Consider the following 117482-nt stretch of genomic DNA (forward strand, 5'->3'; position numbering starts at 1 on the left):
TTAACGGCATGCCGAAATATTCAGAGCTTGCATGGATAAATTGCCTCTTAAGTTCCCATATGGCCGGCTGCTGATAAACGGCGTAGCATTAAAACGTCGTGTTTTTTGAATGGAGTTCGGCGCAGTCAGTCTTTAAACGCACCGGGGCTACATTACATCACTTCCAGCAAACTTCACGGAGAACAATGAGGACAAACAGCATCATCGACCCGTTTTAACCGAATATTCTCTGTTCCAGCTCCGTTAAACACACACACACACACTCACCGGATCCGTGTGTACATTAACAGCGTGTCGGTCACACGGAGTCTGTCCGTGTGTGTAACCGGTACCGACATCAGCGTAGTGTGAGCTAACACACCGGTGAATGAGAGCAGAGTAACGGCTGCTGCGTTCAAATCCACCGACATCATCAGAGCGACAACACGCAGACAGAAAAAACGGCGACACGGAGGTCTGAGAGCGGCTCACCTGAGAGCTGCAGCCCGGAGGAGGAACAGGAGTCCCGGTTAGTCTGCAGATGATCACCGCTGTAGAAGAAACACTAGAAGAAGAAGAAGAAGAAGAAACGCTGCTGCTTATTGTGTTTAAAGCGGCAGAATGGAGGGGGAGGAGCTACTACCTGCAGCACTGAGCAGCGCGAGCACGAGCGCGTGCGTCGGTGTGTGTGTGTGTGTGTTCAGTGTGGGAAAATCACATCTTAAATCATGAATACCCTCAAACTCCATCAAAAACAATATTAAAATTTAGATTAAATGTGTAGCGGATTGCATATAACGGGAATGTAATCAGGATACAAATAGAAAGGTAATTGAATTTCATTACTGTTACAGGGAAAGAAGTAATCACATTACAGATCAGAGTCATAAAAATGGGGATTACCGTTTTATAATACATTTTAAACTACTAATGTTAACTACACAAACCAACCGCTAACATTAGCTACACAGATGTGCAGTATGAAGAGGTCAATGATAAAGTCACATTATTATGAAATAAAACCCGTCAGAAAATGAGTGGAGTTTGGTTTGGAACATGAAGACACTCAGGAGTTAAACCTGTGAGCTGACTGTACAATGAGCTGAAGACAGGCTCTGTGTGTGTATTGATCAGGGTATTGATCGCATTAGGAACACAGGAGGACATGGTAGGATCAATATCCACCACACACACACACACACACACACACACACACACACACACACACACACACACCACAGGAGCCTCAAAATGTTCACAATCAACATGTTCATTATCATAAACACACACCGTATGACAGCTCATTATAATGTGTTTAATTATTCATGATCCGGTTTCACTAAATCACTCAAATTAATATTTTATTATGACTTATTCATACTTAATCAGCTACTGCAAACATTTAAATGCCACAGTACAAATAGTGTGACCATCAGTTAAACTGGAGCTACTGAAGAAAATACAGAACACTTGAATAATGAAACGAGCACATCATAAAACTGATTTATTGTTCTTGTGTCACCAAGACAATTAAAACTAAGAGAAAAAACACTGCAGACAAACAACAACAACAACAACAACAACAGACCTACTCCAAACACTGAAGACTTATGGGAAATATTAACTTTCTTTATGAGACTGGGATGAGGACATGGATACCACAAAGAGTTTTTCAAATTAAAAGATAGGTTTTATTAGGGACATGTAAGTTAAAAAATAAATAAATAAAAGAAGCCACGGGGGAAATATTCTGAAAGAAAAAATCGAATTTCCAAGATAAATGTGGTAAATTTACAAGAAAAAACTTTGGTTCCATGACACACACACACACACACACACACACACACACACACACACACACACACACACACACACACACAAAATTCTCATAAAGTTAAAAGTCTGATCCTGTTTTTCTCAAATAGAAGCCCCAGGCCTTTATTTGTCCCAGAATTTCCCTTAAATAGACAGAATTTCCTCAGTGGCTGAGGCCTTGAAGCTTGAGACAGTTTTTACAGTTTTTTCCTTTAAATTTGTGGAAAATTTAAATGTTGGAGAATTTAATCTTAGAGAGTATGTGTTTTTTTATTGTAAAGTTTTTTAACTTATAAATGTACTACTTTAATGTCAGAGAATAGAGTTTTTCTTTGTAAAGTTACAACTTGAATCTATGGTATTTTGTTGTTTTTGTTGGAATCTTAATAGTGGCCTGGGGCCTTTATTTATCTCAGCTGCAGAGGGAACCAGGCCTTTACTGAAGCAGATTTATGTTAGAAAAACCTCATAATATTACATTATATTACAAAATTAATTGTTAAAATAATTGAAAGGAGCAGAATTTTCACATCTGTGATGCTGAAACTATGAGATGTTTTAGATGAAAAATAAAGAATCATCAAAATTGATATTTTCATGTGTTTTGTTGCAGAAACTTTCATTTGTAAAGTAACTGAAGCCGTCAGATTAATGTAGTGAAGTAAAAATAATACTTCCCTCTGAGATGTAGTGGAGTAGAAGTAGAAAGTGACTGAAGTAAAGTACCAGTACCTCAGATCTGTACTGGGGTGCAGTACTGGACTCACACCTCATCTCATACTGCATCTAAAAACACAATATCTGTGAGAGCAAACAGAACTTCATAAGAGGATGAACTGGATAAACAAGAGTGTGAAACACGTGAGAGAGACGTCAAATAAATTCACAATGTTTTAATGAAAAACCATAAAACAGTTTGAGTTGTGTGGAGCTGAGCAGAGTTTGGGTGGAGAACAGAGAGGAACCACAGCTCAGCCCTCTGACATTCCTCTGCAGAGACTGGTTTCCATTAAACTGGGCTGAACTGGACCAAACTGGGCTGAACATGGCTGCTTTATCACTGTCATTTATATCAACTATTCTGCACAAAGCAACATTTAGCATTTAGCTTTTCTCACAAAAACACTGTTAGAAATAAAGGTTTAAAAAGAGATGCTGCAGAGCTGAACTCAGGAAGTGATGTTGATGTGAAGCTGCATCACAACAGTTTGCAGAGAGAAAACTCAGAAGGACATGAGGACATGAGGACAGAGTCTCGTGACTGTCAGGTGGATGTTTGTTTTATCGCTCACATGAGAGGAGCTGCATGTACAGAAAACATACAGGATTCTACCTGAGACACTGACTGTCATCAGGAGACAGAAAACTGCACTTAAACCTGCACAAAATCAGACAAACAGGCTCAAAAACAGCTTTTTTCAACGGATCAACAAGCATCCATCAGTCCTGAAGCCACAGTCTGCAGCAGCACCAACATGCATCTTCATCAAACAGTCAATCTCTCCTCCAAAACTCACTAAAATACTTCATACACGTCTCTAAATCAGCTGATAATAACACAATCTGATCTACAAAAATACCAACAACAGGGAGAATTTCATACATGATGAACTTTAACCTTTTAAGTTTGAATGATTTATCAAAGAAATCAGTGTTTCATTATCAAAGAATAACCTTTATAACCAAAGCATATCTAACAAAAAATCTGCAGTAATTTACTTTGGGGTTTTTTTTTCTAGATCTTTGAATCGTCAATAAGAACCTGCTCTGAATGAGCTTCCTGGTTAGATAAAGGTGAAATGACATCAGTAACATGGAAGTGATGAGCAGCAGCAGAGTTTGAGCAGGTTGTTCTGTCAGAGTTTCCAGCAGCGCAGAGGTGCGGCCTGTTTTAACCCCCCGGTGAGAAGTTCCACTGCGGAGTGACAGAACCATCACATCGTGACGTTCATCACTGTGGGAGCAGCTCTGAGAAAACACACCCAGCTTATCTGGTCAGAATCAACAGATCGCAGAGGTTCCACCCTGAAAACTCCTGGAAACATCTGTCTAAAGTTTGTCCTGAGGGTCAGGAGGTCAACAGTCACCAAAGACACACAACATGTGAAATAAATCTGACCTGTAACTGTAGATAAATCAGTCCAAGCTGCAGACTGGCTTGTTTTGTTTTTAGATTTCCCCTTGCTATATTTTTAGATTTTAGTTTTATTTCATTGATCCTTCTTTATACGTTTGCTCTCCGCTCTGCTGCTGTAAGACTGAAAACGTCCCTGCTGTGGGACTAATAAAGGAATATGTGATCTTATTTATCTTAGAACACACAGCAGCTGGTCGTCTGTGGATCAGTTTGGCGTCTTCATGTTTCATCCTCTCTGATGAGACTCAGATCTCAGCAGAAGACGACACGGCTGCACAATTTGGTAAAAAAAAAAAGTCATATTGCGATTACTTTGATTTATACTGCGTTATGCAATACAATTAGTGGACATGATCAGTTACAAAAACATCTATGAAAGTCATGATGATGTGATATTTATTAAGGTCTGAACCAAACAACCTGGAGAAGAAGATTTTCAGTTCAGCTCATCTCTGCAGCTCTGAAACAAACTTTTGATTCTGGTTGTGTGATTTGGATTTTGCACTTGTCCGTACTGTGATGGTTATAAAATGACCTCTGTGTGTGTTCAGCTTCCAGTCAGCTGCTCATCCTGCACTTTAATTCACTGTTCACTGGTCTGAAGCTGTGATCATCAAACCTGTTGTCTCTCTGAAACACCAACAAGCTGCCCGATTTAAAGGTTCCCTCTGATACATGTTTCAACAGAACTTTGATTAAAAAGTAAACTGTTGTTTTAATGTGTCAGATTGAATCAGCGTCTCAGATCATCTTCTGCTGCTGCAGCTCAGCTTCAAGTCGACAACAGGAGCAGAAATCTGAATCAAACCAGAGAGAAAACACACAACAGACGACTCTTCGTCCTCCTCTTCACACATACTTTCAGTCTGAGCTCATCGTGGTTTCTCTTCTCTTTGTTTGGTTTGACTCATAATTAATGTTCCTTCAGTTTTCTGTGTCGGGACATTCAAAGGTTGTGTTTTTGTCCAGAGACGATCAAACCGAGCGACAGGAAGGAGGTCAGAGGTCAGAGGTCGCAGCACACGGACAACAGTGATTAGAGAGACGCCACAGCAAGAAAACAGCCACCGCAGAGAGGAGAAAACATTAAAGCTGATAGAAGTGACGTTACTGTAGATAAAAAGATAAAAAGTAATGTGGTGAGACATCATGCTTTTATTTTGAAGGAGCATGATGAAGTAAATTACATGGAATTAAATGTATAGTTTAACTTCATTCTACAGTAGTTTGCTGGTAGTTTAACTATATTTATATTTGCAAAGTGATTCAAGTTATTAAATAATTATTTTTTTTAATCTTTTTTTTATGAAGTTAACAACTGAAACTACAAACAATACTGGGCCATAAAAGGTAAAGATTATTGATTTTTACATCATTTCTCTATTGACTGAATACAAAATCAAAGTTGTCACTTTCCCTTTTTTTTAATAATAAACTCAGAGTGGCATGTTTTTTGCTGATATGACTTTTGTATTAAGTTTTATTTATTATTATTTTTTACAGAACAATTTGAGCTACTTTTTCTCAGCAGCTTTAATTAATCAGACTAGATTTGTCTCTGGTGGAGTTTTGCTGTAGTTCAGGATGATCTGGATATTAAATCTCCATGGTGACGCAGGAGAGAAGAGGAGAGACATTTTCATATGACATGTATTCATAAAAACAACACTTTATTTTCAGCGTATTATGACTTTATTTCTGATAATTGTTCTCGAAAATCTTGAAAAAATCTTGAAAAATTACTGTGACAAAGGATATTATTACCTTTACTCTTTATTTTATAACGACTTTTTTTCTCAAAATATTTTGATGTTATTCTTGAATTTTCAGGGTTTTTCAGGCTGTTTTATGATCAAACAAACATTTGTTCCTTGTTAACCTGCACAGAAAGTAAAAATTCAACTTTTTACCTTTAATATTAATGTTATTTTGAGTTTATGTCAGTGTCTGTGTCAGTTTCAGTGTGATAACAGGATGATAACCACCTGATGACAGTGTGATTTTGTTTCTCAGAGGTTGTATAACGGGCGTAGACGAGCTGTCAGGACGTGTTTTGTACCAAAACACTGAGTCATTTCCATCTCCTCTGTCTGAGTGTTTGATGCTTACTGTCCCCATGTGTGTGTGTGTGAGAGAGAGAGAGTATGTGAGAGAGTGTGTGAGTGTGTATTTTGGTGTTTGTGCTGACGAACAAAGAGCTCAGTGAAGTGAGAGTGAAGACTCGTCTCTCATTCATTCAGCCTGCAGACAAAAAGCTGCTGTGATTTGAATACAAAGAGTCTGAAACTGTGAGAGCCGACCTGCTGCTCATTACTGACAGAGTGTGTGTGTGTGTGTGTGTGTGTGTGTGTCCTGTTTAAACCAGTTTACTCCTGCTGAATTTGACTGTTTCAAACATTCTTATGAGCACCAGTAACTTCTGATGTGCTGATTATTTCATATTTAACGACTTCAGTCTCGACAATTTTAAACAGACCTGCAGCTCCACTTAGACTGACTCGTGACTTGACTTGGACTTGAGCTGTTTGACTTGAAAATACCTGATTAAAATGTCTGTTATTTAAAAAAAAACAACATCAATGTTTTTAGAAAAGCTGCTGTGAAATCAGGCATGTTAGGCTGCAACAATCCCCAAAAACATCCTGGAGGGACTGGAAGATGATTAAGATCAAAGTACAGGACAGACTGACCATCATCATCATCATCATCATCATCATCATCATCATCATCACCATCATCATCATCTTCATCATCTTCATCATCATCATCATCATCTTCATCCCTGCAGATGAATCTGGTACCAGAACTTAACAAGCCGCCGTTGCTGCGGTGACGTCTCTGTACAGTCTGAGCCTGAATGAATGCAGTTTTCTACTTTGACACTTTTTTTTAAATGTGACATTACTTTTGACAACAATGTCTTCAAAGTGAAGAAGAACCTGAACAGTTCAGCTGCTCCAACAGTCAAACTTCAACTTTGGACAAAAAACAGAATTTAAAATCTACAAAGCTTCACTTGATGAAGAGAGCTGCTGAAAATCTTCAATACCGGATGAAAAATGTGAATTCATATTTATTTTTAATATATAATAAACAGAACTTCATCATTTAAACATGGTGGAGGAGGTCTGTGTTTTCTCCATATCCATCTCTGGCTGTTCTCAACGTCTAACTACTGAATAACATTTAAAGAACATTAATATCACCATCATAAAGGAACCTATTATCTAGACACAGAGTCTAGAGGGGAACCCCAGACCTGTGAGGTGAACACAACATGCCACCACAGTAATGGCAGCGCCACAAGATGGCGGAACACACAAAACCGTCGCCAGATTCGCCTACAGACAGACTGTAAGCGTGGTGAACATTACAGAAGGTCAAACTGACAAATAATCTTCAAACATATTTAAATATTGATCATATTTCTGAGCACACAGTGTTGATTCTGACGGTGAAGACAGAACCGACGTCTTCAAACACCTGTCCATCACGTGTCCCTGCATCCTGTCGTCTCCTCAGACATGACACGTCCCACAGTCACACGTTCCTCTCACGGACAGAACTGTGTGACGCGACGATCAGAGGAGCAGAAATCAATCAGAAACATTTTTCCACTCGTCTGGTCGAACCTGCTGAACTCCAAACATCATGTGACACACATCCTACACTTATCACTGTGTGTGTGTGTGTGTGCTTTCATTTCCACTTCCTGTATGACATCATCCCCACTGTTCCCTCGTGTTACACCTGCTCTGTTTACTCTCCCAGTCATATGATGGTACCACACACACACACACACACACACACACACACACACACACACTCAGCCTGCGGCTGTTCTGAGTCATTTAATACAGTGTGTGTGTGTGTGTGTGTGTGTGTGTGTGTGTGTGTGTGTGTGTGTGTGTGTACAGACAGTTAGTCACCTGTTTGCTCTTCAAACTTACAGACACACACTTCACTGACTCACAGCTGTCATTATGTTTTTATCTTTAATCAATATTTTCATGTTATCAGTGGATCAAATCAACATGTGGAGGAACAGGAAGAACATGTTAGAACGTAACACTGATATTATAATATATTTGTTTTATTTCCTGTCCTGCAGTTCTGGAGACACATGTGACTCTCACGCTGCAGACGCTCCCTGTGGCTTTGACCAAAAAATTAGATGTGAATAAATAACAGTTATTTTATTTTAACATTTTGATTTTGTAATTTATCACTGTTGGAGGTCTGCACTGTAAAATAAAATAAAAATGTTTTTTGAACCCGACACAAACTCTTAACTTTTGAAAAAAGTTTTGTTGAGATATTTTACTTTTCTTCTTTATATAAACTTCAATCTTTTCGTTTTAGAAACCACCAGAATTTGTATTTAAAAATATCCGAGTTAATGCATTGAAGTGAAAGTGAATTAAATGAAATTTTAAGTTTAAACTATTTTTTTACAGTGTAAAGTCATTCTCCAGCTGTAACTCATATTTTATTTTATTGTCTTATTGTATTGTTTCATATCGTGTAATATCTTACTTTATCTACTGATACTTTATCTACTGATACTTTATCTACTGATACTTTTACTCCATGAGGCTGAGAATACTTTGGTGATGGAGGACATTTATGAGTCGTGAATGTGGACAGGTTACAGAGAAAAGCGGACAGAGACAGACACTGGTGTCGGTGATGGAGGGAAGAATAACTTCAGTTTCCCACCAAACAGAGTTCATCCACAGAGAGAAGGATCCAGAAACCAGGAGCAGAAACAGGGAGTGACGAGCAACTGAAGCCAAAACTCACCACGAAAACCAAAGTGCAGCTGCAGAAATTACAGGCTGAGCTCTGAATCAGTCAGTTTAACTGTCTCCTGCTCCTCCTCCTCCTCCTCCTCCTCACCACCGCACCTGCCAACACGCCTGATTCTCAGTTTCCACTGATAAACATCACAAGTTACACAAAATATCCTCCATCAGTCGTTTTCCAGGAAAATGAAAATGAGAAGAAGCCACTCCTTCATCCACTGAAGCAGCTTCATCTGATATCAAAGTAAAAACTCAGATATCTGATGTTTGACTCACTGTAATCATCTTCTGCCAAAATCAACACTGAATACAATCTGCTGCTTCTCTCAGTTCATTATTTATCTGTCTGGACACGACTTCACTGTTCTGCTTCTCTCTGACAGAGAACCCAGAGAACCCAGAGAACCCAGAGAACACAGAGAACACAGAGAACACAGTTCAGCATGTAGCAGCTATAGAGACAGAGATTTCCATCAGGAGGTGGTGGAGACCAAAAACAGAGCTAAGATTAACTGTCATACATGTAAGTGCAAATACTGATTTAATGTTTGGCCACATCCTGATCACCCACAAATATGAAGCATGAATTTTAAACAAGTTCTGCAGAAATAATGCAAAGTAATGTGCATTTGTTTTATTATCTATTTTTACTAATCCCCATGAATTCTGTGCAACCTTTCAATCTTGTCCAAACTTTTCTGCAAATTTGACCGATCATCACTGATTCCTGTGAGTTCCACCAATCACAGCAGACCCCACAGACATCATGCATCGATGAACCGACTCAATGTTTGTTTTATTGTTCACTATTTTAAATTTTGTCACAGGTACTGAAAAGAATGTGTCATTGTCATTGATTGTTACTGACATGTATCAGCGCTCTGTTCACTTTTATTTTATCATTTTGTGCTGTTTTTGAGTTGAGCTCCAAAGGTTAGTTAGAACAGAGTTCCATTTTGTTCTCCCTGGAACAAACTACCTTTGATTTTTAATGAATTATACAAAAAAGTATAACTTTCTTTTGGAGTTTTCACTTGTTCCTGAATTTCATAGAAAAATGCCTAAAAACTTTGCAACATCCATTGCAGTTTTTTAGAAAAGCTTTTAGAAAAGCTGCAGTAAAATCAAGCAACAATCCCAAAAGAGGCCCATGAAATCCTGGAGGGACTCATTAGTCAGTTGTTTTTCCCAAAACTGTCAGAAAATTGTGAAGCGTCCATTACAATCTGCTGCAGCAACATTAAAATAACTGATAATAAATGAAATAAATGTTTCTTTTACAATAATATAAAACAGAAAAACACAGCAAATCCTCACAATTCAGAGGCAAGAAACAGCTTGAAAAAATGACCATCATAATCTGACTCATAAATATGAGCCTTAAATCTTGTGGCATGAAGAAAGAGCCGAGACCAAACCAGGAAAACAGATCAAAAGTACACAGAAGTGTGAGGCCAGGAGTGTCCACATACTTATGGCCATGTAGTGTAAACACAGATGGGATCATTTGGACAAAGAAGAACAGGAAGGCTGGTCTGAAGCATGTAAAAACACCAGCCTGGCCCTTTAAAGAGTTGAGGTTCCATATTAAGTTGTGCAGTGAGAAGCTGAGCTAAAATCAGCAGTTTTTTGAATGGAGTTTGGTTTGAGATGATTCAGACTCAGAAAACAACAAATGTGACTTAGTGCTCGTTATCTCTGCCTCACCTTCATCAGCAGCAGCATTCAAATCATCTCCTCCTCCTCTTCCTCCTCCTGCTGGGCCTCCTTCTTCACAGCAACGCCTCCTCAGTCAGGGAGGACAAACAGGAGTGATGATGGCAGCCTCCTCCTCCTCCTCCTCCTCCTCCTCTTCCTCTTTATGTCCCTCAGTGTGTCCACGCTCCACGCTCTGCAGCGTCTCCCAGGTGACTCACACACAGAATGACATCATCCTGTCAACAGGCACACCTGTTTCCTTCAATAAAAGCGCCTCCCCTGAACCAAGAAGCCCCGCCTCCCTCCACCCCTCCCCCTGCTGCAGAGCACTTCCTGGTTCTCTTAAAGGGGAAGTGTCACTTAGTGCTGCAGGGCACAAACAGCAGGTGGAATCATGGGAGATAAAGAGCTCAGTGTTACAGCCCACATGTTGGTTTTATTAACATGATTATCAATAATATGATCTGTAATATTTGAATATTTTCATTCATTATTGTTTGAGGCCTGAAGTGATTCTTCATTTGTTCTCAAACTGCCTTCACTTGATTTTTGAGTTTTTCATCAAACACAAACTTCTTTTTTAACTACACTCTAAAAAATGATGACAACTGAAAATTTCAAGGAAAAGGCACTGCAAAAGATTTTTGATGTTTCAGCCCAATAAAATAAACTTTAAAAAGTTTTGATAACCTTTAATCTTTACTTGAGATAATTCACTTTTCTTCTTTAGATAAACTTCAATCTTGAAAAAATTGTATTTTAAATTTGGTGACAGTGAGCTGTGAACCTGATTTGTTTTTATTCTGGTGCCTGAAAATTAAATAGTTTTAACTGATATATGAAATATTAAAATGTGAACATTTACTTACTCTTTTTTTAATACAGTGTTTTGAGTTTCTAAAAACTAAACTCAGCTAAAGATCAGTAGTTGGTAAAACTTGAGAGTTGAGTTTGAGTTGGGCTCAAAATCTAAAAAATCTTTGTTGCCTTGAAATTTTAAGTTGTATCAACTTTTTGTTTTTACAGTGTAGTGAAGCGTTTTGACGCCTGTTTCACTCCTGATGCTGGTTGTCTGGTCTGATATCAGGCTCGTATTTTATGGTCTGACCCCTGCAGCACAGGAAGTTAATTAAAACCTCAACTTTAAAATAAAATTAAATTAAGAATGAAGTTTGTTGACTTGAAATTCAAGTTTTTTCAACTGTTTTGTTTTTCCAGTGTATAAGTAAACTGAACTTGATGTAAAATCAGCGAAGTGCTCCTTTAATAAGTTTGTAAAAAATTGATCATCTTGAATTCATTTTTAAACTAATGAAGTATATTTCCCCGTTTGTTTTAACGTGATCATTTCATATATTCCTGTTTTAAAAGCATGCATTAAAGTCACTTTAATTTAAACGAATTAGTGATGAATTTGACTTTTATTTGTATTTTTATTTAACTAATATTTCTCCTGTGATGATCTGTGTAACACTTTGTGAAGTCCTGAATGTTCTAAATGAATCATTGATGATGTTTCTGATGTTTCACAATGATGATTAAGATGTGATGATGCTTTATTATTGATGAGGAATCTATAAATATCCACAGATGTGTTCAATGCTCTGCTGCTGATCTGCAGACAAAGTTTTCATACATGTGAGCCTGCTGAGTCACAGCGTGAGGGCGAGAGAATAACAAGGAGAGGAACATTTTTATTTTTCATTTTGAGAATGAAGCCAAATGTTTCAGTATTAGTGCCAGGCATAAGAAAAAATAAATCAGAGGAGGAAGATATTTTTTCTCTTTTGCATTTTGAGAAGTCAAAGTAACATTTTAACACTTTATTCTCAACATTATGACTAAATTATCAACATGATTCACAACAGCTCAACTTAATTCTCATAATTTTACTTTATTCTCAACATTCCAACTTTATAGTCAACATGATGACTAAATTATCATTTGAACATTATATTATTTAGATTATCTGACCTCTGACCTCTGACCTCTGACCTGTACTTCCTCCCTGCAGAGATGAAATTTAATTTTCTTGTGCATTTTGCAGAATTTCTGTTTCTAATGAGGCTGAGAGTTTCCTCCTGCAGCTGAATATGAAACATGGTGTTATTATTACAGAAACCCTGCTGGGCTGTCAACACACACACACACACACACACACACACACACACACACACACACACACACACACACACACACACAGTGACTGGATGAACCATCCAATTACTGTAATATGCAAATGCAGACAGCAGATATGGATCATATTCTTGTTAATTGTTTGTTGGAGATGAAACGCCGGCAGGAGAAACAGCTGCAGTCAGACTGAATGTCTGCCGGCGCCTCCTGCAGGCTGAAGCCTTCATTACAGCCACAGTCTGAACAAACAGCATCCTGAAGGTTTAAATGTTCTCTCAGTCTCACCCAGCCTGAAATCAGAAGACTTAATTAGTGAATTTTTTTTTAGTCAGAACTAATAAAGACATGAAATCTGCAGATGTAAAGGGTTCATCCTCGGAGGAGCAGGAGTCAGATCACATTTCATCACAATCTGACTGTTACTGTGTTTGATGCAGGAGAGTCAGGACGTCACTGACATCACACTCAGCAAAATGTGGTGGAAAAGACGTAGAAAAAACAGGTTTGCCGGTCGTCTAAGAAATGTTTGATTTTGGTTGAAAGTGAAAAGGTGAAAAGACGTCTGTCTCTTGTCAATGAAAATCCAACTTTTAAAGAACATCTGTGTGCATCTGGATTTAGGCGGAAGTGAAAAATGAAAAGTCGTTGTTGAAAATGCAGACGGACTGAACACAACCCAATTATTAACATCTATTTTTGGGGCTACATGTGGACCAGATGGGACAGAGCACACAAGACACAAACGTCTAATTTTAAGCTAGGTTTCAAAAACAGGACGGACGAAACATGGTCCAAATTTTTAATGCCTATTTTTTGGCAAAATTTGTACAAAATCAGATGCTGGGCGCTCGGTCTGATTAGATTGAACTAATTCATAAAAACAATCAGATTTTTTTCTGAGTTTTTTTTACCACTTGTTGATTGATGAGTATGGAAACCTGTTCCTGCCGGTGAAAGAAAGAAATATCCCCATAATTAATAGTTCATAATTATAAGATTAAAAGTCATAATCTCATAACTCCAACTTTTTCATATCATAATTATTACTTACATTAAGATTTTTTTTTCTGACAGAAATGGGTAAGTGAGGTGCTGGATCGACTCGCCTGATGTTTTACTTGCCCCAGTGATCGGTCAGTTCTTCTAGTTGAGCACTGAGTCAACTCATTTAACCTGTGGTTCTCAACCTGGGGGTCAGGCCCCTCCAAAGGGTGACCAGATAAATCTGAGGGGTCATCAGATGATTAATGTTATAGGAAAGAAGAAAATACAAGTTTCTGATCAACAAATAAAGTCTGATGAACTTTTTAAACGTTTCTTTTGTTTTTCTTTTTTGTGAAATATTTGATCATTTCACCTCTTTGGGCCTCAAACAGTTAATTATTGAAGTGCAGTAAAAGCATAATATTTCTCTCTGAATTGTAATGAAGTAGTATCAAATGGCATACAGTGGAAATACTCAAGTAAAGTATGAGTACCTCAAAACTGTATTGATTGATAGTACTTGAGTAAATGTACTCAGTTACATTGTATCAGCGTCTGTGATGCTGCAGAAGACATTCCTGAATCAGCTGCTTTTCTCACCTGTGTAACATCCTATTACTAAAACCACAGTAAAACTAATACGGCAGTAATACTGCAGTAATACTGCAGTATTACTGTCCTCTGCAGTACTGTGATTCTGCTCCTCCTCTCAGCAGAATCCAGGGGTCTGTGAAGAAAACTAAAAACAATCACATCATGATGATGGTCTAGACAGCGTCACACACACACACACACACACACACACACACACACACACACACGTGTCTAATGACAGCTTATTTCTGGCCCGTCTCCCATAGCGACCGGACTGTGCTCTGTCGCCACGGCGATAGAGCTGCTGCAGCTCAGGACCAAAACTGATGGAAACCAGACAGACAGAGAGAGAGACACAGAGACACAGAGAGAGAGAGGCAGACAGAGAGATTTTTGTGTGATATTTCTTTGTGTACCACTACGACCCGATTGGAATGTGTCCCTCTGAGAAAATAAGTCCCACTATAATTAAATGAATTCTTATCCCTTTATTTTATTTATTCTTATTAACATGTTTTTGTTCCTATTTATTTGTATACTTACATGTTTTCTTGTCTTATTTTTTTTTTTTACTATATTTTAGTGTAAACTTCAGTTTTAGATTCTGTTTGTCCTCAAAGTATTTTGTAAACTCTGTTTTTAAAAGGTTGTTACATAAATAAAGTTATTATTATTATAAAAGGGGTCTAGAACTGCCAGTGTGCTCATTTCCTGTTACAGGTCAAGAATAAATGCATGAATATATATATATATGTACACACACATAAGAGCAAAATAAAAAAAAATCAAACTGCAGTTTGTAGAAATCTGAATGAAGAGGACTACACAGGCGGCTCACTCTGTTTTTCCCACACAGGATTTTTCCCAACAAAATGTCTCTGTACACCAACAACAAGGGAGCAACACACACACACACACACACACACATAAACACACACACACACACACACACACACACACACACACACACACACACGACCGTGTGAAAGAATTCCTGGGAACTGAGTGTCAGTATGTGACGTTTATTCATTTGCTAATTTTACACAACAATGCAACAATACACACTCTCATTAAGAATGCAGAGAGAGAGCACACACACACACACACACACACACACACACACACACACACACAGAGAGAGAGAGAGAGAGAGAGAGAGAGTTTGTGTTTTGTTCTGAAGCTGCTGATATTTTCATCTCAACATTTAACTTCCTCAAATTCATTCAAACTTTATAATTAAAAAAAAAAAAACACTACTATAATAATACTATGACTATTACATACAGCTATGAGTGTGTGTGTGTGTGTGTGTGTGTGTGTGTGTGTGTGTGTGTGTGTGTGTGAATTGGACACAACAATGTATCATTTATTGCATTTATTAATATCACATGATTAATTATCTAATGTTATAATTTTTATGTGACTTTATAAAAGGATTGTTGTATTATTTTTGTTTTGTAGTTGTACATAATTCGAACTTTTATTGTCAAACACAGTTCATGACATGACTCAGCACATTCTCATGGCTTCCCTCCAGGAAGCTGTGACTTCAATAACTCACACAAATTTAACTGATCTCTGCACAACCTTACAATTTCATCCAATCACTGCAACTTTTCTGACCATTTGACGAATCATAGCAGGCGACTGCACCGATGACAAACAAGTCCGTCTCAATGAACCAACTCACCGTTTTATTATTCACTTTTTTCTTCTTTTTTTTTTGATGTTGTGTTTGATTTTGTCACAGGTGAAGTTTTGTTCTCCCTGAAACAAGGAGCCTTTGATTTTTGATGCCTCTTACAAAAAAGAAAATTACAAAACTTTTTGCAAATATCCCAGCATGCATCACAAGTTTGAAGAAAAGCTGCTGTGAAATCAGACATTTCAGAGCACAACAATCCCAACAAAAGCCTTCAAAATGTTGGTTCCCAGCTGGAACCAAAGAAAAAACATGTTTTCCTCAGGAACCAAAGCAGACTTGTCATATTCTACAGGTTGTTGTGCAGCGTCCTCTGCTGGTGACGTTCTTCATTACAAAGGTTCTGCTCAGAACTGGTGGAGGAGCGCCGTCTGAGAACTGGAGGAGGATTAGAAAATGAGGAGAAAAAACAGGTGATGTTCTTCTGTTGTTTTTTTATTGAGTTAAAACATGTAAAAACCAACAGACTGGTCCTTTAATAAACACACGGAGCCGTACACTGAGAGAAATAAACACCAAATCAGATCATGTCAGGCTGATCTGCGTCAAATAAAGTCCCTGAACAAATGTCAAACATTTCACCTGTTGACACATTTATTTTAAAAAAAATCTATCGATCATAAATGTTCATTCAAATTCAATCTTCTCTTCATGATCTCACTACAGACGTTTGTGTTTTTATCAGTTTAACCCTTTAAATCGGCGTCAGTCCATCTGTGCAGCAGCTCTGCAGCTTCTTCCTGTCCTGCTCTGACAGGACTCTGGTTCAGGTCCTGGTTAAGTCCCTGCAGGCGGCTCTGATCTGGGCTTTTAATCCTGGTTCAGGTTCAGGTCCAGGTTCCCGTCCCGTCCTACTCGAAGCTCTCCAGGACGGGCTCATGTCCCGTCTCCTTCAGGAATCGCAGCAGGTCGTCCGGGCGGAGCCCCATGGTGGCGGCATTGGTCATGGGGTGGAAGTAGACCCTCTCGTGTCCCCCCTCCACCAGGTCCCGGTCCAGGACGAACTTCACACTGTGGTCCCGATCGAAGAGCAGAGCGAGAGCCGTCGCACAGCCCTGACCCACCTGAGACAGGACGGAGGGACAGACAGAGGACAAATCAGAGACTGTTGGCTCAGACTAAACCTGAGAACCATCTCAAACATTTTCACTGTCATTATTTTAAAGTTCATTTTTCATTCATTGATTCTCTGACAGACTTTATGTTTGACCGCGAGGACACTCAGCAGCTTCCTCCTGTCTCTTCTCACCTTCAGTTTCTCCAACATGGCCGCCTCGTCTGCAAAGCGCAGGTTGCCGCTGCCGACCCCGAGCTTCTTGGCGAGGTCGTTGAGGTTCACCTGCAGAGGAGCAGAGAGGATTATGGGTCATGATGAGAGGGACATGATGAGGTCAGATGAACGGAGGACGTTGTGAGCTGACCTGGCGGTCGTGGCGAGCTGACACCAGCCACAGGCCTTTCTTCTTCTTGTCCTTCAGGAAGAGGTTCTTAGTGACGGCGCCGCTCACCTCCTGCAGGTGAGGCATCATCTCCTCCACCGTGAACACCTGCAGGGGGCGGAGACAGAGAGAGGACCAGTTCTAAACAGTCTGATCCATCAGAATCAGTTCCTTTTATTGATGCAATGTGTTTTTCTGACACTCACAAAATAAGACTCATGTTTTCATTATATTTGAAAACTACATCAGCAGAAAGAAAAAGGTAGAAACATGAAAAAAAAAAACAAGGTGAGCTTCATAACTCCGTCCTCTGCTGCAGTTCAGTCAGTTCACACACGTTCATGTTTCTGTGTGAAAGGTTTCAGTATGAAGCTGAATATGAAGGTGCAGAACACACTATAATTATCTTTTGGCGCCTCCTGCAGGTCACAGCAGGTCAGTGCAGCAGAAACTGGTTATAAAACAAGTTTCATGTCTGTAGACATGAACTTTAAAATTATTTACTGCTCAAAACCTGAAAAAAAAGAACACTATGTTCCATCAGAGAGGTTTCTCAATAATTTACTGTTCAATCAGAGGTAATAAATCACTATCAATCAATTAAGATAAATCAATAAATTAAAAACCGTGCATTTTAAAAAGGTGTGGACATTGTGCATAAATACAGTTTGCATTTCAGTACAAAGTCTTCAGTTTACTGTTGGTGTTTGTTGATGTTTTAAGTTTGGAGAGACTTTCATCCCAGACTCCGTTTAAAAACTTATCACTTTTTCGGTTTCCTTAATCATATGCTCAGAAACATGAATGGAGGAAAACATCTTCACACTATTTCAGCTTCGACTGACCTGATGGTGAATTCGGCATACAGTGATAAACAATGCACCTCTCCTCTACTTCAAATAACAGCTATATAATGTGTCCACGTGTCCATTAAAACTGTACTGTGGAGAAAACACACCGAATCTATTCAATGCCAAAACTCTACGACAGTAAGTGACACTCAGAGTGATGAATAACGCCGAATAAAACGGTGAATTTTAAAGATTTATTCTTTGTCCTCAAATCTGATTAAAGGTGTTTATAAGACTTACAACAAGAAAATAAACCTAAAAATGACTGATATTCTAATGGGATTCAATCGCGCTTTCCTGTCGTTAGAAAATACGTTTTATTCCTTTCACAGCTGCAATAATAACTCGTGATAAATGCTGTTTTTCTTTAAAACCACCACAGTAAAATGATGTCTCTGATTCTAAAGTTTGGACACTGTGTCCTGGTAGACTCTCAGGTAACCGGAGGTGTTTTTTACCGGCGGGTGATCCACGCAGGTGGTCTGGATGTTTAACGTCTCCAGATATTTCTCCAACTCTGCCCGCAGATCCTCTGACATCTTCAATAAATATGATTTTCAATAATCAATGAAGTGAAACAGAAACAGAGGCGGACTGACTGCACGTCAACAGACAGAAACAGCTGCTGCACGCAGAAGAAGAAGAAGAAGAAGAAGAAACGCGCTTCTTCTTCTTCTTTGCTGAAGTTTACAGCAGCTGATGATGCTTTACTGCCACCTGCTGGACTGAGTTTATTCTCACAGTTCAGTTCAGAAATACTTTATTTACTTTTTATTGATTTTATTTACTTTTATTTTATTACTTTCTTCCCCAGATTATTTTCATCAGCCTTAGAAACAAACTGAAATAAACTGCTTGTTATGGATGGATATGATTATGATATCATTATGATTATGTTGAGAAAATTACAACAAAACACAAAGCCACGCTGAAAAACACAATGAATGGCCACACACACACACACACACACACACACACACACACACACACACACACACACACACACACACACACAGACGGTCTCTTTATATTCATTACACTGAGAACCCTGATGTGTTTCATTAAGTCAAATGTTCTTTATGTATTCAGAGTTAATAACGTCTGTCACTCAGCTGAGACGAGACGAGTGAAGACACACTGAAGGACATGTTGTCAGCGTCCTACTTCCACCTGAATGATGTGTGTTACAAAACAAAACACAGCCGCCATCGTCCATAATAGATGAAGCATTAATTCAGCAGAATGACCCAGTTTAATGCAGAACACAGGGTCGCTGTCTCTGCTCAGCCCACAGCTCTTTAACAAAATGAACATTACAAAACACACGCACACACACACACACACACACACACACACACACACACACACACACACACACACACACACACACACACACACACACACACAGATTTGGGTCGAAGCTGCAGCACAGCAGGGCTAAAAGTGCAGAAAGACTGATCATCATAATAAAACTATAAATCTCATAAAAAAAACTTGACTTGTATATTTAGGTTAAGTTAACGAGAAAAGACGAGTCAGTTCCACATTTTTTGCATGATTTTTTTTACAGTGTACAGAAAAGATGGTGTGTTGATGGAAACTTTGAAGAACTGCAGACCTGCAGGTTTAAAGCTCCTCTAGAGGAGGACAGACTTTCTTTTGTTTGAAATCTGTGGAAATTAAATAATTTTTTTGTTTATCTGTCGTGACTTAGAGAACAAAAGGAAGGAACTTTTTAGAGAAACATCCTCAGTTTCCATCGATCTCTTTTGACTGGATGTTTGTGAAGATTATGAGTCTTTTGTGTCACAGACTTGCAGCCTGAGCTGTGGAACAAGCTGTCATTTACAAATGAAAAGAGATTTAATGAAACTGTAGTTTTGTTGTCTGGTAAACTCATGAAGGTCGAACACTTTGTGTTGATGAAATGAAAATCAAAGAAATCATCACAGCCTCACAGAACTGCACAGAAACGTCTGAAGGGAAACTCACACTGATGATGATCCTCAGGTTCATTAAACTGACACACAGATCTGTCTCAGCCAATCACTGCACAAGGTTTTCTTCAGCAGAGAGACGCTGCAGAGACGAGAACAATACAAGACAATAAGAAAAGATCCTTCAGAGGAAAACGCCGACAGAGAGACGGACAGACGGACAGAAACTGCAGAGGTGAGAAAACAGCATCATGATGAGGTGAAGCTGAAAATTTTCTTCTTCAGGTGTAGAAATATCACACATTTTAATATTTTTTGGTGAAACTTTTAATGCAAAACTGATCATCTCCACTAATCATGTCACAAACACAACTTCAGTCAAAATAATCACAATATTTTTTATATATTTTGTTTGTTTCCTTTGATCTGAAGATGGAGTCATTTTGCAGCAGCACACAAAGTTCACATGGACTGTTTCTGTTACACACAGCTGAACTTTTCTACTTTTCTACTGACTGGGTTTGATTTTCTTCAGAGATATCATGAGATTAAATGAACAAACACAACACAAAATGATCCAAATAATTATTTCTCTCCTCAATATAAAACCAGCCAATAAATCCAGGTTGCATTTTACTTTGAAAAGAAGAATATATTCTGAATTGAATCAAACTTTATGGAGACAAAAAGTAAACATGAATTACAAAAGCATCATCTCTTTACCTATAGCTTTTTTTTTGACCAATCAAAATACATGTAAAGTGTCACAGGACAGCGTGCAGGACGTTGCAGAAAGTCAAAAATGAGAATGTTGGTGCGTAAAGCTGTGTTCAACTGGTTATTATATACTTGGTATTCTGACAGTTAGATTTCTGTGTCTAATGTAAAAGTGAGTTTAGTGTTTTGCAGAAAGTGTGCGGCTGAGAACCGGTTCATAGTCGTGCAGATCTGGATTGAGGTTTTGCTCCTTCAGTGTCACGTTTCGTTGTCTGCAAGATAATGTAAAAACAGAAAACTGTCTGAGAGGGTCTCCTCGTCCTGCGTCGGCTGCTGATCAGGCAGAAATCCTGAGAGACGACAGATCATCAAATCTGTGGAAATGATTCTTTATTAAGAGCTCAGTGAGCAGCACTGACGTGTTTACTCTCATTTTAACAACCTCACATGTTGTTTAATGTAACTGAATCATATAAATAAATGATACGTTACACTGAAAAATATGAAACGTTTTCAAACATCAGTTTCCCAGGATTCCTCTCTGACATGTAGCAGAGTAGAAGTGAAAAATAATTAAGGTAAAAAAAAGTATTAAAATTACAGTAAACTGAAATCTTCAAATCTCTCAGACAGACTGGTGTTTATCCTCAGGTTTGTCCTGATGGTGGCGCTACAGGAGATTTCACAGGTCAGTCAATTCTAAAGGGTTCATCCTCTGGAGAGCAGAACTGTGATCAGAACATTTCAATAAATATGGACCTTTAAAATCAGCAGCTGTAACAATTAATCTATGATGGATTAATCAGCTGTTAAGACTTTGATCGAGTGAGAGTTTGGAGCTTCAAACTGAAGGTCAGGTTGTTTGTCCTGAAACAGACGGATGTCAGCAGAGTTTGGTTTTTATATTTGGGTTAAGAGCTGATAAAAGTCAAAGAAAGAGGCTGAACAAAGATTATCTGCTCTGTGGATTAAATATACTTTATATTACTTCACTAAATACCATCAGACACTCTGACCTCAAACCACCACGCTGATGTTTTTTAACACGTACACCAACGTTTCTGCCTCACAAGGACAAACTTTACATCTTCACTGCTGCTGACTTCTTTTGTTTCCTCACACACTGAATTTTTCATTGTTTTCTCATTTCTAATTTTTGTTACACTCACAGTCTTCAGCCTGCATTTGGTTTTGGAGATGATTCTACTTCAGTGTTGTTGTTGTTGTTTTTTTAAAGCAAATATCCATCTTGGTGTTGGTTTGGGTTTTAGTTTGGTACGACTACAAACATGCAAACTACATACCTAATATACATACTACATCAATAGATGCATACCACGTACATACTACACGCATACTACATAAAACTATACATATTATGTGCATACTAAATGTGCATAGTACATGCAAACTTCATGAATATTATACAAACTAAATGCATACTACATGTATACTATGCATATTACATGCATATTACATCCATACTGCATACTTAGTATGCACACTCCCTGCTTACTACATGCATACTACACTCTTACTATATAGATACTACATACATACTGCAGTCATTCTACATAAGTAGTAAGCATACTGCATGCATACTACTTACATAGTATGCAAAGTACATTTTAGATTCACAGAAGTCTCACTAGAACACAAACAAACTATCAGTAGTCGACCAACAACTCCTGTGTTCTGTGAGGTAAAATTACTGATAATTACTGTTAATGGAGTTTGGTTGATTTGTAGAGAGTAATATTTGTCTAATATGATGTTGGTTACCTGTCAGAAAAGTCTGACAGAAAGGCAAAGGTGTGAAAATATTCTAAATATAGTGTATACTTAACCTGATATTGATTTTTTTAGGTGTTGCTGCTGAACACAAACGTTCTCTCTGCACAATCTAATCTGCAACATTTCATTAACTCTCTTCTTTCTGCACCTCTTTGTCTTTCAGTCATTTTCTCCTCTGATTAAGAAAATCTTAAACCTCCTAAAACTTCTTCCTCCACACTTCCGGCAGTTTTCAGAGTTCAGATGCTTTGTGAATAACTTTTTCTGTAACCAGGATCTCATGTTAACCTTCTTAACCTTTCTGAGAAAACCTCATAATTCTGAGAAAGTCTGATTATCTCCACGAGCAACGACCTTCAAGTGTGTGTCCTCATCTCTCTGAACTCTGTGTGTGTGTGTGTGTGTGTGTGTGTGTGTGTGTGTGTGTGTGTGTGTGTGTGTGTGTGTGTGTGTGTTTATCTGTCAGTCAGTCCATGTCCTACATTCCTCTCAGCTTCCATCAGTTTAACTGCTGATTAAATGGATGCAGGGTTTCTGTCATTATGCATGTGGTTGTCAACGGCAACCTCACACACACACACACACACACACACACACACACACACACACACACACACACACACACACACACACACTATAAACAGCAGCTGAGAACGTCTCTTCACTGATTTTTAAATTTTAAAGCTTTTTTGTTGCTTTTTCCCCCAAAATTGTTCTTCAAGACTCAGAAAAAGAAGAAACCTCCACCTGTGTGACGTGTTTGTTTGTGTTTGTGTTTTGTGATTTGTGTATAAAATCCTGAATTCAAATGTTGGAAATAAAAAAAAGACAAGCTGGAAACCACTAACAGAGAGGTACATGTGTGTCTGTGTCGACATGTTTGTCTCTGCAGAGCTGTGAACCTCCTGCAGCTCTCAGCTGACACCTCGTTTCTCCTCATTAACGGGTTAAAAACAGCTCCACCTGCTGGGAGGTTTAATTAAACAGAAGACATTTAACAATGTGTGAAACTCCATGATCTCCCCTCGTCACCAAAGAAGAAGAGGAGCACTTTGTACAAACTACATGAATAAGAAACAATACTAAATCTATACTACAAAGATGTTACATGTATGCTACTGTATGTGAACTTGCACAATCCTCGTTATTCGTTAGTTTAGTGCAGCCAACATGATTTGATTTGCTTTGTCCTCTACAAGCTGAATTAAAGCTGCAGTAGGTAGAAAGCCTAAAAACAGTGGATTGTTGAGTCTCATCTGAGTTAGGTTTCATTTTCTCCGCCCTGAGACCCTCCTACCAAAGACAAATGTGCACATGCAACACTCTACTGACATCAGCTGTGTGTAATAAAGTGAATACCTGAGAGTACAAACAGCAACAGAGGAGAGAAACTACATTTAAAAACATAAAGATTCAGTGTGAAGCTACAGAAGTACTGAGGCTGCAGCTGGAGGAAGAGACAGAGTCTGGTCTCACACTTGATTGTTTTTAAAGATGATTTTAAATGTATTTTAAATGAATGATCTGTGTCTCGGTCTCAGATGAGTGTTGGCAGACTGTTCCACGTCAGAGCTGCTCCCTCGTCCTTCTGTCCCCTGTGTTTGTCCACTACAGCAGCCATGAAGGACCAAAACACACAAATGGACACAAGACGACTGTGTTGGTGTCAGATTTAGTTTGTGTAACAGCAGCATGTTAGCAGTTAGTTCAGCAGACACACCCACATGTCTCAGTCATGTTTGTGTCAAACTGTTCAGCCTGTTTCTCTACATTCCAACAGCTGCTTTAGTTTAAAGTGAAACTGATTCCAGTGAAGTTTTGTCAGAGCGTCCGTCCGATCAGGAGGCTGTGAACTGACGTCCTCAGAGCGTCCGTCCGATCAGGAGGCTGTGAACTGACGTCCTCAGAGCGTCTGTCCGATCGGGAGGCCGTGAACTGACGTCCTCAGAGCGTCCGTCCGATCAGGAGGCCGTGAACTGACGTCCTCAGAGCGTCCGTCCGATCAGGAGGCCGTGAACTGACGTCCTCAGAGCGTCTGTCAGTGTTTGTTCAGAGACTCTGTGGTTGTTGTAGTTTTTACAGGAAGATGAAGATGTTGCTGGTGTCTGTGATCCTCCTGCACGGTAAGATGACCTTCCTCCCTCTGATCTGATCATCACCTCAGTCCATCATCATGTCTTTAATCTGTATTTCTGTCTTCTTAACTCCACCAGTCTGTTGAAGCTCCATCACCATGTTTTCTTCACATACAAACATGAAGAACATATTTTCAATCTTTCTGTAAATCATGATGAATGTAGACGACTGTCCAGTCAGACTGTCCTCAGTTCTGCTCTTCAGGGGACGTATTACACACATTTATCATCTCAAGTCTTACAGATACAATATGGAACATTTACACTTTCAAATGCTTCAAAATGTCTCACCTGTTATTTACACTCTACAAAAATATCAACTCTTTTATTTTTTCTTCCATTTTTCATGAGTTAAAGTCAAAGATCTCAGACTTCTTCTGTTTATTTCTGTCAAATGTCTTCAAATCTGTGTTAGTGAGCACTTCTCCTTTGCCAAGATGCTCCGCCCACCTGACAGGTGTGGCCTATAGAGACGCTGATTGAACAGCAGGATTATTGATCAGGTGTGTTTGGACTGATCACAATAAAAGGACCTTTGATGTGGAAAAAAGACATTTATGTCTTTATGTGTCACATTTCTGACTGTATGCTGGACGAGCTCTCATGGTTGATTCACAGTTTAAAAAGAAAAATCCTTGAGAACCTGTTTTATCTCCTGCTGTGTTTTAGAGCGACTCCTCGCTCCTCTTAACCGGCCGCTCGGAGCCACAAGTCCTCAACAACTGCTAGGCTAAAAACAAGGAGCAGCTCAGCTGTTGAAGGACACATTTTGGTCTTTGTTGTGGCTCAAAAACTGACATCCATAGAAAAGTTTGTCCTCATCTTAAAGCGGAGCATCTGCAGATTAATTCCACAGCTGATATGTTGTGATCCACTAAAGTTGGACACCAGAGCAGATCAATAAATCCCTGTTTTGTTCTCTTCACCACGATCTCTATGTGTCTGTGCAGTCGCCATATTCGAGCCTTCAGGGTAGTAAACTAATGAGAGACGCAGACGTCTCTACAAAATCAATTTGAACTTTGGTCAGTTTATCTAAAAATGTACATTTATATATTAATTATATTGTTTTGAAACTGTGTGACTGAATGTAAACATCTAAATAAATAAAAATAAAATAATAAAATTTCTAAAATAAATATGAAATGTTGTACATAAATAGAATATTTAAATTAAAATGTTCTAAATAACAAAAATGTTTTAAATAACAAAATGTTCCAATTTAATAACAAAACATTCCAGAAAAAAAGACAAAATGTTTTTTTTTTGTTTGTTTGTTTTTTTTTTTTTTTTATAATTTTCTGATCTAAAGTCATGAAATAAAGCTGCTGTGACTGAACCCCTCTGTCTGTGTGACCTCACAGTTTCCCATCATGCCTCAGCTGTGGAGCTGTATGAGGGGGAGGAGTTTGTCCTGCTGCCCTGTGAGTTTCACACCTTTGAACTGTACGACCCCACAGTGGTGTGGAGACGAGACGATCTCCGTCCTTCAACCGTCCACCAGCGTCAGCAGGAAGGTGATGAACTTAAAGACCAAAACCAGCTTTACAGCGGCCGAACATCCATGATGACTGACGCTCTGGAAACTGGAGACCTCAGCCTCAATCTGACGAAACTCCGCCTCTCTGACAGCGGCACCTACACCTGCACCATCAGAACGTTTAGAGAACAACGGAGAGTGAGAGACGTCCAGCTGCAGGTCAAAGGTCAGAAACAAACACTCAAACCTACTGTAGATACAGGTCAGAGGTCAGAGGTCAGAGGTCATGTTCTTTATGTTTCTGTTCCCACAGAACGATTTCCATCCTGGGCCAAAGTTCTCCTGGTTATCCTGGTTCTCCTGGTTGTTGTTCTTGTTGTTTCTGGGGCTCTTTTGTTTCATTTCCGTCAGTATTTCATGTCAGGTATGTCACTACTACTACACTACCCATCATGCCAATGGTTATCATCTTTAATCAGGACAGTGAGGTCTGGGATTATAAGAGAAGGACAGTGAGGTCTGTGATTATAAGTGAAGGACAGTGAGGTCTGGGATTATAAGAGGACAGTGAGGTCTGGGATTATAAGAGAAGGACAGTGAGGTCTGGGATTATAAGAGAAGGACAGTGAGGTCTGGGATTATAAGAGAAGGACAGTGAGGTCTGGGATTATAAAAGGACAGTGAGGTCTGGGATTATAAGAGAAGGACAGTGAGGTCTGGGATTATAAGTGAAGGACAGTGAGGTCTGGGATTATAAGTGAAGGACAGTGAGGTCTGGGATTATAAGTGAAGGACAGTGAGGTCTGGGATTATAAGTGAAGGACAGTGAGGTCTGGGACTATAAAAGGACAGACAGTGAGGTCTGGGATTATAAGAGAAGGACAGTGAGGTCTGGGATTATAAGAGAAGGACAGTGAGGTCTGGGATTATAAGAGAAGGACATTGAGGTCTGGGATTATAAAAGGACAGTGAGGTCTGTGATTATAAGAGAAGGACAGTGAGGTCTGGGATTATAAAAGGACAGTGAGGTCTGGGATTATAAGAGAAGGACAGTGAGGTCTGTGATTATAAGAGAAGGACAGTGAGGTCTGGGATTATAAGAGAAGGACATTGAGGTCTGGGATTATAAAAGGACAGTGAGGTCTGGGATTATAAAAGAAGGACAGTGAGGTCTGGGATTATAAGAGAAGGACAGTGAGGTCTGGGATTATAAGAGAAGGACATTGAGGTCTGGGATTATAAAAGAAGGACAGTGAGGTCTGGGATTATAAAAGAAGGACAGTGAGGTCTGGGATTATAAGTGAAGGACAGTGAGGTCTGGGATTATAAAAGAAGGACAGTGAGGTCTGTGATTATAAGAGAAGGACATTGAGGTCTGGGACTATAAGAGAAGGACAGTGAGGTCTGGGACTATAAGAGAAGGACAGTGAGGTCTTGTTTCCATCAGAGTTGCTGCTGTCTGTCCATCTGATGTTGTGGTTTGTTGTCCTCTCAGTCTACAAGGTGGAGGTGGATTCAGGGGTGGAGTCTGTCCAGCTGCCCTGCAAAACCAGAGTTCACCTGCCTGAGGACGTCTCAGTGAAGTGGGCGGACAGAAACAACAGGACGGTCCACGTGTATCAGAACAGTTCTGACCAGCCTGCAGAAGACAACAAATATTACAAAGGTCGAACAGAGATGAAGATAAACCTGAGAACTGGAGACGTCAGTCTGACCCTGAAATACCCCACACACTTTGACAGAGGGACCTTCACCTGCACCGTCTGCAGCAGGGAGGGACGGACACTGATGGAGAAACACGTGATCCTCTGGGTCAAAGGTCAGTGCTGTAGATGAACAGATGAACTTTATTTGTCCAACAGATCAACGTTGACAGAAATGTAGAAGTGAGCGAAGTGAATCCTGTGGATTCAGTGACGTTGATACAGAAACAATGAGACATTTGTTTGATGAATGTTTGTGTGTCCAAGTGTTGAGGACTGATGTTGGACATGTGTTTGAAATGCTGTGTGGAGCTGAGATTCATTTACAGAACAGACATGAAAACAAACATGTTTTCACTCTGATCATGTCCAACACCTGGACAACCTGCTTTACTTCCTGTAGTTCTGTCCCCTGTTACCTGCTGCTCTCATCTGCTTCTGTCCTTCAACTTTCTCTACAACTTTGGAACAATTCAATAAAGTTATTCAAAACTGCTGCTGCTGTCTGTCCAGCTGATGGTTTGTTGTCCTCTCAGCCTGTCAGGTGGAGGTGGACGAGGGGGAGGAGTCTGTCCTGCTGCCCTTCAAGACTGTAGGTGACCTGCCTGAGGACGCTAGAGTGGAGTGGAAATGTTTGGACACTGAACACATGAACGTCCACATGTATAAGAACGGCTCTGACAGACCTGAAGAACAGGACAAGTTTTTCAGAGACCGAACAGAGATGAAGGACGACCTGCTGAAGACTGGAGACGTCAGTCTGACCCTGAAATCCCCCAAACACACAGACGCAGGACGATACAGCTGCTCCGTTTACAACAGTGAGAGAAACTTCTGGAGAGGGAAAAGACTGACGCTCAAAGTAAAAGGTCAGTTTGAGGATACAGGTCTCTGTGTTTGTCTCTGATTGGTGTCTCGTCTCTGATTGGTCTCTTGTCTCTGATTGGCTGGTCTCTTGTCTCTGATTAATTGGTCTCGTCTCTGATTGGTTGTCTCTGTCTGTCCTCTGTCTCCTCTGCAGAGAGAACTCAGATCAAAGATGAAACAGTGGACATCAGGAACAGAAGCAGCTCCACTGATCCAACTCCTCTGATGGCTGATCAATCAGTCTGATCGGTCTGTTGCTCAGTCTTTGATTATTGATCTGAGAGAAAATGGAGGTGATGTCCATGCAACCCAACCTGTCATCAACATTACATACTGAAACCACAGGACACTCTGTTGGTAAATGTACATTGTGGGGTTTAACCCTGAAAACTTCATGGGACATTATTTTGTTATTTTGACCTTTTCTCTGAATTAGACTTGAATTATTTTTGAGGGATCCAGGATTTGGGACCTCACAAAAAATTTTGGACCCTACTCTGTGACTGCTGTCAGACTGTGGACCCCATGATGTGATAAAGACAAACACACACACACACACACACAGTGTGTAATTCATCAGTGGCAGCGTTTGTTTGTGTCATAATTTTCTCTGATGTGACTGAAGTGAAGCAGCAGCAGGTCAGCAGATAATCAACGTAATGACTTTTCATCAGAGAGCTGACCTAAAGACCCACATACAGTCTGTGTGTGTGTGTGTGTGTGTGAGAGAGAGAGAAAGAGAGAGAGAGAGAGAGTGTGTGTGGTTCTCTGTCCCTTATAAACATGTCTACCTGTGTTAATCTGTCCTTTCTCACCTGCTCCGTCTGCAGTCACTCAGTGGATGTTGTCTCTGTCCTTCAGGACGGTCCAGAGCTGCAGGTCTTGTTGCTTTGATTTTTCTCAGCGTGTCTCTGACACACCCAGGTGAAGGTACCTGAACAGGACACGGTTTCTCTCAGTGGATCTGAACTTTTTAACACAGACGTCAGGAGCTGAATTACCCATCAGCCCCCGGTGAGTCACCAGAGTTTGACGACAGGTTGTTTCTCGTCCTTCTTGTCCGTTGTCGGACCTGACTGCGTCTCTGCTGCTGGATTCGTCTTCTCAACAGTCGTTCAGGTACGAATGAAATCCAGACCTATTTTTCAACCAGTGATCAATCTGGCAATAATTTTACCACTAATCAATCAGTTGTTGGTCCATTAAATGTCAGAAAATGTTGTTATAAAACTTGACGATGTAAGTTCTTTTTCTCCAGAAACTTTCTACATTAAAAAACTAATGTAAACAAAACTGAACTTAACTTCATGAATTAAAATGAAAAGTTGTGTTTTATTATCAGTCAGCTCTTTTATGTTTGTCACCCTCATTATTGTGAGGTGAGAGTCTCTGTGAAGCCCCTCAGGCTTTATTTCATCCACCTACACAGTCTGCTGATGCTTTTTAATATTCTCTCATCATGCAATAAAAAATATTAGATAAAAGCTTTTCTCCCTGCAGTCGGCTCTGTTAGAGTGTAAACTGACGCTGGACTCTTTCTTCTTTAATTGCTTCCAAATCTTTTTTTTTTTTTTCCTGTTTGACTGACATCATGTTATATCATGTTTACATTGTTTGAAGTGACTCAGAGAATGAATCTGTGCTGCAGGTTTGGATTCAGAGATGTGAGAAGAAAAACATGAGCAGTTTGCAATAAGAGCAGGTGTCTCAACCTTTATGACCAAAAGAGACATTTTTGGACCAAAAAATTAAAAGACGAACCAGACTGGAGCTGCAACTATTAAATACTCTCATTTCCCTGAAGACTTTTGTTGTGATTTGTCATCCACAGATTAAACATCAGGTGTCTTTAGCTTCTCTCCAGTGGCTCTCTGTGACTTTGATGAAACAAAATTAGATGGAAATGAATAACTGTTATTTTTGTTAAGACATTTTAGTCTTCATTTATCATTCTTGGAGGTCTGTGCTGTAAAAAAGTTGAGAAAACTCTAAAACTTCAAGACAATACACTGCAGTGTTTTCTGAGTTTTGAGCCCAACTTAAATTCTTAGGTTTTGAGAAAGTTTTGTTGAGATAATTTACTTTTCTTCTTTATAGAAACTTAAAGGTTTGACTTTAAAAATAATTTAGTAAATGCATTGAAGTGAAAGTGAATAATGTTTTAAATGTTTATATTTTTAATTAAAACCCATTGAATCAAATCAGGTTCACAGCTCACTTTTTCTAGTTTCTAAAACTCAAATATTCAAGTTTATCTAAAGAGGAAAAGTAAACCACCTCAACTTAAGATTAAAGGTCGGCAAAATCTTTTTAAGTTCATTTAAAAAGTCAAAAATTTTGAGTTGTCTCAACTTTTTTTTACTGTGTAAAGTCATTCTCCAACTGTGAAAATACGTCGCCTATACAGTGTCAATTAATGTCGATTTAAAAGTGTATCGTAGTTTACATCTGTGGCTCGGAGCCTTTTGCTCTGAATTTTGACGGTGGCTCATAAAGAATTTAATCGTTGTGGCTCCAGACTAATTAAAAAAAAAAAATTTGGCTAAAAATGTCCCTTTGATCATAAATGTTGCAAACTAAAGAAAATGATCCATCATCAAAATTTAGAGGAAAAGGCACTGAACCACAGATGTTAGACATTTTAGTATAGAATATTACAGTTCATAAAGAATTTAGTTTATAGGCTACACATTTTTACAGTTGGCAAATGTAAGACTCTAGAGGGATGAGATGGTTTGACAGCTGACACCCTTAAAAGTGACAGTATGAAAAGTTGTGGCTGGATGAAAAACCTGCAAGACTGAAAGTCCAAACTTGAAGTGCACGTGAATGCAGCAAGAAATGACACTCGATATGAGACACATGGTTCAGTGATCTGTTCTGGACACGTTTTATAGGCAATGAAATGATTTGAAAATAAAACTACTACAAAACTATGGATACTTTTCTTAGCAAATATTGATATACATGATTAACACACACACACACACACACACACACACACACAGTCTCAGCTGAAACTGGCTGAGCTGGTCGAGTGTGTGAAGGTGCAGGAAGTAACAACGACAGAAGTAAAAGACGATGAACAAAGAGTGATTGGTCCATGTAGGGAAGAGGCGGGACTGTGGGTTAAAGACAGGATGTTCACGCCACAGTTCAGCTTCAGAGTTTTGTGGTCACTGTAGGTCACATGTGTCAACGTGAGACGCGAGCTTCTGTCAAACGACAATGTAAACTCTGTCTCTCCTCTTCGTCTCCTCAGTGTGTGTCAGTGTGCAGTTTAACCTTTTCCTAAAACACTGCTGGTTCTGTGGTGTTACATTTTAAATCTGAAGCCTGCAGTGAACCACAGAAGCTACAGTTGACTTTTCTGTTGAAGTTCTCAGTGCGTTTTGGCCTTAATGTTAAATTGAGCAGGTCAATATGTTCATCTGTACCTGACAGGCTGATGGGTTTGTAATATTATTATATGAACATATTTTTATGCCAAATGCAGAGTCTTTGAGGGTTTGCATGATTAAAGTGTGCGATATCTTGTGTCCAGACAAAAAGCAAGCATTTTCAAATGTAACCCCCACCTGGATATGTGAGCTGAAATATTCTTTTGTTATTGTTGAAGAAAAAAAAAAAAATTTAATCTTATTTATTTTATTGAGGAAAAAGTTGTTGCAGTCTGGCTGTTCAAATTCATATTTCTGAATAAAACATAGTCAGTTTTAGACAGTTTAATAAATGTTAATCCTGTTTGGCCCGTGACTTAGACTGTGTTTTAAATTTTGGCCCTTTCTGTGTTTGAGTTTGATTGACACCCCTGCTGTAGGTGCTCAAGGGGAGAGTGAGACAAGGTGTCTGCAGTCTGCAAGCTCACCACCAGATGCCACTAAATTCTACACACTGGTTCTTTAAATGGCAACCAATCTGCATTGTTTTACATATTTTTCAAATAGTAACTCAGGTGTAAAATAGGTGTAAAAAAAGGTGTTTATATGTAACAACGTCATCATGCAGAAATACATGGAGGCCCAGAAAAACAGAAAAATACTTTGACCAACACTGGAAGGTTTGAATAATAAAGTACAGAATGACATGGACCTGCTCTTTAAAGAACCAAGTGTAAAAATACTCTTTATGCAGAAAGAGTCATTTCAGAACACTATATATTATATTACTGCATTATAAAAATGAATATTAATGTGTTCATTACTTTAATGTTGCAGCAGGTTAAAGGTGGAGCTCATTTTATAGGAAATAAATGCAATAATAGACTTAATAGAATTGTTTATTTGTTGATTATATTATTAAATAATAATTATTATTATAGATTATATTATTATTATTTCCCTCTGAAAACTGGTGGAGTGTAAAATGGTGCAGTACTTAAGTAAATGTACTTAGTTACTGTCCAAATGTGTCAGAAGTCAGTTTAGGGTCACCTTTTATAATTCAGATGTGTTTAATTCAACACGCTTCCTCCACCTGCTACACCTCCTCCTCTCACCTGTGCGCCTCTCTCTCTCTCTCTCTCTCGTGCAGACAGAGTGCCTGAGGAGGAGGAGGAGTGAGGAAGAGGAGGAAGATGAACGGCGGGAAAAGCGCGCTGCAGCCGCCCGCGCGGCACAGCATCATCTCGTGCAGAGAGCACGAGGCGAACTGCACGGCGGAGAGCCTCGCGCTGTCAGCAGCAGCAGCAGCAGCATCCGCGTGGAGCAGCAGCAGTAACGGCTCTTCGGTGGATGCGATCCGGCTGGTGGAGCTCCAGAGTCCTGGCTCGGCCGCCCCCACGGTCAGTAACCTCCGTAACCTCCGGCTTTATATTCTGCTCCTGGACAAAGGTCTGGAAACTCTGCGCTTTAACCGAACTCCATAGGAAAAAATATCGATTTAATATTTAAATTCATATTGACAAGAAAATATCAAAGTAGACCGTGAAGTGACGCCTAAAATCCACCGAGAGAAGTCTGTTCTTATATTCGGCTTTAGTTAATTCATCAAACAGAGGAATTTAATGAACGTGTCTCCTTTTAGATCCCGTTTCCACTGTTGGCAGCAACAGTTGTAGTGACATAATTCCAGTTAGTAAAACAAGCCTTTATGGTCATTTAAATAACGCCGAATTGGTCAGTCGTTCATATTGATTGGAAACAAGATGATTTCACATTTTATAAGATACATAATACAGCCAGTAAGAAAATAACTATTTAATTCATTTTTTTTCTATAGAGTTCGGTGCGTCTCCGACATCCAGATTATTTTTTCATCTTCTTATCAGTTTTGGCACCAAGCCAAGCTGTACATGACATGACATGTATTATTGACACATATTAGTATTGACATTATGATTAGGTCACATGGTGCTGGCTGCTTATCGATCACTATTGATCAGATGAAGTGACCTAATTCACTTTGGCTGCAGAGGAGAATTAAAACAAGGGATCACATCACAACAAAAAAATATATTTTACATACATAATCTCTACAACTAATGATAATTTTCATCTACTGAAAACAAATGTGAAAACATCTGTTTTTAGTCGATTTCAGTAGATACACCTGACAAGATTAATTACTCAGTTACTCCTATGTCAGCCTCTTAAATGGGAATATTTTCTGGTTTCTTTCCTCCCCTCTGACAGTAAAGTGAATATCAGTTTGTTTGCAAAAAAACAAAAAACAAAAAACAACTAAAACATTTCAGTTAGCATCACAGAGTTTTTAGAAAAGCTGTCATGAAATCAGACATTCTGGTCCTGGTGTTTTTGCACACAGTTTGCCCTTTTTTTAAAAAAAGAAAACCCAACTGTGATTAGGTTGTGAATCTGTGATTTGGATGTTGCACTTCTGTCTTGTGAGGCAGCTGGATTTGTGAGACCTGAAGGTAACGTGAGAATCCAAGTTACCAGACTACTGGCAGCTCCAGGTGTAGTTTTAGGTGAGAAGTGTCCATGGAAATGACTTATCTGGAACAAACATGGTGGCTCCTGAAGAGATTAGCGTAGCTACTGTGATAGCATCAGTTCTATCAGAACTGGAGAGTATTTCTTCATTGAAAGAGAAAAGAGAGAGAAGAGTAAAGAAGGACACTGAAGGATTTTATTGATGGAAAAGATGTGTTTTCTCTTCTTCTGGCTTTGGTTCGGTGAGTTGATCTGATTGGTTGAAGTTAGATGTGACGGTTCATCCAATCACCTGTCATCACAGTTTTTCTGTGTAACAATCTATCTGGTGTGTCAGGTGAATTGCATTTGGCCATAATGTGATTTTGATCATTTTGTGATTAACTGTGCAGCCATAATTAGTCGTGTAAATAATCAGCAGATTAATCAGGAATGAAAATAATCATTAGTTGCAGCCCTGAAGATTTCAGCTGTGTGATTTGATAAAAAAAAAGTCATATTGTGATTATTTCAAGGAAATGATCAGTTTTTCATGACAATTTTCATGTTCACTGTTTAAAAAAACTATTGAAATCATGATGCTGTGATATTTATTGGTGTCTGGAGAAGAAGAAGACCTTTTCTCTGCAGCTCTACAGCACCTCATTACAATGTTTGCTCACATTTTCCTTTGTCAAAGAATTGCAGTTTGGATATTGCAGAATTGCAGTTTTATTGTGATTAATTGTGCAGCCCTGAACTGAACCTTCGTTTGCAGTTTTGTGTGATTATCTGAGATGAGAGCGGAGACGTGAGATGGAGACATGAGGACAGACAGAGAGGGACAGGAACAGAGGGATGTGCTGACAGCACAATGTGTCTCTTGGATTCATCAGCATGAAATGCATGAACGCAACTTTTCTGCTCTGAGGGCTTTGCTTGGTTCATCACACACACTGTTCTGTGTGTGTGTGTGTGTGTGTGTGTGTGTGTGTGTGTGTGTGTGTGTGTGTGTGTTAGAGTGTTGTTTGTGTGTCTGAGCTGTGCATGACTTTGACTGTACACTCGGCTGCATTATTTAAAAAAAAGGATGATAAATTGTGTCTGAAGCTGGTTTGATGCTGCTCTGTGAGAAAACACACACACACACACACACACACACACACACACACACATGCACACACACACACGTGTTATCTGAGAGCTGCTCACACGTCACACTTCACAGCTGAAAGGTGGACTGTAATTCTCCTGCAGAGCGGCTGCAGGATGTTCAGGTGGTCGGCTGATAACAGCTCAGGATCACGGTGACGTGTGTGTGTCCATCATCGATTGTGTATTCTCTGCACGGCTGCTGTATGCTGTTGAACAAACACATATTGACGTCTGTGTCCAGAACGCTCGTCCGTGCGTCTGCGGATGTTGCATTGATCGGACACCGGTGCATGTGTTGTTGTGTTATAAAGCTGTCGAGCTGCCAGCTCTGCTGCGCTCTGAGGCCAACTTTCCACTCACCGTTTGGTCCGCTCAGGTCTGAACTCACTCAGAAACCATCAGCATGATTTTATGCAGCTATTAGAGGCTTGATGTCGGTCCAGGCTTGTGAGAATTAGAGGGAAAATGTCTTTTTTTTAAATGCACACTGAATATTTCTCTTTTAACTCTCATTTTTAACTCTTAAATGTGAATATTTTCTCATTTCTTTACTCGTCGCTGACAAAAAATATCTTTGAGTTGTGGACAAAACAAGACATTTGAGGATGTCATCTTGGACTTTGAGCAACATTTTATGGGCCAAACAACTGATGGATTAGTGGAAAAATTATTGCCAGATTGATCACTAGTTGTCAAGCTTTAATTCTAATAACATTCTTCATAAAAGTCACCTTCACTGACAGAGAGAGCAGGTTTCAGTGAACGTTGCAGCGGTGTGGATCTGCACTGATCTGTATCCTGATGCGTTTGTTGACAGGTTGGTATTTACCCAGCAGCAGGCTGAGGTTCAAACCTGTTTTCATCCTGACAGAAAAGTCACAGCTCAGCTGCTTCCATCTGTCACACAGACAGACAACACACAGTTAAGATGGAGGCAGTCACCGTCCTCTCCATCTCTGTCTGTCTCCTCCATCTCTCCATCTCTGTCTGTCTCCTCCATCTCTCCATCTCTGTCTGTCTCCTCCATCTCTCCATCTCTGTCTGTCTCCTCCAGCTCTCCATCTCTGTCTGTCTCCTCCATCTCTCCATCTCTGTCTGTCTCCTCCATCTCTCCATCTCTGTCTGTCTCCTCCATCTCTCCATCTCTGTCTGTCTCCGTTCAGAGTTGAAGGGTCAGTTGTTTGCTCAGTTCAGTCTGTTCTCTTGATGGGATCATCCTGATATGTGGCCTGTTTGTGTCTGTTCAGGGGAATGTTCTATCACTGTGGGAAATCTCAATTAAGAGATGCAGTAAAGGGCTGTGTGTGTGTGTGTGTGTGTGTGTGTGTGTGTGTGTGTGTGCACATCTGTGTGTGGTACATGAAGTACATCCATCCCATATGGATGTGAAATTGCTTATGTGTACAATTTAACAATCTTTCAGGTACTTTCTTATAGAAATGATGAGATGATAATAAACAAACAGGCATCCTTATCATATTATTTCAAGGTGTGGTGATTTGTTTTGGAGTTTTAGAGTTGATATTTGAACAGACAAACAAACACATCACTTCCTGCTTCTCAACTTGTCTGCAGCAGCAACCTGTTTATGAGCTGAGTCTGTTTTTTAAACTTTTGGGATTAAAAAGCGTATTTATCTTCGCCCCTGCTTCTCTTCCTGTCTGCAGCACCAACCCACGTACGAGTTGACCACGCTCAGCTGTTTACTGTAGGCTAATCTGTTGGAGCCACTTTGTTTATATCCTATTTACAGAGGCAGGGCTGAGGAGGGTGCGACTTGTTTCAGGACCGTGTGTGTACATGCAATAAATCATTTTATTCCAAATATGGAAGTGTATTTATAGATATAAGAATGTAATTTTCATGATAAATACTGTAGGAACTGTAGGAGTTTGAGGTTCCTGCAGGAGGTTGATGGATGTGAACACACATCAGTTCTGCCAGAGGACAAACGCTGAAAAGTTTTTCCTTGAACCACCAGTCAGTCAGTCAGTCAGTCAGTCAGTCAGTCAGTCAGTCAGTCAGTCACATGTAGGTTAATGTGACTTGTTAATGTCACCCTCAGACTGTGTGTTCATGGCATTTAGATGACATTTCACTGCTGCCTCCTTCTTCTCAACACACTGAAAGAGCACAACTCAAATCATCCTAATGACATCATTAACTGTCGTCATGGTGATTAACACGCTGATGGAGATTTTAGCCGATATAAAAGTGTGACATTAACGACGTACATCAGGCTTTTTTCAGATTTTTGTGAAATAGTCGATAATTTCACCTTTTAAAAATCTTCAAATGAAACAATCAGAGCGAGAAATATCTCATAACATGTCATGATGATTGTTTCGTTCTCATTATTACTTCTTCTTTGTTTGTTTCTTTGATGAAAGTGTTTGTGCAGGCGTACGAAAAAGCCTCAGGGAGTCATAACCTAAACCCAACAGGAAGTCAGCCATTTTGAATTTACTGTGCACTTTTAGTCTGTTCTTACAATTTCCAGGTTTTCTTTAACAAACTCCTCCTAGAAAATTAATCAGATTGATATTTGCGATGAAAAGTTATTAAAAGCTTTTTGTTGAACAGCATGTCAGTGGCATGTTTTTGAATTCTGACGTTTTTCCAAGAACCAGGAAGTAGCTGGAAGTTGAGTGTGCACGGTCAGATCCAACTCAAATGTGGTCAGAAAGGATTTAAGACCTTGATGATGTTTTATCATGAAGATTGTGAGGTTTCATCCAACGGCGTTGCCCTCGTCGCCTGGTGAATTTTGATGTTTTACCATCAAACAGAAAGTTTGACATCATTATAATGAGGTTCTATAGACCGAAAAAACGGTTCAGACCTCAATAAATATCACATCATCATGATTTTAAAACATTTTTTTAATATGAAAATTGTGCTGCAAAATTGATCATTTCCACAAATTCTATTGAATATTGTAATTTCAGTCAAAATAATTGCAATATGACTTTATTACTAAATCGTGCAGCCCTGGTCTGAACACATCTTCATGAGGAGTCACAGTCATGGCGCCACCTACTGGCAACAGGAAATAAACCATGTAACATGTAACAATCATCACTGGATTATCAGGAGATTCTCATGGTGTGGTATATACTGGATATACTGAAAAAAAAAAACAACGTATAATTAGTTGTTGTTGTTCTGTGGCGCCCCTGGTGGAGACAGGAAGTGACAGTGATCTTTGTGATCTGTGATCTGTGGAAGATCTGTGTCCAGTAACGATGAACGGGGTCTCACACCTCAGCGCTCTGATGTCGCTGCTTGCAGCTGTAATTAGAATAATTTTGGATTCCAGAGAGATGACGTGTTACGAACAGATGCTGAACAGTTGTGGCAGCTCCAGAGAAAACAAGCTAATCTGCACACAGCAGCTTCACTTCTCTCTGTTCATTTACCACAACTTATATCATCACTGAAATACTGAACAGAATGTAAACGCACATCGCAGACTGTCTTCATATTGTGCAGGTCTACAGTCACACTCAGACGCTGCCTCGTCTCAGAGTCAGCAGGTTCAGCTCCTCTGACACTTTCTGTCCACACAGTTTGAGTTTTCAGATTTCTGTCTCTGTAGATTTCATCCTGGTGACTCTGGTGCTGCTGGCAGTCAGATGCTTTTTCACTTAAATCTGCAGATGGTCGACTTTTTGTTGGAAAATAAAGTGTATCTCAGTGTAACTGTAGTGTATCTGCTCCTCATTGTGTCAGGGACCCCAGACGTCCCCTGAGGGGCCCCTGGAGTCTGTCTGCAGCTCATATTAGTGACGGACTGATCCTGCAGCAGGTTCTGGATCCTCCTGTCAGTGTGTGTGACACAGTAACTGATTCTCCTCTTGTGTTTTGGTTCTTGTTGTTATTTTACATGGCAACCAGCTGGAAAGACCTCGGCAGCTTTTACACCGCTGATAACAGCTGATGGGAATTTCACAAATGTAATGAGACAAAGTATTTAAATAGTTTCTACAGTTCACATGTAACAACAGAGAGTCAGCAGAGGATTAAAGGTGGAAGAAAACTGACCTGAAAACAGTGAGACACACACAGTTAGAGAGGAAACACAGACGGACTGAAGTCTGGGTTCGACTACACGACCTCTCCGTCTGTCCAGAGGGTCATATAGACTCAGAAAGTCTTACTGATGCTGTTAAAGTCACAGACGTTCCTGTATGGATCCGTGAAAGAAGGACGTCAAACTACAAACTTCATTAATGAACACTTCCTGATGTATGGGACAGGAAGTGCTGCCTTATTTGTATTATTTGGGTGTTAATTATGCTAATTCACAAGTCTCACGTACACACACACGGATCATTTACACAGTTATCTGATGTTACGAGTGTTTGCTGACTCTGACATATGAACAGAAGTCAGAGAAATTTAAGATGAGAATATGAAAATATTCTTCTGCGAGGCCCAGAGTTGAGATGTGAGAATGGAGCTGAAGGATAATCTTTGATGCAGACATGTTTTTAAAAAGCTAATAAGTTAAATCATCATGAGATGACAGCTGATGGATGCATTTTGGCAAATGCTTTCCACCTCTTTTGCTCCACATGTTTACTGTTTACCTGCATGCAACCGAAGCTGGCTTGAATGTAACTGGCCAAAACTACTCAGATTACAAAATTTATTTTGTTCTTTACCTGCAGATCCTCAGATTCTGCAGCTGTCTGCAGATATCTGTTTGTTTCTGCGTCTTCTTGCTCTTCATAAGGTCGACATCTTGTTTGCACATGTTGAAGCTGTTTGTACTGAAGCTTGATCAATCTTTTATTCTTTGAGGTTCAACAGAGGTCAACAAAACAATCTCAGTTATTCTGGTGCTTTCTGTCATCTGCAGCTTTTTTCACATCCATCCATGTCACTTTGCATAATTCTGATCACGTCTTCCTCTTTCATCCGGGGACCATGACGACGATGTTTGACGTCACAGTTACTAAATACACCTGGAGGAGAGAGATTTTATTCATATTTTCACTTCCACTCTTCAATTATCAACCAGTCACAGATTTATTACAAATCTGTCATTAATTCCTGCCTCTAAAGTGGATAAAGGAGTGACTGGTCACGACCGTCACAGCTGATAACACCCCATCCTTAATGTATGATAATGTATTCTTTCAAATGCCACATCCGAGATGCATATCTGGCTGCAAAAATATCAAAAGTGCAGCGGCGTGCCCTCAGTGCACCTGACTGTGGTTGTCATCCTGCAGCGTGATGCATAAAAATACAGACAGAAAGAGAAGATTTGACAGATTTCACTCGATTTAAACATCAACAGCCGGTCGTCATACATCTGCTGCAGAACGACGGGATCCTCCTACGTTTCCTTCATGTCAGAAGTAATTTCATGTCTGTGAAGGAATTTCATCCTCAGAAATCAGAATCAGGAGCAGGTTTCTGTTGAACTGAGGCTGAACCTGGAGACACTGACAGAGTCCCAGCCGGGAACACGAAATAACTTCCTGGTATCAAAACTGAGAAATGAAGACATCATTAACATGTCCATCTGCAGGGAGTGTGTGTGTGTGTGTGTGTGTGTGTGTGTGTGTGTGTGTGTGTGTGTGTGTGTGTGTGTGTGTGTGTGTGTGTGTGTGTGTGTGTGCATGCTTTGCATACCTGCACGAATGCAGATTGGAGGAGTGCATCTGTATCTTCCTATCTGATATTTTTCCAGAAAACAAGACTTTTTTTTTTTATCCAGCAACAGAAGCACATTTTTCTGGGAATCCTGGGAAAAACACGTTTTTAAACTGAGCCGTGTTAATAAGTATGTACTTCTTCTTCTTGTGTCTTCTTGCGTAAAAAAGTCTTTTATACATACAGTGGTGTGTTCTTTACTATGAAATCTTTCCTAAAGATTGCAGTACGTCACCTACAGTATCACAGTCTATCATGTTACATTAAATCTTAACCAGTGTTCCATGATACTTATTATATCACCAGATTCTTGCCAACACGCAGCTTTAGTTTCTCTTATAATTGCAGATTTCCTGCACATTCGTCAGCAGACTCAGATTTGTCTGTCAGTGCACATTTTATGAATCCCACGTAGGATTTTCTTTTTTTCTTCTGTCTGCTTTGTTTAAGAAGAAATATAAGAAGGAAAATAAAAACCGGTTCATGCATGAGGTCCATTGTTGTCCAATAATAAATCAAGTTTGTCAGAGTTTCTTTTAAACCTGTCTGGTCCTTTTAAACCTCGTCAAGCTGCAGAAGAGAAGAGAAAGATTTGGTCCATGAAGAGTTAAAGCTCAGATCCTCTGACTATAAATCCAAAGACCTCAGCTTCACCTGCAGGGATTCATCTCATACATATAGGACACAGCGTTCACCTCAGCTTCCTCTGTGATATATATTAGCTGCACATATTTCCTGCTATCAGTTGATCTTTTGATCCCTGCGTTCTGTTTTCATTCATTTCATGTTCTTTGCCTTATATAGGTCTGTTTGTGTTCAGACATGATTTCCTGAGCTCAGCGTTGTTTCCACGTCTATCAGCAGCAACACTGTGTTTCATTAACACTGACTCTTCATGTGAGTTGACGTTTGTGATCGCTGTTAATATAAATCAATATTTGTGTTTATTTTGCGTGATTTTTATCCTTTATTTATCCAGGAAGGTCCCACTGAGATACCGTTTCACCACAGGTCAGGGATTATGTAAAGCAGCAGCAGGTTTCCTTCAGGCAGCTTGTAAAAAGGTTCTCAAAGATACGAGAGCATCTAAAGAAATGATGTTCTGCAGTTTGTTTCAGGTCCAGAGAACATTCAAAGAAAATCAGATGTTGTCGTGTGAATTCTGCAGGTTATTAAATATCTTAAAAAGTTTAAAATAAATACATTTTAATCCTTAAATGTCCAAAAATGCCTTAGATAGTCCAATGATTTTGACATGTCTGAGCTGCAACTAACTAATTATTTTCTCAATCAATCGATTAATTGATCCTGTCAGAATCTTGTCTGTTGAAAAATAGGTCCAAACATGTGAGGATAGTCACATGTTTAGACCTATTTTTCAACTAGTGATCAATCTGGCAGTAATTATTCCAATAATTGATTATTTGTTTGTTCCATGAAATGACCAACCCTCTCAGAATCCAGATACTGATGATCTGACTGAAATGAGCTTTAATACTGAGGTTTCATAACACTTTTTATCAGTTTGCGAACATCAAGAACTGGAGGTTTTGAATGTTTTTGTTGAACAAAGTATATAAACTTTGTGTCCCAGTTGATCATTTTCCAAATAAAATCTTAGTTGGATGTTTTTCTTTCCAGGCAGACATTATTTTACTTTCTCTAAAATCAACTTTCTGAGGTTTGAAACTTTCTGCAGATACCTAAGATAATCCATTTACTGCCTTAATTTAGTGGGTGTCATGTGCTAATTCAGTTATAGACTGAGGCTGTTTTTTTAAGCGTCCCTGCTGATGCGTTCAAGAGCATGTTGACGTCCAGAATTTGAGAGTTGGCTGCCAGAAAACATTTCACTGCCGAGTCCTGTCATCAGAAAGTCAAACCGAGGCGACAAACAAAAAGCAAACACAGATGCAGCGAACAGGCTGATGTGGATTTTTATGAAAAAAGGTTGATTTTGGAGGTTAAAGTGTGAACATTGGTATAAACATGTTAAATAATCAGGCTGGTGTTGTCTTTGTTTGGAGCCGCTGGTCCACAGAGGACGTGGGAACGAGTCAGAACTGCATGTTGAACCTGACTTCAGTCTGTAATCTGTAAATAATCCTCCTCAGGTCTAAACTTGTGTCTCTCACACACCAAAGGATCCTGGTGTCATAAAGCTGGTAATTATAATAAAGTTCACAGATGGGTCAGCTTCAAAAGAGCAGCTCATAATCCAGATAACTGAAGGATAAACCAGATACACGTTTACAGGTTTGATCCCAGGAAAAAAGAATTTTAATGCACAGCTGTGAAGTCCAGAGGTTTCTGCTGAAAACTCTTCTGAAAATGTCCAGTTGGGAAAACTTATACAGAATATCTGCAGAGGCAACAGTTCATTTATGTCACAGGCCAAATTTCACAGATAGTTTGTGTGATCAACAAATACTGAATGTAAAAAGCACCCACTCTGGATGAAGGGAAGGTAGAGAGGACGAGGGTGTCCAGACGTCCTGAACAATTCAGGACAGTCACAAACTTTTTTATCAATATTTTATTCATGTACAGTGTCAGTCAACTGTTGCCTCTAACTTGTTATGCAGACTGGTGGTGGACAGACAGCAGCTCCTCTTGTCCCGATGGTTTACACGCTGAGCAAAATGAGTCCTCAGGAACATCCCTAAATTTCAATGAGTACCATCGATTTATTGTTCAAGAGCTGAAGTTGTGACATTTTGCAGCTCTTGGTATTGAGAAGAAAAACAAAATGTGCAGCGCTCCGTGCAGAATAGATGCACACGGAGAGAAAAATCACACTGATTTGTGGATCCAACTGTTTTTGCTCTTTGCAACTTCTGCACACTCAGTGTATGAAGACGGGCAGCAGCTCTGTCTGTGGAGACACAACAAGTCTGCACACTTCACTTGTCTGTCCCTCTGCTCTGAATCTGCCCCGCCCCTCAGCGAAGAACGCGAGAGAAACTGAACCACCTGGGCCGCCTCCACGAGAGGAGGAAAGACTGCGGTGATTTCTGAATGAACTGATATTTGTGCATTAAACAAGAAACTTTTTTGGCCTTGCTTATTGAATTTTAAGAGAAACACTAAGATTTTTTGTGTCTTTGGCACATGGACATGATGTCTCCGTTTCTGATTGGCTCAGTTGCTTCTCCAACCAGTGAAGAATCAGAACAAATGAGCGACGTGTTGTGGAACCAGAGAGGGTCTAAGAATAGAAAAATGATCAGTACATTTTTCTGTTTCCTGTTGTGTAATGAGCGATGCAGCACAAACACGACCTGTAATCTTGTTTGACAAGTAAATTAAAAGTATTTATGTGACTGCAGAGCTCCGCGTCCGTCCATATGAAACATGTAAATACAGTGTTTCCTCTGGAGTCTGAGTCTGTGTGAGATCAGTCAAGCTGCTGCAAACACAACTGATAACTCTAATCTCACGGGAAATTCACCCGTTTTCATTTCAATTCTAAAATAAAATACGTTTTCTGTCAGTTCTGTGTGAGAGGAGACAGACTGAGGCTGGACCTTACAGCTCACTGAAAGATTTTTTATCACATAAATCCACATTTCCATCATATTTTTTCAGCAGTGTTAACATTCTGTGTGTGTCTGTGTTGTGTGTCTGTGTGCGTCTCCTCACAGAAGGAGACGTACTGAACGTGACGTGAAGACAAAAGCTGCTGCATGAACACTTTACACATCAAACTCAATCTGGTGTTTTTCTCACTGCTGCAGCTCAAATCCTGTTTTCTTCTGGAGCACCATTATTATCCTGTGCAACCCCCCCCCCAAACACACACACACACACACACACACACACACACACCATCATATCAGCCCCCGACTGTGACTGTTTGTCTCCAGATTTTTTTTCTAACATGCAGAACATGCTGCTCAGATTAATGAACAAATGATGCGATCGATCAATCAGCTCCTGAGCTGAATCACACACATCCTCCTGCATCTCATTTTATTATCAGTGTAGCTGATGACAAAAATAGTGTAATAATTAATAAACCTGGAGTCATTTCTTCAACAGTATTTGAGGTGAAGCTATAAAACACCGTGGTTAACCCTGTAACTGATCCACAGCAGCCAGCAACAGTTAATGTCATTTTTATGCAGGTACCCAGAGGACGAGTCTTTTTTTTTAAATTTATTAATACATATAAATACATGCAAACACATAAAACACACTGCAATATGATGACATGACGACTAGTTTGTCTGTTTCATGTTAATCAGAGTTCAAATTAATACTGAATGTTCTCTGAATGAGTTAGTGTCTGTTTATGAGTCATAAGAAATTACTCTAATATTTCAGAAGGAGTCGATGTTTATGACTGTTAAATTGATTAAAATGTGAATGGAGTTTGGCAGCAGTGAGTCAGATAGTCAGAGTGTATTTTCAGAGCAGTGGGTTTTTGTTTTCAGGATAACAGGCTGAACTTTACATCAACAGTCAACTGACAGAGATAAACAGCTGATCAACTGACAGCAGAGGACTTGTCCTCACTTGTTTTTGTCGAGTTACAACATTTAGCATGTCCTGCGTTCCTGCAGTGTTCCTGCAGTGTTCCTGCAGTGTTCCTGCAGCCTGCAGAGGTCAGTCTGATGAGGAAACAACTCACTTGAACTGCTGATCGGATATTAAAAAGGATTTCAGCCTATTTTATTTACAGTCTGCAGCTCCAACTCTCTATTTGGACTGCAGGACTAATTTCTGTACAAATGTTACGTATCACTCCTTTAAGATCTGCTCAGACAGGTGGTTGAAGATTAAATCTTCTTCTGTGGTTTTTATTAAACCATCAGTAGGAGGCTGGAGGTGTCAGCTGCTTTATTCCACTCAGTGTTGGTGAAGTTATTGATCTGTGTGAGGATCAAACACTGACCTAAATCACTGCTCTAACACACACACACACACACACACACACACACACACACACACACATTATGTCGATGGTTGTTGTCATGTGATGCAGCAGTTCAGTCGGCTGTGGCGTGGGAAGCTTTCAAGGCCGACTGATGAAAAGAGGACACGCGCACACACACACACACACACACACACACACACACACACACACACACACACACACACACACACTTCTCTCTGTTGTTCTTAATAGTCATTTTTGTTTCATTATCTCAAACTCACAGCTGCAGCAAATGACTTTTTCAGGCAATTTAATGATTATTTTTTATATTTTCTTGGCAAAAGTTGAATAACTCTAATAATTATTCTGTTTGAGCCAAAATGAATAAAAAGAGTGAAAAAGAAACATTCTTTTACTTTTATAGTTGGCTGTAGAAATAAAGACATATTTTCAGTTATTTTCTCGTGTAGAAGAATTTATTCTGCAGGTCCGTTTGACCTTTTGTTAAATCAGACACACACAGAGTGAAGTATCTCGTATCTGCCTGCAGTATTTTGTGATAATAATTGCTGAACATTTTTGTTTAGATGTTTTAAATCAACTTGGCAAAAGGACAAAAATGCTTTTAGAGGGATTTTTGTGTATTTATTTATCTGAATCATTTTCCTCCGTACAGTCTGCTGCTGTTTGACACGTTCACAGGTGTCTGTACTTTCTGCTCCGTCTGTCAGAAAAAAACAGGTTTAGAAATGTAGAAAACTCTGTTGTGTGAAAACAAGTTGTGTCCTGGTGGTTTCATCAGACATGTCTGTCCACTGCAAAACAGCTGAAAACCAACTCGTCTTCTTTGTCCTCTTTTCACTTAACAAGCAACAAACACACAACAACCCATTTCAGGGATGAGAGGGACAGATTCAGACCTGATGTGTCCTCAGTTTGTAGACATGTCTTCAGTTTGCAGATGTGTCCTCAGTGGACAGATGAGATGTGTCCTCACCTCTGAGGTTAAACACACATGATTTCAGGTGAATCAGGCCTGTGATGTGATTTTTCTGCACAGATTTTCTTCACAGTTTGACTTCGTCTGATCCTGTTAAAATACATCGTGTGTGTGTGTTCAGGTGGAACATATTGCCCTTGTGTGTGTGTGTGTGTGTGTGTGTGTGTGTGTGTGTGTGTGTGTGTGTGTGTGTTTGTTTCCACCTCTTTATCTTTCTGTCAGACAGACTTTTCTGATGGGAAACCACAGATACATCAGACAAATATCACTCTGTACAAACCAACCAAACTAAACTAATAAAATCAGTGATTTTATCTCACAGAACACAGGAGTTGTTGGTCTGCTGCTGCCTAGGTTGTTTGTGTTATTGTGAATCTGAACTAACTTTTTAAAACACAGAAGTCACAAAAAACACAAAGTAAAGACTGAGAATTTGAATGGTTTGTTTTGTTGATTTACTGTGAATCAGAGGCAAAAGAAAAAAGGCTGTTTTGTCAGTGGAGTCTGGTGGACTTGAAGAAAGTGATATATAGCTTCAGTTCTTTGTAGATATCTTATTGTTTTAAGAACTGTTGGTACATTTTCCTGATGATACTTAAATACTTCTACTTCAGAAACATTTTTAATTTAAGACTTCTACCTCTAGTTTGACTTTTCACAATGTGACCTCAGTATTTTTACTGAAATAAAGGATCTGAATGGTGAAAATTGCCTGAAGTGACTCAGTGTGAATGGTGAGTCAGGTGTCACCTACATGGTTATTATTGGATGTGAGGTGACACACACACTTGTGAATGAGCCGGTGATTATGAAGTGAAACAGCTGATGCCAGTCAGCCAATCAAGCGTGACTTCAGTAGCAGAAGTAGTTGTACTGTAGTAGTACTGCATGTACTCTGCTGTGTTTCAGTGTCTCTGTAGTTCTGTCTTTATAAACTTCTTCTGATCTCAAGGACACAACCAGGACTAAACCATGTCTCCTGTGTTGTTCTGTTGGTTAAATTTATTCTCAATCACCAGACGAACAAACTGAAGCTTCATCACAGCAGGTGTGACAGCAGGAGAACGTTCTGTCTGTCATGTGATCTGCAGTCAGCAGCAGACAGTTTCACCTGCAGGAAGGTTGAGAACAACTTCTGTTCACAGTTGCACGAGTCTGAAATTTGTCCCTGAAAGCAGCCTTAGGCCGGAGATGTTCTGTCTCGAGTGTCCTGCGTCCGTCCTGCGATGGTTGTGCACGTCCTCTGATAAAGATGGTTAAAAATCAAATATATCTCTGCTCGTTAAGTCACAGCCACACACACAAAATAAATACATAAACAACAGAATATATACTGCATATAAACGTATAAAATATTAAAAATAAATGGAAAATAAAGGTATATACTGTTCCTCCTCCTCCTCCTCCTCTTCCTCACACTGAGGGCTGATGGGAACTTGAATTGACATGTCGGCTGTTGTTTTTTTTTTCTCCTTGTTCTTTTTCTCCCATCATGCTCCTGTCGCCTCAGTCGCTTCATCTCCGCTGGTTTTTTGACCCGACGTCACATCAGAGCTGCTCAGACCAGCAAGACACACACACACACACACACACACACACACACACACACACACACACACACACACACACACACACACACCAGTGTGTGGCTGTGGTGAGGCAGAGACGTCTCGTCCTACACATCAGATTCTACAGACTTAAAAAAAAACCTTCATCTGTTTCAGATTCCTGCAAAAAAAAAATCACAATGTTATGTGATACCATCAGTGGAAGTGATCATCTTTGTATTCAAATTTTCATATTTACTGAAAAAAAAAAAATTCAAATGTTTTCTCACATTTTTCCTTTTTCAAAAAATGATGATTTGGTTCTGGTTCTGCAGTTTGGATATTGTCCTTGATATTGATTTAGATAATTTTGTGATTAATTGTGCAGCTCTGCTCGATTGCATCCTTTCAAGACAAGAGCCAGGTGTTGGTGTGTGTTGGTGTGTGTTGGTGTTGATGTGTGTTGGTGTGTGTTGGTGTTGGTGTGTGTTGGTGTGTGTTGGTGTGTGTTGGTGTTGGTGTGTGTTGGTGTGTGTTGGTGTGTGTTGGTGTTGGTGTGTGTTGGTGTGTGTTGGTGTTGGTGTGTGTTGGTGTGTGTTGGTGTGTGTTGGTGTTGGTGTGTGTTGGTGTTGGTGTGTGTTGGTGTGTGTTGGTGTTGGTGTGTGTTGGTGTGTGTTGGTGTGTGTTGGTGTTGGTGTGTGTTGGTGTGTGTTGGTGTGTGTTGGTGTTGGTGTGTGTTGGTGTGTGTTGGTGTTGGTGTGTGTTGGTGTGTGTTGGTGTGTGTTGGTGTGTGTTGGTGTGTGTTGATGTGTGTTGGTGTTGGTGTGTGTTGGTGTGTGTTGGTGTGTGTTGGTGTTGGTGTGTGTTGGTGTGTGTTGGTGTTGGTGTGTGTTGGTGTGTGTTGGTGTTGGTGTGTGTTGGTGTGTGTTGGTGTTGGTGTGTGTTGGTGTGTGTTGGTGTGTGTTGGTGTGTGTTGGTGTTGGTGTGTGTTGGTGTGTGTTGGTGTGTGTTGGTGTTGGTGTGTGTTGGTGTGTGTTGGTGTGTGTTGGTGTTGGTGTGTGTAGGGCTGGGCGATATGGACCAAAAGTCATATCCCGATATATTTAGGCCGAATATCGATATACGATATATATCCCGATATTTTTTCCGCAAAGTGAGAGCAAATGTTCAGTCAAGGTCAAAGCTAAATATGACATGTCACAAGTAGTTTTATTGAAACTGGCTATTTCAGTGAACAGTGGCAAAATCAAATGAATAAATAATAAACAGGTTTCTTCACCTGGTTCATGAAAAAAATGCTCAGTTGTTCAAATAATAAAATTTAAACATAAATACTGTACCTTTTTTGAAATTAAAGCTCTGTGCACATTTAAATAAAAATATATCTTAAATAAAAATAGCCTATAAAATAAAATAGGCCAATCTTTTTCTGAAATAAATCTATTCATGAGAAAAGTACAATAAACATTTTTTTTAGTTTGACAACAATAAATGGCTTATTGAAATTGAATCCGACTTGTTCCACAGTTGCAACAGGGACCATATCTTTTGCAATGTGATAGGACACCGCTTTCGTTATAGTACACCACTTGTCACTTTTCTTTTCATAAGGCACACTGCGGGAAATGAGGCTTGCAGTGGGCTTTGTTTCGGGGCTGGAGCTTTTTCGGGTTGTGGATGGCTTGCAGCTGGGGCTTCTGCAGCGCGCAGCTTCACACACTCTTCGTACTGCAGTTTTGCCACTGTTTTAGGTGGTGAAAAAGATTTGTAGTGCTTCCACCCCTGGCTGTAACTTGTTTAGCGCATTCCCTACATATAACGTGATTTTGTTGCTCATCTGATACTTTAAAACCAAACCATCTCCAAATTACTGAGCCACTGCTTATTCGTGTACTAACCAATTCCTCCGTCGCGCGCTCTGCAGCCGTTGTTGCTTCCTCCGTGCTTGTTGAAGAGTGCCGGAGTGTCTCTCCCTGCCCCTCTCCCCTCTGTGCACGAAAGAGGAGGGGCGCGCGGAGCAGTGCAGAGAGCTCCGGGTTATCAGCGCAGCAGAGCAAGGATCACAGCGCAAATTTGAACTATATCGATATATACGATATAGTCTAATTCCATATCACATTTAAAAATATATCGATATAATTTTTATATCGATATATCGCCCAGCCCTAGGTGTGTGTTGGTGTGTGTTGGTGTGTGTTGGTGTTGGTGTGTGTTGGTGTGTGTTGGTGTGTGTTGGTGTGTGTTGGTGTTGGTGTGTGTTGGTGTGTGTTGGTGTGTGTTGGTGTTGGTGTGTGTTGGTGTGTGTTGGTGTGTGTTGGTGTGTGTTGGTGTTGGTGTGTGTTGGTGTTGGTGTGTGTTGGTGTGTGTTGGTGTGTGTTGGTGTGTGTTGGTGTGTGTTGGTGTTGGTGTGTGTTGGTGTGTGTTGGTGTGTGTTGGTGTGTGTTGGTGTTGGTGTGTGTTGGTGTTGGTGTGTGTTGGTGTGTGTTGGTGTTGGTGTGTGTTGGTGTGTGTTGGTGTGTGTTGGTGTGTGTTGGTGTGTGTTGGTGTTGGTGTGTGTTGGTGTGTGTTGGTGTGTGTTGGTGTTGGTGTGTGTTGGTGTGTGTTGGTGTGTGTTGGTGTTGGTGTGTGTTGGTGTGTGTTGGTGTGTGTTGGTGTGTGTTGGTGTGTGTTGGTGTTGGTGTGTGTTGGTGTGTGTTGGTGTGTGTTGGTGTGTGTTGGTGTTGGTGTGTGTTGGTGTGTGTTGGTGTGTGTTGGTGTTGGTGTGTGTTGGTGTGTGTTGGTGTGTGTTGGTGTTGGTGTGTGTTGGTGTGTGTTGGTGTGTGTTGGTGTGTGTTGGTGTGTGTTGGTGTGTGTTGGTGTTGGTGTGTGTTGGTGTTGGTGTGTGTTGGTGTGTGTTGGTGTGTGTTGGTTTTGGTTCTAAGGGTTCTGTTCATACATCACTTAGTAAGACCAGGCTGGTGTTTCTTCCGTCTCGCACAGCTGTGCTGCATTCATTGTCACCGTGTTTTTATAGCGTTTGGTTCGGAGGCTCAGCTGACCTTCTGGTAAATGTGTTGTCCAAACTCTGGTCCACAAGCCTCAGTTTGAGCTCCTGCCTGTAGGACGAGTGGATGAGCAGGAGCTCGACTGTAATGAGAAAAGTGAGTTAGAGAGCAGATATATGATGATAATGTACATGAACTGTGGAGAGTTTAATCACATCTGCAGTGATTCACACACGACTGTAATTACAGTGTGACAGTAATGTGGGTCAGCTGCACACACACACACACACACACACACACACACACACACACACACACACACACAACGTACACACTGTCATTTTGTTACATAATTATAGAAAGGAGGAAAACCAGCACTCTTCCACTTTACATCCATACATTTAAACAAGACTTTCTGTTTCTGCTGCAAACACTTTAAATAATGCTGCATTCACAGCCTGTCAGGATGAGTGGGAAAAATGAGAAAATCTCCTGTTTTTATGAGTCCTTTGTTTTTGCAGCGATCTGAACCAAACAATGTAGAACTGTTTTTTTTAGAAAATTATCAAAATTCTCTGATTTCAGCTTTTAAAATGTGAATGATTGAGACAGAGACAAAATACACAAGGACACAAAAACAAACAAAAAAACATAACTCTAAATATGAATAAATGAATAATAAATAATGTACAAAACTCTTCATGGCTCATAAATATTCTTAATAAATTTAACAATGATATTGACTTTATTTTTATATCACGTGTGTCCTGAATGATAAAAAGGTAAAATCTAATAATATTAATAACAAATTCAACCTCAGTGTGATTCCTGCGACAAATTTTAATGATGAATACATAAGAACACACACACACACACACACACACACACACACACACACACACACACACACACACACACTCCTCAGTTAATAGGAGTTCATTAAATCATGTCATGAGACCGTCGGATGTGTGATGAAAACGTCTGTAATGAGAAAAACGACCTTTAACTAAAGTCACAGAGATAATTCACACGAGTAATTAGTTCATGTTAACGTCCAGCTGAACGTTCAGAGACCTGCAGACTGTGAACAGGAAAATAATTTACAGGCGAGGAAAACGTCTTTAATTTCACACTTTGGAAATGAAACTTTTCAAAGATAATAAATAAGAATAATAAATCAGGATTTTGCCTCAGTTTTCATCTGCAGCTGCAGTTACGTCCCCTCCAAACAATATTTCATGTTCTTCATCAGTCGTCTGTCTCTCGGAGGTCACATGTCGTCCACCTCGTCGTCCTGACGCGGTGAAGTGAACCAGTTCATCCCAGTGACAGCAGACGTGCATCCATCAGCATCAATCTGTTTCTGTCAGCGCTCAAATGTCCTTGAACATGTGAACGCCTCGCTGTGAGTCTGCAGACAGACAGACAGACAGACAGACAGACAGACAGACAGAATACATCACAGCAGGTCAGGGAGGTCAAGAGGATGCGACCAGAGGACCCGTCTGTCCCACAGAACTCAACATTATCACAGAGTAACGGTGCATTCAGGAGCACTCGCCAGCACGTTCAGTCCAGCTCTGCTGATAAGTAACTAAATACATTTACCTGACAGTTTTAGTTACTTTACCGCCTCCTTCTTGAGATGTTTGCTTGAATGTTGAATTAATTGTGTGAGTTCTGGGATCGTGAAGTAAATAAGTTGAAGGAACAGGAGCGAGTGAGCGAGGTCTAACATTCCTGTCACGTTTTGTCTGATTTGATTTAAAGTACAGTTTGTTGGCTCTTATCAGGCTGAAGTCGTGATTGTTTACTGTTGAAAACATATTTTATTTCTAGTTTTTGTCCAACAAACGTAGAAACTAAAATCACAGCCTGTTACGTCTTCTTAGTGTTCTGTGAAATAAAGTGTGGCCATGTTTGTATCAAGATCATGATTTTTATTTTCTGATGAATCGTGCAGCCCTGCTCCTCATGAAAACACCTGCAGTCTGTTATCTCTCTGATGAACGGTGTTGGATGGAGTCTGTGAGGAGCAGCAGAGGAGAGGAGACAGACATGGAGGAGTGTGTTTGGATGTGAGGATGGAGACACACTGGTCCTCCTCCTCCTCCTCCTCCTCCTCCTCCTCGTCGGTGGGCGAAGCTGAAGTCCTGAATGTTTTGTGACAGGCGGCGAATCAGCCGTCAGTGAATCTGCTGACACGTCTGTGAGCTCACAGCTAAAAACAAAGTAAAAACACTGACGAGATGGAAAACATTTGGATAATGACGCTCTGCAGGAACATTTGGATTTATGTGTAAATTTGCATTTATACGTCTGTTTATAATGAATATGATTATTCCTCCTGGCACTCTCCTTTCAATCCTCCCACACTTTATGTCCTACTTTATTCTCAAACAGATTAAACTTTATTTATTGGATATAAAATTAAAGGCTGAAGTGTCCACATCACAGAGGAGACAACATGTGCTTCCCATTAAAGGGACAGTACACACTATATTTATTTTCACCACCTTACCTTCCTGTCAAACAGACTTTTCTGAGAGGAAACCACTGATAAATCACACAGATTTCACAAACCAACCAACTCCACTGACAAAAAAATCACAAAAAAATCTGTCAAAATAATCACGAGTGGATATTTTTTGAGACTGTTCAGGCCTGTTAGAAATGGTGCATGTCCCTCATGTCTCATGTGCATGTCTTTTCCGTGGGTTGTGTCAGCGTCTCTTGGACAAACTTTGACTGTTAACACTCTTCAGATGCTTCAAGAAATTCTCACTGAGTCACATTGTGAGTTTTCCTGCTGCAGTCAGATGGACGTGTGTGTCCTTGATGTTTGTTTGTTTGTTTGTTTGTTTTCCTGCTGCATTACCTCCACCGTCTGTCTGTCACAACATGTCCGTCTCCATCACCATCACCGTCACGGCGTCCTTCACAGGTTGGGCGTCTTTCTGCTGACTTGCTGTTTGGAGCTGCGAGCGTTAACAACTTAATGCACATTTAGAGCGACGCGGCCTGGATGTGACTCGTCGTTTCACGGGTCACTGCAGGAGACCAGAAGCATCAGCGTCAGGCTCCAGAATCTGCACGGATACTGATTTCTGATTGGCTGGACGCCACGTTAAAACTGTTTGATGCACAAGGGGTTTGGCTCGACTTTAACCGCATTTGTCACGAACGCTTCTTCCCAAACTCTGTAACCATGGCAACATGCTGAAACCACCCAGAAACGTTTAACTTATAGTTGAAGTGAAGGTAGAGCTGAAAGTATGTGGACGGCTGGTGGAGCATGAAGGAATGAGCCTGTAAGAGGAGGGAGGAGGTCTGAGGCTGAGTTTAAGTTTAAACTTCAGTCTGAGTCTCAGCTGCTCTCACTGACCTCCATCATCTTTAACTGTCTCTTCAAAGACTAGAAGTTTGGGACGCATGATGCTGGATTTTTGATCTTTGACATATTTTCAAACTCATCTTGTCTGATACAAATATCTGCACATATTTTTCCACTCCTGCAGTGGATGATGTGTAATATAATCTTCATCAGTGAGTTTTCATTAGTTTATAATCACCTGAAAATAAGATTTTTTTTTTTTTTTTAAACCTTAGAATGAGTCTTTAAATCCACAGACAGAATCCACCATGTTGCACCGCCATGTTTTTACAGAACCAACCAAACACTGACTGTAGACACAGTCTTTAGTATTTTATGTCTGCAGTTGATTCTCCTGCACACTGGGTTGAGTTAGATGAGGTGTTTGTAATCTGCAAGCTCACCACTAGGCGTCACTAAATCCTGGTCCTTTAGGATTGGTTTGAACCATCAAAGATTAAAATCAAGGTTTGACTTTAATTTATGTTGCACCAAAAGTTTTGGAGCTTAAAATTAAGAAACATTAAAGAGATATTTGTACTGCTGGGGTTTCAGGTGAGCAGGCAGGTTGGCAGCAGGACTGATGAGAGCCACACCCAGACACAGAGAGAGAGAGAGAGAGAGAGAGAGAGGGACGAACAAGGAACCACAAGAAACACAGGGGAGGGGAACCAGCCGACACACGAGGAACTGACTGTGACACTAGGAGACTTGGATTACACCAGACGAGCACAGAGACATTTTATGTTTTTATTCTTGCTGCTATTTTTTATTATTGCTGTTTTTTTATGTTTGTGTTATGTTTTTATGTTTTTTGTCTGATGTCTGACGGGGCTGCAGCCCCAACTAGTGGCGAGTGTCTGCATAACATCTTGGAGACAACACTTAACTGTTATTATGCGTGAATAAAATATTGATAAATAGTTTAATCGACTAGTATTTCCGGTGCTGAGGGTGGCAACATTTAATGTTGTAGTCGTGCACGTTCCTACTCTGCACACTTTACTCTTTGCTCTCTGTTTGGATGGTTCCGTTGCTCAGTGCTACATCACACATTTCATTCCTCTGATTGGTTGCAGGTCTTTCCGATTGCATCCAGAGGCGTGTTGGTCTGCACACGTTAGTACAGCTGTGAGAAAAAATGACCTGAGAGGTTTGACGCCAGGCTAATGTCAGGTTATAACAGCTGTGCTGCACACTGTATGAACACAGTCAGTCACCAGACAGGAGGTGAATCAGCCAGTGATGGTGAAGAACTTCATCATGTTTCTATTAAGACTCCAGTCAGTCAGATAAAAAGTCTGCAACTCTGAAAACACACAGCCTGCTCAGTCTGCACATCACTGCTACTGTCAGAGAATATTTCAACACCATCCTGATAAAAATTACGTAACCAAATGCTTTATCACACTGGAATCACTCTAGTTAGGAAAGTCGGAGTTGAATCATTATGTAATAACTCATAAAATGTAAAAGTATTTGTCCTGCTAACAGTTTAATCATTCTACATAATGAGGTGAAAATATTTTATCTGCAGGTAAACGTGTGATTCATGATGCTCTGCAGGATGTTTGTGTGGATGTATGAGGCAGAGCTGAAGTGTGCTGGTACACCAGGGTCCATTGAGTTTTTCTATATTTTTATCAAAACTGCAGTTTGGCTTCGAGTCAAATAAAACAGGCTGCTCCTCTGACTGACCTCCGTCTCTGATTAGCTGTTCCTGATATTTCTGCTGGCTGCTGGAGTAATTTTATGCCATTAAAAACGTGGCAGCAGTGAGACGGGATGAAGCGATGTGAGCCATGACAGAGATGAGGCCGCTCACAGCTCGGTAATTAGAAGCAGTGATGTACAGGACGTGTGGAGATATTAAGTCTTTCTAAAGGAATTAAGGCTGGTAGCTGGTGATTAATGAGGGAAGGTTTTTCACCGCAGTGAAGGATGATCAGTGTCATCAGTATGAAGGAGTTTTTAATCTCTGCTTATGCTGTCATGTCACCTCAGGTTTACGATCAGTCTCTCAGGCTGCAGGTTTAAAGGTTTAAAACTGAGGGTTTTACTCTGAAAGACACAAAAAAAATCAAGAAAACTGACTGAACTGCTGTTAATTCTCTCCATTATAAGACAACGCTCCAACATCTGCTGTGTGTGTGATAAATATGTAATTAATACATCAGTGTCCTGCTGGAACTAGTTTTGGACACTTTGTAGCTCCAGCAGTGGGAGAAAACACAGTTTTCCAGAGAGATTTTCTCCACAACTGCTGTCAAGATTTCCACGTAGTTTTCAGGTCTCCGTCCTGCTCCTCAGAGGATGAACTCTGCAGATTTTAATGACTTCATCAGCCGTCCTCTGGCCTCATGGCTCATCTGTTTCCTCCCACTCTGGGTAATGAATTATACAGCAATGATTCACAAAACAAGAGAAAGCAAAGGGACGACATCGACAATAAAACAGCAGGGAAATGGAAATTTATACCATGTGCAAATGTGTAAATCTGTCAGGGTGGTTTAAGGAATGCAGTCAGAGTGTTAAGTGATGTTAAGTGTGTCAGTAGCTTCCTGTCAGTGTTTATCCTCCCTGCAGGTTAAAGCTCCAGTTCTGGTAAATCATCTGGATGTTGTTGTCTAACACGTTCAGACTGTAGCTGTAATGAACTGTGCTGCTCTGTGACTGTGGGCTGCACTAACAAAGATTCATTTAATCTAAGACTAGTTCTAATCACAGGTGAGCAAAACCAGTTTTAAAATGACTAAATCCAGATTTAAAATTAAGCAGTTAAAAAATTCAGTTAATAACTAATCTGTGCTCAGTAAATCCAAGTTAACTGATGAAGGCCTAAAAGAAAATGAGTTAAATCAGTGTGTAGATGCTTGTTTATTAAATATACATAAAAATAATCCAGTGCTGTTGAGACCTAGTCAGTATAAACCAGGGAGGAAACTGCTTTGATTCTTTAACAAAACACTACATTGTTAGCAAACAAAAAAAATGTTACAAAAGGTTACACTGTTTCCTAAAAAGTGAACTAAGTTTACATTGTTACTATCAAGTAGAAAAGATGTTTGCTTGATATCTAAAACAAAACAAAATGTTACTTTGTGTACTATCTAGATAAAAAGTGAAGGCGTGTTGTTCAGTAACACCAGGGGGTCCAGGAGGTGGAAAGTCAGGACTGTGACCTGGACGACCCACCTGCAGCATCGTCTCATGTCATTTCCTGTTTTATCCTCCAGGTGGCGATGGTGCCCGAGGCCCCGCACCCTTTCCCCACAGTGGACGTGCCCGACCACGCTCACTACACCATCGGCTCCGTCATCCTCGCCATCGGCATCACCGGCATGGTCGGAAACTTCCTGGTCATCTACGCCTTCTGCAGGTGGGACGGCGTCCTCGTCCACCTCAGTAACAATGGAGTCCTGCAGGGGAAAATATCAGTATTTTAGATTTTTGGATGAACCGTCCCTTTAAAGACACATTATAAAACAATTTTAATCTCATCCAGGGTTTGTAACGATTTCACCATGAATGCATCAGAACTGTCTGCGTGCTGCAGCCCTTTTTAATGTTCATTTTGCCCCTCAGACAGCCTGATTCTGCCTCTCAGGGTTGTTTTTCTGAGCAGTTCTGTTTATTTCATGCACATGAGGACACACACACATGAATTAAAATGTGTTCAACATGTTTTTAGAGCTCAGGGACACAGACGCTGAGTTTTTATGAAACACTGACTGTAAACACAACTTTAGTTTGTTTGTAAGAAACCTCCAGAGGGCAGATTTAACCTGCCTCTGCTCCCCCTGTCACTCCTGGGTTAAATTATTCTGTTTGGACCACAACTTTTATATTTATTATACTTTTATATTTTTCAGTGTATGTGAGGTATTTGTTCAGTTTCAGTCCCACCATCTCTACAAAGTTTCAACATTAGCTCACTGTTGGCTGCAGACTCAAATATTTTATCTTCAAACTGACAGTTGGTCTGCAGGACGACGTGCAGCAGCTGTATAATACTGCTCTTTATTTTCAGGTGTAACGTCACTTCATACTCTGCAGGTCAATGTTTGGTCTTTTTTCTTTTTCTCTTTTCTTTTCTCTTATTTTTCTTTTCTTTTCTTTTCTTTTCTTGATCGTGATTTTCCCCACAGTATGAAAACATTTGAATTATATATTTTATTTTACTGCCTATAATGACGGTAAATCTCACAATCTTGTATAATATTGTTTAAGTATATCTGCAGGCAGAAAACTTTGGTCTGAGTGATTAGCAGACTTTTATTGTGAAGTGAAGAGTGTTTTTCTCATGTTTCCAGCTGCACGTTGGACCGACTGCAGATTATTTACAGCTGAACATAAAGATTTAATTCAGAAAGGATGAAATAAAGACAGAAACAGTCTCAATTTTACAGATTGTTCTCACGCACTTGATGGAAAAAGATAATTACTGCAAGATAGATAAATACAGAGAATCAGCAGAGAGCATCTTCCTGACTAATCCTGTGAAATGATTGTGAAAAATGTTGTTTTGGTTTAGTGTGATCCCCTCCTGGTGGTAAAGATAAGATGATCCCTCATCGTGTTTCTGTCTCAGCTGTGGATTTTAGGTGGACATAATTGGACGGAGGTTTAGTGTCTCACCTGTAAAGACTCTGTTCAAGCTCTCAGACGGAGGTTTAATCTCCTGCTGTGATGGAGCAGGACTTTAATGACTCACAGCTTCATCGACCCCACGCTCACTCCGTCTTTTATTCTCCATCACCGCACACACACACACACAGGACGTCTGTCTGTGAAGGAGGGACGTCTCCTGGACTCTGGACGGAGCTGCAGCACTTAAGACATATCGATCGGAGCATTTATGGGACACGTATTGATCTGTCATTAAAATCAGAGCAGCTCTGTGATGGAGGTTAAATTTAGACCTGAATTAGCTCTGAGTGATTTTTCCATGTCTGCTTGTCTTCGTCCTCTCAGACAGACCTCATGTCTCTCATGTGTCCTGCAGACACCTGAAGAGGACTTCAGCTCTGAGTGAAAATCTGCAGCTTTAAAACAAACAGACTTTACAGCTTTATAAGAATTACATTTTATTGACATTTGAACAAAAATGTTTCAAAAATGTCCCATCAGACCCAAACTTAAAGGGATAGTTCAGATTATTTGAAGCTGGTGAGGACAAGTCAGCAGTACAGGTTATAATCAGCTTTAGGAAGTAACAGATTACATGTAACAGGATTACAAATATGTCAACTGTCTCCCATCAGGTCCAAACACTGAAGTCATCAGTGATGTTTCAGACATTCACTGTCCTGTCTGTCAAATCACATCAGACTCTTCTCGTGTGTGTGTGTGTGTGTGTGTGTGTGTGTGTGCGTGTGTGTGTGTTGCAGGAGTCGCAGCCTGCGGACGCCGGCCAACATGTTCATCATCAACTTGGCGATCACAGACCTGCTGATGTGTGTCACGCAGACGCCCATCTTCTTCACCACCAGCATGCACAAGAGGTGGATCTTTGGAGAGAAAGGTGCAGACGGACAAATGTGTCTCTTGATTTATCATCATTAGACTAGAAAACAAAATGTGCAAAATGTAGCTTTTATAAACTACTGTTACATTACTAAACTGTTACTCAAGTAAAAGTACTGGTGTTAGTTACTTTAAACCTTCAGTCTCAGTTACTTCTGATTACTTAACCAACTTTTCCAGACTTTTTTAACGGGCTAATAATTGATTAATGAACTAATTTCTAATCATTTGTATGATACAGAATGCACTTTTTTCAGTTTGTTATTTTTTGTTTTAAGTTTCCTTTTTCAACAAACGGCTCCTGCAGACAAAATGATGTCAAATGATGAAAGGTTCTCAGCTATGATTTTAAAAGTAACTAAGTAGATTACATGGTGTAATGAATACTTAAAGTACAGACTCAGAAAAGTACAAATACGCCCCCACTGTAAATAAATATAACTGTACCGTTTTCCCTCTCTGTGCGTTTAGGTTGCGAGCTGTACGCATTCTGCGGTGCTCTCTTTGGGATCTGCTCCATGATCACGCTGACGGTGATCGCCGTCGATCGTTACTTCGTCATCACGCGGCCGCTGACCTCCATCGGCGTGTTGTCGAGGAAACGGGCCCTCCTCATCCTCATGGCGGCCTGGGCCTACTCACTGGGCTGGAGCCTGCCGCCGTTCTTCGGCTGGAGTGAGAACACACACACGTACACAAACACCAATATACACACACGCAGATGTCATCATTTTAAATGTCGCTCCAATCTGTTTCCTGTTTCCTGTTTCCTGTTTCCTGTCCTCAGATCTGCTCTGTGTTGGTCCATAAAATATCAGAAAATGTTGAAAAATTAATCCTGTCATTGAAAAATAGATCAACTGTTTGGACCTATTTTTCAACTAGTGATCAATCTGGCAATAATTTTTCCAATAATCGATAAGTTGTCTGATCCATAAAATGTCAGAAAATATTCACATTTAAGAAGCTGAAATCAGAGAATTTCAGTCGAGTTGAGCGCAGAGCAGATCTGAGGAAACAGGAGAGGTTAGCCGGGTCCTTCACTTACTCAACTGTTATTGGAGCGCAGAGGGGAAAGGGGGCGGAGCTTATGAAGGGTCAATCAATCATGATATTGACTTGAGATGATATCACCTACACAAATCTGTACTGTACTGAACAATCTGCTCTGTGTTTACCCTCCAAATCTCATTTATTATCAGTTCAGTTCAAGTTCACTCCCTCACACACACACACACACACACACACACACACACACACACACACACCTGGTTTTGATTCTCCTCAGCAGATCGTATCTCCCCTCAACATTTTTATATAAATTATAATGTATGGAAACAGAATCGCTCCATAAATCTCTGGTGGATAATCTTTGCTCTGATATCAATAATCAATCATCGTGTGCATGTTGTTCTCTGTGATGTATGTGTCTGTGTTCTCTGGTTTTCATCAGAACATCATGTTCTCATGAGGATGAAGTGAATGAAAATATTTATTCAGGAGTGTGTGAGTTAAAGTGTTCAGGTCTGATGAAGGATAAAGTCTCATAAACAGACTTTAATTTGAATAAAGTTTTATTAATATTCAGGATCTTTGAATTTTAATTTCCTCTGGACGACTTTCTTTTTGTCCAAACAGACAAATCAGATTTGTTTTTTTTTTTTAAATCCGCTCTGTTTTTGTGTGAAGTGATCAGATCAGGTCAGTGCGTGCAGACATCACCAGCCGATGTGCAGCGTGGGTCGCCATGGTAACGCTGTAAGCATCAGTAACCGTGCACCGGTGACCCGACTCTCTAATGGAGATCCATCATCTCATCCTCCAACCAGTCACACAGTCCAGTCTGCAGGAATCTGACGACGTGAAGAAGCACGATGGGACGTTAAAACTCTCTCTGTCTCTGTCTGTCTCTCGTCCATCAGGCGCCTACGTCCCGGAGGGTCTGCTGACTTCCTGTACGTGGGACTACATGACCTTCACCCCGTCGGTGCGAGCGTACACCATGCTGCTCTTCATCTTCGTCTTCTTCCTGCCGCTCTTCATCATCATCTACTGCTACGTCTTTATCTTCCGCGCCATCCGCTCCACCAACCAGTCAGTCTGAGTGTGTGTGTGTGTGTGTGTGTGTCCGTGTGTGTGTTATTTCTGTTCTGGTGCTCTGTGTGAGGCTGCAAAGTTTCAACAAAACAATAGCTGGATTCATAAAAGTTTATTTTATTAATTTTTTTATGTTAAAGCTGCTACAAAGAGCTCTAATATTGTGTTGACTGTGGAGCCCCCTGTGGAGAATAGCGGTACTGTTTCCACCAAAATAACCTCAAAATATAACGGCAAAAACAAAATGACCCAAATAAAAAACAAAGTAACTTTGCCTGAGAAAATGTAACACAGACTCTTCTGCTCAAAGTAAAACAAAAGTAAAATTTAAAAATAAAGGGATAAAAATAAAGAAATTACATTATTTAAAAAAAAATTATTGATATTGAAGTAATTTACATGCAATATATATATATATGTATATACATAAATAAATACATATAAATAAATGAAACAATTAAATGTGAAAGCAAATGAAAATTTTGATAATTATTTTTATATTTTATTTGTCATAATATTTCCATATTGCGTATCACAGATTAATTCTTTTTATGACTGTACAGTGTTAAACCCCAAAGTCTCCAATAACATAAATACAGGTCAAAGCAATGTCCTCACAGGTAAAGTTCTGTATTACAGGTGTGTGTGTGTGTTACAGGACTACAGGTGTGTGTGTGTGTGTGTTTGCAGGGCGGTGGGGAAGGTAAACGGCAGCGTCCACAGTCACGGCAGCGGTCGGGACTCGATGAAGAACTTCCACCGGCTGCAGAACGAGTGGAAGATGGCGAAGATCGCTCTGATCGTCATCCTGCTCTACGTCATCTCCTGGTCGCCATATTCCAGCGTCGCCCTCACCGCCTTCGCAGGGTAAAACAAACCACCGTCACCTGTAACAGAAACAAAACCAAACCTACAAACACCAAATTCAAATACTGAGGCCTCAGCTGCAGTTCCTCTAACGACCACTAGATGCTCCAGAGGAACTCTTTACTGAAGTGGACAGAAAAGTCCCAAACATGAAAATGTGTAGATATTAAGGGTTTAAAAGGAGGATGTTTCACAGAGTCACTCTGTCAGTCACCTGTCAGGGTTTTGGGGTATTTTAATATTTGTTATTTGTTAGTTTTATTCAGTTTGTTTCCAGCCTAAAGGTCGGGCTCCTTACTAAGGATCACCAGATCTTGAGATCGCTCACTGTTCATTATCCTTTTCATATTGGAGTAACAAAGTACAATATGTTCTTATATTTTATAACTTTTCTCTCGATAATTCTTACTAGATGACACCTGCTGTTCACTCTGCAGCAGAGAATCATGGGAGTTTGACCTCGTCGCTCTGTGCTGCAGCTGCCGAAGTGTTTTCTGTCTCCTCATTCTGTGTTTGTCCGTTTTTACTGCTGCAGGTACGCTGACATGTTGACTCCCTACATGAACTCTGTTCCTGCCGTCATCGCCAAAGCTTCAGCCATCCACAACCCCATCATCTACGCCATCACACACCCCAAATACAGGTAACACACACACACGCACACACACACACCTTTTTAAAGGTGTTACTGCAGGATAGAATGTGTGTTAGTCTGAGTCTGTATGAAACGTTAGTCTGAAGTGAAGCTGCCTCCTGTTTTCATCCTGCTGACGTGACAGCAGCTCAGTGAACCGTCACACTGTCTGATTGATCCAATCAGAGAAAGCACCGCCGCCGCCGCCACAGCCGCAGCAAGTCAGCTGAACAAACCGTCGCTCAATTAACCTGAATGTGAACTGGACTGAACGGAATCAAACACACACACGATGGTTTGATGCAGGACACCTGACCTCCACTGTTCAGACATTTTAAATCTGCAGGATGAAAGAACTCGTCTTACGTAACAGTTTTTATACAACACCGTCACGTAACATCAAGACGGAGGAAAAATAGAGATCTGACCGTGAAAATACAGACCGAGAGTTTCCAACTCTCCAGCCATAAACTCACCACAGATACTCAGACTCGTCCCCAAACTCACCTCTTCTGTTGAGTCGTGACCTTTAACCAGTGAAGGCCAAGGGCTTGTGGGAAATCGTGTTTGTTGAAAGCCTCTGAAAAAGCAAAACACTGAATAAAAATGCAATTTTTTTTTAGCTCAGAACCTTTTCAACTTTTCAAGAGGCTGCAGCAAAGTTAGAGTGAAGATCCTGAATGGACTGAATTAAGCTCTAAAGTTAAGTAAGTAAATTTTGGCAAATGAAAAATTAGCACAGTGTGAATAAAATGCACTGTGTTCTCAGTAAACTCACCAAAAAGGCTCAGAATTACAAAAACTAACAAAAAAAAATCTGCACCAAAGAAGCAGAATGCTTTTAGACCGGTGAAGTTCTGGTTAATGTTTCACACCAGCTGGAGTCAAACTGTCTCTGTGTCTCTGTCTCCGTCTCTGTCCAGGTTAGCATTAGCTAAGTACATCCCGTGTCTCGGCGTCCTGCTCTGCGTCCATCAGCGCGACCTGCGCTCATCCAGCAGCAGCTTCGTATCGACGCGTCGCTCCACCGTGACCAGCCAGACCTCTGACATCAGCAGCCAGTTCAGACGGCACAGCAACGGGAAGTCCCGCCTCTCCTCCGCCTCCGACAGCGAATCGGTAAGCTCCGATCCTGTAGAGCTGTGATGTCATGTCCAGAGATGTAAAACGCTAAAGCGGGCATGTGCACGTGCGTGTCTGCAGGGTCTGACGGACACCGAGGCCGATCTGTCCAGTATGGGCTCCAAACCCGCCAGCCGCCAGGTCTCCTGTGACATCAGCAGAGACACCGCCGAGCTGCCCGACTTCAAACCATCGTCCAGCTTCAAGTCCAAGATGAAGAGTCACGACTCAGGAATCTTTGAAAAGGTGAGCAGCTCACCTGTCCATCCAATCATTCAGCACAGGCCTGGACTGTCCAGGTGTTAATGTTTACAGAATTTGAAGCTCTGTGATTGGATGTTTTATACTGAAATGCACCTTGGGAGTTGTAGTTGACTTATTTCCTTCAGTTTGGACGTCCACCAGTCCACTAATGACACCAGTTGGCAGCTGAGTCCAGTTAGCTTAGCTTAAGTTACGGTCAGGTAGTTGGTCTTCTGCACCTTAATCACCGTTTGTCTTGATCCATGAGATCACATCGAGGTTTTAAAATGGTCGACCTTCAGACAGCAGGAGGAGCAGCTGGAGACGGATTAAACAGCACAGAGAGATGCCTGCTCGCTTTCTACCCTTCGTGCAGATTATTAACGTTACTTTCAGGAGTCAGAGGGATTGTGGGTCGTTTCAGAGGTCGGCTGTGAAGCTGTTTGGTGGAAGCAGATCTAAAAACAGAAACATCGTTTTTCATGTTAATCTGCAGCTCCGTGTCTTTTGTGCTCTTTAATCGGCTCAGTGCTCCTCTCAGAAAATCCTCCTTTTCATCTGAATCATTGACTCAAACCTGTAGAATATTTTTTTTAATTCAGGGTAATTGATTAGAGATAAGTTGGTTTCCTGCCTGATGCTGAAGTCGGTTAAAATCTAATTTAACAGTACTGACGTGGAGGACTCCATCATGGCTGCTGCTGCAGGTTCATCAGGATGCTTTTCACAGGGTGACATTTATTCATTGGTTTTTCTTACAGACCTCTTATGACACTGATGTCTCCACAACTGGAGTCAGTGAACGCAACAGCATCCCAAATGTGAGTACAGTCCAACTGTTCCAGCTCCGAATGTTGAATGACCCAATATTTTTTGGTTCACTCTGCAAAGGCAGAATACAGGAACTTCTACATAAGGTCAAAGGTCAGGTCAGAGGTCAGGATTAATGTGTAGAAACAATAACCTGATATGAAGATACGAAACTGACATATATCCAATTATCTGCCTCGACAACAAGAAAACTTTAAAGTTCTCAGCTCTGCTCTCTGAGAAGTTCCTGCCTTTTTCCTTTTCGTGGTGCAGAATTGATGACACATTAGAGAGTGTAAGAATCGCTTCAAGTCCAATAATAATACTAATAAATGAAAATTAAAATATAAGAAAAAAAAGAAAAGCTATTAATTTCAATATAATTGTTTTGTAAAATCCACAGGGAGAAACTGGGAGGGGCTAAAGAGCCGCATGTGGCGCATGTTTAATGCTCCCGATCTGCAAAAATACATACAATCTCAAATCAAAATAATTAAGTTAATTATGTAAATAAAATGATGCGATGATAATAATACTGAATTTTCGTGTCTGACAGGATGTTGCAGACGGACACGTGACGAGAGGCGCGCTGGGTCGAATCCCGAGCATCGTCATCACCTCTGAGTCCAGCCCCTTTCTTCCTGTCGGACGGAAAGGTTCAGGCACCTCCCGCTCCAAGACGGGAAACAACAACAACAACAACAACAACAACAACACGAGGGCGGGGTCTGGATAAAGAGCCCCGCCCCTCCTCTCACTGCCGATCACCTGCAGACACCTGACTGAGCGGCTTCGCGCCCAGTCATGTATTTTTTTTTTAGAGATGTAGAGTTCAAACACACAGACGAGAGCTCACCTGATGCTCACCTGATGCTGATGTTGCCATGGAAACCACAGACTGGGACCAGAGTCAGGTGATTTATTATATAACAGTACAGTTATGTATCATACTGACTCAAACAGAGTATTTAGTGACATTTTTCTCTTTTAAAATGCTGTGAAAAATTGGTTAGGGCAAAAAAAAAAAATCCACTTAAACACTTTTATTGGTTTATTTAACCTTTAAATTAGTGTTTCCCAAAACAATTAATTGATTATTAAATTAAATGACAATGACTTTGACTCATTTTTAAATAAGAAAAAGCCAAAATTCTCTAGAGCACATGGACGTATGTCGGTGCGCTTCATCTGTTTTCACATGTTTGGACCTATTTTCATTATTTTTCATTATTTCATTTCATCACGGACCAAACAATTAATCGATTAGTGGAAAAATTATTGCCAGATTGGTCCCTAGTTGAAAAATAGGTCCAAACATGTGAGGAGAGCTGCGATCATGCAAAGTGAAAACACCAGACATTTAATACATAAATGTTCTTTATTAGAACCAAACAAGTTTTGATGAACCTGATGTCTAGATGGATGCAAACCGAGGTGTTAAAGGTTTTTAAAAAACGCCTCTTCTTCTTGTATTTTTCCTCTGACGGGTGAACGTCCCTGAGCCCTTTTAATATTAATATTAATAAACGATGACCGTGCGGACACTTTTGTTTTGCAGCGTGACATGTTGTGTGATTTTTCTACAGACCCCGTGGTTTCCTGTTTGTGTTCTCGCTGTCTGTTGCTTTAGATTTATATTTAGATTTTTTTTTCTGTGTTTTTCTGGCTCAGTCATCTGCAGAGTCATGTGACAGGCGATGGAAGGTTTTCTGGTTGTAAACTGAGATATTAAACTCCCAAACTCAAAGCCTGACTTTTAATTTGAAAAACTAAACGTCCTCCAATTGACCGTTAGCTAAAGCCCTCTACAAAACTAAAAATACATGCGCTAACATACACAAAAGAAGAAAAAATGACTTATAAAATGTTTATCGCACATTAAAAAGTTAGCATATCTGACTGACTAGCTCACTACCTACAGTTGTGTCGTTGACATTAGCTAAGAAGCAAAATGATTCATCTTTAATTAATATTAATATATTAATATTTAATCCTTTTTCTCTTTAAACTTCACTCATTCTTAAGAATTAGCCAATGCTAATGGTGTTAACTTCTGTTTTAACAGCAGTGTTAGTTAGCTAACAGTACCATTAGCTACCGTTAGCTAGTTAGTAAGTAAACCACTGTTAGAGATGGAAAACTGAATATTAGCACATTCTGATGGATATTTCTTTCAGAAAATGAATGCTAAAAAAGTAATTAGAGTGTTGGTATTAATAATTTTTTAATTTTTATTTTATTTATTTTTATTTTTTTGGTAAGACATGATTTGTCCTAATTCTCAAGAATGGGTGATTTTTTTTTTATTTTTCAGATTTAATTCTCTCAAATTCTCTTTCAAATCATAAAACCAAATTTGCCTCCATGTATACCAAACTATAACTAAATATTACTGACAATATACTAAATAATACCTGAATATTACAGCAAAAATATGGAATCCATCCACCTGTCTGCTCACCTGTTCGCTCTGCAGTGAAAAACAGAAACAGTTAACAGACAGGAAACTTTGTCTACTAAATTTTGCTTTTCTAGAAGTTAACTACCAGATTCAAGAACTGACATAAAATTCTTAAAGAAACTGCAATATTTTGGAAAATCCTGTTTTGATGCACTTTCGATGGAGCTATGCTGGCAGTTCCATCTACTTATGCGATATGAATTTTGGATAATATCTGGGTATGATGACGATCAGTAGGATTTTCCAAAATGACTAAAATGTTTCTTTGAATGAATTCCTCTTCATCTCAGTGAATTATGAAGCCCTGAGGCCTGCGAAAGCACTTTTATTATTAAGAAACAAGATATTTTAAATGTTTTTAAAGGTTTCCCTGCGTTCTGGTGTTGTTCAGTTTGTGTTTTTCTTTCTGTTCATGTTTCTTTCTTTGTTTTTCATGACTGAATATTTAACGTGTATATTTTGTTGAAGGGCAGTGTTGTGGTAAATGTGATTGTGATGTTGGTGCTGTTAGTACGGGTCGTGAAAAGGGACATAATTGTTGATTGTAACGCAGCGCTGAATAAGCTGATCTTATTTGTACATTCCCCGAAAGCTGATTTGAATGTTTCTGTAAAATAACACAAATGTTTTCTGCTGAGGGTTTTCATCAATTCAACCACGTCAACAGACCTGAAAGCAACTGAACTGTTCAATAACCCCAATTAACTGACAGCTAACCACCACCGTTAGCTAAACGAAACCAAAAGCTAGCTGTCAGCTGTCAGACTGAACAATTAGCCAGCTAACCTTTATCAAAATGTTTTAGGAGCTGAACTTGGTTGCTAATAAACCTGAAACAAACTGTTTAAGGAGATAAACAGAACCATTAGCTAACTGCTAAATGATGTCTCCAGTGGCTAAATTTGATTGCTAGCTGGTTTCAATCTGTTGTAGACAAAAAAACACATAACTAAACAACACCAAAAACATTTTAAGTGATTAAACTGGAACTATTAGCCCAGTGGAACTAAGCTAACATTAAAACATTAGCTTTATCAAAATGTTTCAAGCTAAACTAGGCTGTCAGGTGTTGTTAGCTGCTGTTAGCAGTACAAATTATTTAATGTTAATAGATAAATTAAAACATTACCGTAGCTAATTAAGATTAGCTGTTAAATGGAACCATTAGCTAACTAAGCTGTTTATAGTGGCTACATTGAGCTGCTAGCTAGTGTCAGTCTGTTGATATTTTGTGAACTGGGCTGTTAGTGGGACAATTTATTTAATGTTAAAGGTTAAATTAAAGCATTACCTTGGCTAATTAAGATTGTTTGTAGTTGGTGAATGAAACAATTAGCCAAACAAAACCAAATCTGTTTAGGTGTTAAACCGAATCATTAGCCAAATGGAACTAAGCTAAAGCATTAGCTAACCTTATGCTAAACCAAGCCTGCCATCACCAGACAAATTCACAAACTGAATATCTGCCAGAAAAGCTAAATTATACCATCACCTAATGCCAATTAAGATAACTTTGCTAAATGAAGCTGAACCAAAACATTTTAGCCGCTAAACTCAGAGCTAAATCTAAACTTAAACAAAGTTGAAGTTTTAAATAGTTGTTAATATTCACTCCCAGGTCTTCAAACTTTTACACCCTCATTTCCATAAACCTCTACTGTATGTCAGTAGTTCAACTAGTGTCCTAAACTTTCCTTCTTGAGTCAAAATACATCAAGTCCAGTGTGATGCAGTAAATAATAACATGTTGAATATCCAGTAATGATACTGAATATAAATGCAGATGGTTGTTATATTAGTTCTTGTGTATTAAAGTTTCTGTTCTGAAAGACTGATGTTTTGAAAATGGGATGATGGTTTATTGTACATTTATTACTCCTGTTTACTTTACTGTTTCTTGTTTATTTATTTTTCTAAATAAATATATATTATTCACTGTATTCATTCATTCATGTCAGTGCTAACCTCTGTGACAAAGACAGTGTTTCCTGTGACTGCTACAAAATAAAATCCATTCTGGGTTTAAAGTCTTTTAATGTGAAGCAGCAGGAAACTCTTGTGTTAGCGTTAGCAGTAACTTAATCCAGCTGTGGTCAACTCAAACTATAAACAGTAACACTGGATTATGGCGGACCCCGCCTCTAAAAGTTAAATGCTGGTCAAAGATGATCTAAACTAATAAAAGTGAGCTGTCAAATTAATCTGATTGAAATGTGAATGCATTATATTCTGGTTATTTCATCATCGTCTTTCATCGTTTTCTGTTTTCTGACTGTGCTTCAAAACAGGATTATTTATCCTAATAATGTATTTCGTAACTTTGATTAAGTAACATTTATGAACAAAAAAAATATCTTATATATTGTTTGCTAGCCAGTGAAAAAGCTTTTAAAATGTTACACTGTTTGCTTGTTAACTTCTTTCTAGCTAAGTTTTTTTCCTAAAAGTTTTATTATTTCTTAACCAGCAAAAAAAAACAAAACAAACAAACAAAAAAAAACAGTTCACTGTTACAGTAAGTAAAAAACAGTTGTTTAGTCGATTCATGAAGAATTGATCCATGAGAACTTTTTTGTTCAATCCATTTTTAAAGTCAAACTTCCTGGTCTGGACCACATTTTAATTTGGACTTTAAAGTTCTGGTGCAAATTTTAACCGAGTTCAAAAGTTTGGAGCAACATAATAAAATTGAAGTCAAATGAAATTAAAGTTAAAGAATAATTTGCTCCTGTTTTAAACTGACTCCTTGTTGGTGCAGCACAGCTTTAGTTCAGTTTCTGTAGTTTTTCACCTGTTTGACTCTTCAGTCAGACTGTCAGGCTGCTGCCTCTTTAAATGAAAACCCTGCTAATGAAAATCCACCGTTAACACCTCCTCTTCCTCCTCCTCCTCTTCCTCCTCCTCCTCCTCCTCCTCCTCCTCTCCCCGGCCCCCCTCCTGCTCTCTGCCCGGGCCGGGCACCGGAGCCTGATCCCCGGATCACCGCCGGCTGTCCGCTCGGTGTTTGTCGGTTCACGGAGCCGCAGGAGACAAACGGCGGCAGGTATTCATTCACCTTCCAGACTGTTTGACACCTGTTCCTGTCCTCCTCCCCTGGCTGCTCTCTCCTGTCTAATCCCTCCTTCATCTTCATCATCTTCATCAGCAGCAACAAGTGTCCCGGCCGGCTCTCAGCTCCGTCTGCCGGGTCACTCCGCCAACTTTGACCCGCTGCAGCTGCAGGTTTTCAGTTTTCAGGCCTGAAATGATCCTGCAGGTTAAATTATCAGAAACGTTATTGTGTTTGTTCTCAGGGTGGACGCTCGGTTCTGTGCACGGAGCGGCCCTGCTGGGCGGAGCAGAGCTGAGCAGCAGGAGCAGGTGGGCGGTGTCTGTCTGCAGATCACCTGAGAGACACACTGAGGTGAACACGTTCATTTATCACAGACTAACGTGTTACTGTGTAAAGGAACAGTACAACCAAAAAACAAAGCACTCCAGCATTCAGAACCAGTTTAAAGGTTTATTTTAACTTTTATTGTCTATTGGCCTGGCAGTATTAAAGGGACAGTTCGGCTTTTTTCAAGTGTAATTTGAATTACATGTAAATTTTTGTAATTAACAATGTAATTCACTGGATTACAAAAAATGTCATTTAATCTTATTAATTTTTGATGACTTCAAATCACTGTATACTAAAAAAAAAATGGGTGCTGCCATTAAATTTGAGTCCCACAAATGTTCTTTTTTTCTCTTTAAACATCTCAAAACATTTTCAATGCAAATAAAATGCATTTTGTATACTTGGCATGAACCCCTGCAGAGAGTTTTTAAAACATTGCATTGTTTGCCTTCTAAATGTAAAGTTATATTGTTTACTAGCTAGATAAAAAGTAATGCAAAGGTTTTGTTTGTCAGCTACCTACAAAGTAAAAAAGAAAAGTTAAATTGTTTGCAAGCTAGCTAGAAAGTTTTTAAAATATTGTTTGCTAGCTGTGTAAAAAGTAAAATAAACTGATTAGCTCAGTGACTCACCAGAGAATTATTACAGGAACAAAAAACAGACTAAAGTGAAGACAGTGTGTGTCTTAGACTGTGTGTGTGTGTGTGTGTGTGTGTGTGTGTGTGTGTGTGTATTATTTACTGAAGTGACCTTTAACTTAACAAGCAGCTCAATTAAGAAGCTGTTTAAAATGACAAACTATTCACAAGTGCTCTGAGGTCAGTGATGTGTCGCTAATGCTGAGAGAGATCCACTATCACACACACACACACACACACACACACACACACACACACACACACACACACACACACACACCCTGCTCATGTAGCTGAGTGGTTTTTTATCCTGTGAAGGGCAGCGACTGACTCACGTCGTTCCATCCTGTTGACTCAGTTTGTTTTTTAGACTTGAATCTCTGAAATGTCGTGAGCTGAAAACAACACTGACAGTCTAAACCTGCACAGCGTCCCCCGGAGGCCGCAGAGGTCGTTACAGACACACCACGAACACACAGACGTCCTGATGATTTATCTATTCTTAGAGGCAGTGTGTCCTGAGGAGAGGTCAGTCATCCTCTGAGGAGCAGGAATAAGATCAGAGGACTACATGGAAATCTGAGACGTCCATGTCTCTTTGTCTTGTTTATAACTCAGTGAAATGGTTCACCTGGAGAGGTTAGCATAGCCGCTGTGTTAGCATCAGTTATATCAGAACTGGAGAGCAAAGAACAACACTGGAAAAAATGTTTTCACTCTTCTTCCGACCAGCTTCGACTTCGGTTTGGTGAGTTGATCTGATTGTATAAAAATACAACAAAATATTAAATAATAAAACATTAAGTCGCTTCGTTGAGATGATGTATGATTTTAGTGTGAGGGACTGCTGTGATTGGTCGAACTTGCAGGAAACTACGATTATTGGTCAAATTTGCAGAAACATTGTGCAGAATTAATAGGGATTGGCTGAATTTGCATTAATTGTTGCGATCGCAGCTTCCTGGAGGGACTGATTAAAAAATACTTTACAGTCATTTTTATTTTTGAGATATTTTTTGCATTTCACTCGTGTTTAGCCAGTCCTGTGAATTTATTCTTACAAACTGCTCAGAGCAAAAACAAGAACATTGTTAGAAGAAGGTAAAAATCTGAGCTGGAAAATTTCATAAAGTTGATAAATGAGCCCCTTTTTTTATTAGTGCACAACAAAAAACACGTGTTCACATTTTTTTAGAGAAATAAAATAAAGTTGTAATTTGGACATAAAAGTCAAAATGAACCAAACACCACAGGAAGGTTTCGAATCCCTGTGCAGGAACAGGAGGGATTGTGGGTCATGTAGTTGAATGTGACAATGAAACAATTCATTACATAAAACCTCACACACGCTGACAGCTCAGCAGAGTGTGTGTGTGTGTGTGTGTGTGTGTGTGTGTGTGTGTGTTTATGTCAGGGAATTCTCACCTGTTGTTAACACCCGCCAAAATAAAAGACCATCATCTTAACATACATCTGTTCTAGTTTGACTGCTGTCATCAGCGCTGTATGGTGTAAAACTTTATCCATTTATCAAATTAATACGAATTTATTGCCAGTTTTTCACAATTAAAGGGACAGTTCTGTAATTTTTTGATGAACAGTCTGTACGCAGTGCTGGTACAGTCTGGAACCTCGTCTGGTTTAGAGACTTAACTGATCTGAGGTCTTGATGAGATCAAATGTTTGTACTGTTTTATTTTTAAACCTGTGGTATTGAAAAAGTATTAATAAGAGTTTGGTCTTTATTTTCCTGCCTGAAATTTGCAGGTTATTGAAGGTGTGACCGCAGCACCCTCCTAAAACAAACAGACAAAAAAAATAGAATTACAGTAGTTTCAACGTTGTCTCCCAGATGTTATCGTGTATGAAAACAACCTAAATGAATACTAGAAATGGACGACTTAATTATCAGGATTGTTTGAACCCGTGTCCTCGCCGTAACGAGCCGCCTGCTGCGTCTGACCTTTCAGCTATCGGAGCCACTTAACTCGTGGCCTTTCTGTTTATCACCACAAAGATAATGAGACGCTTCCTGGCGACGCCCCTGATTGGGTCCGAGGGAGACCCTGGGCGTGACGGGACGTGACGGGGGAGGGGGTGATGGCGAGGGGAGGTGGGGGTCTAGAAGAATCTGCTGGGTCTATATTAGCCCTGGTGAATCACAGCGAGCCTGGCATACCGGGTGTCCCCTTTCACACCATATAAGTCCACCCCCCCTCCCCCCCGCCCTGCCTCACCCTGCCTCACCCCACCTCACCCCTCCACCCCCCCCACAATGCACCAGCTCTATCTCTGTCTATTCTTAGGCTGTCACTTCAGCTCCTGTGAGCAGGCGAGTCCTCCTCTTTCTCCTCTCTCAGATTCTTCTTCTTCTTCTTTTCTCTCTCAGTTTTGCTTTGTTTCTTTTTCGCACATTTTCCTGTCAGGTGTGTTTCTTCCTCTTTCACCTGTTTGAATCTCCTCTCCTCCATCTCCTTTTCAGAGGCTACTTGGCGCCGGCCTTCCTGTCCCGTCCCGTCCCGTCCCCGTCCAGCAGCTGTGGGCTTAAAAAAAAAAAAAGAAAAAAAAGAAGAAGTTTGGTTTCATCGCCAAAGGATCTTTGATTTTTGTCTGGAAGAATGAGCGCCTACACCGTGTCGCTGCCCGGCCCCGGCCCCTGGGGCTTCAGGCTGCAGGGCGGGAAGGACTTCAACATGCCGCTGACCATCTCCAGGGTAAGAAACGCATCAGAAACACATTTTATTTTAGTTTTGGTTTGCTGTGTTCTCTTGTTTGGCCTCAGTTTGGTTGAAGCAGATGAGTCTAATTTATGGTCAATTTGATTCACATTAGTTTGATATTTTTGGTGGCAGTTTTGCAAAGTGTTTTTAATGTTCAGCTGTGCCAAAAAAAAAAACAAGAAAAACAGTTTTGTGTCCTGAAAATCTGATTTTCTTCTAAATAAATGACTGAAATCTGCTGGTGTGGTCAGAAAATCTCAACCTGTTTCTGATACAATTTCAAGAACATCGTAGAGATGAATGAAACACAGAAGAAGAAGAAGAAGAAGAAGGCGGGGCATCCTGCTGGTCTGATCATGTAATAACACTAGAGTCCTCATTTCCTGTCTGCTACCAAAATAAAATACTCACAAATGACAGTTTAATTAGTTGAAATTCAATTAGTTGAATAAATAATTTAAAGAAAGAATAAGATGAGAGCTTTGTTTTAAACACAATTTAAAGAGATCTGTAGAAGACCATGAGATGCATGACACATTTCAAAACAAAATAAAAATAAAATCAAGTAAAATTCACTCTAAATGCCAATTATCTTGCTTAACTTTTTTGTAAAGGGCGTGCACACAAAACTTAGAGTGTGAACTGGAAATAGTGTTTGATCTGGATCAACTTAAAATTGTAATTAAGGTGGAATAATTAGTTTTTCTTTCAGGAGAGTTTGGCCCTCACACAATGCATGTTCACTGATAGATGATATATTGGACCACACTGTCAGATTTATTCACTTTTTTAAAGAAAATAAAGATTTAAAGGGCTGCAGACAGAAATGTTTTGATAAGATTTTTGCCTCGTTGTTTTCTTCCATTTGTTTTTATTCATCTGAAAATCAGAATCAGTTTGCAGGAACATTGTTTTTGTGAAAATTGGATTATTGTTTTACTGAACTATTATTATTTGAATGAAATCAGTAAAATAAACCTGCATCATTGCAGAGAGGCCTTGTAACAGTGCTGCTCAAAAGGAGAGAAAACATGCAGAAATATTTTTTAAAAACAGCGTTATAGTCCTTTAGATCTGCTCAGTGCACCTGAAACTTGTTTTGTCTGGTTTGGTTTCTGTCATTTTGTTGCCGTCGACTCTTTTCCTGTTCTGTGTGGACGGTTTTGTGACTTGTGGCGGGTTCAGAAACACATGCGGAGGCTGTCATGGGGGGAGATCTGTGTGGCCCCCCGGTGGGTCCCCGGCAGGCCCCCCAGCAGGGCAGCGATGGCTGCCAGGATTTGTCAGAGGAGGCCAAAAGCAGAGCCGGAGGCCTAAAACTGGAGCTGGTGTTGGTTTCACAGCCCGGACTCTCTGAATAGAGCAGAGACAGAAGGAGAAGAGACTCGTCTGTGCTTCGCTCTGCAGCTCTGAGTTGTCTTCACTCAGATTTGATGCATCTGTAGTCAGGATGAGGTGACCTTTGACCTCTGACCTTTTCTCTGTTGGTGATGTAGAAAAAATCTTGCTGTTGTTAGGATGATAAATAAGGTGCAGAAGGTGGAGTGCAAATTTACTTTGGTGGGAAGACAGGAAGTGATGATGCACAAGTTTTGCTTGGAGATTTTTGCAGGATAAAACTGTAGTTGTTGGGATTCTGCTGCTGCTGCTGCAGACTGACAGGTTGAATCCTCACAGTCAAGGTGTCTTTTAAAAAGGAGGTCAAACCTATTTAAGCTGGCTGTGACCTCTGACCCCTCCTCTCATGTGCTGCAAGATAATTTTATGAAGAGCAGAAACGTCCTTCAGGTTTTCTGTGTTTTGAAGCCTCTGCTCTGTGTGTCAGTCCTTCAGTGACGGACCGGCAGACATCGACCTGAGTGGATGCAAATATGTTTCAAGGTTTGAAGAACATCAATATTTGTTCCTGGAAAATCTTTGGTGCAGAACCTGCCTGAGAATCTTCATGTTTTTAAGTTTTCCTCTGAATTACAGTAATTCAGTGGAGATTATCTGTACATGCCTGATCACACTGCAAACTGAAGCTGCCAATAGATAATTCAGCACAAACAAAATGTTAACAAATACACACCAAAACATTTTTTGCACACACACTCACTGCACTCAGTGTTAACATTCATGCTGCTCATGTTCACATTTTGCAGTCTCTGATACCAGTTATTGGACATTTGTATATTTTTGATACTTTCTTTTGTTCGTCAGTTACTTATTTATTTTCTTTCTCTCATCTTCTCCTGATATCTTTATTTATGTCGCTTGTATTTTCATATTTCATATTGGTACTTTCATTTTCTTATACTTAATATTTGTCTCATTGTTCAGTGGTGTTCTGCCCATTTCTGACACTGAAAGAAAAAATATCTACATGATAAGTCATGATTATGAGATAAAAAGTCATAACTATGAGATCTTTTGCATCTTTTCATGTCATATCTCTATTTTTGCAGCAAATTATGGCGAGTTATCAATAAAAGTAAGTATGACTATTGGTATCTGTATCAATAATATCAACAATATCACCATCCCAAATGATACCACAGTGTAGAAATGCTCTGTCATTCTAATATTGATGCACTTTAATGCAGCAGCTGCTACAGACGGAGATCATTTTAACTACTTTCTATACTGCTGTGTAGTTTAATTTAAACATAATAATAAAAACAACATTTTGTACTATTACTCTGAATCTGCAAAGTAACTAACTAGTTTTAAAGTAAGTAACTAGCTCTAAAATAAACGTAGAGGAGTAAAACTGACAAAATTTGTAGAGGTAGAAAGTAGCAGAAACTGAAGTGCAAGTACCTCAGGATTACACTTTACTTGAGTAAATGTTCTAAATACTACTAGTAATGTACTGTAACTACTCCAAATACTGTAACTGCAGCTGGTCAGTGTCAGTTCAGGTTAAACAACCATAAAAGACACAGAGTACAGAATCAATAATCAATCAGAGTGAACTGATCATCTGTCTGTTCTCAGTTGGTGACTTTTGGCTGAACTTCAAGCTGAAGTGACACACTGAGCAGCTGTTCACACACACACACACACACACACACACACACACACACACACACACACACACTGACAGCAGCAGTCTCAGTCATTCAGGAACAGCTGACGAGGAGCTTCCCTCTGCTCTCTCTCTCTCTCTCTCTCTCTCTCTCTCTCTCTCTCCCTCTCTCTCTCTCTCTCTCTCTCTCTCTGTCTGTCTCTCTCTCTCTCTCTCTCTCTCTCTCTCTCTCTCTCTCTCTCCCTCTCTCTCTCTCTCTCTCTGTGGTTCATAGTATTCCATGACAGCATCACACAGTCATGTTGGAACCAGATTTAACTGGTCATCAAACGTCACATATTGACAAGAGGCACAAACGCGGTCAGAGGACGACACGCTGGTGTAGGACGCTGAGCCATGTCCTGCTGCAGCGTGTCCTGAATGACTCAAGACTCAAGGACTTGAAGGACCACAGGGACACTGTATATATAAACAGCTTTAACAAATGATTATTGCCTCTCTGATTATTTCCATCATCGCTGTGCTGACTGGCTCTGGCTGCAGATCTGAGGTGTTCCCATCATGCCTCTCTGCATCATCCTGACTCTACTATGACTTGTTTTACAGGTGCTCTATATTTGTTAGTGCAGTGTGTCTGCAGTGAACACGACCTGCTGCTGGTCACTGCACGTCTGGCATGAAAATAAGCCCTGAAGACATTTATTAAATCATCCAGATATCCTCCATCTGCCTCAGATTCATCCTGTCACTCTGCTCTTTACTGTGAGGAGCAGAAAAGCCTGTTAGATACACGTCAATCTGCAGCCTTTCACTACAGCTGTGTTAATACCCAGTGATGGAAACACACACACACACACACACACACACACACACACACACCAGAGAAAGCGTGCTCTTTGTAGAGAAAACATCTCCATCTCTGCTTGCGGTGTCATGTGGTGATAATCTGCAGTTATTATGACAGCAGCCGCACTCGCTGCACGGATTCATGCTGTGTTTTCTGGCTCTCGTGTTTTTTTTGTTTTGTTTTTTTTTCTGACGGTGCCAGAGAGAGTTCTGGATGAGCGAGGGACAGAGGACACTTCCCATCATCCCTCTGGGCTCTGTGGTTCATTGTTTCCTCTGGTTCAGAGGTTCAGGGAGTGAAGGAATGAAACAGAGGGATTAACGGACAGATGAGCTGGATGAGTTTCAGTCTGCTGCTGCACAGATTTATGCTTTATGTTGTGTTAATATTTATGGAGATGTGGATATTTAACTTTGTTTCTGCTGCTCTGAGCTGCAGCATGTTAAATATCTGTATTTTTATTATTGTTTTTATCATATTGCTCAACGCTGCAGTGACATTTTCTCATGTGGCTGCAGGGACGACTGAAATGTCAGGAGACATTTCTACATGGATATTATTTTATTGTAAGGAAGAGGCGTACCCTCAGATCAGGGCTTGGTATCGTTGAAATAATAAGGCCTATAGCTGAATATTTTTTGTGATATCATGTCAAATGTTGTTGGTGATTGGATACCAACAGACTGACTGCACACGACTCCATGACAGGTCTGGACCTTTGAGAAATTGTGTTTGTATCTGAAAGAAATTTTTTAAAAAGTGCAAGAAAATTTGTGAATGTGACAAGTTGTCCTAAATCACTCATACACATCTGTTTGTATGAGCAGTTCTTAAATGAATCTCAATGTCTTTTTCACAATAAAGTTAAAAAATGGAATATTGTGTGCATGTAAGAGATTGGGAAGGTTGACAGGTGTAGCAGCAGTAACTGAGGAGGATGAGGATTAGTGAAGGGTCAGTTGTCTATATTTATTAAATCCACATTTTGGAGGATGTGCCAGTGCAGGACTGACCAGGGAACACTAAAGCTGAGAGGGGCAGAAAGAAGATCTGACTGAGGCACTGCTGGGATTTGAACCCAGGATCTCCTGTTTACTAGACAGGCGCTTTAACCAACTAAGCCACAGCACCTGATGTAAAGGCTTTTTATTTTACTTAATAACTTATTACATCCCTGATTTTCAAAGTTTTAACAGAAGTAACACAAGACAAACTTTCTTCAAAATCTGTAGTCATTATTTAACTTCTTTACTTTGCTATTATTGTAATAAGAGAGAGACGAGGACAGGAGACATCGGTCCCTGCGTCCAAGGACTCATGCGTCACCTTGATGAGTGAGCGTTGAGTAGTTGCAGACGTGTAGGAGGGTCGAGCTCGTGGTGCAGCGTTTGTGCACACAGCACAGAAATGTTCTCTTGTGAGGAGACGTTTCCAATCTCAGATATTTTTCTGTGCTCCTGTCTGATTTATATGTGAGACAAACTAAATCTGCGGATCTGAGTCCAGATTAAGATCAGTTTAAAAAGGTCTGGAAACAGTCAGTCATTGTAGGATCATTGAAGACACAAGAAGCAAAGAGAAGAAACTTAATCTGGACTCATCACAGTGATTTATTAGATTCTGACTGATTCTGATCAGGTTTCATGTAAAAGTACAGAACCTTTTTTCATTCACATTTTTGTAGATATGTGGCTGCATTCCTGCAACTGTTGTGCTGCTGTGTTTATAGTTGTGCAAATTAATTATCACATAAATAAATAAATAAATAAAGAAATAAATAAATGATTATGTTTCTCCGAGTCTGCAGCCACTGAAGGACACAAACACAGATTTTTCTTTGTGCCTCTATTTTCAGTGAACAGTTTCCTTTCACTCACATCCCCACACTGCTGACCGATCTATTGTCCAACTTGTCTCTGCTTTTGGGGCGTATTGTCCTGAGTGCAGCAAAGGTTTATAAATGTTTATAAAGTGCAGCTTCTGAGAAGTGGTCTGTGTTTCCTCGTCAGTCGGTCCGTCCAGCTGACCTACATGTGCTCGTCTCTCTGAGCTGCTCTAATAAAGTTTTAGAGTCTGTGTGAAAGCTGAGCTCTGTAAGTGACTCCTGCTGTAACACATGGAGCTGACTCAGCTCTCACTCAGTCCTGATCCCTCTGCTGCTCCTGTTACAGCTGCAGGATCATCCTGATCAGGAGATCCCACACGGTTCCACACCAGGGAACCCCCCACAGAGAACCCTGACACAGAACTGATCTGGGTTTTTGTAGGTAGATTATGTTCTCATGCTGCCTGTTAGAGAAAAAACACACACAGAAGGTTCTGTTTGTGTTCAGTTTATCTGCAGATGTGGATGGATTACTGAACGGGGCCCACCAGGCACAAACCCAGGGGCCCCTAACAGAGCAGGAGCCTCTGCTTGAAGTGACTGTTAATATTTGTTGTGGGGTCTAAAAAAAAAGACACAAAATAACTACAGAGAGACACAAAACAGCTAAAAGAGACACTAAACAAGTACAAAGAGACAAACAACTACAAAGAGACACAAGACAACTATAAAGAGAAATAGAAAGACTACAAAGAGACACAAAATAACTACAGAGAGATGCAAAATAGCTACAAAGAGACACATAACAACTAAAAAGAGACACTGAACAAGCACAAAGACACAAACAACCAAAAACATAAAGCAACTACAAAGAGACACAAAAGACTAAAAAGAGACACAGGACAAACAGAAATAGAAAGACTACAAAGAGATAAAAAACAACTAAAAAGAGATGCAAAACAACTACAAAGAAACACAATAAAACTACAAAAAGACACAAAATAATTCTAGATACTAAATGCCTACAGAGAGACACAACAGAGACAGTCCACCTGAACCAACAAACCCATAAAAAATCACTTTTTGAGTTGATGTGACTGAACCGAACATGAGCAGCTCTCAGTGCAGCTCCTCCTGCTGCAGCCTGACTTCACTCTGTGCTCTGCAGTGTAGCAGGGAGCTGCTGTGGCTGCTGACAGGCAGGAGGCTGTTTTTAGCTTCTGAAGGTCAGTGAGCCTGCGCACACACACACACACACACACACACACACACACACACACACACACACACACACACACACAGGTCTTATCAGTTACCTCTCTGCTCTTCTGTGTCTGTTCACATCTACTGTTACAGTCTCTGCTGTCAGGTCAGAGTGTTTGATAGATTCCAGATTCACAGTTTTAACTCCACTGGACGCTTATAGATCGATCTTAAAGTAGAACCGTATGGAAGGAACTTCACTGTCAAACCTAATCTACTGAAAAGTTTCAGCACAGTTTTGTCCAGTTTTAATGAACGACAAATAATATAAGTAATAATGCTTCACCAGACTTTTGTAAATCCATAATTATTAAATGAATTAATTCTGTCACAATCTTGTCAATTGACAACTAGGGATCAATCTGGCAATAATTTTTCCAATAATCAATTAATTGTTTGGTCCATAAAATGACAGAAAATACTGATCAAAGTCCAAGATGACGTCCTCAAAAGTCTCATTTTGTCCACAACTCAAAGATTTTCATTTCACATTTAAGAGGCTGAAATCAGATAATTTTGAGGTTTTTTTTCTTAAAAATGACTCAAACAGATTGATTGATTATCAATAATTAATTAAGAGGGGGTCTGAAGTGTGTGTGGAGTGTATAAAGTGTGTGTTGAGAGTGTAAAGTGTATGTGGGTCAGTGTGAAAGGCTCTCAGTGAAACTAGGCCACTGTGCAGCCTGGACAGGCCTCACATTGTTCGAGCTCAGTGAGCAGCTTCCTGAAAGACAAAACTTTGTGAACATTTGTTCACTTTAATCCGACCGGCTGTGGAGAAATAATCTGAAATCAGCTGCAGTCAGCAAACAAACGCAAACTGAGCAGAAACAGGTAGAAAACACGCAGCAGCAGCAGTAGGCTTTAACATGACGTAACAGAGGACTCAGAGCTGCTGTGTGAATGAAATGTTGTTTCATTCAGAAAGTCCACATGAGTTAAAGTCTGAGCACAGAGAGGCACTGCTGGGATTTGAACCCAGGATCTCCTGTTTACGAGACAGGCGCTTTCACCAACTAAGCCACAGCACCTCTGTGGTTCTTCTGCATTTATCCATTTTTTTAATTTGGATTAATAACAAACACTCACCACTCAACAAAATTGTTGATTAATGTGCACAGAGTAATTTGGATATTTAGCACTTTCGAGCATAAATACCCTTCTTGAAGCATCTCGTTCAGTATAAAGGGATGAAAGGCAGGGCCGTATTTAGCTTTTAGGGGGTGCATAATGTTGTTTGGGGGGGTCCTATTTTATGAAACTGTGGTGAGAAGGATTCCAAACTCTCTAAAGGTCTTTTCACACTGTGTATTCTCAGTCTAGGGCTGTCCTCAGTCCTGCACTAAGAATATGCAGTGTGAAAAGAGCTCGTGGTGGTGCAGGGGCGTGCTTTTAATATTTAAATACATCAATCTGCAGCACTTTAAGAGGTAAAGAGACTGAAATTCAACATCAGAAACTCCTGAAAACTTACAAGATTTATAAAATCTGCATTACAAAATCTGTTAAATGTGTACGTTAAAATGTGCTGTTTTGACTAACTCATGTCCACTTATTCATTTAAAGCATATTATCTTAGATTTTTTGTAAGATTACATTAAACACTCAGAACAACATGTAGGTTTATTCTCAGAGCCCCTGTGCAACCAGATATGATAAGAAAGAGTCCTGCTGATGGGAAGAGAAGTGATCTGTCTGAGGCGCTGCTGGGATTTGAACCCAGGATCTCCTGTTTACTAGACAGGCGCTTTGACCAGCTAAGCCACAGCGCCTCTTTCTCATATAGCTACTGCCCAGTGTTTCATTAAAGGCATTCACCAAGATCACCACATTTATAACCACTGTGCTTTATTGGGTTTTCCCTGGTTGCTCGACATCAGACAGCCTCATTCAGGGTCCAGCAGCAGCTGTCCACAAATCAGCCCTCTTGATTCAAAATCACCTGGAGACTTTCTCTGTGACCTTGCTGCCCTGTGAAGCCTCTGCAGCCCACCTCTACAGAGGATCTTTCAGTCTTCGTTGTGGCACTTCTACACCAGTTCCTGGTACTTTGCACCTTTCCTCTAATCGGCTCAAGACACTCTTCCCAGGGCACAGTTCAGTTGATCATCAGCTGATCATGTCTGCTATGATGTGCTATAAAAACTTCAGCTGCTTGCCCAGATCAACATGTCACTGTCAGTCAAAGGTCTTACAAAGGGGGTCTTTGTTTTTGGTTGTGGGCAGGGTTTCTCTATGACTTTGATAAAGGTGGCTGATGTCTTTGTGGTGTGGTCGTAGTAACTGGTGACTATTCTCTCAGCAAGTGTTGTAAGCACCTGGTCATGGTGCCAATGACAGCTGCATTCCCCACGAGGCATCTTCTGTGGAGATGTAGTGAAAATCTTCTTTGAGCACAGAGGCCAGGAAGGTATCTCACTCTTAACCCAGATGTGGAGGATTGCTGGGACAGGGCGCTGCATAAAACTTTCCCTCCCTGTCCACACTCCCTCCTGCCTGAGTTCCACCATCCTGCTAAGTCACTCTACATCCACACCTGCTTGGTCCTCTTCCTGGATTAGATGGTGCTGTGGACCACTGGGAAATATCCCAAACCAACTCTGCCAGTTGCCATGGTGCTCACCAGAACTTTTTGTATGACTCTGCTGCATCTACTGCTTTTTCCAACCTCCATTTCCACCTTTATGCTGCCCTCTGGTCCATTAAGTCCCTGTATTGTTGGGCTTCTCTTGTTCACACCACCATAAACTCTTCAGTTCTTCTCAGATAAAAGGTCACAGTGTCTGTAGTTTTTAGTCAGAGGCACTGCTGGGATTTGAACCCAGGATTTCCTGTTTACAAGACAGGTGCTTTGACCAACTAAGCCACAGTGCCTCTGCTTTCTGGGTTAACCACTGTCCCAAGGTTCCTTGAGCAAGGCTTTCACCAAGCTCATTAGCCACTGTATTCTTTTATACAATTACATCTGGTAAAGACGCACAGATAGTTTATTTTATGGTTTGAGGTTTTGCTTCATTTTTCTCTAAGTTTTAACAGTGAAATGTTGAGTTTAGTCAATGTTAAGTTTCAAAATGTAAAACTGGGAGCTGGAAGAAGATCTTGGGACTTGCAGTGTTTCAGATTATAGTGTAGAAAAAATGTGCTGGTAGTTTTAATTAGATTGTACAAGAGCTTTTGATTTGTGAGATGTGTAAGAGGCACTGCTGGGATTTGAACCCAGGATCTCCTGTTTACGAGACAGGCGCTTTGACCGGCTGAGCCACAGCGCCATGTCCCATTGGGTTGCACCACTGTCCAAATGTTCATTGACCAAGGCATTCACCAAGATCACCATAATGTTCAACGTTGTGGGAGTGGCTTTGCTTTCAACTAGCTCCTTGAACTCTGATCATGACACCAGTGATAGCGGCTTTCCCCAAAGGTCTTTGGGCAGCTACTTCCTCCACACCTGCTCGACTCTCCTCCTGGGTTGGATGGTGTACCACCTTGCCAACCTAGATTTTTGAAAAGTATCTTGAGCCATTTCACCAGCTTGTTTTGCCTTAGTCATGACTCTGCCACATCCCTGTTTTCTCCATCTTCCATTTCCTCTCTGTTCTCACCTCAACCTTCTGCTTCTTGTTTTGGTTGCTTATGAAAGCATCTTAAAGGGGAAGGGTATCCTACATCGTTCCTGTTTTTGTGTTATATTAAAGATGATGCGCTGGAAGTTTCAGCCAGCATCACTGTGATGATCAGAATCCTGCCTATATTGAGGGGGTACCAGCTGTAAAGTTTAGTAAAGTGCCTGCTACTAAAGAACCGTTAAGTGAAAGCACAGCTTTTGAGGCACTGCTGGGATTTGAACCCAGGATCTCCTGTTTACTAGACAGGCGCTTTGACCAGCTAAGCCACAGCGCCGCTGACATTTTAATCTTTTATCTCAAAAAGCAAATCAGGTTTTCCCTTTCAAAGGTTTAAGGAGCAGTGCAGCTGGTACTGAAATCACATTGAAAGTAGTTGAGGTGAAACTGTACTGGTAACTGCAGCATCTGAGGCACCATCTGGTCCCTGGAGTCCCTGTCCTGTAGGGCCTCTCTTGTCCACATGTTCATAAAATCTTCAGAACTGGGGCTTCACAGGTCAGGGGTAGGACTGGGATAACTCAGAGCAGAAGATTGAGGGGATCTAAGTGAGGCATTACTGGGATTTGAACCCAGGATCTCCTGTTTACACGGCAGGTGCTTTGACCAACTAAGCAGCAGCACCTTTTGTTCTTTTTGCTTCTTTCATCGTCTCCTTTCATTTTCACACAATTTAGACAATATTTTTCTAGAAAAATGTCACTGAAACCCTCGTCTACAGTTAAAAGCCCTCCACTCTCCTGTCCGAGGGAGTTTTTTACTGCTAAATTGGTCTTTGTTAAGACAAGCCTTTAGAATGAACTTCTAAAAGTTGCACCAAACAAACTTCGGCCTGGTTTCAACTACACCTGGTCATAGCAACCCGTGTCCATGTGAATGGCCACTTTGAATGGCTGTTGCCTAGCAGCTGATGGAATATATCATCAGTCTCCTGCTGCCTTGATAATTTCTAGGTGATCATGTAGATAATTTGCAGGAATGTTATGGAGGCCATAAATAGTTGTTCAGATAAAATGCACAGGCAGATGTGAATGACTCTCTGTTTCAGCTGAGCTAGTAACATCCCTGCAATTTCTCCAAACTACCTTAAAAAAACTTAATGAAATGTTTATGACAAATTCTTAATTATCTGGGCCTTCTTGTAAAGTAAGCAAATATTTTGCATTACTAAGTTGTTTAGGCCTATTTCTGTCTCAATAAATGATATGTCTCGTTAACGGCACATAAAGCTCCACAGATCAGTTATTTCCTCCTGAACATCACTTGTTTCCTGTCTGTATTGCTTTAATTGTGCACACAGTTCTGATTCCCATCTAGCTGAGCAGCTGAACTTGATCTTAGCCAGAAGAAAACTGAAGGCTACATGGTGCAGCTGACAGACAGAAGCCATGTTGATGTGGAAAGAACAGCAGCAGTTCAAGGCACCGCTGGGATTCGAACCCAGGATCTCCTGTTTACAAGACAGGCGCTTTGACCAGCTAAGCCACAGCGCCGCTGTTTACTGTGGCAACTGAGTCCAAATCTTCCTTGAGCAAAGCATTAAGAGCAGCATGTTACTGGTCTCTGCATTTTGTTCTGTAATCACATCAGATAAGGAGGAACAGAACATGTATATTCTGATATTTGGTGTTTAGCACGTTGTTTCGTTTGAAAAACTCCATGTATAGTTATAGTTAAGTTATAGAACTTATCAAGCTGCAAATTAAATGTTTTACCAGCACCATATTCACGACAATGTCTGTTTGTTGTGTATACAATATGTCAGAATCAATATTCCACTGGACGTCCTCAGGTGAACAGAGTTCCAACAGGATTGCGACTGACAGCGTTGAACGTGTTGACTGGATCGATGACACAATCAAAACTGCCGCAGTTTACAGCACACATGGACAAACTGTTGTGGTCCGACATAGTTACGTTACTAAACTGCACACGCAGCTTCCTCATTGATTACAAACTGTAAAAGGGTCTGTAGTGAGCTGAAGGTTGTTATCTTGCACACTGACAAACCTTTGGAGATACTATGGAAGAAATAAACTTTGGAAATAACTTATTAAAGAAAGTGAATCTAGTCCAGACAGAGCATGAAAACAAAGCACTGCTTTGTTTCATGATCATTTCATGGCAGAGTTGTGGCATCACACAAAACAGCAGTTTGTTTGTTTGTTTGTTTGTTAACTGTGGTGTTAAAATTGTTCCTCGGTGTTTCTGTGGACGTTCGTAGCAGTCAGTCTGACAGCTGATACAGATGTGTAGCAGTAACTCACATCACTTCAGACTGATGCTAAAAGGAAACAGGGATTTTTCATTTTGCAGCTTTGTCTCCTCTGTCCTCGTGTCCCTCTCTTTGATGTCCTCGCTGGGTGGAGCTGAGATGCAAGGAAAGGAGACAGATTTCCTGATTGAAAGTAGTGTTTAGGGACCAGTTCAGGGTCCACTCCTGTATCTGCCTGTCTTTCAGTTTGCTGCAGGCAGCCATGTCTTCTAAAGCACAGGGATGCATTCAGGTACAAACATTTAGAACCCACTCAGGTCTGTTGGTTTCTGACAGATTGCAGCAACAATCTCCTTCAGCTCCTCACTGATGTTATTTTAGGTAATTAACTTAAGAGTCACTGCTGAGATTTGAGCCCAGGATCTCCTGTTTATTAAACAGGTGCTTCGACCAGCTGAGCCACAGGCTCCTGTGATTTGTGAGCGTTCAGTAAAACCAGCCTGTTGCTGACGAGGAGATGTTTTGATTCCTGGAGGTTTTTCTGCAGCAGCTCTGAGCTCTGCTGAGTTTATTCTGTGATCCGTCCAACTGGAAGTGGACCAGTAAGCTGAGCAGAGTGTGAACTGGGACAGAGAGACCCCCCGCTGTCTGTCACTAACAGCTCGTCTCCAGGGGGCGACGTTTCATCCACAACCATTAACCCTCACTCAGGGTAAATGTCAGCCAGATGAGTCAGAGCGAGAGAACAAGTGTGTGTGTGTGTGTGTGTGTGTGTGTGTCTGTGTGTGTGTGTTGATGTTGGATCTCACTCCTGTCTGATCTCCTCCTCTTCAGCTTTATTGATAACAACAGTAAGATATCGATCATTTTAAGGTACAAAAAGAGGATTTCTATTGGTCCATTTTTGACGTGGAATTTGATAAATGATAATGATAAACAGTCAGATTAAAAAAGATTACATCTTTCTTTGTTGAATTATTATTACCATAAAGCGTGACGACCTGTTTTTCTGCACATTGATGCAAAATATTTTAGAATACATACAGTGAAAAAATATTTAAATTTATTATAATTATTCCTTTGTTTAAACAACAGAAATCACGATGATTATTATTCAGTTTAAAGCTTTGCAGAATGTGCTTTACAGGATTTATTCTATAAGAAATGTTTGGTAACGCTTCGATTTACAGGTCCCATAATTTCATGGTAAATAGCTGGTAATTACCAGGTGAAATGTCTTAGATATTACTCATAAATTACCTCCAAATTCCCAAAAAGTAAGTTAAGTATGTGATAATTAATTAATTATGATATTTACTAATTATCACATATTTACTATGAAATTTTGGGTAAATTTGTGAGTAGTTTTAAAGAAAATTCAGATATGTGAAATAGTAAATTAATAGTTTAATAGTAAATAAATGGACACTTCAGATCAGATAATTAATCATGGCTTTTGTGGGTAATTTTTAAGAAATTTCAAATATATTACTTGATAATTGCCTCCTAATTATCATGAAATTATGGGACCTGTAAACTGAAGTGCTACCAAAATTTTAAATGACACCTGCACCTCCTCTTTCTCAGTGCTTCTCCACGCCTCATCATGCTCCTCCTCTTCCTCCACCTCCTCTCTGACCACCATCTTTGTCCTCCACCTCCAGTTTTTCCTCCTCCTGTCCTCTGGGGTCAAAGGTCACAGCCTTCAGAGTCCGGTGGATGAAAATAGATGGGTGATGCAGGAGTGATGAGGAAGGCGGGTCAGGAGGGATTTTTTTCTGGAGTAATTAGAGTGAGTGGATGTGACTCAGCGGGGGTTTTAGAGCGCTGTATGGACAGCTGTCCGGGTTTTAACACGCAGGCATGAACACTTGTGTCTGTCATTGTGTTGGAGGCGCCACAGAGGTTACAGAGTGAAAGGTCAGGAGGTCAACGCGTTCAAACGTTTCCATCAGCAGCCGTCTGTCTGTCTGTCTGTCCTCTCAGGTAACGTCTGATCTGATGATGAAGAGGAGGAAATTAATCGCTCTTATTAAAGAGGTTCTGGGTTCAAAGCTCCTCCATGACTTGATCATGTAAACCCACTGATTGCTATTTTTAGCCGAGCTCACAGCGTGTTAGTCAGACTGTCTGCCACTTTAGTCCGGACTGAAATATCTCAGCAACTGTTAAACGGTTTGTCAGGATGTTCGGTTCAGACTGGAGCTCGTCAACGGTCCGAAGATTTCTGCCTGAACACAAAAAGACCCAGAAATGTGCAACCTGGAACTGAATTTGAAAACTCAGACCCAGAGATGTGCAGAACTGAGACGTGTCAGACCTGCTGCATCATTAATGAGTTATTGCTCATTTTCAACTTTGTGTCTTTGCTAACGTAACATCAGCAGTCAGCTGTGATGCAGATAATTCATCCTGCAAAAAACAAAAACAAAAAAAAAAACATGCAGGTTTTCTGTTTTTTCTCTCTGGCTGATTTAAAAACAGCACAACTAATCCACTCCTGATTACAGCTTCAGAATCCATTTTCATCACGATTGCTGGTTTGTTGCTGCAGCTGCGAATGCTAGCGTTGCTAATTTGCAATTATCTGTGTTCTCTGAGACAGTCATGTCTAGAAGGGAACCCTTGATTTGTCGTTGTGTCACTTGTACAAACTGTCAACCACACAGATACACACAGATTTCATATGTCCCCAAAAATACCAGGATGTTCTGCTGCAGCTACCTGCATTTTGCAGTATACAAGACAGCATGTTTTTCTGGTTGTTCTGACCCACAATCCTTTGTGATGGGTGTCTGAGTATAAGGGTCAGAGTTCAAGGTGCCACGTTATGAAGAAGCAATCTGTCCTTATTGTCTGTGTATACAGCCTGAAACAGTACATACTAGAAGTAAAGAGTCTGAGAGTTTGAACATTTCACATCATCCGTGTCGGGGCCAGTAGGTGACCTCACTGCTTGACAGCAGCAGCTGATTGGACAGGACTCTTAACTGTGCTTAACTGAAGCCTGCGCCTCATTAAGACAGCAGAGCTGCAGCAGTAACAGACAGAGACAGGTTGACTCTGGTTACTATGCAAAGTTATTAATGTTCCCTGTGTTCATTTAATAAAGATGTGATGTAAGTTCACTTCACTTATAACAGTTTATATTTCACAACTTTGAAGGACACAAATTTGCTCATTTATTTTTTGTAAAAACGCGATCATCTTAATGCAAAGCACCATGTGAGGATGACAGATTTGCAGTTTTTGTTGTGCAGAAGACATACACTCAAAGCAGTGATGTAAACAGATACTTCATCTACCCACAGTTTCTCATTATTATTCAGGGGAAAAAGGTTGCATGTATTTTAATTAATCACTGATTTAATGCAGGACCAGGAGAGCACTGACACAAACCAAAGGCAGCCGTGTTGTGTGACACACAGGTCCCTCTAAACGTAGTTTAGATAAAAATAAAGAGAGAGATGAAAGTAAATGAGCAGATGTGAAAATATCTTTAATAATTATTCCAATATTGAACCGACCTGTTGCTTTGAAGGCACAACAGTCGTCCTGTCAATGAATATTAGGTTAGAAAATACAACATTTGCCTAATTTAACATGATTTCTGATATAAACCACTACAGATACAGATAACAGCGTCTCTGTGCACCTCTCACCTGCACAACAACAACGAAGTTCTTGAAACTAAGTTCAGTTTGGATAGTTTGTGTTTGCACGTGTTGCACACCTTGATTAACTGTCATTAACTGTCTTCACAGACTGATACATGAACGTGTGGTTTAAGTGTGAAGCTGCAGAAAGTTTACTTTCCTGTAGACCTCAGCCACATGCACATATTTAATTTCCTGCTTCCTTCACCTCCTTCACAGGTAGAATTAAAGAAGAGGAAGCAGGTTTATTTCTGAGAATCAGGTGATCTGATGTCAGTTGGTTTTCTCTCATTTTAAACATATTTCAGAAGCTTTCAGTTTAGTTTTGACCTCAGACAGGATTTACTCCGTTTTACTGATGTTGTTTTTGTAGCTGTGTCGTGAGTGACCTGCTCTCTCTCTCTCTCTCAGGTGGATTTTCAGATTAAGAGCACTTTAGCATGCAGACACATTAATGATGAACTTATTGATTAATTCTTTTCCCATTTAATTTGATTGTTTTTTCCTTCAGCTTTTCACGCTTACATGATTGAAAGATGCAGACTGATGTGTTCACTGACCTGAGGTCTGTGACATATTTATCACTCAGACTAGAAACCTACATTCAGGACGGTGACATGAAAACAGAAACAGTCTGAGCCGTGTCCTCTTTGTTTGGGGACTTTAATCCATAAAGAGCCAGATTTGTGCATCCTGTGTCAGATTAAAGAGTCTCAGAGTAAAAAACTGAGATCTAAATGTCTTTGTCTCTGTGTTCGGACAGATCACTCCAGGCAGCAAGGCAGCGCAGGGTAACCTGGTCCAGGGTGATGTCATCGTCGCCATCGATGGCGTCAGCACCGAGGGGATGACTCACCTGGAGGCCCAGAACAAGATCAAGATGGCCAACTACAACCTGGCTCTCACCATGAGCAAGTAAGGAGAGAAACTGCTGAACCCCACCTGCTTTTTCTTTTCCTCTCATATTTTGCTGAGAAAAAAAGTAGTTCCAGTCACTGCTTGTGAATCTCGTAGCTGCTGCTGATGCAGGAAGAGCCGGGGCCAAGTACCAGATCCTGAATCAGATTCAAGTCGAGTTCAGTGGGAGAACAAAGACCTGCAGCGTTCTGGATGAGCTGCAGAGTTTAGAGAATGAATCTACAGGAACGTGTTAAATTATTATATATTATATAAAAATAAGTCTGAAGATTTGAGACATGTTTGTCAGCTGATAAGACTGTGACAGGATTAGTTCATCAATTTTCATTATTTTCTTACATTTTATGGACCAGACAACTAATTAATTAGTGGAAAAGTTTTTGCCAGATTGAGTCATTGCAAGAAAATACCTAAAAGCATCGCAACATGCAACGCAACTTTTTTTTTTTAGAAAAGCTGGTGTGAAATGAGGCGTTTCAGGCTGCAACCATCCTGGAGGGACTGATTATGAGACAGAACAGTGTAACAGCATAATTATTTGATCAATTAAATCAAAATACACCTGTTATTTTCTATACATTTAGCAGGACACTTTTCTAAATTATAGTTTGAGTAAAGGAATGATAATAAGACGAGGACCAGAGTCTCTGATTGTTACTTTAAAAATGGAGATTGTTGTTGGAAAAAGGTTTAATGCCGTCTTCAATAAAACAAAAGATTAAAAAAAATGTCCGCTGCAGACGTTACCATCTGGACCTTTGGACTAAAATCTGAGTTTTCAGCTGAATCTTCTTCCTCGTAGCCTGAAGGTGTCTGACAGAGCAGATCTGATAAGTTCAGTGAGGAAATGAACGTCGGCCTTCGCACACGGAGCTCACAGCCGAGTCTCATCACCACAGAGCCTCCGGGTGATGAAGATAAAGACGTTCAGCCGAGGATGAGGAGCCTCTGTGTCGAAGAGGACGGCGAGGCCTGTAAGGAGGTCATGAAATAGAACATGTGAAGTTGTGACACACAGCAGCAGAGAGAAGAGAAGCTGTCTGACCTCTGTGGACCTTCACACAGATGAAAACACACACAGGACACAATCAATTTTCCATCTCAGCGTCACGGTTTTGTTTCCGTTCCTGCAGCACAAAATGACTCTGAAGGTTCATTTCATTTCTGTTGAAGACCATTTCTGCTAAAAAAAACATCCTTGGTCCTTATTCAGGATCTGTTTTTCATCACACTGGCAGAAATCAGCCTCTATAGGTTCCAACAGTCCCTCCAAAGTGAACAACTAAAGACTGTAAGGAAAGTCTGATGTGACTGAAGTGCCTTAAAAACAGCGACAGAAAGATTTATATCAGCACTTTCTAATCTAACCTTTAGATTTTTACATATGAAGATCAGTTCAGGAGTGATTGTTGGTTGTGATCAGATCTGTTACAAACTGGAGGTGTTCAGTTTGATGATGTGGGGATTTAAGGAGCTAATAAAAGACATGATTGAGTTGCATTATGGGAAATGTAGCCTTGGAATTTTCCCCCAAATACAGATGTTACTAATTATTAATATTTTATTAATATAAAACAGATTACTTGTTGTATCTAAGATGTTATGCAGCTGCCTGCCGCTAGCAGGATGATTGGATGATGCGTTTACTTACATCACTACACATGCAAATGTTGAGACAAACTTCATGTTTAGTTTTCTGTGATGTAGTGTAGGTTGGAGGATGTCAGACTGATTCGGTGCTGGACGTCTGGATGTGCTTCAGTTTGGCTGCAGACTGTGACGTTCAGCTGTAGCTTCTTGTGTTTCCATGTTAGTTTGACTGTTTGACAGCTGGATTGTGTGTGTGTGTGTGTGTGTGTGTGTGTGTGTGTGTGTGTGTGTGTGTGTGTGTGTGTTTGTTTTGTGCTCGTCTTTCTTTCCTTTGTCCACCTCCTGTCATGTTATTGAGTCTATTGGAGGACGTGTCTTATTTATCAATAAGACTGTGTCTGTTATTTCTTTATGGTGCAGCTCATAGTGACATTTTGTGCTCTGACCTTCCTCCTCCTCCTCCTCCTCCTCCTCCTCTTCTTCTTTGTGAGACTGAAGGTTTTTCTGTGGATGCTTCTTGTGAGAATGAGAGATGCTGACACAGTTTTTCTTTTTCTTCTCTCTGTGTCCTTGTGTTGATCAGTAAACAGATCAGTGACTCACATACTGAAGGATTTCACAGAGAAAATTACATTTCTGTAAACTGCTGTCTGAACACACACTGATTTGTGTGAAATCTGTTATTATACAGCTGCAAATTTTGGAACAGAGGTTATATATGGAAGTAAAGACATGCTCATAATTATTTTTATAACTCTGTTATCTCGAGATCATGAGTTAATTATCTTTTGATAAGAAATCTTGTAGTTTGGTTGTTTGTTTTTTCATTTTTAATTTGAAAATGTCTCTTTTTGTGATCGCTGCTCCTCACAGGTTCAAAACATTACGTGTTCTTTTTTCTTTTTTTTTTCGGCTGCAACACTAAATATGACTGTAAAATATTTTCCTTTAACGACCCACACATTCATAAAACATGCTGTTAATCATAAGTGAGAACTTCTGGATCGTCACATCTGTTTTTCTTCTCGCAGGTCGAAGCGTCCCATTCCGATGATGACGCCAAGAATCGACGCCAGTTCTATTCCCATGATCCCTCATCAACAGGTAACGTAACTGAGCAGGTGTTATTGATCACAGTATTATCACATAATATTTACTTTATCCTGGGGGGATCATAAAAAAAATCCTGATGTAAACAGAATAAGAGAAAAACACTCAGTCAGTAGTTCAGATTATCTGATGTGTGGTTTCATGAGGTTCTTCTGTTTTACCGTCAGTAGATGGAGGTCGACACGTTTCCAGTATGGAGGAGCAGCAGGATTATTGGTGTAGGAAGCTAATCAATGTCCTGCTGTGGACAGAGTCAGCAGCAACATGTAGTTTGGACACCTAAAAATTATATCAGTTCAACTGTGCACTATATTTAGAATATTTTCAGCACTTTATCTTTCTGTCAGACAGACTTTTCTGACAGGAAACCACAGTTATATAAGACAGATCTCACTCTCTACAAACCAACCAAACTCAATTGACAAAATCAGTCATTTTAGCTCAGAGGACACAGGAGTCTCACAACGACACAAACACACTAACAGGTGGAGGCAGTAACTCCTGTGTTCTGTGAGCTAAAATGACTGATTTTTACTGAAAAGTGGTGAAAATATTCTAAATACAACATACAGTTGACCTGATACTGATCTCCATCTACTGAAGGTAGTCACTCTTCAAATTATCTGAACTATCCCTTTAAATGCTGCATATTTTTTAAATGTAAATTTATATTTTGTTTGTTCGGCGGCTCATTGTGGAGCTGCTGTGTTTTTTTAGATGTTTCTTCTATTAATTGTGGATCAGCTGGCAGCACATGTACAGATTTATTTTCTCTTTGTGAGCATCAAAATGTGACAGTTCAGATAAACGAGCCAAATATCGTCTCTGCCAGTAGAAAACAAGTAAACAAACAAAACGCTGGATGAATGAAGACACACACACACACACACACACTCACACACACACACAGGTTGGACATGATGAAGTGGCGCCTCCTGGTGGCCACAGAGGGAAACACAGAAGGAAATAAGGAAATAATCCATGTTGTCCCAAAACACACAATAATGATGCTGCTTCTACTGGATGAACCTGAAGATGTTTGGTTATTAGAATAAAACGATCAATATATTTAATCCCTGAGGTGTTTATGTGTTTTCCACCCGACAGCAGAGACATACAGACCGTTTATTCTCTGATTAAATTAATCTGATGTCTGTTTGGCATTTTTCAGTTTCAAGAAGTAACAGATATTGATAACATATTTATAATAATAATAATAATGATAATAATGTATATGAGGGATGTGATGTTTTTGTTTTGCAATTTTGCAAACATTAACAGGAAAAATTAATTTTTAGCCAAAGAAAAAATGCTGTAAATATTGGATTTATTATATAATGAAGGACATTTTTTCATGTCATTTAATTAATGTATCATGTTATCAGGTGATTTTTTTATTGTGATATTATCTTGTCTTGAGTTTTCAGTATCGTTACATCTCTAATGTATACACATTTTGAAATACGAAATATTTAAAATAAAATTTTAAATAAGTAAATGTATTTTTAAATATTATAATGACGTGGAGCAAACGTTATACAAGAGATGTAAGTGGGGAGACAAAGATAATAACAGCAGGATTTGTGTATCAAACGTATTGATCAGATATTGATAGTTGTTACCCAACATTCTCTGCTCCCTCCCCCTCCTCAGTCGGTGCAGGTGAACGGCCGCCTGTCGGCCTGCAGTACCTCCTCCGGGCCTGTAGAGGTCAGCCCCGCTCAGAGGAGGCAGTATAACTCCCCCATCGGCCTGTACTCAGAGGAGACTCTGAGGGAGATGGCGGCCATTCAGGCGGGTCGACCTGCAGGGTACGTAGGAGGAGAGGAGGAGGCGTGGCGGGAAGTTTCTCAGAGGCGGAGCTGCTCAAACTCAACTCTGACCAGGAGACAAAGAACCAATCAGATTCAGCGTTTTTATTATTGATTGGTCAGATTTACAGAAAAGCTGCTGTGATTGGACAAAGTTGAATGAATGTGTTAATTTTGACAGCACTGTTTTTTTCTCAGCTCAGCTGTCAGATCAACATTCAGATGCACTTCAGCACGTACAGCAGTAAGTGAACGCATCACCGTTCATACAGCTGTGATGTTTGGAGCTGAATCTGTTCATGATACGAGCCGTTACATTCAATCCAGCCAATAAACGCTCTGTGGGTCAGATTAAGTGGAGCAACATGATCATTTATGTTTGTCATCTGATAAATCCACATCCAATATTGACTTTTAGCTCCATTTTTGGTCTCCTCCACCAGAACAGTGAAGTCGAGTCCGAACAAATAAACAATGAGCTGCAGATTCAGCTGATTATTTCCTCGGATGTTAATTATTATATTAAATTATTACAGCTCAGTGAGAAAGTTGAATGGAGAAAATTAGATACACAGCCTGTCAGACAAACTGTGGTTCTTTGACAGCTCCGCCTCTGAGACTCCTCCCACCATGTTGACTCGTCACAGACTCCCCTGAACGTCTGTTCTGCTGACATTTAACAACGAAAAGAAGGAGGAAAGTGGGAGAATCAGAACATTCAGTGTCCTAAAGTCAAACACAAAAACTAAACAAGGGCTGGATCTGAGTATAACTAATCAATAATAAATAATGACTCATCAGAGATCAGATATATGAATTCAAACAAGAACAAGATGGTTCTCAACACAAACACCACATATTGTCAGTAAATAAAGTACATTTACTCGAGTTTCTGCCACATTACAGATTCAGATGAATAATACAAAACAGTAATCAACAGTTATTATGTATTTATACAAATAGAGATAAAACTTTATTCTATAAATGAACTTTTACATGGATATTTTACTTAAAGGGCTAGTTCAGATTATTTGAAGTGTGGTTGTATGAGGTACTTAAACATCAACTGTCACACAGAGGAAACCACAGTTATATGAGTCACATGTCACTCTGCAAACCAACCAATGTGTGACTTTTGTGTTTAAAAAAACACAGATAACACTGGTTTCCTCTCAGAAGGGTCTGTCTGACAGAAAGGTAAAGTGGTGAAAATATTCTTAATTTCGTGAACTTTAACTTAACTTAAACTGATATAACAACCACATGTGAAAAACTGTGAACTAACCCTTTAAGTAACACATCCAGGTCCTTCTTCAGCCACTGAGTGATGAGACTGTTAGTGAAGAGAGAGAAGGAGGATCAGACGTTCTCCTGAGGGTCACTCATCCAAAAAACACATTACTGTCCACACACACACACACACACACACACACACACACACACACACACACACACACACACACACATACTGTACCAGATCAAAATACACACTTCCACTTTAGCAGCGGCAGCATTACAAAGCTGTGTCAGGAGGGAAGTGACTGTTAACATAACTATTCATAATCTCTCTCTCTCACACACACACACACACACACACACACACACACACACACACACACACACACACACACACACACAGTTACCCAGCATGCCTGTGGTGTTTCCTCAGTTCACAGTGTGATTCGGTTACTGTGTCACTGAGGAGGCCAAACACCTGTTGGTTCCTCTGGCTGCTGGTAAAGGTCAGGGAACCTTCTGGACACACACACACACACACACACACACACACACACACACACACACACACACACCCTGTGTGGCTGCCCTTGTCTTACCTCTGAACATGAGCAGTGTGACAGTCGGTGTGTCCCTCCGTCTTCAGAAGAGTTTGATAGAAGTTTGTTCGTTTATTTATTTATGAGTTTAATAAACACAAAAGAGAGAAAATTCTTCTGGAGCAAACAAATTTAAATTTTCACTTTGTTAACTTCATAAATTCACCATCTTAATCGATATGGAAATGTGACATTAATAAAAACTCACAGACTTTTTTTTGAGCGGGCACAGGAAGTTCCACCATGTTTATTAATAGTTAGACGTTACTGAAGCAGGATGTGAAGCTGAAAATGAGCACATGAACATAAAACACCACCACATCCAACAATCAAACACACTCCAGGATTTAGTCTGTGATCACGTCACACTCTGTTTTTGCTGCTGAATGCAAGATGTCAAGCGGACTCTCTGGAGGTCTGCAGACCGGATGTTTCCCCTCAGCGTCTCTTCATTAAGAATTTCTCTTCAGGCTCTGATTGGACGTCTCGAGGGTTGTTGGAGGATATTGGAGTCATTCATCTCTGACCTCTGACCTTTAACCCTTCCTCTCTGGATCCTGTTCCTCCTCGCTGACAGTCTTATTAAAAACTGTTTTCTAATCACATTTTCTTCTCTTCCTTCTCTCCGTCCTGTTGGTCAAACAAGGTTTTCACCCCCGCTGCTCCTCCAAAGTTAGTATCCTCTCCTCTCCTCTCCTCTCCTCTCCTCTCCTCCTCTCCTCTCCTCTCCTCTCCTCTCCTCTCCTCTCCTCTCCTCTCCTCTCCTCTCCTCTCCTCTCCTCTCCTCTCCTCCTCTCTCTCTTCCTCTCCTCTCCTCTCCTCTCCTCTCCTCTCCTCTCCTCTCCTCTTGGCCGTGTGCATCCTGGACGAGTGTTTGCTCTGTTGTTTGGTCCTTTTAAGGCAGGTTTGGTCGTGTGGTGGTCGCCATGTTCCCTGCTGGGATGAAGTGCTGCCTGTATTCTTTTTTAATCATCAATGCATCATTCTCCAATAATAGATAACTGGGTAAAATTACCTGAAGTAAATAAAACCATTCTAGAAATAGTTAGCGGCTTCTGTGTGCTGAATGTTGGATTGTCAGCTTCAGTCTGACGGAGGTTCCACACGTTCTCAGAAGATCCAACAAACACTTCATTTGAAGTATAATGACACTTTCAGGGATCAAAGAACTGCTGTTACTGTGCATTATACTTTCTCGTGTTTCTTGGAGTTTGGTTTAACCTGCAGGAAGCACCAGACGGGTGGAGTTTAAGGGCAATTCAAGCAAGATGAACTTTGTGTGCATCTCAAACTCACCCAGCTGCTCCTCATGCAAGTTAAAACAAACACCAACAGTCTTCTATCCAAGTCAGGTCTAGTTTTAGGAAAGTTTTACCGGCTTTTTTGTGTGTGGTCAGTGAACGCATCGTTTGGTTTGCTGTGTGTTTCAGAGTGAAAAGCTGAAAACTTTCTGTGGAGCTGCTCATCATGAGGATGACTGCTTTCTTCTTTTTCAACTAACCATTTCAAAACATGCCTGTTCAGAGCGAGGCGGTCGCTTCACACTGACACTGTGCAACACATCGGCCATGACGGGGCTGCGTCCTCAAGCAGTACCAGCAAGTTTACGTGTTTTTGTCACAAAAAATAAGAACACGATTAGGCTGAACATGTTATCGGTACTTCATAAGTGTCTGCTTTGGACAGCAGCAGTGAAGCTTCCAGACATGAGGCTGATTTACTTGTGCAGACTAATAAGTGTTTGTTTTGTTCAAAGTACAGAAAAGATGTAATGATTCTCAAACTGTGGTATGTGTGCCACTGATGATACGCAAGCTGCCTCAAGTGGAACATGTGAGCATATCAGAAATATATCTTTAAAATAAAGTGAATTAATAAAAAAACCACAACACTGTCAAAATACTGCAAAATTTCAAATGAAAATACATAATGCACGATCGTGCATGTAGCGCTCATACATCATCTACGATTAGTTACGAGCAAAACTGTGATGGTGAGATAATAAGAGGAGGTAAAATAAAGAGTGAAAATAAACGGTTAAACTGAAGGAAGAGAGCTGCACATCAGGAGAATAATTATAAGGAATTATAGTTATAATTATACTGTTATAATTGATAATTATAAGGAGAATAAAATTAAATTAAACAGAATAAATAATTGAAAATGACAAAATCACACAAAATTTGCAGCCCTGGTTTGGAGAGGTTAAAGGTAACTAATACTGAGACAAATACTTTCTACTTTTCCTTAAGTATATTTGTAACCCCACTACTTTTACTTGTAGTTGAGTAATATTTTAGTAATGTACTTGAGTGTCAGTACTCTAATGAAGCGTCAGCAGGTTTGTTTGCAGGCTGCTGATTGTCTCTTGGACACTGTGACATGTTTTAAAGGACGTCTCTGATACGATGTGCTGTTGTTTGTCTGTTGGTATTTGAGTAAAGGTCACTGTTGAGCAGGACAGAGAAGATCACACGTCTGCAGCTGAACGTTCACGCTCGCCTCTGCTTGTTGGCTGTTTCTTCCTGTTTGCTGTGAACAGAAGATGAAGTGTCTGTAGTTCAGTCTGTAGTTCAGTCTGTAGTTTGTTTGTTTGCTGTGAGCACGACTGTGTGTTTCTTCTTTCTAACACAAACCAGCATCTCACACCTTATTGTTTCCTTCACACTCTTCCCTTCTTTTCCTCCGTCTGTCCGCTCCACCGTCTCGTCCCCTCGTGTCTTTCTTCTCCGTCACATCGTCGCCCCTCCTGCCGACAGCCCCGGCTTCAGCCCCGCCGCCCTGGACACCGCCCTCTCTACCCATAAGCCCATAGAGGTGAAGGGCCCCGGGGGTAAGGCCACCATCATCCACGCCCAGTACAACACGCCCATCAGCATGTACTCGCAGGACGCCATCATGGACGCCATCGCAGGACAGACGCAGGGGAAGGGGCACGACGCCGGGTAAGACCACCTCCTCCACCTCCTCTGTTCCTCTTTACCAACCCTCCATGTACTCCTCTCCCTCCTCTTCCTCACCATGACACCGTCCACCTTCCTTTCCCTCCTTTTCTTTCTTCCTCTGCTTTCATCTTCTCCTGTTTCCTCCTCCTCCTCCTCCTCTTCCTCCTCCTCCTCCTCCTCCTCCCCCCATCCTCCTCCTCCTCCTCCTCCTCCTCCTCCTCCTCCTCCTCCTCCTCCTCCTCCTCCTCCTCTTCCTCCTCCTCCTTTAAGTTGTCACGTCCCCTCTTTTCTTTTCAGATCAGTCTGCATCACATTAGTTCTCATCAGCTGTGACTGTTTTGTTTTTGTCTGAATGTTATTTGGAGTTTTAAAGTTTGGTGTTTTCTGACAGTTAAGATGAAGGACGGTGTTGCTGCAGTGTTCTTTGGTTCTCTGACAGCGGAACGTTCTTGTTTGTTTGTTGTTGGTTTGCAGTCGGTGTTTCTGCAGCAGTCTTTGTGTTTGTGTGTTGAAGTTGAGACGATGATGATGATGATGATGATGATGGTGACGTCCTGTTTCTCTGATAGAGTCTCTGAGCAGTTATTCAGCCACACCTTCACATATTCATCCTCTTCAGACACACATTTAATAAAACCTCATTTATTTTTAACCTCAGGCATCAGTTTAGAAAATACTCCTGTACCACGATGCAGAAACCTTGATTTTAATTCATTCAAGAAAGTCAAAGTAAATTCAGAGTCGCCCTCACACTGTTATTTATCTGCAGTTTTCTCTCCTGAACTGTGACAGAGATTCATGTCAGCTGTTGTCAGATCCTCCTGTTTGTCTCTCGAGTTGTTTCTGGATTGTGTCGTGTGTAAAGACGTGTGTGTTTTCCTCTTCACACACTAACAATCAATTTTCCGTCCTGGTGGAAAATTGCGTTGACAGACGTGCTGCTGTGTGTGCATGAAAAATCAGCGCTCTTGTTTTTTTCCCTCCTGAGAGGAGAGATGATGTTGCTCCAAATATCTACACATGTACCCATTCTTCATTCTCCATGCTCTATTTTTACACCCCGATAAACCCGCTTTAATTAAAAATGCCTCGACTAAAACCATCCAGCCGCTCAGAGGACGACACCACGCTGCTGTGTGTCACATCAAACTCGCATTTACTGAGAAACAGCTTCACAATACAAAACAAACAACAATATAACACTAAAACAAATATCTTGAAGATCATTTGAATTCTGAAAGTTAAAAATCATGAAACTGGTGTTCTGATGGAAAACTGAACGTTCTGAGCCCTTTTCTCCTTCTGTTGCTGGTTTATATCTGTTTATTCTGTGAATCTAACGTACAGAATATATTTCTTGTGGTGTCATTTTGTGAACATTTTATGTTTTGAAAGTTTTAAATCATATAAAGGGATAGTTAAGATTATTGAGGTGTGGTTTTATGTGTTACCTACAGTAGATGGAGGTCGATGAGCTCCCAGTTTGGAGAAGCAGCAGGAGTACTGGAGTAGGAAGCTAAGTTTTGTAATTAGTTACGTAATGCATTGGATTACCAAAAAAAGTAATCTAGTCAGAATACTTTGCCCTGCTGTAAAACAGACTTTCTGGCAGGAAAACACTGCTATATAAGACAAATATCACTCTCTGCAAACCAACCAAACTCCATTGACAAAATCAGTAATTTTACATCATGGAACACAGGCGTTTTCAGTCTGCTGCTGTCACAGTCTTTTCAATTATTTGTGTTATTGTATGACTTTGGTGTTTTAAAAAGTTAGTTCAGACTCTTTAAAGTCACACAGTAACACAAACAAGCTGACTGATGGAAGCAGCAGCAGACCAACAACTCCTGAGTTGTGAGAGATAAAATTACTCATTTTGTGAATGGAGTTTGGTTAGTTTAAAAATAATGATATTAATCTTAAACAACAGTCAATTCCTGTCAGAAAAGTCTGTCTGGCAGCAAGGTAAAGAGATGAAAATATTCTAAATTTAGTGTACACTTAAACTGATATTGATTTTTTTCAGGTGGACCCTTCTTAAGTGAGTAAAATGTCATTTGATGCTGACTCTTGATAAGTACCTCATATGACCACACTTCAAATAATCTGAATTATCCCTTTAACTTCCTTTAATTCATAGTAACAGCTGAGCCAAGCGTTGTAGATTGTAGATAGTCGATTGTAGCGTCCACTGAGCTTTTCATGCTTTTTACTTTTCTCATCACAGCAGCCTCCATCACAGTCTCCATCTTCATCTTCATTTTCATTTCATGCTAAATCAAATCAGTTCCAGCTCAGTATTGCTTCATTTTTTTTTTCTTTTGTCATCTCAGGCAAGATCAAATTCAACATTTTGCTTGAGTTTGTTCTTTTGAAATCATAAAAGTTAACCCTCCAGGTTTCAGTCAAATCAAAACAAAAACCCTCTACAACCTAAAAATAACCAAAAAAGCTCCATAAAGCTCCGCCCCCTGAAGCTTCGGCCTCAGTGTGTTGGTGTTGACCTGGTTTGGTTTTGGGGTTGGGGGTGTGGGGGGTTTGGCGCCCTCTGTCTGTGGTTGCAGTACTCTCCCAGTTAGAGATCGTCATATAGACAGCGCCTCCCCGGTCTATCAGGCCGTGCAGAGTGCGGAGAAGGACCCGGACCTTGGCGAGGGGGGCCGCCGCAGCACCAGCATGCAGTCCAAGTCCTTCCGGGTCCTCGCCCACATGACCAGAACTGAATCGAGTAAGTTTCCTTGTGTTCTTTAGTTTTATTTGGCTTTACCACGAAGTCTCATTTAAAAGTTATTTAAATAATAACCTGACTCAAATAGAGGCTGGGTCGGAATATGTGATGTAGTTTTAAACTCAGATAACCTGTTTACACCTGGTTTTACAGTGCAGAATTTACAAGAAGGTCCAAATAATTAAGAATTTCTCAGAGAAAGTTTCACAAAGTTTACAAAGTTTCTTCTCACTCAGCAACTCTCATAAGTGCATGATTTTTTTAAGGGAGTTTGGTGATACTGCTGTTGAGTGTGTTGAGGACGCTCTGTGACGTCTCCTCTCCTGTGTCTTCTATCTGTTGCAGGACCAGGGGAGGAGGTGAAGGAGGAGGAGGAGGCGCTGAGGAGGAGCAGGTAGGCAGCAGAGCTCCATCAGACAGCTGCTGACCCCCCCGGCTCCTCACCTGCACACTCTGCCCCGCCCCCAAACACATCGCTCCGCTGCCCTCTCACCTGTTCTCACTGCCCCGCCCATAAAACATCATCTCCCTGTGAGCTGAAGTCATATTTGACTTTTTAACTGTCAACAAATGATGCTGAACTTTGATCGAACTCACAGGTTTCAGCACATCATCCTGACTTATCATATATTTAAAACAACATATTCAGCAATTTTCACTTATACAACAATAAAAAGATGGATTTATATGAAATCTGCAGGAGAAAAAAAACAAAAAAGTAAAGTACAAAAGACTAAATAGCAAAAACAAAAACACAAAAGAGTGGCTCAGGTTCAGATAAATAACACCAGAGACTAAAATAATGATGTGCAAAAAGAGAAACTGAGAAAATCCCTGCAGCAGGTTCCCACATTTAATAAGAAGGTAAGAAACATCAGTCTGCCTTCAACACTTCAACAGTTCATTAATCCACTGCAACATGTTCTTCACCACAGAGTAGAACTACTTACTGAATACATTTATTATAGATCAGGATTCAGTACCTTTTTATCAGATTGAGATAAAAACATCTTGAATGTCTCATTTGCAAATTATTAATTTTGCAGATTTTTTGCTCTGTTCTTTGAACCAACAAACACATTGCTCACATTAATAACAATAAAGTAAAAACCCAGCCTCAAAAGGTCCCAAAGAGTGTGCAGATTAAACTTTAAGATTTTATCATTTGTCTGCCTGAAAGGAGACATTTTACATAAACCTTTACTTTTAGTATTTAAAGTGTATTTCTCTGGAGAGATTAAATCATTTGTCAATCTCCCAGTAAACTGAATTAAGACTTTATTTAGTCATTTTTCTTTTATTTATATTTATCCTTTTGTGTAATAAGTCATTTTTTCTGCAACAAATTTAAACTTTTAAAAAGTTTTATTGTGAAAATGAATCTTAATAGAGTCTCAGTAACCTGTTTTCTCCTGATCTTAAATCAGCAGCATCAGATGCATCATTATCATTTCATACATTCATTCTAAGTTCCCTGTAAAGAGCAGGTTTGACCAGCAGGTGGAGCTGCAGGACTGATGATTTACACTGAGGATGAGTCATGAGACGCATTAGAACTTATTTTGTCTCAGGACAAATGATTTAAAAAGAGACAAACTGCTGTGACTCACCTCACAACAAGAATTCACCTGTGCATTAAATGAACGTCTGACCATTTCCACATCACCTGTCACTGACAACATGCACACATATTAAATACTTTCAATGAGAAATAAATCATTTAGGCTGAGTCAGCAGGACATCTCATTGTTTTTATTTACTTTCATCAGATAAACAGAAATGAGACAAAATAAAAACATTTGAGCAGAATTAACACACTCTCATCTTTTCCCCTCATTAGAAAAACAATATACATAATTTAAATGCTGTATAAAAGTCTATTGCCAATATGAATTTTAAATTTGCAGAATTTTCTCCGTAGCCCGACCCACCTGTGGGTCACGAGCCGGTGTTTGGAAATGACTGCATTAGAACACAAAGTACTGACAACAATAAATAAATAAAATAAGGAAAACAATAAAAATAAAAGTGGCTTAATTCCCACATCTTGCACCTTTAATGGAAGCAGCAGGTTAAGAATCAGTGAATGTTGGATTCAGGAGGATTTTATTTGTTTGTTTCCTGTTGTTTTTATCAGCTGTTGTTGTTGTTGCTGTTGCTATTGTGTTTGTGTGTAACAGAAGCTGACTTGCCGACTGACTGTCAGTCTCTAAATCATCTGTGAGTCTCCGAGAGGAGGAACAAACCTTTTTAGCCCTCCTCCTCTTCCTCCTCCTCCTCCTCCTCCTCCTCCTCCTCCTCCTCCTCCCTGATGGATGGAGCTCTCTCTGCTCCGCACACTTATTTAATCATCCCTCCATTATGCTCGATTGATCCCTGCTGCCTCCTTTCTCCTCCCCCTCTCGTCTGTTTGGACTGAAATACAACCACATGTCCTCCCCCCTCAGTCTGTGACTCACCGTGAATCAATAGGAGCAGAGGTCGAGCTTTTATCCGCCAATAAAGAGACTGAAGCTTTTCCTTTTTGTCTCAAAGTCGTCCTGAAGGAGGCGACTGGAGGACAGACACAGGAAGACAAAACACAAAGAAATAAAATACTGAAATTCTTTGATTAATCCCCAAATATCTGCATGGATACACATTAAAGAATTGATTGATTTCAATATTAAAGAAGAAGAGGTTTATTAAAAGCTTCTTCACTTCAATCCAACCATCAAACTGTATTTATGCAGCAGCTGTTGACTCAGAATGTTTTACACTGTTGATTGTCTCAACTCTTTTGTCTCAACATAATAATGTTTCCTCTGAACACGATCCAGCCAGTGATTATTGAGAAAACTACTGACGTCCAGGAGACGCCTTCACTTTCAAATTATCAGCTAGAAAAATGCAGGTTGTTGCACTGAAATCAAGTAAAAAGACGTTTAATTCAGGAAGTTGAATTAAAGATAAAATAGGCAGATAAACTGACAAAAAATGAAGGATGTAATCAGATTTCTTTGGTTTGTTTTTGCACATGAAACCTCGTTTTGAAATCATAAATAAAAGCTGACATTTTATCGCCGTCCTCGCTGATCAACCTGAGCAGATGAGATGAGATCAAATTCAGCTCAGTTCCTCCTGCAGCCTCTGACTAACCTGATGTGTGTCAGTGTTTATATATGTGCGCATGCAGACGTCTTCACATATATAAACATATAAACTGAATATTATTTTGATTCCAGCCCAGAGCGCCCCTCTCTCTCTCTCTCTCTCTCTCTCTCTCTCTCTCTCTCTCTCTCTCTCTCTCTCTCTCTCTCTCTCTCTCTCTCTCTCTCTCTCTCTCTCTCTCTCTCTAACCCCTCCTCTGCTGTAGCCCTACTGAGCATGCTCCAGCTTCTGCCGGCCCCGCCCTCGCAGCTCCGCCTGCTAGCGCCACCATGCAGCCTCTGGACCCCGCCCCTGCTCCATCTGACCCCGCCCCTCACAGGTAACCAATCAGCTGTGAGCAGATCTGAGCATTTTACTCTGAATGTGATTTGGAGAAGCTTTTGTTCAGCGAGTAGAGAGTTTATTCATTTATCATCGATTTCAACTTTTAACTTCCCAAAATCCAAATCATGTTCAGCGAGTGAGATTCTTGGATCTGTTTGAAGTTCGTCTGGTCAGATTCTGTGTTTCTTCTTCTAATCAAATTTCATCCAGACAAAAACCAACACTGATTGTGTCGACTAACTGACTAAACGTTGTGTGTGAATCAGAGATGGAGCCACAGACAGACTAACACGCTGTTGGTTTGAATCTGATCATGAGATTTATTGACAGAAAAACACCAGACGTCATGTTTCCTGTCAGTCTGATGGTCGATCAATGGTGTGTTATTTTAAAGGACGTGTTGCAGCTCATGTCTCTGCATTTGAAGCCATTTAATGCTGTTTATTCTGGTGCATTTTATGGGTTTTGGACTTGGTACAAATAGTCAGGTGACCTTCGTCATCACAGTAACCTGAACTCAGTCATTTATTCAAATTAAATGTCTGTTTTTTCAACAATATGTGTCTAAACTGGAGGGTTTTTTTTAAAAAAACAGAACATGAAAAGGAATAAAAAGTAGAGGATGGTAAAATAAAAAAGAAATTAGATCTTTAGGAGAATAACTGACAAGAGATTACAGAGAAATAAAACTAAAATTGTTAAATGTTATGACAAAAATATTTGGGGAATCCAAATAAAAAAGATAAAAATTTTCACAGTATTTAAAAAATTTCCAGTTTAGCAGTAAATATTGACCCTCTTGGCTCACTGTAGATTTGACAGACCTGCTGTGATGATGATGATGATGATGATGATGATGATGTGATGTTGTGTTTGTGTGAGTTTTGTTGTGATCAGAGGTTTTTTCCTTCGTGAGGCTTTAGAGTCACGTGTTGTGTTCATGTGCTGTTGGGAAAAGTCCAACATCTGGGACAGTTCAGTTTTTAATGTGTTTGTTTGTTGACTTCTTGAAGGTGTAGATGGTCCAGAGAGTGAGACATTTTTTCAAACAGCTGCACACTTCAACATCCAGCAGACAGACAGAGCAACATGTCCTGTTTGTGTCCAGCGCTGAGTCTCTGTTAGCTCTGTTTTTGGTCTCCACCTCCTGAGGGAAATCTCTGTCTCTTTTTCTGCTGGATGTTCTCTGATCTGCTGTTATCAGAGCTCACTGGATGAAAACATGCTACAAAATGTGTTGATGATACAAAGATCTCATGTTCATGTTAAGACACTAAGAAAACAACACAAAAAGGGCAGGAAACATCTGGATTAGCACCATCAGGAGGTTACATCTGGATGCAGATCGTCATGGTGACCTCTGCTGTTGTTGTCTCTACATCTGCAGCCTGAAGCGACAGTCTGCCGCTGGTTACGGCGTCCAGCGTAAAGCTGCCGTCTCCAGGTACCCGCACCTGCAGGGATCCAGTGGATCCAGTCCTCCTGCTGCCAGCGTTCAGTCCGCTTCACGCTGCCTCCTTTATTACGCTGCATAACACCACATCTGCCGTTACATAGCTTCTTATCCTAAAACTCCTCACAGCAACATGAGTGGATTCAAGGCCTCACTGTGCTTCAAATGAACTGCGTGTAGGATGTTGTTGGACCTCGTCTGAAGTCTGAAGGGTTCTGAACGCTGTTCTCAAAGTCTGACACCGATTCATAAGGAACCTTTAGTGCCTTTCTGCCAGAAAGCCTTTTAAACATGTGATTGACGTTATGAAACAGCCACAGTTTGGTTACATTTATGCACCAAAACCACTTGGTTAAACTTAGAAAAAGATCTTGGTTTGTCTTTAAGTAAATACATTTTGTTACATCAGTCACATGAGGCAGGTGAAATTATAATGACTTGGATAACTTTGACTTGATAACGGGACATGAACTCGGGCAGAAATCTGAATATAGACACGCAATGTCCAAAAACTACTTGGGGAAAAAACCTGGTTTGGGTTAAAATAAATAAGTTTACTTATGTAAATTATAATGTTAATGTTTGTATGTTCAGTTACGTCACTTAGTTAAAAATAAACTGACTGTTGGTTTCACATGGGACACAAACCTGAAAGTCCTTTGTTCATTTGACTGATCCTCCGTACACAGACTGTCTCACTCCACTGTATTTGAAGCATCCTGAAGCCTTTATTTTGAAATAGTTGACCCTGATGGGAGTTGGAGTTCTAACCCCGGCAGTGTTGGTGCATCGCTGAGTTCAGGATCACGTAACTGTTGAGTAACAAGACTTAACAATTTCATCCATTCACAGGCTGCAGCTCTTCTAACGGCTCTAAAGGATCCAGCTGACACTTTTTTTTTTTTTTTCTTTTATTCTGTCTTTCATGGAGACACTGACAGTCTTTTCTTACAGGCTGGTTTTCAGGCTTTTTTTTAATTAAAAAATGCACTAACTTTTATTTATCCTTTGTACTTTGTGTAGATATACACTCAGTCAACACAGATTTGATGATTTGCAGGTCAAATGAAAGTTTGTTGGACCTGTTTCATGTGAATTTTGAAAAACTTTTAATCTGCAAATCAACAAATCAGTGTTTGACACGTCGAGGAACAGTCAGGTAAGAATCTGCACACGTAGACTTCTGGCATTAAATGTTGAAACTATAAATGCAACTTGGTCGTTGACATGTAATGTAATGTAAAGTCAAATGTTGCAGGTAACTCATGAAACTTAGCACAAGTTTTCATTTGACTGCAGGGGACGTGGACAGACTGGACACCTGGACACAGACATGTTAATAGTCAAACATCTGTCCGTCGCAGGAGCAAAAATCCCAGACTGAAAGAGACACAAAACACAGTCAGCTGTTGAAGCACATTTTCAAAAACCAAGTTGCATAAAAAAGTTTCACATTTAATCAAAAGTCTGAGAAGGTTTCCGGTCAGTTTGACAGGATGTGTGTGTGTGTGTGTGTGTGTGTGTGTGTGTGTGTGTTTTTATTGCTGTATCACTCCTCAGTGAGCTTCACAGGTTGTTAGAACAGAAACGTTGCCTGCAGCCTGGACATAGCGATGTATTGACATTTTTTCCGTCCCTCTGCAGTCAGTACGCTCAGCCTCCTGCCATGTACCAGGCTCCACAAGCCCCGCCCCCACAGCACTACCAGCCAATGCCACAGCAGTACCAGCAGCCCCCCACGCAACAGTTCCCGCCCACGCAGCAGAGCTCTATTCAGATCCCTCTTGGCTCCGCCCCTCCAAAGGTGGTCAGCACGGCCTGCATCTACCCCACCCAGCCAGGTGAGCACACCTGAGATCCAGTCCGATACGTGGAAATGATTATTTTACCTTCTGGTCTGCTGAAGCTCTCTGTTCTCCTCTCCTCCACCCTCAGCTCCTGCTCCTGCTCCAGCTCCGGTCCCGCCTCAGCCCCGCCCTCCAGCCGCCGCCCCGGCCCCAGCTGGCCCCGCCTCCTCCAACAGACCCCCGTGGGTGTCCGACACCAACTTCGCCGAAAAGTTCGACCCGAGCAAGACCACCACCTCCGTAAAGGTGCAGCCGCTGCCCCAGGCCGCCCCTCCTCCACCGGCTTACATCCCCAACCCCTCCCCTGCCGCGCCTCCAGCTCTAAGCCCCGCCCCCATCACTCCCAGCCCCGCCCCCTTCTCTCCTGTAGCGAGAGGCGTGGCTCAAAGAGCGGAGAGGTTCGCTGCCAGCAGCCGTACGCCTCTGTGTGGAGCCTGCAACAGCATCATCAGGTGACTCCACCTGCTGAGTGATGTCATTCTGAAACAGTTTAAATAAAGTTTAGAATAATGATAAAATATATAATGATCAGAATTTTAACTCTTATGAAGGATGAAACATTTAAAAATGATGAAAGACTTCAGGTAAACACCATGAAAATGTGTCTCCTAACACACCTGAGAATCTGTTTCTGTTGTTGTTGTTGTTGTTGTTGTTGTTGTCGTCGTCGTCGCCGTCGTCTCCAGGGGCCCCTTCCTGGTGGCCCTCGGTCGCTCCTGGCACCCCGAGGAGTTTAACTGTCACTACTGCCACATGTCTCTGGCCGACGTCAGCTTCGTGGAGGAACAGAACAACGTCTACTGTGAGAACTGCTACGAGGAGTTCTTCGCTCCGACCTGCGCTCGCTGCAACACCAAGATCATGGGGGTGAGACGATCCGCCTGTCCACCTGTCCACCTGTATATCTGTATTCCTGTCCAGCTGTCCATCTGTCCACCTGTCCACCTGTCCATCTGCATAGTTACTTTGCGCTCTGTTTTCTTTATTCACATGTTAAAGAGTGAATCAGATCTTAGAAAATTATTGTTGTTTTGTCTCATAAGTTGCTGCAGCAGTTTTGGGGTTGATGTCATTTATTACACACATTTTGTGCAAAGTTTAATGAAATTAAACCTTTGGAGAATTGACAGAAATGGACAGATTGGACACCTGGACACAGCTGTGTAAACAGATCATCCTACACTGGAGCAAAAACCCCAGACTGAAAGAGACACAAAATACAGTCGTAATGTCTCTTTGTGCTCGTTCTGTACTCATTTTGTCTCTTTGTGGTTGGTTGGTGTCTCTTTGTAGTCGTTGTATCTGTGTCTGTACGACTTTAACTTACATAAGAGTTCAGTTGGTTTGTAAAAATGCAGAGGACGTCTGATCAGAGTTAAATGTCTAAAACATGAAGGACTCTTTTAAATTTGCTCAGGATCTGATGAAGTTTGACACGATTTAAAGAGAAAAAACTTTTCCTGCTATCACACCCAAACACACACACACACACACACACACACACCTCAGCCTGTCTGACACGTTGTGTGTTAACAGGAAGTGATGCACGCTCTGCGGCAGACGTGGCACACCACCTGCTTCGTGTGCGCGGCCTGCGGTAAAGCCTTCGGAAACAGCCTCTTCCACATGGAGGACGGAGAGCCGTACTGTGAGAAAGGTACAAAGACGTTCACACTGTTTTAAAGATGGTGGAGGTCAGAGGTCAGAGGTCAGAGGTGGAGCTATAAGCTGTAAGAATGTCTGTGTGTGTGTCTCTCCGTCAGATTACATCGCTCTGTTCAGCACTAAGTGTCACGGCTGTGACTTCCCTGTTGAAGCTGGAGATAAGTTCATCGAGGCTCTGGGTCACACCTGGCACGACACCTGCTTCGTCTGTGCGGTGAGAAACTGAAACCACTCAAACGCTCAGAGTCACTTCATAACTCCGCCTCCGTCTCATCAGGTTTCCATGGAGGCAGACAGTTTTAGGTCCAGTCTGTTCTGGATCCCATGAGATTCAGCAAATCAAAACATCATTATGGATTTACTAACTTGGAATTATAACACGTCAAAATGTATTTATAGATTAGAGTTGTTGCTGTAAAACGATTCGAGCGGACAGATGTGAGAGCAGGACGTTGAAATGAAACGTCACGCTCAGTCCAGCGGGTCATGTGATGTTTGTCGTACCTGCAGGTGTGCCACGTGAACCTGGAGGGTCAACCTTTCTACTCAAAGAAAGACAAACCTCTGTGCAAGAAGCACGCTCACGCCATCAACGTGTAGACCAACCTGCTGCTGTCCCCGGGGGGCAACGCCGCTGCCGCCGCCGCCGCCGCCACCCACGACAACAACCGTTACAGCTGTGTGGAAACACTCTTTATGCAAACTACACTTTGGTGTGAGTTTTTTCTTTTGGTGCAGTAATATTAACGATTAAAACGACGCTGCCTGATGATTCTGATGCAAAACAAAGTCGTGATGTTTTCTGTCGTCCATCGAACCACTTTGTCACAAACGGACGTTTATTTTCTTATGTTTTCTACCAGAAACGACACGAGTGTTCACTGTGACCGCCGTGCTGTTTGTATGGAGTCTGGAGCTGCCAAATGAAATAACAGCAGACTTTTTCAGTGTTCAGTTCTAATCAATCAAAATCAATTGATAAAATAAAATAAAGGCTTTATTTCAGTCAATATTTATAATAATTTTACCATTTTAATAATTTGTTGCTTGGATTTTGACTCATTTTGTAGAAAAGTGCCAAACGAATAAACAAAAATGTAAATTATTATAATTCTTTTTACTTATTCTGTCTTTAAGTGATGAAATAACAAACTAAACTGTGTCATTTTAAAATTAAATCAGTTTTAATTTTAAAAGTAAAAAAATAAATTTATTTCATGCAACATTTAATAATCTATTTTTTTTTTATTCTTCAAAACACATCTTAACTTTTTGTTTGTAATATATCCTATGAAGTGTTGTCCTTTTTTAAAATGTATCGATTTACATATTGATTATAATTGAACACTTGAGACTCCGGCTGTAGTTTATTGTCCTCATCATATTTTGGATCGTCTGTGTGCTTGGTTTGATTTGGACTTGTTTAGGTCTCCTGAATGCTACCTTTATTTTATTTCTTTCCACTTTGCTAAACTAAAAAACTATTTTAATAAAGTTTGGTTGAGTGTAAAATATTTCACCTGGAGAAACAAACTTCAGAGCAGCAGACAGAAACATGAAGCATCACCTTTACATTTTAAAAGATATAAAAACTCTTTATTTTCTGTTTTGGTTTTGACGAAAACACGATTGTCTCTGCTCTCAGTCTGTCTGTGTGTCTGTCTGTGTGTCTGTCTGTCTGTCTGTCTGTCTGTCTGTCTGTCTGTGTTGGAGCTCATGAAGAAGAAGCCTTATATCTGATGTGTGTGTGACATGTTGTTAGAAGTGAGTGTCAGTGAATGCAACACGACCAGGTGACAGCGGCCTCGTTCAGCAGGTGAACCTGTGGATGAGACTGAGTGAGTTCATCAGAGTTCATTCACACATCGTCAGAAAACATGTGGTTCTCTAAGACTGGTGACACGGTGAGCAGGGGCCCCAGAGGGCCAGCAGAGGGCCCCAGAGGGCCAGCAGAGGCCCCTGGAGACAAAATGTGGGTGACTTGTTAGTGTCGTGGACACTAACTGGACCAGAATCTCTGTATGAAGTTTTCCAGTAACTGAAAAGTCAAACAAGTACGAAAAGACAAAAACGATCTCATAGAGACGTAACATGACTACAAAGAGACACAATACAACCACAGAAAGAGGCACACAGAGATGCAAAACACAACAACCATGAAAACAACCACATACAGGCATCACGACTACAAAGAGACACAAGATGATCAGAGAAACTCAGGACTGTCCTCCATCATCTGATCTCCACAGGATGTTTGACTGAAAAAGACATGTCTCTGTTTAAAGACAGTCTGGACTCGTCCCCTGCTCTCTCGGTGTATTATGGGTAGTTTTTCCAGGTGAAGCTGCTCAGGTGAGGCTGCTGTCTGATGGTGCGTGATGATGAGATGTGGAGTGTAGCTACTAATCCTTTATTTAACTTCACGTTCTGTAGGTGTTTCTATGCAACAAATAACCTTGAATTTGATATTTATTGAGTCTTTTGACTGTGTGATATTTATTTAAAGCTAATATATCATCACTGCTGCGCTCAGTGCTCCTCAGATTATTACTTCTGTCATTTGTTTTGTGCATCACAAGATGTATTTTGAGTGTTGATGGATTCATTTTTTAATTATTCTGTCAGTGTTTGTTGCTGTAACTGAACTGTAGGAGCCTGACTGTTAATTACAGCTGTGTTTTAATTATGAGGCCACTTAATGTCTCCGTTCACACTAAAGACTGTTTTTAATGTTTAACATTTAATCAAAGAACATCATGTTCTTTATTTTATTTTACTTTGTGCACACAGGATCTTATAAAATACCATCGTCATCATCCATAAAAATGCAACGTCTGGATTTGTATTAAGAATTAAAAATAAACATCTTCTTACTAAAATAAATCACTTTGAAAAATTCCACTCAGACTTTAGATTAAAAAAAAGAAATTTTCTTCTTAGAGCTGAACTTTTTAATTTTTTTTATCGAGGTGTTTCCCATTCACTTCAATACAGGCGGTGTGTTTTTAGCAGCATCTAGTGGCCATCAGAGGAACTGCAGCTTAACGAACTGTTGCTCCCAGTTCACAACAAAATAAATAAAAACATCTGAACTGTTTGACTTTAACACATCCTGTGATCAGAGCTGTACAGAGGAAACAAACTGACAAAATAATAAACAAATAAATAAATTAGTGACTAAATGAATGTGTTCATATGTCAATAAATGTACAAAATAAGTCTCACATTTAAGTTTGCTTCAATATTTATGTACCTTTATCTTAAATCCTCTATTTTTTTACTTCCTCTCATTTGCATAATGAAGCAGAAATGCACAAAGAAATGTAAAAATAAAATTCAAGTTTGGGGAAAAATGCAAAGGGAAATAATACAGAAAAAATACATAGATTTAAAATGCATAAATTAATAAACAAGATGCAAAGTTAAATGAGCAACTAGATAATTGACACAAAACTGAACAACCAGTAAATTATTTTGGTGCCTTTAATTCCATATTAATTAAATGATTGAGTCATTTATTGATTAAATTTTCATTTTGTTAGTCTTGATCCTCTGTAGCTCTGCTGGTTCCTGCTGGTTCCTGCTGGTTTGCAGTGGGAACGGAGCCTCAGTGAATAAATGATTTGGAGCAGAAGGACTCTTGGTGTTTTTCAGATGTTTCTGTGGGGAAAAAGTTCAGATTCGTCTCCCTGCAGAGTTCATCTGTTCATTTGTGCCTTTCTGTTTGTCTGACCAGCACACACTCCTGATGACTGTGTGTGTGTGCTGGTGTACAGTTTTTACTCTGAACATTTTATACTGTGTGTGTATGAGTACGTGTGTAAGTGTGTGTGTGAGTGAGTGTGTGTCTGAGTGTGTGTCTGAGTGTGTGTGTGAGAGTGAGTGTGTGTCTGAGTGTGTGTGCATGCAGATT

The 117482-nt window shown here is 40.4% G+C and overlaps 5 protein-coding genes and 7 non-coding genes across 17 annotated transcripts in view; 3 read left to right on the forward strand and 9 right to left on the reverse strand.

Annotated features, from left to right (window-relative positions):
- Positions 1 to 606, reverse strand: part of usp54a (ubiquitin specific peptidase 54a) — a 42634-nt gene extending 42028 nt beyond the window's left edge. Inside the window, exon 1 of the mRNA XM_084735990.1 lies at positions 472 to 606. The gene's annotated coding sequence lies outside the window, so the exon portion shown is untranslated. The remainder of the gene's footprint in view (positions 1 to 471) is intronic.
- Positions 607 to 16264: 15658 nt separating this feature from the next.
- On the reverse strand, positions 16265 to 18785 carry prorsd1 (prolyl-tRNA synthetase domain containing 1). The gene is made up of 4 exons (XM_084735808.1): positions 18599 to 18785; positions 17272 to 17397; positions 17100 to 17189; positions 16265 to 16914 (listed from the first exon to the last, which is right to left on the reverse strand). Exons 1-4 carry the CDS (start codon positions 18677 to 18679, stop codon positions 16702 to 16704), a joined length of 510 nt encoding a protein of 169 aa, XP_084591934.1. The 5' UTR covers positions 18680 to 18785; the 3' UTR covers positions 16265 to 16701.
- Positions 18786 to 24409: 5624 nt separating this feature from the next.
- LOC146314982 (uncharacterized) lies at positions 24410 to 29603 on the forward strand. The gene is made up of 6 exons (XM_084735856.1): positions 24410 to 24711; positions 26088 to 26429; positions 26517 to 26627; positions 27699 to 28022; positions 28443 to 28775; positions 28928 to 29603. The coding sequence occupies exons 1-6, from the start codon at positions 24675 to 24677 to the stop codon at positions 29017 to 29019; spliced, it is 1239 nt and encodes a 412-aa protein (XP_084591982.1). The 5' UTR covers positions 24410 to 24674; the 3' UTR covers positions 29020 to 29603.
- A 3711-nt stretch (positions 29604 to 33314) lies between these two features.
- Positions 33315 to 67652, forward strand: LOC146314983 (melanopsin-A-like). The gene is made up of 11 exons (XM_084735240.1): positions 33315 to 33556; positions 58488 to 58630; positions 60642 to 60775; positions 61249 to 61452; positions 62700 to 62871; positions 63565 to 63741; positions 64277 to 64384; positions 65299 to 65494; positions 65579 to 65743; positions 66502 to 66561; positions 67107 to 67652. Exons 1-11 carry the CDS (start codon positions 33350 to 33352, stop codon positions 67284 to 67286), a joined length of 1746 nt encoding a protein of 581 aa, XP_084591366.1. The 5' UTR covers positions 33315 to 33349; the 3' UTR covers positions 67287 to 67652.
- A 4286-nt stretch (positions 67653 to 71938) lies between these two features.
- LOC146314984 (LIM domain-binding protein 3-like) lies at positions 71939 to 114358 on the forward strand. Of its 6 annotated transcripts, XM_084735486.1 has the most exons (17): positions 71939 to 72054; positions 72305 to 72414; positions 75514 to 75745; positions 92954 to 93105; positions 95730 to 95802; positions 100101 to 100126; positions 102214 to 102399; positions 104967 to 105130; positions 105476 to 105524; positions 108486 to 108599; positions 109992 to 110048; positions 111702 to 111898; positions 111993 to 112356; positions 112591 to 112771; positions 113441 to 113561; positions 113668 to 113783; positions 114080 to 114358. In XM_084735486.1, exons 3-17 carry the CDS (start codon positions 75650 to 75652, stop codon positions 114167 to 114169), a joined length of 1986 nt encoding a protein of 661 aa, XP_084591612.1. In that variant the 5' UTR covers positions 71939 to 72054; positions 72305 to 72414; positions 75514 to 75649; the 3' UTR covers positions 114170 to 114358. The 6 variants fall into 6 exon arrangements, with proteins under 6 accessions (XP_084591612.1, XP_084591609.1, XP_084591610.1 ...); XM_084735484.1 differs by lacking the exons at positions 104967 to 105130; positions 105476 to 105524; positions 108486 to 108599 and having other exon boundaries at positions 71948 to 72054; XM_084735481.1 differs by lacking the exons at positions 104967 to 105130; positions 105476 to 105524; positions 109992 to 110048 and having other exon boundaries at positions 71949 to 72054.
- trnat-agu (transfer RNA threonine (anticodon AGU)) lies at positions 80666 to 80739 on the reverse strand. The gene has a single exon. It is a non-coding gene; the product is annotated as a tRNA-Thr (tRNA).
- Positions 83654 to 83727, reverse strand: trnat-cgu (transfer RNA threonine (anticodon CGU)). Its single transcript has one exon. It is a non-coding gene; the product is annotated as a tRNA-Thr (tRNA).
- On the reverse strand, positions 84395 to 84468 carry trnat-agu (transfer RNA threonine (anticodon AGU)). The gene has a single exon. It is a non-coding gene; the product is annotated as a tRNA-Thr (tRNA).
- On the reverse strand, positions 85497 to 85570 carry trnat-ugu (transfer RNA threonine (anticodon UGU)). The gene has a single exon. It is a non-coding gene; the product is annotated as a tRNA-Thr (tRNA).
- Positions 85892 to 85965, reverse strand: trnat-cgu (transfer RNA threonine (anticodon CGU)). Its single transcript has one exon. It is a non-coding gene; the product is annotated as a tRNA-Thr (tRNA).
- Positions 86523 to 86596, reverse strand: trnat-agu (transfer RNA threonine (anticodon AGU)). Its single transcript has one exon. It is a non-coding gene; the product is annotated as a tRNA-Thr (tRNA).
- On the reverse strand, positions 87739 to 87812 carry trnat-ugu (transfer RNA threonine (anticodon UGU)). Its single transcript has one exon. It is a non-coding gene; the product is annotated as a tRNA-Thr (tRNA).
- Positions 114359 to 117482: the final 3124 nt, after the last annotated feature.

Source organism: Lutjanus erythropterus, chromosome 14 (genome assembly GCF_056507025.1).
Source record: "Lutjanus erythropterus isolate fLutEry1 chromosome 14, fLutEry1.hap2, whole genome shotgun sequence".
Taxonomy (NCBI): domain Eukaryota; kingdom Metazoa; phylum Chordata; class Actinopteri; order Lutjaniformes; family Lutjanidae; genus Lutjanus; species Lutjanus erythropterus.

Coding starts and splice junctions, on each gene's coding strand:
- prorsd1 (XM_084735808.1), bottom strand. CDS start 18,679: ATGTCAGAGGATCTGCGGGCAGAGTTGGAGAAATATCTGGAGACGTTA. Junction 17,398..18,598: donor CCTGCGTGGATCACCCGCCG/GTAAAAAACACC, acceptor CGCCCCCTGCAG/GTGTTCACGGTGGAGGAGAT. Junction 16,915..17,099: donor CCATGTTGGAGAAACTGAAG/GTGAGAAGAGAC, acceptor GTCCTGTCTCAG/GTGGGTCAGGGCTGTGCGAC.
- LOC146314984 (XM_084735486.1), top strand. CDS start 75,650: ATGAGCGCCTACACCGTGTCGCTGCCCGGCCCCGGCCCCTGGGGCTTC. Junction 112,772..113,440: donor GCAACACCAAGATCATGGGG/GTGAGACGATCC, acceptor GTGTGTTAACAG/GAAGTGATGCACGCTCTGCG. Junction 113,784..114,079: donor ACACCTGCTTCGTCTGTGCG/GTGAGAAACTGA, acceptor TCGTACCTGCAG/GTGTGCCACGTGAACCTGGA.
- LOC146314983 (XM_084735240.1), top strand. CDS start 33,350: ATGAACGGCGGGAAAAGCGCGCTGCAGCCGCCCGCGCGGCACAGCATC. Junction 62,872..63,564: donor GCCATCCGCTCCACCAACCA/GTCAGTCTGAGT, acceptor GTGTGTTTGCAG/GGCGGTGGGGAAGGTAAACG. Junction 66,562..67,106: donor AACGCAACAGCATCCCAAAT/GTGAGTACAGTC, acceptor CGTGTCTGACAG/GATGTTGCAGACGGACACGT.
- LOC146314982 (XM_084735856.1), top strand. CDS start 24,675: ATGAAGATGTTGCTGGTGTCTGTGATCCTCCTGCACG. Junction 24,712..26,087: donor GTCTGTGATCCTCCTGCACG/GTAAGATGACCT, acceptor GTGACCTCACAG/TTTCCCATCATGCCTCAGCT. Junction 28,776..28,927: donor ACTGACGCTCAAAGTAAAAG/GTCAGTTTGAGG, acceptor TCTCCTCTGCAG/AGAGAACTCAGATCAAAGAT.